At 37.5% G+C, this 144,179-nt stretch overlaps 2 protein-coding genes and 1 non-coding gene across 4 annotated transcripts; 2 read left to right on the top strand and 1 right to left on the bottom strand.

Moving 5' to 3' along the window:
- Positions 1-24,946: 24,946 nt before the first annotated feature.
- Positions 24,947-97,718, top strand: RPRD1A (regulation of nuclear pre-mRNA domain containing 1A). The gene is made up of 8 exons (XM_068563512.1): positions 24,947-25,233; positions 57,413-57,542; positions 60,499-60,605; positions 60,685-60,782; positions 63,698-63,824; positions 63,934-64,109; positions 94,203-94,400; positions 96,936-97,718. Exons 1-7 carry the CDS (start codon positions 25,083-25,085, stop codon positions 94,350-94,352), a joined length of 939 nt encoding a protein of 312 aa, XP_068419613.1. The 5' UTR covers positions 24,947-25,082; the 3' UTR covers positions 94,353-94,400; positions 96,936-97,718.
- LOC137777070 (small nucleolar RNA SNORA11) lies at positions 44,403-44,532 on the top strand. The gene has a single exon (XR_011076401.1). It is a non-coding gene; the product is annotated as a small nucleolar RNA SNORA11 (small nucleolar RNA).
- A 19,561-nt stretch (positions 97,719-117,279) lies between the features above and the next one.
- On the bottom strand, positions 117,280-124,434 carry C14H18orf21 (chromosome 14 C18orf21 homolog). 2 transcript variants are annotated; one of them, XM_068563576.1, is made up of 5 exons: positions 124,297-124,434; positions 124,190-124,212; positions 121,753-121,952; positions 119,980-120,176; positions 117,280-117,687 (listed from the first exon to the last, which is right to left on the bottom strand). In XM_068563576.1, the coding sequence occupies exons 1-5, from the start codon at positions 124,371-124,373 to the stop codon at positions 117,600-117,602; spliced, it is 585 nt and encodes a 194-aa protein (XP_068419677.1). In that variant the 5' UTR covers positions 124,374-124,434; the 3' UTR covers positions 117,280-117,599. The 2 variants fall into 2 exon arrangements, with proteins under 2 accessions (XP_068419677.1, XP_068419676.1); XM_068563575.1 differs by having other exon boundaries at positions 117,280-117,692; positions 124,297-124,427.
- Positions 124,435-144,179: the final 19,745 nt, after the last annotated feature.

Here is a 144,179-nt window from a genome sequence, read left to right as displayed (position 1 = left end):
ACCAACATTACTGATATCAAACAGACATGTCAGGGAATTCCCTAGTGGTCCAGTGGTTAGGGCGCAGTGCTTTCAGTGCTGTGGGCCCAGGTTCAATCCCTGGTTGGGGAACTACCATCCCACAAACCATACGGCGCAGCCAAAGTTTAAAAAAAAAAAAAAAAAAAAAGGTCAGTACAAGAAAAATCACATGATCATATCAATTGATGCAGAAAAAATATTTGACAAATATTAGCCATTTATGATTAAGAAAAAACAATTCAGCAGACTATGCCTTACATCATACTTACTGGTGAAAGACCAAATGCATTCCCCTAAAATCAGATATAAAACAAGGATTTCCACTCTTACTACTCATTTTCAACAGCTTACTGGAAATCCTAGCCAGTACAATAAGGGGAGAAAACTTAATTAAAATACATAAAGATTGGAAAAGAAAATATAAAATTGTTCCTAATCACATATGACATGATTGTCTACATATAAAATCCCAAGGAATCTACAAAAAAAAACCCTCCTAGCACTAATAAGTGATTTTAGCTAGGTTACAGTGTATGTCAACAACACAAGTCAATAGTGATTCTATTTTTTGGCAGTGGACAATTGGAAACTGAAATTTTAAAATAAAATTATGTTTACAATAACTCCCACCAAAATGCAACCTTTAGGTATAAATCTAACAAAACATGTACAGAATTTTTATGCTGAAAGTTACAAAATGCTGATAGAAATGAAGGAAGGAAGGGAGGAAGGGAGGGAGGGAGGGAGGGAGGAAGGAAAGCTAAATGAGAGCCATACCATGTTCATGGATTGGAAAGCTCAATATAGTAAATATGTCCATTTCAATCAAAATCCCAGCAGGATCATTTTAGATATAAAAACTGATTATAAAAGTTGTATAGAAAGGCAAAGGAACTAGAATAACCAAAACAAATTTGAAGATGAGTAAAGTTGATTGAATCATACTATCTGACTTTAAGGCTAACTATAAACCTACTATAATCCAGAATCTGTGGTATTGGCCAAGGGATTAATACATAAATTAAATGGAGCAGAACAGAGAGTCCAGAAATAGATGTACACAAATATGGCCAACTTTTGTTTTCTTTTCTTTTTTTTTGGCTGCACTGCATGTGGGATCTTAGTTCCCCAACAAGGGATCAAACCCACACCCCCTGCATCGGGAGTGTGGACTCTTAACCACTGGACCACCAGGGAAGTCCTGGCTAACTTATTTTTTTACAAATGTGAAAAGGTAATTCAATGGAGAACTCAGTAGTTTCCAACAAATGGTGTAGGGACAATTGAACATTATCTTCCTAAACCTTACAACTTGTACAAAATTTTACCCAAAATAGATAATAAATGTAAGTATAAAACCATAAAACTTTTAGGAAAAAAACACAGGAGAAAATCTTCAGGACCTGGGGTTAGGCAAAGAGTTTTTAGACATGACACCAAAAACACAGTCTATAAAAGAACAAATTGATAATATGAACTTCATCAAAATTGAAAAATTTTGTTCTTTGAGGATGCAAGAGATGCTACAGACTGGAAGAAAAATATTTGCAAATCACATGTTCAACGAAGGTCTCATATCTAGAACATATAAAGAACTCAAACACTAATAAAACAACCCAATTTTTTAAAATGGGCAAAAAACATGAATAGATATGTCACCAAATAGGGCACATGGTGGTAAATAAGCACATGAAAAGATGTTCAACGTCATTAACCATTAGGAAAATACAAATTCAAACCATGATAAGATATCACTACTCACCTACTAGAATGGCTAAAATAAAAAACACTGACAATACCAAATAATGGCAAGGATGTAGAACAACTGGGACTTTCATACACTGCTGGCAGGTGTGCAAAATGGTACAGCCACTATGAAAAACTATTTGGCAATTTCTTATAAAAGTAAACATACACCTACATTATGACCCAGCAATCCCTCTCTGTGTAGTACCCTAATTAAAACTTACATTTACACAAAAACTTGTATAACAATTCTATACGTAATTGCCAGAAACTGGAAACTACCCAAATATCCTCAACAGTTGAATGGATACATCATACTCTGGTGTATTTGCTCAATGCAATACTATTCAGTATTAAAAGGAATGGACAATTGATATATATAGCAACTTCCATCAATATCAAAGGCATTGTGCTAAGTGGAAAAAGAGATACAAAAGGTTACATATTAGATGTTTCCATTTATACGACATTCTGGAGGAGATAATATGAGAGGGAGGGACTTTCCTGGTGGCGCAATGGTTAAGAATCGGCCTGCCAATATAGGGAACATGGGTTCGAGCCCTGGTCTGGGAAGATCCCACATGCCGCGGAGCAACTAAGCCCGTGTGCCACAACTACTGAGCCCGCATGCCACAACTACTGAAGCCCGTGCACCAAGAACCCAAGCTCTGCAACAAGAGAAGCCACCTCAATGAGAAGCCCATGCACTGCAACGAGGAGTAGCCCCCGCTTGCTGCAACTAGAGAAACCCTGCACACAGCAAAGAAGACCAAATGCAGCCAAAAATAAATAAATAAAAATTAAAAAGAAAAACAGAGGGAGAACCAGTAGTTTCCCAGGGTTAGTGTTGTGAGGAAGGTGTGACCATAAAGTGTTAACACACGGAGTTTTTTTTTTTGAGGTGATGGAACCAGTCTGTATCCTGATTCTGATGACGATTACACAAATCTATACATGTAATAAAACTTATAGAACTCTACTGAAAATTTAAAAAGTAATTTTCCTGTAAAACTTTTGTTGATTTAGTTATACAGTGAATAATATCAAGTTATTTATTTATGCAAGAGTGTGGATGTGTGCTTATAGATTTTGGAAGTATATACAGTAAAGTGGGGGAATTTAGTATTCTTTTTTTTTTTTTGGCTGCGCAGGGAACTCCCATTTAGTATTCTGTATAAATTTTCTCTACTTGAATTTTATTTTCTTTACCATGCCTTTTTTTTTTTTGTGGTGAAATATACATCTCATAAATGGTACTGTTCAACCATTTTTAAGTGGACAGTTCACTGGCATTAAATACATTTATATTGTTGTGAAAGCATCATCACCACCCATCTCCAGAACCTTTTCACCATCCTATTCTGGGGAACTCTGTATCCATTATTGAATAATTCCCTATTCTCCCTACCCCCAGCCCTTGGAAACCATGGTCTTACTTTCTGTTTCCATGTATTTAACTATTCTAGGTACACCATATAAATGGAATCGTACAATATCTGTCCTTTTAAGTCTGGCTTATTTTATTTAGTATAATGTTTTAAGGTTCATCCATGTTGTAGCATGTGTCAGAATGTCCTTCCTTTTTAAGGCTGAATAATATCCACTATATCTATGTACCATACTGTATTTATCCATTCATCCAGTGATGTAGGATTGCTTCCACATTTGGGCTATTGTGAACAATGCTGCTATGAACATAGGTGCACAAACATTGATATCTGTTTGAGTCTCTGCTTCCATTCTTTTGGGTATATACCCAGAAGTGGAATTGCTGAATCATAATTATATGTTTAATATTTTGAGGACTTGCTATACCGTTTTCCACAGCAAACCGTACAATTTTAAACTTCCAATGCCATGTTTCTTTGTGTGGTTTTTATTTATTTTTTATTTTTTTAGAGGAAAGGTAAATCTAAGGGTCCTTTTTTTAAAACTTTTATATTGGAGTATAGTTGATTTACAATGTTGCATTAGTTTCAGGTGTACAGCAAAGGGATTCAGTTATACATAAACATGTATCTATTCTTTTTTCAGATTCTTTTCCCATTTAGGTTATTACAGAATATTGAGTGGAGTTCCCTGTGCTATACAATAGAACTGCCATGTTGTTTTTTTTAAGCCAAGAATAAGTATATTTGCATTGGGGCAAGAATTATATAATTAAATTATTTTTAAGTTTAAGTGTAAAATTCTGTGATTCTTTTACAACTAATTTAATGGTAAGTACGATTTGTGAACTGATTTACAAAATTAACCATCATTTGTAAAGTTGTTTCTGGGAGAAAATGCCTTCATAGACTCCTTGTGTTGGCTTAGAAAGTTTTTTTATACTTGGAGGGGATGCCAAGTATAAATATCTAGACTGTATTTAAATCAGTGCAGTAAACCTGATTTAATGGAACCAGTCTGCCGCCTTGTGGAATTTTAATGCAACTTCCAATTTTACAAATTGAGAGGATGGCTGTAATTTAGAAATGATGCCACTTGTGTTCAACCATTAGATTTTTTTCCAGCGTCAATTTAAAGAACCAGTTTTATTTAACATATCTATGCAAGATCTATATGAGGATAACTTAAAGTGTTGCTAATGGACACAAATATTTGAATAAATGTAAAGGTATTTTATGTTCCTGTCTAGGAGGAATACACAAAACACATGCATTGAGTGGTCATGGAAAAAGAGTCAAATCGCTTTTTACCATATAAAAGATTGCATATTGCAAAACTTCTCACTCAAGAAAAAATGCAATTTAAAAATAAAATTGTTTACAACTTGTATGAATCTTGAAAACATTATGCTAAAGTGAAATAAGCCAGACACAAAAGGACAAATATTGTATTTGTCCTTTTTTATTGTATGGAGTTACCATTACAAAATAAGCTCTTGGGCTTCCCTGGGGGCGCAATGGTTAAGAATCCATCTGCCGATGCAGGGGACACGGGTTCGAGCCCCGGTCTGGGAAGATCCCACATGCCGCGGAGCAACTAAGCCCGTGCGCCACAACTACTGAGCCTGCGCTCTATAGCCCGCGAGCCACAACTACTGAAGCCCACACGCCTAGAGCCCGTGCTCCGCAACAAGAGAAGCCACCGCAATGAAAAGCCTGCGCACCGCAACGAAGAGTAGCCCCCGCTCGCCGCAACTAGAGAAAGCCCGCGTGCAGCAACGAAGACGGAACGCAGCCAAAAATAAATAAATAAATAAAAATTTTAAAAATAAATAAATAAGCTCTTTACTTCCACTTTATCTTCGCTGAAAACATTTAGCAAATGGGAAGGAGTTATGAAGTAAGAATAATAGCATTTATTAAAGTCTTTTGTAGGCCTGATCATAGTTCTCTCAATCCTCATAACAACCTTGCAATATAGACCTGATTAGTTACATATTGCAGATGAGGAAAATGAAGCTCAGTAAAATTCATTGGTGTGACAAAAGTCTCAGCACCACTTCATGCCACAGAAAGGGCTTAAAGTCCTGTCAGTTTCCAAAGCTGAAACACTGGGGAGTTCCCATTGGGCACCCCACCTTAAAAGGGATTTCCCAATCTGTTGTCTGATGTCCTTTTTCTCCATTTCCTTTGAAACACATGGTTCCACATTAGAGATGTGGCTCATATCCCGAGCTCTGCGGGGCTGGCTCGTTGTGGATTATTTTCCCCAGTTCACAGGAAAGTATGTGGTGTTGAACGGGGAGGCGTGATGTAGCAGGGCTGCCTGCCAAACAGGCTGAGCTTGCTGGGCTGCACCATAAAATGCCAGGCTTTGAACAAAGGGGCACCATCCTAGTATTCCAGGACTTGGCTAGAACATACTCTAATAGTTTTAGAGAAACATTGCCAAATGGGCATGTTCATAGATGTCAGGCCAACATAGTTATGGATCGGAAAACCATACAGTCAACAAATACTTACTGAGCTCCTTCTATGACTGTTCTATGTAATATTTTGTTAAGTATCAGAACAGACAAAAATTCCTGCCCTAATAGAGCTTTCATTCTAGTAAGAATAGGCAGACAATAAGATAAATAGGTAAATTATGGCATGCATTGGAAAGTGATATTTTTTAAAAAGGATTACAGAATCACATGTTTCTCCTGAAAAGAAAAGGCCAAAGGAAAATGTTGCTAAATCATGCTAGTCAACATAACATAAAATTGCTAGTCAATTCTCATCCTCATCTTGGTCAATTAGCAGCATTTGACATAGTTGATCATTCCCTTCTTCAAATGCATTCTGGGTTCCAGGATTCCACACTGCTGCTTTCCTCCTATCTCAGTGGCTAATATCCTTTGGCTGTTTTTAGGTAATTTCTTCTCATTTCCCCAACCTCTAAACATAGTAGTGCCCTGAGACCTTCTCTGTCAGTCTGCACTCCCTTGCTTGGTGATCTCATCCAGTTCCATGATTTAAATACTGTATATTGCCAAACTCCAAAATTATAACTACAGCCCAGACCCTTTCTCTGAATTGTAAGCTATTCATTTGCTTACCCAATATCTCCACTTGTAATTGCAGATTTAATATGAATTTCTGTTCTCTCCTCCTAAGAAACCTGCCCTCCCCACTGTCCTCCCACAGTTAATGGCAACTGTCAGCCTTCCAGTTTCAGCTCGGGCTGCAAACCCTGATGTCTTCCTTGACTTTCCTCTTTCACCCTTGCCTTCTTACCAGTAAATTTGGCCTGTTGTACTTGCCAAATATATCCAGAATCTGCCAGCTTCTCACCTTCGATATTTCCAGCCTAGTTCAAATTACCATCATCTCTTACTGGGTTATCACAAGTACAGGTTTCCTCTGCTTTTCAAAAAGTTCGAGTTTTGCCACTTCACTTCTTGGAAAAACCTACATTAGTCCCTATTTTCGCTAACTGAAAAAAATCCAAAGAGGATTTTCGCTTTCACACACACACACACACACACACAAAGCGAAAATAGTGTTCAAGTTTGTTTTGCAGCTAGCTGGTTATAGAGGCTGCACCCGAAGCTCAGAGTATGACACCGCCAAGCTCCTTCCCCCGGAAATACACTCAGCATCTCAGCATCAAGCCGCCAGAGCTTTGCACTGTGTCTGTGAGCATCTGCGCTTTATCTCGATTTATTTTGTTCATCTGTTAGCAAGATGTGTCCTAAGGCAATTGCTTTTTCGCCTTCTGCCATTTCGGCTTAGAAAAAGTTTCATAGGACCGCTCTGCTTTCGGATAGCGGGGCAAACCTGTACCTGGTCTCCCTCCTAACACCTTTGTCCCCGCTCCCTCAATCTTTTCTTAACATGGCAGTTAGAGTGTTTGCTTTTTAAATTAAAATGTAAATAAGATCATGTCCTTTTTCTGTTCAACACCTCTCAACAACTTTCTATCTCAGAGTAAAAGCCAAGCCCAAGTCCTCGCAGTGGTCCGTAAGGCTCTATATGATCCTTCTTCCCTCCCCGGCCCTGTCTTACTCTCTGACTGTCTCCTATTTCTCCCCTCTCTGATCACCCCACTCCAGCCACATGAGTTCTCCTTGCTGTTTCTTGAGCCACAACAGACACACTCCTGTCTTAGGACCTTTGCATTTGCTCTTTCCTCTGCTCAGTTCACCCTGAAATAACTGCTTGACTCATGCTTCCCCTCCTTCAGATTCTAAAGTCATCTCGGTGAGGCTTTCCCTGGCTAACCAATTTAAAACTTCCAAGTCACATCACCTCCCCCCCTCCTGCCCTTTACTTTTCCCGATGGCACTTAACCTAACACCATATAACATTTACATACATGATTCATTCTTCACCTCTCTGTAAGTTCTATGAGGGGCAGGGATTTTTGTCCGCTTTATTCATCACTGTATCCCTAGGGCCTGGCTCATATTAGGTGTTCAGTATGTCAACATCCACCAGCCAGAACACCAGTCACACACCCACTGGTGAACAGTTGGGTTGTTGGCTTGTTGCAATGAGGGAGAACGCACACCAAGGGGAACCATGGAGTGACTCAGCAGATGTTAGCACTGACTTAGAGCAGTAAGGCTTGTGAATATTAGGTGATTTGGGGGGAGGTTTCAAGGAAGTGGGACTTTGCTCTGGATTGGATGCTGCCAGGAAACAGTAATAATTCCCTGGTTGGGTATCTTAATGAATTTTCTGGATAGAGGGAAGAGTGCAAGGCTAAAAACTGTCGGTAAAGCAGCAGCAGTTATATTAGCGGGGAGAAGGGGATGTTCAGTATTTTTGTGGTTTACACAGTGACCTCGTTTTTTATCTCTGCTTAGATAAGATTTATGAAGTGGTCTTCTTTTTGCTTTGTTTTATCCTACTTTATCAAGGTCATAGAGTGGTCTTGATTGATGTAGGTGTTCTGTGAAATTGTTTATGTCCACTAGGGAAAATACATGCCTATCTGTGAATGCCAGGCCAGAGGCTAATGCCACCTAGACCTGCTTGATAGGACCAGGCTAGTTCCCAAAGTCAGTGGTTGCTTTTCTCTTGTTCAAGTATATATTTTTTAATGATTTAATGAATGAATATAATGGTGGTCTTCATATACCTGAAGGGCTGTCCCATGAAATAGGCTCATTTTATAAGAATTCAGAGGGTAGAGTTGGGGCAATGGGGAAAGTCACAGAGTGAGCAAGCTTCCACTCACCGTGAAAGCTTTAACAAAATGAGTCCCTCAACAGCAAGATGAATTCCAATGATTTGACTTCTCAGTGGTGACTGGAGAGTTAATGGATTGGGATATTATAGACGTGACTAAGACACTGAATGGAAGGCTGGACTAATAGCCTCAGATTTTTGTGCAGTTCTGTGACGATCTCCCAAAACCTGCTTGGCCTTCCAGCATTCTTCTTATGGAGTTCCCAGTAAGAATCAGACACTGGCTCCACTAAGATGAAGAAAAATCTGTCTAGGGCCTTTTAGGATTTCACAGTCTAGAAGTGGAGACAGACATGGAAGCAAACATCTGCAGTGTCGTTCTTAAGGGCAGTTCTGAAGAATAGTTCTCACTGGAGGCAATTTCACCCCCCATGGGACATCTGGCAATGTCTGGAGACATTTCTGATTGTCACCAAGGTGGGGGGGTGGGGCAGTACTACTTACATCTAGTTCGTAGACGCCATGGACGTTGCTAAGCATCCTACAATGCACAGGTCAGCCCCACATCAAAGGATCTGTCATTCGTCTCAGAATGTCAACAGTGCCAGTGTTGAGAAACCCTGTTCTAGAGGGAGGGGGAAAAAAGTGAAAGATACATAGAGGAAGGAATGGGTCATGCTAGCTCTAGGGAACATAAGGAAAGGTTTTACAGAGGAGGTCATATCCGAGCTGGGTTTTGAAGATGGGATAGGAATTCCTTGGTTAAAAAAAAAAGTGCCTAATTATTTTAGAGAAACAATCTGAAATATTTATCGATAAATGATATGATGTCTGGGAATTCCTTGGCAGTGCAGTGGTTAGGACTCCACACTTTCACTGCCAAGGGCCTGGGTTCAATCCCTGGTTGGGGAACTAAGATCCTGCAAGCAGCTTGGCAAAAAAAAAAAAAAAAAATGCGGAATTCACTGCAAATAATTTAGTGTGGGTGTAGGGGTGGTGTGAGAAAGAGTAGAAGTTTGGCCAGGAGTGGATAATTGTTGAAACTGTTGATGGATACGTGGAGGTTCATAATATTCTTCATTTTTTTATGTTCTTGAAATTTTCCATAACAAAAATTCCAATCAAATTTTTTCTTTTTTTATTGTGGTAAAATATACATAGCATAAGATTTAGCTTAGCATTTGAACCATTTTTTTTAGTGTACAATTCAGTGGCATTAAATACATTCACAATGTTGAACAACCATCACCACTATCTATTTCCAGAACTTTCTCACCGTCCCAAACAGAAAGTCTGTACCCATTAAACAATAACTCCCCATTCCCTCCTCCCCTCCAACTTCGGTAACCTCTGTTCTACTTTATGTCTCTATGGATTTGCCTATTCTAGGTACTTCATATAGTTGAAATCATATATTTGTCCTTCTGTGTCAGGCTTATTTCACTAAGCGTGTTTTCAAAGCTTACCCATGTTGTAACACTATCAGAATTTTATTCCCTTTTATGGCTGAACAATATCACATTGTATGCATATACTGCATTTTGTTTGTCCATTCATCTGTTGATTCAAACCAATTTTAAAAGGAAGTTATTTATTTGGGGGAGGTGGGGGCAGGTGGTTGCAGGAATGATATTGTTTGCATGTTTAAATGGATAGAAAGCAGTGGAGGGACTTCCCTGGTGGTCCAGTGGTAAAGAATCTGCCTCCCAATGCAGGGGACGCAGGTTCGATCCCTGGTCAGGGAAATAAGATCCCACATGCCGCAGGGCAACTAAGCCCACGCCCCACAACTACTGAGCTCATGTGCCGCAAACTACAGAGCCCACGTGCCCTGGAGCCCACTCACTACAACTAGAGAAAGAAAACCCACATGCCACAGCTACAGAGAAGACTGAGTGCTGCAATGAAAGATCCCACATGCCTCAACGATGATCCCTCATGCTGCACCTAAGACCCGACACAGCCAAAAAAAAAATTAAGTAAATAAGTAAAGAAAATAAATAAATATTTTTTTAAAAAGCAGTGGAAAATGGAATTGTATAGGATTGGGGAAATAGAGAAGTTTGTCAGTGCTGGGGGCTCAAGAACACAGAGAGGGGAACTGTGGCTGATAGGGCTGCTGAGAATGCTAGAACTGAGTTAATATGAGTCTTGTATGCCATACTAAGGCTATGACTTTTTTCTTATAGGCAAGGGAGAATCAATGGAGGTCCCTCCCCTGCCCCAATCAAAATATATTTATTTATTTTTCTCATTATACAACTAATACACACTTGTGGTCAAAAATTCAAACCATACTGAAATATAAACATTGGAAAGAAGAAATCACTATTTTCTTACCCATACAGCTAACCACTATTAAAAGCTTGATGTATATTCCATACCAAAACTCACCAGCTGAAGACCACAAGAACCACCTAAAGTTAAAGTTAGGTGTTAAAGTTAAGTTTATTTAGCTTGCTGCAGCAAGGAAGAGCACACACCAGAGAAACTGTGGGGATGGATCGTTAAGAAGGAATTGGGGGGAATTCCCTGGCAGTTTCACTGCCGTGGGGCCCGGGTTCAATCCCTGGTTTGGGAAGTAAGATCCTGCAAGCCTCGTGGCATGGCCAGAAAAAAAAAAAAAAGGAATTAGGAAGGGTTTATTACAAGATTTGATCTTGTGCTGATTTTAAGGAGGTTTTAGGGAAAGCAGGATCCTGTTCTGGATTGGGTGCTGCAGGAAGCAGGGGCAGTTTGGTGACTGAGTAGATCTTTGGTAATTTTTATCTGAAATGCCAAAGGATTAAGATTGGGCTAGAGATATCACTGGTAAAGGAGCTGTAATTATTTATATATTTACAATATAAGAAAAAGATATTAGCCATTTTCATGGTTACAGGGTGGCCTTAAATCTGTGTTGTTCCATGACAGTCTAAGAATAACCTTTTCTGATTATTGTTTATATCTTGTGAGGCCTAGCTGGTGTTTTGTTAGGAACATTACAGCTTAGTATGAAAATTAATAAAGGGAAAAGTCACTAAAATGGAGTCGGGGGGTCAAAAGGGGGAGCTCTCACACACTTACCACTAGAGCTCAATACAGATCCCAAAAGGAAGAGACAAACCCTATCACTCCAGCAGAAGTGACACTACTACCACCAGCAAAAAAAAATAATTTCTCCTTGCCTGGCAACAGCCCAGCCAATGAAAAAGCCACTATACTTCAAACTCTCAGTTTCCTCCAATGGACTTCTTGTTTCTAACAGCCCCTCCCAACTTCTCCTTCTCCTCTATAAAAGAGTTTTCTCTCTTTTGTTTTACTGGGCTTGCCTGTGGTTTGCCATAGTCGCATGTCCTGAATTGCACTTCTCTGCTGTTCCCAAATAAACTCATTTTGCCACTAAGAATAACTGGATGTCTTATAGTTTTAAGTCAACACTAGCTATCAGCTTCCAGGATTATCTTTTTACTTTCTCAGTTCCCTGTTTTTTTTTGTTTGTTTTGTTTTTTTTGTTGTTTTTTATACTGCAGGTTCTTATTAGTCATCAATTTTATATACATCAGTGTATACATGTCAATCCCAATCGCCCAATTCAGCGCACCACCATCCCCACCCTGCCGCGGTTTTCCCCCCTTGGTGTCCATACATTTGTTCTCTACATCTGTGTCTCAACTTCTGCCCTGCAAACTGGTTCATCTGTGCAATTTCTCTAGGTTCCACATACATGCGTTAATATATGATATTTGTTTTTCTCTTTCTGACTTACTTCACTCTGTATGACAGTCTCTAGATCCATCCACATCTCAACAAATGACTCAATTTCATCCCTTTTTATGGCTGAGTAATATTCCATTGTATATATGTACCACTTCTTCTTTATCCATTGGTCTGTCGATGGGCATTTAGGTTGCTTCCATGACCTGGCTATTGTAAATAGTGCTGCAATGAACATTGGGGTGCATGTGTCTTTTTGAATTATGGTTTTCTCTGGGTATATGCCCAGTAGTGGGATTGCTGGGTCATATGGTAATTCAATTTTTAGTTTTTTAAGGAACCTCCATACTGTTCTCCATAGTGGCTGTATCAATTTACATTCCCACCAACAGTGCAAGAGAGTTCCCTTTTCTCCACACCCTCTCCAGCATTCATTGTTTCTAGATATTCTGATGATGCCCATTCTAACTGGTGTGAGGTGATACCTCATTGTAGTTGTGATTTGCATTTCTCTAATAATTAGTGATGTTGAGCAGCTTTTCATGTGCTTCTTGGCCATCTGTATGTCTATTTTGGAGAACTGTCTATTTAGGTCTTGTGCCCATTTTTGAGTTGTTTATATATTTTGGAGATTAATCCTTTGTCCGTTGATTCATTTGCAAATATTTTCTCCCATTCTGAGGGTTGTCTTTTCGTCTTGTTTATGGTTTCCTTTGCTGTGCAAAAGCTTTGAAGTTTCATTAGGTCCCATTTGTTTATTTTTGGTTTTATTACCATTACTCTAGGAGGTGGATCAAAAAAGATCTTGCTGTGATTTATGTCAAAGAGTTTTCTTCCTAAGTTTTCCTCTAAGAGTTTTATAGTGTCCAGTCTTATATTTAGGTCTCTAATCCATTTTGAGTTTATTTTTGTGTGTGGTGTTAGAGAGTGTTCTAATTTCATTCTTTTACATGTAGCTGTCCAGTTTTCCCAGCACCACTTATTGAAGAGACTGTCTTTTCTCCATTGTATATCTTTGCCTCCTTTGCCATAGATTAGTTGACCATAGGTGCGTGGGTTTATCTCTGGGCTTTCTATCTTGTTCCATCAATCTATGTTTCTGTTTTTGTGCCAGTACCATATTGTCTTGATTACTGTAGCTTTATAGTATAGTCTGAAGTCAGGGTGTCTGATTCCTCCCGCTCCGTTTTTTTCCCTCAAGACTGCTTTGGTTTTTCGGGGTCGTTTGTGTCTCCATACAAATTGTAAGATTTTTTGTTCTAGTTCTGTACAAAATGCCATTGGTAATTTGATCAGGATTGCATTGAATCTGTAGATTGCTTTGGGTAGTATAGACATTTTCACAATATTGATTCTTCCAATCCAAGAACATGGTATATCTCTCCATCTGTTGGTATCATCCTTAATTTCTTTCATCAGTGTCTTACAGTTTTCTGCATACAGGTCTTTTGTCTCCCTAGGTAGGTTTATTCCTAGGTATTTTATTCTTTTTGTTGCAATGGTAAATGGGAGTGTTTCCATAATTTCTCTTTCAGATTTTTCATCATTAGTGTATAGGAATGCAAGATATTTCTGTGCATTAATTTTGTATCCTGCAACTTTACCAAATTCATTGATTAGCTCTAATAGTTTTCTGGTGGCATTTTTAGGATTCTCTATGTATAGTATCATGTCATCTGCAAACAGTGACAGTTTTACTTCTTCTTTTCCAATTTGTATTCCTTTTATTTCTTTTTCTTCTCTGATTGCCATGGCTAGGACTTCCAAAACTATGTTGAACAATAGTGGTGAGAGTGGACATCCTTGTCTCGTTCCTGATCTTAGAGGAAATGCTTTCAGTTATTCACCATTGAGAATGTTTGCTGTGGGTTTGTCATATATGGCCTTTATTATGTAGAGGTAGGTTCCCCCTATGCCCACTTTCTGGAGAGTTTTTATCATAAATGCATGTTGAATTTTGTCAAATGGTTTTTCTGCATCTATTGAGATGATCATATGGTTTTTATTCTTCATTTTGTTAATATGGTGTATCACATTGATTGATTTGCATATATTGAAGAATCCTTGCATCCCTGGGATAAATCCCACTTGATCGTGGTATATGATCCTTTTAATGTGTTGTTGGATTCTGTTTGCTAGTGTTTTGTTGAGGATCTTTGCATCTATATTCATCAGTGACATTGGTCTGTAATTTTCTTTTTTTGTAGTATCTTTTTCTGGTTTTGCTATCAGGGTGATGGTGGCCTCATAGAATGAGTTTGGGAGTGTTCCTTCCTCTGCAATTTTTTGGAAGAGTTTGAGAAGGATGGGTGTCAGCTCTTCTCTAAATGTTTGATAGAATTCACCTGTGAAGCCATCTGGTCCTGGACTTCTGTTTGTTGGAAGATTTTTAATCACAGTTTCAATTTCATTACTTGTGATTGGTCTGTTCATATTTTCTGTTTCTTCCTGGTTCAGTTTTGGAAGGTTATACCTTTTTAAGAATTTGTCCATTTCTTCCAGGTTGTCCATTTTATTGGCATAGAGTTGCTTGTAGTAGTCTCTTAGGATGCTTTGTATTTCTGCGGTGTCTGTTGTAACTTCTCCTTTTTCATTTCTAATTTTATTGATTAGAGTCCTCTCCCTCTTTTTCTTGATGAGTCTGCCTAATGGTTTATCAATTTTGTTTATCTTCTCAAAGAACCAGCTTTTAATTTTATTGATGTTTGCTATTGTTTTCTTTGTTTCTATTTCATTTATTTCTGCTCTGATCTTTATGATTTCTTTCCTTCTGCTAACTTTGGGTTTTGTTTGCTCTTCTTTCTCTAGTTCCTTTAGGTGTAAGGTTAGATTGTTTACTTGAGATTTTTCTTGTTTCTTTAGGTAGGCTTGTATAGCTATAAACTTCCCTCTTATAACTGCTTTTGCTGCATCCCATACGTTTTGGATCGTCGTGTTTTCATTGTTATTTGTCTCTAGGTATTTTTTGATTTCCTCTTTGATTTCTTCAGTGATCTCTCGGTTATTTAGTAATGTATTGTTTAGCCTCCATGTGTTTGTGTTTTTTACTTTTTTTTTCCCTGTAATTCATTCCTAATCTCATAGCGTTGTGGTCAGAAAAGATGCTTGATGTAATTTCAATTTTCTTAAATTTACTGAGGCTTGATTTGTGACCAAAGAAGTGATCTATCCTGGAGAATGTTCTGTGCGCACTTGAGAAGAAAGTGTAATGTGCTGTTTTTGGATGGAATGTCCTATAAATATCAATTAAATCTATCTGGTCTATTGTGTCATTTAAAGCTTCTGTTTCCTTATTTATCTTCATTTTGGATGATCTGTCCATTGGTGTAAGTGAGGTGTTAAACTCCCCCACTATTATTGTGTTACTGTCAATTTCCTCTTTTATAGCTGTTGGCAGTTGCCTTATGTATTGAGGTGCTCCTATGTTGGGTGCATATATATTTATAATTGTTATATCTTCTTCTTGGATTGATCCCTTGATCATTATGTAGTGTCCTTCCTTGTCTCTTGTAACATTCTTTATTTTAAAGTCTATTTTATCTGATATGAGTATTGCTACTCCAGCTTTCTTTTGATTTCCATTTGCATGGAATATCTTTTTCCATCCTCTCACTTTCAGTCTGTATGTGTCCCTAGGTCTGAAGTGGGTCTCTTGTCAACAGCATATATATGGGTCTTCTTTTTTGTATCCATTCAGCAAGCCTGTGTCTTTTGGTTGGAGCATTTAATCCATTCACGTTTAAGTTAATTATTGATATGTATGTTCCTATGACCATTTTCTTAATTGTTTTGGGTTTGTTTTTGTAGGTCGTTTTCTTCTCTTGTGTTTCCCACTTAGAGAACTTCCTTTAGCATTTGTTGTAGAGCTGGTTTGGTGGTGCTGAATTCTCTTAGGTTTTGCTTGTCTGTAAAGCTTTTGATTTCTCCATCGAATCTGAACGAGATCCTTGCCGGGTAGAGTAATCTTGGTTGTAGGTTCTTCCCTGTCATCACTTTAAGTATATCATGCCACTCCCTTCTGGCTTGTAGAGTTTCTGCTGAGAAATCAGCTGTTAACCTTATGGGAGTTCCCTTGTATGTTATTTGTTGTTTTTCCCTTGCTGCTTTCAATAATTTTTCTTTGTGTTTAGTTTTTGCCAATTTGATTACTATGTGTCTCGGCGTGTTTCTCCTTGTGTTTATCCTGTATGGGACTCGCTGCGCTTCCTGGTCTTGGGTGGCTATTTCCTTTCCCATGTTAGGGAAGTTTTCGACTATAATCTCTTCAAATATTTTCTCGTGTCCTTTCTCTGTCTCTTCTCCTTCTGGGACCCCTATAATGTGAATGTTGTTGCGTTTAATGTTGTCCCAGAGGTCTCTTAGGCTGTCTTCATTTCTTTTCATTATTTTTTGTTTATTCTGTTCTGCAGCAGTGAATTCCACCATTCTGTCTTCCAGGTCACTTATCCATTCTTCTGCCTCATTTATTCTGTTATTGATTCCTTCTTGTGTAGTTTTCATCTCAGTTATTGTATTGTTCATCTCTGTTTCTTTGTTCTTTAATTCTTCTAGGTCTTTGTTAAACATTTCTTGCATCTTCTCGATCTTTGCCTCCATTCTTTTTCCCATGTCCTGGATCATCTTCACTGTCATTATTCTGAATTCTTTTTCTGGAAGGTTGCCTATCTCCACTTCGTTTAGTTGTTTTTCTTTGGTTTTATCTTGTTCCTTCATCTGCTATATAGCCCTATGCCTTTTCACCTTGTCTATCTTTCTGTGAATTTGGTTTTTGTTCCACAGACTGCAGGATTGTAGTTCTTCTTGCTTCTGCTGTCTGCCCTCTGGTGGATGAGGCTATCTAAGAGGCTTGTGTAAGTTTCCTGATGGGAGGGACTGGTGGTGGGTAGAGCTGACTGTTGCTCTGGTGGGCAGAGCTCAGTAAAACTTTAATCCGCTTGACTGCTGATGGGTGGGGCTGGGTTCCCTCCCTGTTGGTTGTTTGGCCTGAGGTGACCCAACACTGGAGCCTACCTGGGCTCTTTGGTGGGGCTAATGGCAGACTCTGGGATGGCTCACGCTAAGGAGTACTTCCCAGAACTTCTGCTGCCAGTGTCCTTGTCCCCACGGTGAAGCACAGCCACCCCTGGTTTCTGCAGGAGACCCTCCAACACTAATAGGTAGGTCTGGTTCAGTATCCCCCAGGGTCACTGCTCCTTCCCCTGGGTCCCGATGCACACACTACTTTGTGTGTGCCCTCCAAGAGTGGAGTCTCTGTTTCCCCCAGTCCTGTCAATGTCCTGCAATCAAATCCCACTAAGCTTCAAAGTCTGATTCTCTAGGAATTCCTCCTCCTTTTGCCAGACCCCCAGGTTGGGAAGCCTGACGTGGTGCTCAGAACCTTCACTCCAGTGGGTGGACTTCTGTGGTATAAGTGTTATCCAGTCTGTGAGTCACCCATCTAGCAGTTATGGGATTTGATTTTACTGTGATTGCACCCCTCCTACCATCTCATTGTGGCTTCTCCTTTGTCTTTGGATGTGGGGTATCTTTTTTGGTGAGTTCCAGTGTCTTCCTGTTGATGATTGTCCAGCAGCTAGTTGTGATTCTGGTGCTCTTGCAAGAGGGAGTGAGAGCACGTCCTTCTACTCCGCCATCTTGGTTCCTCTCTCAGTTCCCTGTTTTAATCAAGGGCGGATGAAGTCAGCCTGCAGGATATTTTATTCTGTGAAATTCAGATCCACTGTCAAGATTCCATTCATCAAAAGGTTGTTTAGGAGACACTATCTGTTGTTGAATTAAAGTCAGTACTTCATATTTTGTTAGAAGATGAACTGTTGAATCATCTGAGGTGACAATGGCTGCATGGCAGTATCTACATATATGGGAAAATCAGCCAAAGTACCTGACCTAATTTCTTGTTTCCTGAAACATTTTGATACTATTAAAGATTCCAGAGAAGTCTGTAGGAATGTAAGTACATTTTTCTTTTAAGATAACATATATGCCACCTTGAGGGGTCAATATTATATCTAGAGCAACTCTATTTTAATCACTGCCTATCCAAGCTTATGAAATTTTGAGAGAAGGGTTCTATGACTGGTGGTATTCATTTACCTTTCCTGTTGCTTCCCTACACTAACACATAGCATCCCCCGTCCTACTTTTTGGTGGAGACAGAAACATCCCTTCCTAGGTGTGAAATGATAGGGATTTTAGACTTTTGAATGTCTTGACTGTTGTGGTGTAAGCCATATAAAAAGTTGTTAGTGTGGCATTCCCTGGTGGTCCAGTGGTTAGGACTCTGCACTTCCACTGCAGGGGGCATGGGTTCAGTCCCTGGTTGGGGAACTTACATTCTGCAAGCCACAAGGTGCAGCCAAAAACAAAATTAAAAAGTTGTTAGAATTGAATCTAATTAACCAGGGAATCAACTGATTTTTTACAAGGGAAAGATACTAGAGGGAACTGGGTAGCACTCAAAGGAAACTGGCTACAAACCCAACAGTTAGTTTTTTTGTTTTTTTTTTTTTAATAGGGAGCATTTTCTTTTTTCAAATTTTATTTATTTATTTTATTTATGGCTGTGTTGAGTCTTCGTTTCTGTGCGAGGGCTTTCTCTAGTTGTGGCAAGTGGGGGCCGCTCTTCATCACGGTGCACGGGCCTCTCACTATCGCGGCCTCTCTTGTTGCGGAGCACAGGCTCCAGACGTGCAGGCTCAGTAATTGTGTCTCACGGGCCCAGTTGCTCCGTGGCGTGTGGGATCTTCCCAGACCAGGACTCGAACCCGTGTGCCCTGCATTGGCAGGCAGATTCTCAACCACTGCGCCACCAGGGAAGCCCCCAACAGTTAGTTTTATTATATGTTTTAGCTAAATCACAAGAAAATCTCATTAGGTATTAGACTCATACCAAGGACTAACTGAAGATAAAAAGAGCAATATTAAGAATGGGGCCTTACAAGTATTGTGGTCAAGAGGTACCCAGAGTCTTAAACCAGAAGAGAAGAAGAAAAATAACTAGAAAAATAAAGAACAAGAGCATACATATTAAAGCATGATAATCTGTGGTTCTTGGTGTTTGGGTCTAGTTCTGTGGGTCTTGAGTAGGAGCTGTTTACTTCATGCAGTTTTTAACTTGATCTGAAGGGCTTGGGTGGATGTTTCTCCTATCTGGAGTTTTCTACTTCTGCGGATTCCAAAGACTCCTCAGATGAAGGTCTTTGCCTGTAACAGTCTTCCAGTGTGGTGGTTCCAAAACATGTCTGTGAGTTGTTGGCACTCCTTCCATCAAGAGGTGGGGACTATGTCCCTACACCCATGAACTGGGGTGGGCTTTGACTATCTTGTCTAATAGAATAAGATAGAAGCAATGTTGTATGACTTCCAGTTGTCCCTGGGGCACTCACTCTAGGAGACTTCTGCAGTTCTCTAAGGGATCTGCTTATCCTGGGGCTGCCATGTGGAGAGATCATGTGAAGATGAGAGAGAGGGAAGGAGGGGAGGAGAGAGAGAGATGAGGAAAAGAAGAAGAAGGAGGAGGAGGAGGAGGAGGAGAAAAAGAAGAAGAAGAAAAAGAAGAAGGAGAAGAAGAATGAGAGGGGGAGGAGGGGGAGAGATGAGAGGGGAAAGAAAGAAAAGGGAGGGGAGGGGAAGACAGGGAAGGGGAGGGGAGAAGAGATGGGTCTGAAGGTCCTAGGTCTTTCAACTCCCAGTTGTTTGAGTCTTCCCAGCCCAGGCACCAAACATGAGTGAAGAAGCATTTGAGATGACACTAGCCACAATCTGGCTGTGACCTCATATGAGACTCTAAATGCTAACTGCCTAGCTGAGCTCAGTTAATTCCCCAGATTTTTTAATAGATTTATTTATTTTATTTATTTATTTTTGGATGCATTGTGTCTTCGCTGTTGCGCGCAGGCTTCCGCTAGTTGTAGCGAGCAGTGGCTACTCTTCATTGCGGTGCACAGGCTTCTCATTGCAGTGGCTTCTCTTGTTGCAGAGCATGGGCTCTAGGTGCGCAGGCTTCAGTAGTTGTGGTTTGCGGGCTCAGTAGTTGCGGCTTGCGGGCTCTAGAACACAGGCTCAGTAGTTGTGGCGCACGGGCTTCGTTGCTCCGCGGCATGTGGGATCTTCCCGGACCAGGGCTCAAACCCATGTCCCCTGCATTGGCAGGCGGATTCTTAACCACTGTGCCGCCAGGGAAGCCCAATTCCCCAGATTTTTGAGCAAAATAAAATGGTTGTTATTGTTTGAAGTCGCTCTTTTAGGGTGGTTTGTTATGCTCCAAGAGACAACCAGAACACAATGAATTGATGATGACTTGTGTCCATCTAATTGAGAGACTTGAATCCGGGGCTCAGTACCTTGGAATTTTACTGTCATGTAACTTGATAACAGCACTTGCTAAGGTCCTTTCTATTGAAATTGTTCTCTGATCTTCTTCATAATCTAAAACTCCTGGTCTAAGATTATGTAGAAGCTGATTAGGTGACTGGTGAGGACAATGGTCATGCATACCTTTTGGTAGCAAGACTAAACAGCTTTCCCTAATTTATTATATTTAGTACTGTTATCAGAATAGAGGAGAGTAGTATACTCTATTGAGGATTAATTCATAATTATCCTAAGGGCATCGAAAAAAACTCCATAGTCTTTAATTTAGTTCATAAAATGTATTACACACGCTATCAGTTGCAAGAACATTTAAACCTGGAAAGCTGTAAGTAAAATCTTTTGTAGACTGTTATAGTACAGTCTTTCTATATGAACATTAGTATGCTTTTTTTTAACTGGAGAAATACATTATTGAAACATATGTAGGGACTTCCCTGGTGGTCCAGTGGGTAAGGCTCCATTCTCCCAATGCAGGGGACCCAGGTTCGATCCCTGGTCAGGGAACTAGATCCCGTATGCAGGCCACAACCAAGCGTTCGCATGCCACAACTAAGAAGCCCACATGTCGCAACAAAGATCCTGTGAGCAGCAACAAAGACCCAGTGCAGCCAAAATAAATAAATAAATAAATATTTAAAAAAGAAACATATGTATATTAATGACTTACTTATACATAGCACAGGGAATTATAGCTATCATCTTCTAATAACTTATAATGGAGTATAATCTGCAAAAATGCTGAGTCACTATGCTGTACATCTGAGACTAATATAATATTGTAAATCACTTATACTTAAAAATTAAAAAATTTTTAAAGTTAAAAAAATAACTTACACAAAATTTAACTTAGAAAGACTGAACTTTTTTAGCTTGTAAGTTTTCTTTTATCCTAAGTTTGGTAAACATAAGGGCTCTCATAGCAGTTTTGGGTCCATTACAATGTGGAGAATGTGAAATAAACTTAATTATTTCTATTAGGTTTCCTTTTTTTCTTTTTTGTACTGAAATAAGATGCATAGAATTAACATCTTAATTACATAGAATTAACCATTTGAAAACGTACAATTTAATGGTATTTAGTACATCTGCAGTGTGTTGCAGCCACCGCTTCTGTCTAGTTCCAAAACATTTTTATCACCCCAAAAGAAAATCCACATTAAACACTCACTCCCATCCCCCACCCCCCATGCACCCTAGCAACCACTTTCTGTCTCTGGATTTACCTATTCTGGATATTTACATATAAATGGAATCATAAATATGTGATCTTTTGTGTCTGGCTTCTTTCACTTAGCATAATGTTTTTGAGGTTCATCTATCTTCTAGCATGCATTACTATTTCATTCATTTTTATGGCTTAATAACATGCTACACTGTTTTTATTATTGTAGCTTTGTAGGAAGTTTTGAAATCAGAAACTGTGAGCTCTCCAACTTTGCTTTCCTTTTTCAAGATTGTTTTGGTCATTCAGTGTCCCTTGCAATTCCATATGAATTTTAGGATCAGCTTTTCTATTTCTGCACAAAAGACCATTGGGATTTTAATGAATTGCACTGAACCTGAAAATTGCTTTGGGTAGTATTTCCATATTAACAGTATGTCTTCCTATCCATAAATAAGATTTGTCTTTCTACTTATTTAGGTCTTTAATTTCTTTCAACAGTATTTTATAATTTTCAGTGTATACCCTGAAAATCCTCTTGGTTAAATGTATTCCTAGGTATTTTATTATTTTTGATGTTACTATAAATGGAACTGTTTTCCTAAATTAATTTTCAAATTTTTCATTGCTGGTGTATAGAAATACAACTGATTTTTGTGTGTTCATCTGGTATTCTGTAATTTTGCTGAATTAATTTATTAGCTCTAATTATTTTTTATGGATTCCTTATATATACAATTTTCTATATATAAGATCATATCTTCTGCAAAAAGATATACATTTACCAGCTCTTTTCCAATTTCGATACCATGTATTTCTTTTTCCTTGCCTAATTTCTATGGCTAGAATTTCCAGTATAATGTTGAAAAGAAGGGGCAAAAGTAGGTATCCTTGTCTTTCCTGATCTTAGGGGGAAAGCTTTCAGTCTTTCACCATTAAATACAGTGTTAGCTGTAGGTTTTTCCATACATGTTCTTTATTATGTTGAGAATAAAAATATTCCTACTTTGATGAGGGTTTTTTTTTTTCTTATCATATAAGGATGCTGGATTTTGTCATATGCTTTTTTTCCCCCACTAATTGAGATGATCATGTGTTTCTTCTTCATTCTATTTATATGCTGTGTTATATTGATTGATTTTTGTATTTGAACCACCCTTGCATTCTTGGGATAAATCCCACTTGGTCTTCATGTATAATCTTTTAATATGATGCTGGATTTGGTTTGCTAGTATTTTGTTAAGGATTTTGTATTCCTTGTATGCCACATATTCATAAGTGATGTTGGTCTACAGTGTCTTCTTGTGACAGTCTTCCTTTTTTAAGTTGAAGGGGCATATCTTCTTGTTACTTGGCGGCCATTCCAAGAAAGCCAAAGATAGTTTATGGAAAAAAATGCATTGTTCTAAATTTGAGGCCTTCTTGCTGGAATCCATCTTGGCTGAGTGATGCGCGAACCATTAGGAAGCACCCTGAGTCAGAATGATTGGCCAGAGACAACCCATAAACTAACCCTGTTACCATAAAGCCTGAAACTGTGAGCCACGTGGCAGAGCAGTTCTCCTGGGTTCCCTTACCCTGCTGCTGTCCACCCGGGCACCCGTTCCCAATAAAGTGGACATATGAATTATATATATTCTCTCCCCAGCTAGATTTTGCTTAGTGACATATATGTAGATATGTATAATTATAAATAACATAGACTAGTGGTGTAAGTACTAAATAAGTCATTCAAGTCAGTTAATGACATAGAAAGGAAATTCTCACATGTATTGGACTGGTTGGGAAAGAAAAGAAGGTAGAATTTAAGGTGGTCTTTTAAAGTTAAGGTAGACTTGGGACTTCCCTGGTTGCGCAGTGGTTAAGAATCCGCTTGCCAATGCAGGGGACACGGGCTCGAGCCCTGGTCCAGGAGGATTCCACATGCCGTGGAGCGGCTGGGCCCGTGCGCCACAACTATGGAGCCTGTGTGCCACAACTGCTGAAGCCTGTGCGCCATAACTACTGAAGCCCGTGCACCACAGCTGCTGGGGCCCATGCACCTGGAGCCCATGCTCTGAAACAGAGAGAGGCCACCACAGTGAGAAGCCCGTGCACCACAATGGAGAGTAGTCTCCACTTGCTGCAACTAGAGAAAGCCCGCACACAGCAACAGAGACCCAACGCAGCCAAAAATAAAATAAATTAATTAAAAAAATAAAGTTAATGTAGACTTGACATAGAGAAGCAGGGAGTGGGAAGAGCTGGAATCTCAGGTGAAGACAATTTGGGAGAAGATATGAAGCAATTTTGGTGGCTGCAGGGCTCAGGGAATAGTGTTGAAGATACTGTTAGGTCTTGGGAGACAGGTTAAAGTTGGACTAAGTTAAGGCTTAGAACTAGACTAAGCAGATTGGATAAAGAAAAGGATGTAAAATGAGGGAAAGAGAAGAATGTAGAGATAGGAATTGATATTGTAGTGAGAGGAAGAGGAAGGATAGTTACCTCACCTCTTGAGGTATCTCTGAACCTCAAGCTGTAGTGACATTAAAAATGGGAAAGAGAAGCTATACTTATAATCAAACAAACAAATAAATAGGCATATTTGATGTCTACCTTGTGCAAAGTTCTTGAACAGTGTTTCCCAAAAGATGGCTTAGGAATTCCTGTGGTTTCTTATATACCTTTCTTGAAGTTTCTTGTATTAATATTTAGAATATGACAGTATCTGTCTTCTGTTTCTTTTGTGAATTATCATAGTTAAGACAAGTGCTATGTCCAAATGTGCTGAATTAATTATGAGATTTCTGAAATTAATTTTTAACTATGTAATATATGAATATGTTCTTGTAAAAAATGAAAACAATTCAGACACAGCTTAAGGGCACCAATTCTTATCCTCTCTTATTTACATACTTATGAATTCTTATAAAATATATATTTTATAAAACAAACGTTATACTGTACTTATTTTTTGCAACTTAAAAAAAAAAAACCAATCCACCATTGGATTTATGAATCTTTTAAACTGCTGCATGTATTCGGTAAGATGAAGTATCACAATTGATTTAGCCATTTACTTGAAGAAAGTCCCAACTCTTCACTGTTACTGAGCTGGACCACGCAACTAGCATTTGGCGCCTTGTGCAAACACGCTGGTGTTCAAAGGATTTTTAATTACCCCTTGGTAAAGATAGTTTCTCCCAGGAGGAGGGTCCTAAGCCTGGCAAACCCCGCCCCGCCTCTGGCCCAGACCCGGGGGCACGCCCCCCGACCGCCTCTCCAGCGCTCGTCTCTTCCCCGCCCCTTCCGCTCGGCCTCGGCTGAGCCTGTTCGGTGGGCGGGGCGTGGGTAGGCCGTGACGTCACTGCCGGCTGGACGCCATCTTGCTGGTTTGCGGCCGATCTTGGATGTGGCGGCAGCGGTGGTGAGGGCGTGGGGAAGGGTGGGGTGAGGGGGCGAGGCCGCGGCGAGGGCGGCGAAACTCTCCTCCCCCTCAACCCCACCGCGTGGGACGGCGTGAGCGCGGTATCGGAGGGATGTCCGCCTTCTCTGAGGCGGCGCTGGAGAAGAAGCTGTCGGAGTTGAGCAACTCGCAGCAGAGCGTGCAGACCCTGTCCCTGTGGCTCATCCACCACCGCAAACACTCGCGGCCCATCGTCACCGTGTGGGAGCGGGAGCTGCGGAAAGGTGAGTCGGCCGCGCCTCTCGGCCTCTCCCCGCCGCTCCTCGCCACCCGGCCAGTTCCCTGGCATCCCCGGGACCACCCTCCTCCTTGGGAGCCCCACTCCCCTAGGGACCCCAACTCCCGGCTGCCCCGCACCCCGCCTCCCCAGCGCCCCGGGCTCCCTGGCGTCGGTGGTCTGCGGGCCAGGAGGAGCGGCGTGTACTGCGCTTCCTGCAAAGTCTACGTTTAGTAGGTGTTGTTGAAGGTATTGTATAAAGGATTAACATTTCTATTGGTTTAACGCGGAAACGGTAGCGAGGGGCTCTGCACTCCGCACCTAATTACAGTCAGAAATTTAGGCAGTCAGGTGTTTTCGTTGGGTACGTTATAATGGAGGATAGAGGAGGGGAAAGATTGGTATGGGGAGATACTTCCATTATTTCTGTAACACATCAACTCAAACTTGTAAAATTAAGGGGAATCATAGTTTTAGAGCTGGGGAGTGTAAAATAAGATGCGTGATGCAATGGGAAGAACTCTGAATTTGTAGATTTTAGAGGAGATGGATTAGGGAGATTTCTTAATTTCTGGATTGCAAGTGCCTCACCTGAAAATGAGGGAATTAGATTAAGTTGATCCAAGGTCCTTTCTTGCTCTATGATTAGATGCCTCTAGGGCAGCGTCTTTATTTTACAAAGCATTCTATAGTGCTCCTGTAAATAAAGTTAACTTTTTTTCAGCTGTAGTCTGCTGTCACTAAAATATCTAGAAAAATCATTTCACTACTGCAGAGCAGATTTATCCGTAAGAACTGATTGTATGATGGTACGACTGAAAATTAAAATATTTCATTTGCTTAGTCTGAATTTGTACCTTAATTCTTATTTCATTGGATAAAGAGAATGGGCACTGTTAATTGTTGTTTCAGACATCCTGATGTACCTGATATGATGGTTATTCATTAATTGTTTTAACAAGCCGTTATTAATCAAGTAGATGCTTGTGTACTGATCCATATGAAAGTCACATGATAAGTATTAATATCAGAGCCAGAATGTGGCATTGGCTATATAGAATGGAGACATTCTGTATATTTTCTTGTGTATTTGCTTGTGGTTAATCCCTTAGAACAGTGGTCCCCAACCTTTTTGACACCAGAGACTGGTTTCATGGAAGACAATTTTTCCACGGACCTGGGGGTGGGGGCGGGATGGTTTGGGGATGATTCAAGAGCATTACATTTATTGTGCACTTTATTTCTATTATTATTACGTTGTAATACATAATGAAATAATTGTACAACTCACTATAATGCAGAATCAGTGGGAGCCCTGAGCTTGTTTTCCTGCAACTAGATGCTCCCATCTGGGGGTGATGGGAGACAGTGATACCCTAAGTGTGTTGCTTATGTCCAGTCTACTCCGTAAGATGCAGCTTAATTGTCACTTGCCACTCACTGATAGGGTTTTGATATGAGTCTGCAAGCAGTTGATTTATTATGGTCTCTGTGCAGTCAAACCTCTCTGCCAGTGGTAATCTGTATTTGCTCCCCAGCGCTAGCATCACCGCCTCAGCTCCACCTCAGATCATCAGGCATTAGATTCTCATAAGGAGCATGCAACCTAGATCCCTAGCATGCGCAGTTCACAGTAGGGTTCATGCTCCTATGAGAATTTAATGCTGCTGCTGATCTGACAGGAGGTGGAGCTCAGGTGGTAATGCGAGTGACGGGGAGCGGCTGTAAATACAGATGAAGCTTCCCTCACTTGCCCACTGCTCACCTCCTGCTGTGCAGCCCAGTTCCTAACATGCCATGGACCAGTACCGGTCTGTGGCCCAGCAGTTGGGGACCCCTGCCTTAGAAGAAGTTGATGTAGAGCGCTGTTTTTCACTTCATATGTAAGTGTATGTGTATTGGCTCTCATGGAGGAATTCACCTGTGAGTGGCCGAAAAGGTTTGAGAAACACAGATATAAATGTCTGGCAAATAGCTGTGAACTTTGAGAAGGCAGAAATTGTCTTTGCTTTTCTACCTTACTAGATATGAAAATCAGCAACAGGTTTATATTTGGGGGTGGGGTGGGGAGGGGAGAAAGAGCATAAGGATTGGTACCCAGATTGTTCTTAAGAACTACCACAAATCAGTAGGAAAATGGCCATACTGTTAAAGGCATTTTACATAAGCAGAAACACCTGAAAGGCCAATAAATGATACTCAATCTTACTAATCAAGAAAAAATAAATTAATGAAGTACCACTTTTTAGACCCTTTGGTTTGCAAAATTAAAATTATGATAGGAAATGCCCTGGCAGTCCAGTGGTTAGGACCCGGCGTTTTCACTGCCTGGGGCCCCAGTTCGATTTCTGGTTGGAGAAGTAAGATCCCATGGGGTACAGCCAAAAAAAAAAAAAAGAAAAAAAGGTGTGACAGTACCAAGGATTGGTGAGGATGACAGGAAACAACTCTCTTACACTGCTGATTGTAGTGTAAAAAAGGAGATGAACTTAGCAACCGCTAATGAAGTTGAAGGTATATGTCCTTTGGCCTACCAGTTCCATGAATATATCCTGGAAACTCAAGAAATTATGTTTATTGTAGCCTCTTAATAACAAAATTAGATAAACACTTTAAACATCTCATTAGTTAGAGTATGGACAAATATATTTTGTCTTTCATACAATATAATATAATACTGTCCAACAGTTTTTGTGAATGACTAGAGCTGCATGAAACAACATGACATGAATGTTGGGCTAAGAAAGCAAGGTGCAGACCAATATGCTATATAGTGAAAGTTTGAAAACATGCAAAACAATACTCTATATTGTTTACAGATATCTGTAGCTAGAACATGCATAGAAATGATTAACACGATAGTCCAAGATAGTGGCTACCATAAGGAAGAGAGGGAATGAAAATGGATCTGTGTTAACTTATAGTACATATATATGAAACATTTTTTGAAACAAATGGAAAATGATAAGATGTTCTATTAGCTGAGTTGGGGGATGCTTTCATATGTTTAAACGTTTCATAAATAGAAAGAATTAAAGGCATATAAACAGCTGCTTTAGGAGGAGAGTAGTGTTGGGTGATGATGGTGATGATAGAAATGGTGGTAATAGTGGAGGTGATGATCATGCTTCTACTGCTGCTGCTGCAGTTCTCAGTGTGGTGTGGGCTTTTCTGCCAAGGGTTTCCTTTCCTTGACACATGATTGTGCCTTTGTAGGGTGTAGCCATTATGTCTTCCCCATTCTCTGCAGTTTTGCTCATCAACTTTAGGATCCTCTGTTTCCTTTAGCATAATGATAATGACAGTAATTTACTGAGTACAAGGCATTGTTTTAGACACCTTACTGTGATATCTTGACTCCTCACATTATCTCTGCAAAGTAAGTATTTTTGAAAGGAATTGATCAAATTTGAAATGTCAAGAAATAAACTAAGGAAAATTAGTTGAACATTTTGTATTAAGCTAGGCATTCTTTAGTTTCTTGAAGTATTTAAAGAAGACAAAAATGTGACATTGGTAGGAAAAGTTACTGCTCAAAATATGAGAATGAGTAGGTAAAATGATACATCAGTTATGGTAATCATGCAGTTGTGAAGATTTCCCCTTTGTCTACTTTTCTTATTTTTGTCTCCTTTAAAGAAAGATAATTTCTTTTTGGAGGGATATACCCCATGGCCCTTATGAAGACCAAAGTAGCTATAATTTCCCTGATAAATGCAATAGAGTGTAACCAAAAACATAAGTGACCATTTTGTTGTTTTGTAACAGCTCTATTGAGTTATAATTAAGATACCATACAATTCACCCATTTGGTTTTTAGTATATCATATAGTTGTAAAACCATCACCACAATAAATTTTAGAACATTTTCATAACCCATGCCTTTTAGCCATCATTCCCGCTTCCCCACCTCTAGGCAACCACTAATTTACTTTGTTTCTATAGATTTGCCTTAAATGGAATCATATGATATATAGTCTTTTGTGACTAGGCTTCCTTTGGTTAGGATAATGTCCTCTAGGCTCATTCTTGTTGTAGCATGTATTTAGTACTTCATCCCTTTATATGGCCAAATAATAATCCATTGTATGCATTTATCCATTCATCAGTTGATAGACATTTGGGTTGATTCCACTTTTTGGCTATTATGAACAATACTGCTATGGACATTTGTGTACAAGTTTTTGTGTGGATGTGTTTTAATTTTTCTTGGATATATACCTAGGAATAGAATTGCTAGGTCATATATGAACTCTACATTGAACGTTTTGGGGAGTTGCCAGACTGTTTTCCATAGTGACTGCATCATTATACATTCCTGCCTGCAGTGTATGGGGTCCAATTTCTCCACATCTTTAACAACACTTATTATTATCATCTGTCTTTTTGATTATAGCCACCCTGTTGGGTGTAAAGTGTCTTGTGGTTTTGATTTGTGTTTCCCTGATGACTAATGATGTTGAGCATATTTTCATGTGCTTATTGGCCATTTGTATGTCGTCTTTGGAGAACTGTCTATTCAGATCCTTGCCCATTTTAAAATTGCATTGTCTTTTTTTTTAATTTTAGAATTTTTTTTTATACAACAGGTTCTTATTAGTTGTCTTTTATTATTAAGTATTCTTTATGTATTTTATTTTATTTTTTAAATGTATTTTTATTTTTATTTTTTAAAATTTATTTTTACATCTTTATTGAAGTATAATTGCTTTACAATGGTGTGTTAGTTTCTGCTTTATAACAAAGTGAATCAGCTATACATATATCTTCATGTATTTTACATACAAGTCTGTTATCAGATCCATGACTTGCAAATATTTTCTCCCATTCATTGGGTTGTCTTTTCACTTTCTTAATACTGTCTTTTGAAGGTGATTGTTTTAAACTCTGAACTTCTCAGTAGTGGGCTAAATTATAAATTCGACCACTAATTAAATTATATGTTGCATTAATTGCTGTAGAAATATCATCCATGAATGTACCAGAATTTACGAAACAACACTGACAGGCTCTTTCCTACATGCAAACACTAGGCTCTTGCCTACATGCAAGTACAAGAACAACAGATCTCTGCAAGAGTTGTAGAAAGAGAATAGGTAGGAGGAAGTTCTTTGCAGTTGATTAGAGTTGCTGCTTTCAGTAGTCTAGTTGATTGAGTCCTTTACACTTGCCTCTTGTATGTTATTCATATTTGAGTCTTAAAAAAATCATAATTGCCTCAGCCCTTTAGAGTATGTTAATTCACCCTGTATTTATTATCTTATATATGTCTAGCATTGGATATATTCCAGTAATAAAACAACGTTTTGTTTTGTTTTGTTTTGGCCATGCCGTGTGGCTTGCGGGATCTTAGTTCCCTGACCAGGGATTGAACCCGGGCCACAGCAGTGAAAGTGCCGGGTCCTAACCACTGGACCGGCAGGGATATATTTATATGTCAAATATATTTCAATTAAAAAAATAAATAAAAAGAAAGAAAGTTGGTCCCTGCCCTCATAGAATTTGTAGTCTCATGGGGAGGGCAAACAATGAACAAGAAAATTGTAAATATAAATTTTGTATTAAGTGCATTTAAGGGAGGAGAACCTTAAGTAGTTAGATGGTGAGGGAAATCATCTCTGTAAGGTGACCTTCAATTAAAGACCTCTCTGAACCAGCTATTCTGTAAGTGGAGAGGAGGTATTCAGCTACTGGGGTATTTGAAGATGCTGAGGCAAGAAATAGCTTGGAATGCAAAGAGCCAAACCTGGGAATGTTCAGCCCTTGAGTGCTTGTTACGGTTTTTCTCCAACTGGCAACAATTAAACTGCCTAAAGTTTAGATTTTCGTTCTATTTGTAATCACTCGTTAAAATCAGCACTTTGTTATCAATAAACTGTATTAGACATCTTTCAGGGAACTAATTATCACTTTATATTGTATTATGGACTGGGGGGTTATGTGTTGGTTATGAAGTAGATAGTGGGTTCCTATAGGTGGTTGTTTTCCTTTTCCAAGTTTTAGCCTGCATAATCTCAACATATTGCCTTTGATAAAGGTTCTTAAATATGTCGAATTAACATTTATATTCATGAATATGGCTTTAGGTTTGTAAGTGGTGCTAAAATAAGTACCGTATATTCTTAGATGCTCTATTTGGTTTTAGAAAAATACAAAAGGTTAAAGAACATTTTTCATCTGCTTTAAAAACATGTAGTCATATAAATCCTTAAAACGAAGAGATTCTGTTTTTGAATTGACAATTCAATGGCTTTTATATTGTCTAATACTGTTATTTTGGACAATAATATTATACTTTTTTGTAGCTAGAATTAAACAAGTAAGTTAGACAGTGTTTATATTTTGTTAGTTACACTAAGAATTTGTTTTTCTCAAATCTGTATGACTTTTATGCACCCCAGTGTAGTCATCATCCAGCTGTAACAGTTATATTCTTTGTTAACAACTTTAAAAAAGTTAATTTCTTAAAATATCATCAAATATCCAGCTAGTATTTGTTTCCTTGATTGTCTCACTTTTTTTTTTTTTAGCCAGTTATTTGAATTAGGATGCAAGTAAAGTTTCTTCATTGCATTTGATTATTATATTTAAGTTCCTTTACGTCTATGGATTCCCTCTTTTATTTTAAATTTATTCTTTGAAAAAATCACATTGGTTGTTCCATAGATATTCTCAGGGTCTAGACCAGGGATTATCGACTGTATGATTAAAGGATCCCTTTATTTTTGTAAAAATTATTAAAGGCCCCAGATCTTTCATTTATGTGGTTTATATTTATTGGGAGTTATATTAGAAAGTGAAACATTGAAAAATATTTATTTAATAACTATTATTTTAAAACTGTGGTACTAAATTGATTTTATGTTAACATAAAATGACGTTTTTAATGAAAAATAACTTAAAAATATTAGAGAAAGGAGTGATTGTTTTACATTTTTGCAAATCTTTATGCCTGTCTTAATTAAAGACAGCTGAATTCTCATGTCAGGTTTTGCATTCAGTCTTCTTGTGATGTATATCACATAACCTGAGGAATATACTAACTGTACACAGGTGAGAGGATGAGAGCGAAAAAGACAAATAATGTCTTAGTATTATTGTGAAAATAGTTCTGAGTTCATGGACTCCATGAAAGGGTTTTGAGGACCCACCAACAATTCACAAACCAGATACTAAGAGCTAGACCATTTCCTATTATTGGTAGTTAGGTCAAGAGGCTAGCAGACATTGCTTTGCCTTAAGCAGACATATTCCTTCCAAAATGTTAATTCCTACTCAGTGTGAACTTAAACCAAATTTATGAAATTTCCCTTTGGGTTATAATATAATTTTCTTTAGGTTCTCTTTCCTATAACATACAGCTTTAAAAAAAATCGATGATTTGCTGTTGTTTTTACGGCTCCAAAATTTAAGCAAATTATCCTTAAATTTCCAATAAAAATAAAGGTGTGCGCCTACATTAAACAAACATAATTATAGTTCATAATTTTACAAGTGTATTTTTTAATAAAATGAAATTTTCATTTGATATGTAAAAGTTTCTCCTGTTGGTTTCCTTTACTCAGCAAATACCTATTGAGCTCCTGCTCTGTTGCTAGACAAGGATGATTCAGTGGATAAGGGAGACAGCTTACACATCAGTCAGGGCAACAGACTCTGCTAAATTAGTAACTTCATAGTGATACAAAAGAGAAATATCAATATAATTGGGAAACTAGCTCAGTTTAGGCAATCAGGAAAGGCTTCTTTGATTTGAGATTTGAAGTAAAGAATTTACTAGGAGCTGTACAAAGTGTGTAGACATAGTTTTTACTGTTGCTTTAATCGTTTGAATGTGGTTTTATGTCAAACAAAGATTATTTGACATTTTAAATGTAACATTTCAGTTCACAACTCCTTTTTGGAACTAGACAGGATAATAAAGTAAATATTTTAGGTAGACTTTTAATGTTTTATGTCTGCAAAGAACTTTAAGTGATTTAAGATTTTTAAAATCCTTTTGTTTGTAAAAATGTATGAAGAGGATTATAATAATGAATTATTTATGTAGTCACCTTGCAGTCATCTAGGTTATTTGGTCATTTTTGGTTCTCTAGCTTAACTCTTGGCTTTTATCAGGTACCTGTTAGTCTTGTTCTTCTTTTTATAGCTTTTCCTTAGTCCCTTTTATATCTATAATAACTGAGAAACTAAGAAAAAAATTACCATTCTATATACTTTCCAGGTGTATTTTTTAAAATACAGTATATTTTAGTAGGTAATAACATGCATGTAATACGAAATTGAAAAGTCACAGAGTCCTTTCCACTCTCCCCCCCCCACCCATTTTCCTTACCCTTAAGTTTATTCTTCCAGAATTTTCTATGCATATATAGTCATCTACATATGTTACAATTTCTTTCTCTCTTTCATGTTTAGACAAATGGTTGGATATTATATAGATTTCTCTGTGCTTTTGCTTTATTTTTCTTTTTACTATATCTTTCAGATTATGATGTATTTATATATATTATGTTGCCTCAATTAAAAAAATGACTGCACTGTATTCCATTTTATGGATGCACCAAAGTTTATATAACTGTTACTCTATTGATGAACATTTAGGATGTGTCAGTTTATCTTACAGTTTATAAATATTCATTTATGTTACTAAATATTCTTGTTATTTTCTTAACGGTTTCAGCTGATAGAAGTGGTAGGCATTGGTTTATCACACCATTTTTTTTTTTTTTTTTTAAGGAATCAGTTTTCTTTCTTTCTTTCTTTCTTTCTGTCTTCCTTCCTTCCTTCCTTCCTTCCTTCCTTCCTTCCTTCCTTCCTTCCTTTCTTTCTTTCTTTCTTTCTTTCTTTATGGCTGTGTTGGGTCTTCGTTTCTGTGCGAGGGCTTTCTCTAGTTGTGGCAAGCGGGGGCCACTCTTCATCGCAGTGCGCAGGCCTCTCACTGTCGCGGCCTCTCTTGTTGCGGAGCACAGGCTCCAGACACGCAGGCTCAGTAGTTGTGGCTCACGGGCCCAGTTGCTCCGCGGCATGTGGGATCTTCCCAGACCAGGGCTCGAACCCGTGTCCCCTGCATTGGCAGTCAGATTCTCAGCCACTGCGCCACCAGGGAAGCCCTATCACACCATTTTTTTTAAGTTCTTTTTACCTCCACCCATTTGAAATGCCTCCTTTAACATACACTCAGTTTTCATATGTGTTTGGCATATTTGTAGACTGTCATTCTGCTCCATTCATCGGTCTACTCATGTATCACTGTCACGCTCTTTATTATGTTTTCACATCTAGTAGGACATCCCGCTCCAACCCCCCGCCGGCCTGCAAATTGCTCTTTTTTTTTTTTTTTTCAGAGTTTTCTTGTGTCTTCTTGTTTTGTTTTTCCATATAAACACTAGAATCAACTTGCCATTTGCAAGAAAAAAATTATTTTGGTATTTTATTAGCTCAAAGAGAATTCACATCTTTTTTTTTTTTTCCTTTCTGCATGGTATGTGGGATCTTAGTTCCCTGACCAGGGATTGAACCTGTGCCCCCTGCAGTGGAAGCTCAGAGTCTTAACCACTGGACTGCCAGGAAATTCCCGAGAATTTACATCTTTATGATGGCTAATCTTCTTAGGCTGAGAACCGTGCAGTCTTATTCTAAATGTATTTGTTGTAATTGTTTAAGTAAGTGGTTCTCAAACTTGTTCAGGTATTAGTTCATGATGCCTTGTAAAGCCCTGTGAAGACCATCACGAAATGCACATTTAAGTTTACAATAACTATAACTTTGCACTAAATGTATCTCATTTAATTCTAGTACAGGCTAATAGAAGAAAGTGTCAGAGGATTGTCATGTTATGCAAAAGCACTTAAAACTGAAAACATTTATATTAAGTTTTTGTTTGTTTTTGGTTTTTTTGTAAATTGGGAAAATGGTTTGCATTGGTTGATTTTTGTGATGACGTTTTGGTCCAGTTCAAGGAATATTCTTCTTCAAGAGCATGGTTTAAAAACCTTATCTATTTATGAATGGATGAAGAAGATGTGGTACATATATGCAATGGAATACTACTCAGCCATAAAAAAGAATGAAATAATTCCATTTGCAGCAACATGGATGGACTTAGAGATTGTCATACTAAGTGAAGTAAGTCAGAAAGAGAATGACAAATGCCATATGATATCACTTGTATGTGGAATCTAAAACATAACACAAATGAACCTATCTATGAAACAGAAACAGACTCACAGACCTAGAGAATAGACTTGTGGTTGCTAAGGGAGGCGGGGGAGGGATGGACTGGGAGTTTAGGGTTAGTAGATGCAAACTATTATATATGGAATGGATAAACAACAAGGTCCTACTGTATGGCACAGGGAACTATATTCACTATCCTGTGATAAACCATAATGGAAAAGAATATAAAAAAGAATGTATATATATGTATAACTGAATCATCTTGCTGTATAGCAAAAATTAACACAACATTGCAAATCAACTACACGACAATTAAAAAAAATCCTTGTCTATTTAATTCAACATGCTGTTTTCATCTCTTTAGTATTGGAATAAATCATAATGTGTACTGTATTCTATTTTATAGATTATTCTTTTAAACAAGGAGGTTTGGGTAGTTAAGGACCATATTTTTCCTGAACTACTAAAAAATTCAGTTTTCTTAGTAGAAAATCATGAGTTATCTTGAACAGCACTTGTGATGGTTAATTTTATGTGTCAAATTGACTGGGCCACAGGTGGCTTTAGATATTTGGTCAAACAGTATTTTAGGTATGTCTGCGAAGATGTTTCTGGCTGAGATAAAACATTTGAATCTGTAGAGTGAATAAAGCAAATTGGCCTTCTTAGTGTTGATGGGCCTCTTTCAGTCAGTTGAAGGCTGGAATGGAACAAAAAGGCTGACGCTTCTGTGAGTAAGAGGGAAACTTGTCCTGCCTGACTGCCTTCTTTCCTGCCTTTGACTTAAAGTGAAACATGGGCTCTTCCTGGATCTTGAGGCTGCTTTCTGACAAGTGCTATGCCATCAGCTCTCCTGGGTCTCCAGTTTGCTGACTGCAGATCTTGGGACTTGACAGCCTCTATAATCACATGAACCAGTTCCTTATAATATCTTTCTGTGTATGCACACACACTTTACTAGTTCTGTTTCTCTGGAAAACCCTGAGTAATGTAGTACATAATCCAGATTTACAACAGTTTAATTAGTAAATCAACTAATAATGTGGATTTAATCCAAGTTATTGTTTTAGAATTTTAAAAATGCAGTTGATGTGCTATAACTAGCACATAGAAAATGCTTAATGATTAAGAATAATTTCACTTTATATATTTATTTTATTTTATTTTAAAATTTTTTTTAAATTTATTTTTATTTTTTTTTTGGCTGCGTTGGGTCTTTGTTGCTGTGTGCGGGCTTTCTCTAGTTGTGGCGAGTGGGGGCTACTCTTCGTTGCAGTGCACAGGCTTCTTGTTTCAGTGGCTTCTCTTGTTGTGGAGCACGGGCTCTAGGCGCGTGGGCTTCAGTAGTTGTGGCTCACAGGCTCTAGAGCGCAGGCTCAGTAGTTGTGGCGCATGGGCTTGGTTGCTCCACAGCATGTGGGATCTTCCCGGATCAGAGATTGAACCCGTGTCCCCTGCATTGGCAGGTGGATTCTTAACCACTGCGCCACCAGGGAAGTCCCACTTTATATATTTGTAATTGACACTTTAGGTGTAATTTTTGCTTTCTTCCATCAATATGCTGATGATTCAATATTCTTTTTTTTTTTTTTTAGCAGTCTCAGTGTCACTGTATTTCGTGAGCACCTCAAACTCAGCACATACAACGCAACACTTAATCATCTTTCCCTACTCTTGTCCCACTTCCCTGTTACTCTTCCTGTATTTCCTATTTGAGTGAAAGGGATTACTGTCTACCAGTTGCCTAATTTCAGAAATTCAAGATTATCTTGACCCCTCTCTTCATACATGCCTCACCTGCAGCTTTTTTATTGCTATTTTAGCAGTATTCTGTTTGTCTCTGCTATCCCATCCCATTGCCCAGCTCCTCATCTTTTACTAGCACTCTTGCAGTAATCCTACTCCTAGGTATATATTCAGAAGAATTGAAAGTAGGTATTCAAACAAATACTATACAAGAATGCTCGTAGCAGTGTTATTCACAGTACTCAAAAGGTGGAAACAACCTGAACGTCCATTAGTGGATGAATAGATTTATGTGGTATATCCATGCAATGGAATATTATTCAGCCATAGAAAGGAATGAAATAGTGATTCATGGTACAATGTGGATGAACCTAAAAAACATGAAGTGAGGACTTACCTGGTGGTCCAGTGGTTAAGAATCCTCCTGCCAGTGCAGGGGACATAGGTTCGATCCCTGCTCCAGGAAGATCCCACGTGCTGCGGGGCAATTAAGCCAGTGCGCCACAACTACTGAGCCCATGCTCTAGAGCCCATGAGCTGCAACTACTGAGCCCACGCGCCACAACTACTGAAGCCTGCATGCCTAGAGCCTGTGCTCCACAACAAGAGAAGCCACTGCAATGAGGAGCCCGAGCACCACAACGAAGAGTAGCCCCCGCTCACTGCAACTAGAGAAAGCCTGCGCTCAGCAACGAAGGCCCAACAGCAGCGTAAAGAAAAAGAAAAAATGAAGAGAAAGAAGCCAGACACAAAAGGTCACATATTGTAGGATTTCATTTTATATGAAATATCTGTTGGATACCAATAGAATAGATGAATCCACGAAGAGAGAAAGTCATTGCCAGAGACTGGGTGGAGAAGAGTAATGGGAAATGAATGACTGTTTAATGGGTATGAAGTTGTCTTTGGGGGTGACAAAAGTGTTTTGGAAATAGATGTAGGTGATAGTTGCACAGCCATATGGTAAATTCTCCTGGATTATACACTTTAACATGGTTAATTTAATGTAATGTGAACTTTCTCTCAATTAAAAAAAAGATGATATAGGGAATTACCCAGCGGTCCAGTGGTTAAGACTCCAGGCTTTTATTGCCAAGGGCACAGGTTTGATCCCTCGTTGGGGAACTAAAATCCCACAAGCCTCACAGTGTGGCCAAAAAAATAAAAATAAAAAATATAAAAATTAAAAAAGATGATATAAACACATTGCACTTTTATGTGTCTTTATATTGTTGTTGTCACAAACTGCATTTTTTTGTTTTTTTGTTTTTGGCTGTGCAGTGCACCATGTGCAGTATGCAGCATGCGGGGTCTTAGTTCCCTGACCAGGGATCGAACCCGCGCCCCCTGCATTGGGAGCGCGGAGTCTTAACCACTGGACCACCAGGGAAATCCCACAAACTACATCTTATATATGTTGTGTGCCCATCATCAGACTTACTATTATTTTATACATTTCTATTTTAATTCACATAGGAAACAAAAAGAGAAGTTACCAACCAAAAAATAAAGTAATACTGGCTTTTATATTTACTTATGTAGATACTTTACTGATGTTCATTATTTCTTTATATGGCTTCTAGTTAAGATCTAGTGTCCTTTCATGTCAGTCTGAAAGGCTCTCTTTAGCAGTTCTTGTAGGAGACATCTACTACCAATAAAGTCCTTCAGGTTTTGTTTACCTTGAAATGTCTTAATTTCTTCTTCATTATTGAAAGGTAGTTTTGCCAGATTTAAAATTCTTGGTCGACATTCCCCACCTCACCCACACCCCCAGGGGTTTAAATATGGCATCTCATAGCCTTCTGGCCTCCACAGTTTGATGAGAAATTGTTAATTTTATTGAGGCTCCCTTGTGTTTACATGACAATGAGTCGCTAATTGCTGCTTTCAAAAATTCTTTGTCTTTGGACAGTTTGATTATAATGTTTCTCAGTGTGGGTCTCTGAGTTATTCCTACCTGGAGTTCATTGAGCTTCTTAGATTCGTAGATTCATGTCTTTTTTAAAATTTGGGGAGTTTTTGGCCATTATTTCTCCAAATATTCTTTATGCACCCTCTTCTCTTTCTCAGACTCCTATAATGTATGTTTGTTGGCTTGGTGGTGTCCCACAGGCCCATTTTACTCTGTTCTCTTGCCTTTATTCTTTTTCTTTCTGGTCCCCAGACTCCATTTCAATGGTCTTATCTTCATATTTGCCAGTTCTCTTTATCCTTGACATTTTCTGTGGTGTCACCTCCATGTACTTTTTATTGCTATTATTATAGCATTTAACATATAGTATTTTAGTGGTTCTGTGTTGAGTTTCTTATTAGTGGAGGACTGAGCCTATTCCTTTGTTTCCTCAACGTAGCATACAGTAGATACACAGTAAGTATGTGTTGAGGGAGTTACTGAATGAATGTTGCAAAGTATATAGAATCTGAGACTTTTAGAGCTAGAAGGAGTATTGCAGAATGTTTTGCTGTTTTTTTTAAGAGTAGTGCCTGAATTAGGAACGTCTGACATCATTTATTTATTTATTTATTTATTTATTTATTTATTTATTTATTTATTTATTTATTTATTTATTTATTTATTTATTTATTTATTTATTTATGGCTGTGTTGGGTCTTCGTTTCTGTGCGAGGGCTTTCTCTAGTTGTGGCAAGCGGGGGCCACTCTTCATCGCGGTGCACATGCCTCTCACTATCGCAGCCTCTCTTGTTGCAGAGCACAGGCTCCAGATGCGCAGGCTCAGTAATTATGGCTCACGGGCCCAGTTGCTCCGCGGCATGTGGGATCTTCCCAGACCAGGGCTCGAACCCGTGTCCCCTTCATTGGCAGGCAGACTCTCAACCACTGCGCCACCAGGGAAACCCTGACATCTTAAGGCAAATATTGAACTCCATTTATGAACATTTACCTGATTGAGAGAAAGACTTGAAAAATTTCCAGCTTTTTCAGTCTGTCATGTTGTTCTGCCCTTGCCATATTTATCCATCTTTAGAGAAGTGGTTCTTAAAGTGTGGTGACTGGATGCCCCTTGGTGGATCACTAAGACCCTTTTAAGAGGCATATGGAACAAGGTAAAAAATGTTTTCATATTATTACTAAGATGTTCTCTCTCCCCTGGCCCTTTTCACTGTGTTGGCATGTTCTGTGGTGGTGTAAAAGCAAAGGTAGGTGAAAACTGGTAGCGTCTAATTATTAGTCAAGGCAGAGACACCAGACTGTACCAGTAATCACTGTATTTTTCACACCACACGTTCACAGCTTAAAAAATATAATATCACTTACCTGACAGTGCTCATCAACGTAGCTCAGATTACTAATTTTGTTAACTCTTGACCCTTGAGTGCATGTGTCTCTGTGTGTGTGTGCACGTGCACTTTTTTCGTTGTGTAAAATATACATAACATAAAATTTAACGTTTTAACCTTTTTTTCTTTCTCTTTATTGTGGTAAAATATACATAATATAAATTTACCATTTTAACCATTTTTTAAGTGTACAGTTCAGTGCAGTTAAGTCCATTCACATTGTTTTGCAGCCGTCATCACCATCCACCACCAGAACTTTTTTCATTTTCCCAAACTGAAACTCCATTCCCATTAAACAATAATTCCCTTTTCTCTCCCAGCACCTGGCAACCACCCATCTACTTCCTGTCAGTTTGAATTCAGCTACTCTAGTTGCCTCATTTAAGTGAAATCATACAGTTTATTCTTTTGTGATTGGCTTATTTAACTTAGCATAATATCGTCAAGGTTCATCCATGCTGTAGCATGTGTCAGAACTTCTTTCCTTTTAAAAGGCTCTTGTATGTATATACCACATTTTATTTATTTGTCTGTTGATGACACTAGGGTTGCTTCCACTTTTTGGCTATTGTGAATAATGCTGGTATGAACCTGGTTGTACAAATATCTGTTTGAGTCCCTTCTTCTTTTGAGTATGTACCGAGAAGTGGAGTTGGTAAATCATATGGTAATTCGATGTTAATTTTTTTTTAAATAAATTTATTCTACTTATTTATTTTTGGCTGCATTGGATCTTTCGTTGCTGTGTGCGGGCTTTCTCTAGTTGCAGCGAGCGGGGGCTACTCTTCGTTGTGGTGCTCGGGCTCCTCATTGCGGTGGCTTCTCTTGTTGCGGAGCACGGGCTCTAGGCGCGTGGGCTTCAGTAGTTGCGACACATGGGCTCAGTAGTTGTGGCTCACAGGCTCTAGAATGCAGGCAGGCTCAGTAGTTGTGACACATGGGCTTAGTTGCTCTGCGGCATGTGGGATCTTCCTGGACCAGGGCTCGAACCCATGTCCCCTGCATAGGCGGGCAGATTCTTAACCACTGTGCCACCAGGAAAGCCCTCTATGTTTAATTTTTTGAGGAACAACTGTACTGTTTTCCATACTAGCTGTGCCATTTTACATTCCTACTTGCAGTGCACCAGGATTCCAATTTCTGCACGTTTTCATCAGTGCCTGTTATTTTCTGTTTTTTTCTTTTTTGTTTTGAAAAAAGACATTCTAATCGGAATGGAGTGGTATCTGTGGTTTTAATTTGCGGTTCCATGATGACTAGTGATGACTATATATGCAAGAGTTTTTCACTAGGCTCGCTCTTCTATTTTATTGGCCTATATGTCTGTCCTTACGCCTATACTACACTATTCTGATTACGATAGTTTTCTAGTAAGTATTGAGATCAGGAAGTATGAGTCTTTCAATTTTAATTTTCTTTTTAAATATTGTTGTGGCTATTTGGGATCATTTGGGAATCTATATGAATTTTAAGATGGGTTTTTCGATTTCTACCAAAATGCCATTGGGAGTTTGATAGGGATTGCATTTAATTTGTAGGTTGCTTTGAGCAGTGTTATCTTAGCAATATTAAGTCTTCCAATCCATGAAAATGGGATGTATTTCAATTTATTTGTATCTTCTTTTATTTCTTATTATAGGTTTCAATGTACAAATCTTACACCTCTTTGGTTAAACTTATTCCTAAGTATTTTATTCTTTTTGATATAATGGTAAGTAGAATTCTTAGTTTCTTTTTTGGATCATTCATTGTTAATCTATAGAAATGCAATTCATGTTTGAATGTTTTGTATTCTGCAACTTTGCTGAATTCATTTATTAGCTCTAACAGTTTTTTTGGACTCATTAGGGTTTTATACAAGTAACATCTGTGAACAGAGATAATTTTACCTCTTCTTTTCTAATTTGGATGTCTTATTTCTTTTTCTTACCTAACTGCTATGGCTGGAAGTTCCAATACTGTGTTGAATTAATGTGGTAAAAGTGAACATCCTTCTCTTTTTCCTGATCTTAGGGGAAAAGCTGTCAGTCTTTGACTATTGAGTATTGCATTAGAGGTGATTACATATCTTTTTAATAATCTGTGTGACAAAATGAGAAGTCTACATAAAGTACCGTATACTGAACATTCTGGAGGAAATACGCCTGTGTGATTGAGTTGTGAGCTAAACCAGATGGCTTTTTTCATGGAGCACCATTTTATTTGAAAAAATGACAAGAGAAACTGATTATTCAGACACGGATATTTGGCAGATGTTTTCTCAAAAAAATGAATATAATGAACCTGTTTCATCAAGGAAGACAACTGACAGTATTTGTTGCCCATTATAAAATTCAAGTTTTCAAGCAAAAATTAGTTTTGAAAAACTCAAATGTGCTTTCATGAGCGTGACAACTTTCCAATGCTTTTAAACACTTTTCCAGTGAAATCAATAGTGATACTTACAAATGTGATTTTTTTATATTGCCTAATAAAATGTTTCAGCAGTTGGAATGTTTGTGTAACTCAGCAAATCAGTATTTTTCAAAAGACTAATGCATGATGTTACAAAATTATACAGGAGTCAAAGATCCATTCAAAGAGCCTGGTAGCTTAAAGTATTTTAATGTAAGAGAGTTTTAGCAGTTCATTGATATGTTTTCAGATTCCATATTACAATTTAGAATCTTTTTAAAAACTACGACTTGTTGGATTTTGGTGTAGTTTCAAAGAATATCCATAATTATCTGTAAAGACTGTTAAAACACTTTTCTCTTACCAAGTTTATATTTGGGTGTGGTCTGCTCTTTTTTTACATTACTTTTACTAAAACAGTATACTGTGGTATGTTTAATAGGGAAGCAGATACGAGAATCCAGCTGTATTCTGTTGAACTGGAGATTAGCAAAAACAAAACAGTATGACTCCTCTCACTTAAAATTTTTTTGGTGGAAATATATTTTTTAAACAAATGTTATTTATGTTAACATATTTTAAAAATTGTTTTTAAATGAACTAGTGCATGTCTTAAGAATTCCTCTGTTTTAATTTTTAATAAGGTAAGTATTGGTGGATAAACAAAAGTTTTTTTGGGTTCTCAAGAATTTGTAAGAGTATGAAGGGGTCCTGAAACCAGAAAGTTTGAGAGCTGTTCTCAGATTAACAGAGACCATGGGTACTTTGCATTAATTTTCTTTTAGTCCATCTCTGTCTTGCCTAGGTTAATGTAGTAATTGTTTTCATTTTTAAAGCTTTAGCTTTCAGATTCTTTTGGAGCTAAGTCACTGAAATTGATATTAATGTTTATAAATAAATATGTAGAGTGAACACTGGATTTTGTTTCAACCACCCTCTTCTGGGAGTGCTTTTGTAGTGATTTTTTAGCTTCAAAACTAGAGGACGTAACATGAAATTTTTAAAAATACTGTTTATTTTTCTATAACTACAGATTCACATTCAGTTGTAAGAAATAATACAAAGAGGTCCTGTTTACCCATTTCCAGCTTCCCCCAATGATAGCATCATGGAAAACTAGTTTAAAATAAAATCTCTATAATTATAGATTTTGCAAAACATCATAACTGAGATATTGACGTTGATATAGACAAAATATGGAATATTTCTATCACCACAAGGAACCCTGATGTTGCCTTTTAATAGCCACATCCACCTCAATCCCGGCACACCCCTATTTAACCCCAGTTGATTGAATTTTTCTTTTATGTGTTATACTTTTAGTGTCAAGTTTAAGAACTCTGCTTAGCTCTGGATTCCAAAGATTTTTTTCCCTGTGTTTTGTTCTAAAATACTTATAGTTTTGCATTTAAGTCCATGATCCATTTTGAGTTAATTTTTAAATAAGGTGTGAAATTTAGGTCAAGGTTCAAATGCTCCAGCACCATTTGTTGAAAAGGCAGGCTGTCTTTCCTTTATTGAATTGCTTTGCTCCTTTGTCAAAATTGACTTGAGGGGGTGTGCTCAGAGCAGGGGGTCTGAAGAAATGGCTCGTCTGTTTACAACACACCGGACAGGAATCAGGGTTCATTGTGACAAGGGGCACAAAACTTGTGGCCTTCCTATGAACATATACCCAACACGTATCCCCCATTCACCTCCACGTGGCTGCTGGGCAGGACCGGTGGGACGGGGCTCAGTACTGGAAGGAAAGCTACAGTATTTAGTGGGGGTGTTTGTTTGCCACCTGGAGCCTGTCCGGTCCACGTGGGGCTGGGCCATGAGTGGTGTTACAGGCATAAAGGCTTTGAACCCCTCTCTTCAAGGAAAAAAGAAAAATAGATTCCGTCTATATGCCATTCTGGAAAAGGCAAAACAATGGAGACAATAAAAAGATCAGTGGTTGCCAGGAGTTTGGGGGGGAGGGGAGATGAATACATAGAATACAGAAGTTTTTATGAGCGGTGAAAATACTTTGTATGACATTATAATGATTTTATGTCGTCATACTTTTGTCCAAACCCATAGAACGTGCAACACTATTCACTTCATAAAGCGAACCCTAAGATGAACTAGGGATTTTGGTGATTATGATGTGTCAGTGCAGTTCAGCCTTAGTTAAAAAAAAAAAGTCTTAAAAAGAATTAACACTCAGGGTAGACGTTATTGGCAAAACCTTTGTTTCAGTTTTATATATGTATACACATTATATATGTGTGTGTTTGTTGGACTGTGATGTAAAATGTGATTTTTAGAATAAAAAAGTTTGCAGGTTACTGTAGTTATACTGGCAAATAAAAGCACAAATTAATCTAAAAAGAAAAAAAAAATTGACTTGAGCGTATTTGTGTGAGTCTGTTTCTGGGTTCTCTGTCCTATTCCATTGATCCATGTGTGTCTCCCTCCACCAATGCCACAGGTAATCTTGATAGCTATATGATAAGTCTTGAAATTGGGTAGATTGATTCCTTCCACTGTATTCCTTTGCAGAATTGTTTTAGCTACTCTGGTTCTTTTGCCTTTGTCTATAGACTTTAGAATAATCTGGTCTATATCAATAAAAATTATTTTGCTGGGATTTTGATAAGAGTTGCATTAATCCTGCATATCAGTTTAGGGAAAATTGACCTCTTTATTATGTAACATCTTCTAATCCATGAACATGGTATATTTCTCCATTTATTTAGATCTTCTTTGACTCTTTTTTACCAGTATTACGTAGCTTTCAGCATACAAGTCCTGAAAGTGTTTTGTTTTATTTACACTGAAGTATTTCAGTTATTTTGAGCAATTTAAAGGGGTATTGTATTTTTAATTTTATTTTTCTCATATTTATTCCTAATATATTGAAATACAACTGATATAATAGCCAAGACATGGAAACAACCTGAGTGTCTATCGAGAGATGAATGGATAAAGAAGTTGTGAGATATATACATATACATACACACACACACAGACACACACACACACACACACAGAGCAGAATATCATTCAGCCTTAAAGAAGTGAGGAAATGCTGCCATTTTTAACAATGTGGATGGGCCTTGAGGACGTAATGCTATGTGAAATAAATCAGAGAAGGAAATACTGTACGATCTCACTTATATGTTGAATCTTTAAAAAAAAAAAAAAAAAAAAAAGCCACAAACCCAAACTCAGAAAAAGAAAACAGATTTGTGGTTGCCAGAGGTCGAGGTGTAGGAGGGGGAATTGGAAGAAGGTGGTCAAAAGGTACAAACTAACAGTTCTAAGATAAATAAGTAGTAGGGATGTAATGTACAACATGATGACTATAATTAACACTGTTGTATGATATGTATGACAGTGTTAAGAAAATAAAGCCTAAGAGGTCTCATCACAAGGAGAAGAAAATTTTTTTATCTTTTTGTTTTTGCGTCTATACGAGATGATAGTTAACTTACTGTGGTAATCAGTTCACAGTATATGTAAACCAAACCATTATGCTGTACATCTTAAACTGATATAGTGCTGTGTGTCAATTATATCTCGAAAAACTGGGGTGGGGGAAGCAGCTTTTTCTTTATTTTTATGTGTCAATTTTATTTTATTTTATTTTTTACTTTTATTATTTCCTCATGCTTCCTTGTGTTTATTTTGTTCTTCTTATTCTAGGTTTTTGAGGTGGGAGCTTAGATTATTGATTTTAGACTTGTTCATCTTTTCTAGTGTGTGCATTTAGTGCTGCAAGTTTCTCTCAGCACTGCTTCAGCTTTATCCCACAAATTTTGTATTTTCAACATATTTGCATATGCTAGTTGAAGCATTTTTATGATGGCTGCCTTAAAATCTTTGTCAGTAATTCTCAAATCTCTGTCATCTTAGTGTTGGCATCTATTGACTGACTTTTTTCGTTCAGTTTGAGAGACTCCTGGTACTTGGTATGATGGAAATTTTGCTTGATCCATAGATTTTTTTGTATTATAAGACTCTGGACCTTACTTAATCCTGTTTTAGCTGGGTTTCTCTGACACTACCCCATCAGGGGAAGGAGATGTTCTTTGTTACTGTTGGGTGTGAGTGGGAGTTCTGGCTCCCCATGAGACTTCCACTGAGACCACAGAGTTGCTGGGCCACGGTGGAGGTGCTGACTTTCCACTAGGCCTTCTGTGACACCACCCCAGTGAGGAGTGCCTCCTTACTGCTGGGTGGGGTAGAAGCCCAGGCTCACTCCTTTGCCTTCTCTGACACTACTCTGGAGAGGTGTTGGGCTTCCACATTACAGCCTTTGCTGGTGTGGATGTGAGTGGGGTCACAGATTTTTATTTTTTCTCTTTTCCTTTCTGCGGTGTGTTTGGTTGGAGTAGATAGGGTATTTTCTAAAAGTTTTCTGTCTTGCTAGGCTGCCCTTTTCCTGCTCCTTTGACGAGAGTGAGAAGGCTTTTGTTGGAACTTTTTATATCTGCACCTGTTAGGATTTCTGGGTTGCTGGCCTCTTCAATTTTGAATCTGAGATATATGAGGCAAAATGAAAACTCTGGGAACTCACCTCGTGTTGAACTCCCAAGGTCCCTAGCCAGTCTGCTACCTTTTCTTTTCCTATGTTTGGTTTATTTATAATGTCTAGGATTTGTAGTTGTGCTTTGCAGGAGGAATAGGGAAAAGTATGTCTGCTCTATCTTCTCAGAAGCAGAAGTCCTCTACAAATTGGGCTTTATATTGGAATTGGTACACATCATTTGGAACTCTGAGACTAGTGTTTTCTACCAGTATTTTCTTGTCTTTGATATGATAGGATATTTTCAGGTTTGCCTGTTGTGTTAGTATTTTAACAAGCTTATTTTAATGTAACTGTATGCTAAACACTAAATTTTACTTTTTATCGGTTTAAAACATACATTTGTTGTATGTGTTTTAAAGTACAGTAGTATGTAAAACTGCTAAGTAAAAATTGATTGCAGAGAGGTCAGATATTCCCAGATTAATCTGTAAATTCAGGGCAGTCTGTAAGAAATTTATCTATAGATCATTGGGAAAAGTGAATGTGGAGGAAGAGCCAAGGCAATCTTTGTCTTGTGAATTTTGACAGTTTTGAAGGGAAAACAATAATGGAAGTAGTGTGCCCTTTTAGGTATCCACGCAGACTGTAAAGACATTGAAATTAGAAGAGTATGATGTTGGTAGAGGAAGAGAAATATATATATATGAAAGGAACAGAGTAGAGATTTGTGAGAAGATGTATTTTATGTGGGCATTTGGTAAATTAGACACTTGAAACTCATGTGATAAGAGATGGAATATTAATAAATGATTCTTAGATTCCTAACTAATATCATATGAAATTATTCCAGTTGAATTAAAGATATAACATTGAAAAGAATCAACTATGGAGTCATGTAAGAAAAATACATATTTATAATCATTTCTAGTTTTGGATCATGAAAGGACTTTCTAAATACAATATAGGCCATGAGTCATATAGGAAATAGATTTGGCTACATAAAGTTATAAAATCCCTGAATGCAGAAAATATCAAATTTTAATTTAAGCAACAGATTTGGAGAAAATATTTGCACTACCTAAAACAGGAAAAAGCTAATATGCATAACGTATAAAATGCTCCTGTGAGTTGATAAAAAACAAACAGCTCAGTAGTAAAATGGGGAACATGATGTGAGTGGGGAACTTGAATTGAATTCCTTCAATTTAGAAATGAAGGAATATAAATGACTGAGAAATCAGCTTTAGTAATATATAGGGAATTGCAAATAAAAACAGGATCATTTTACTCCCGAGAGATTGGCAAAGATCTTAAATATTAATAGTATTATGTTGATGTAGGGAAATGAGCATTTTCATGTGGTAGGAGTTCAAACAGTTGGCCTTTTTGGTGGGCAACTTGACAATATCTGTCAAAATTTAAACTGCATACCTTTTAACCTATCACCTCTGCCTGTCAGAATCTATCCTATAGAAATACTTGCTCAGGTTTACAAACATAAAGGTATTAAAGATTTGAAACAACATATATATATATATATATATGTATATATATATATACCATGTGACTAAGTAGTTATTAAAAGGAATGAGGCTCTTAAAGAGAGTTTGTAACAGATCTGTTTATGAACACAAAAATGCTTTGGATATATGAAGTGTGAAGAAAACTGTTTGTAAAACGTTATGTGTAACATGATCTTACTGAAGAAAAAATTCTGTGTATGTGTGTATCTGTGTATATGTGAATAAGTATATAGTATTTGCAAAGACACATTAAATGGTATGAAAAGGATACACATACTAAATAATTAACTCATTCATGGTGAGGGTGTGGAGATGAAAGGAGATTTCACTTTTTATGCTCAATTTTTATTTAATTTTTAAATTAACTGTTTATGATAGACTTAAAATTATATACAAAAGTAAGTAAAGACAATAAGATTTTGAACTTCCATGAACCCATCACCCAGCTGCAGCGTTACTAACGTTATACCTTTCTGGTTTCATCTACCTAAATCTTTCCTACCCTGATACCTACTTTTTTTCCTTTTTTTTTTTTTCTTAAAGCAAAACCCACACTTCAAACCATTTAAAACGCATATGTCAGTATATATTTATAATAGATAAATTAAGCCTTATATTAAAATTTTAATGTAATTGTAAGAGCTCTGTCACACCTAACGAAGTTAACTTTGATTTTTGATTTTTTTTGAACCTAGTCCATGTTCAGTATCCTAGTTTCCTTGAAAAATGTCTCTTTATAGTTAATGTTCAAAGTAGAATCCAAAAAGGTCTACTCATGACATTTGGTTAACAGTTCTCTTTAATTTGTGTCCCCTCTCCCCCCACATTTTTTTCATGCAGTTTACTTGTTGAGGAGATTGTGTCGCATGGACTATATAATTTCCCTCCTTAGGCATTTGGGTAATTCCGTCCTTATGGTGTCATTCCCAAAGCATAGTGCATTGCCTGTGTTATGCACTTCCTGCTGCATCACATTAAGAGATACCTAATGTCAAGTTGTTCTATATTTAGGGATGAGATTGATCAGTGGATTCAGTTGTTATCATTATGAATCCATTATAAAGTTCCTCATCACCTTTCACCCAGTGATTTTAGCAGCTTCTGATGGTGGTTGGTTAGACTCCTTATTTTACCAGGAGTTGCAAAATTATGAATTTCTAATTCTTTTATTCTTTCTGTGTTTATTATGCAGAATTCTTTTCTAACAGTGGTTCTCAAAAAGTGTAGGCCTCTGCAGCATCAATATCACCTGGGAATTTGTTGGAAATGCAAATTCTTGGGTCCTATCCCAGACCTACATCAGAAACTATTGGTAGGAACCAGTTATATGTGTATTAACAAGCCCTGTAAGTGGTTCTGAGGCATGCTGCAGTTTGAGCATTTGTTGCATAAGAGCTTTCTTCATCAGCCATTGTTGACTCTGAAATACAGTTCATCCAGGAAAAGGAGGATAAATGGCTTACTTTTTCCCCCTTGCCAGCTGAATTAGTTCTTTAGCAACCTTTTTTTTTAAAGTATTTTTTATGAACTTATGGATTTTTAGCTGTTTGTGTTTCAGACCATTGTAGTCGTTCTTTTTGATACTCTTTTGCCAGTGGCAGCATCTTGGGGCATTACTTGTGTCCTTTGGATACAACCTTGGTAGTTTTTAAAATAGCTTTCTTACTTTCTATCACGACGAGATGTTACAGGCTCATCTTACGTAGTTCCTGCTTTTATTAACAAAATGTTATTTAGGGACCGTAGTATGTGTTGATTGATTTCAGTGCATTTCTTTGAGTGCATTTAATTACTTTAATACTTCTTTCATTGGTAAATGGGGATAATAACTTATTCTGTAGGGTTGTTTTGAAGACTAAATGAGATACGTAATAAACTTTTAGAACAGTGCCTAGGTCATAAGAAACTAGTCAATATTATTTTAAAGATATTCTTAATCGGCCAAAAAAGTTTTAGTTTCAGTTCCACTCTATAAGCATAATGTGAATATACAATGTGATGTGTATTCTTTAGAACTCTTCCAGTTCACAGTGTCTTTTTTATAGTGGTGTAATGGTCCGGGATGAAGTTTGTGCTTTTCAAGATTTTAAGAATTCATTTGTTGCATATACCAAAATGAAGGTTTTTAAAATTTGAGGAAGCAGAATTGCCTTGGGCCTTTTAGAATGGGAAAGATGTCCATTTGTCTGGGCCTAGGTGGAGTTTTTTTTTAAACCAGACATTGAGACAGGAGAGATCGTGGGTAAATGGACTTGCAGGACAAAGTCAGTTGGTGGAGCGCCAAGTCAGTACTACCCAGAAGCCCTTTTCAGCATGGAGGCTCAAGTTAATCATTTAATCTATAGCTCATATGTTTCCCTGTTATGACTTCTTTGTTGGTAACTCTTGATCCCCCTTAAATTCTTTCTTGATCTTCCCCCAGAGTAAAGCTATCTACTATGTATGTGTGTGTTTGTTTGGATGTGTGTAATTCAATACTATTAGATATCTTTCTATATTTTTATATAAATCTATCTCATTTTTTAACAGCTATAGAGTTGGATTGTATGAATGTACCATGATTTAATTAGTTCTCTCTTTTGTGTTTTATCATTAATATCCTTAGTGATTTCTTTGTGCATTTATGAGAAGATACCCATAGGATAAATTCCTAGAAGTGAAATTTGCAGGATCAAGGGATTTGTGCGTTTACATTTTTCATAGATATTGCCAAATTATTTTTCTAAGAAGTCGCACTAATTTATATTTTAATCACAATGTCTGAAGGTATCTAAAGGTGATAATCTTACCCTTATTCTTGCCAACTTTAGTTAGTGTCAGACGTTCATCTTGATCAATTTAACAGGTAGAAAATGATAGTTGGTTTTAATTGCTTAACATTTGTACTTTTTGGCCTTCCCCTTCACACTACTTGCGTATTTTTCTTTGGGGTTATGATTTGTGAGAACTCTAGAATGGAGGAGGGGAAAGGAAAATATTTGAACTCAATACACTGAAAATAAGAAAGAGTGCTAGATCTGTAAGAAAGTTTGTCTTCCATAATCAGAATTTGAAGTTGAGGTTTCTGAAAGTAGTGTTAATTTTACATGTGTTCCCCTTTCAGCTGCTGGGTGAGGTTAAGACCAGAAGCTAAATTAGTAGAACAAATAATTAAAGACATAGGTTAGGCCAAAATTTATTGATTTAGTAGATGTTGAGCAAATTATGAATCAGCTACTGGCCTTGATTCCATAGATTAGTAGATGAGACTGACAGTTGTTGCTTTAGATGGAATTTAGTTGGGAAGCACCAGATTAAATAAAAACAATTATAGTTGGAGTAAATGCTCCATAGGAAAAGTATGAGGTGGTATGAGAGAGCATATCAGGGCTGCCTAACCTATGTGTAGTGGGTGGTCAGGGAAAAATTAGAGGAAACCATTTAACTGAGGTCTAAAGCATGGGTAGGAGTTGGGGAAATTGGAGGAGTAGTAGTGTTGGGCATGAAGAGAGAGTAGTGTAGAGGTGGAGACAGACCTTTTTGGGCCTTTGGTTCATGTTAAGGATTTAAAATGTTATCTGGAGAACAGTAGAAAATCTTTGAAGGATTTTAAGCAAGGGATGGGCTACCAAAAGTGTGAGGCATCCTGGCAGTGATACAGGAGTATCCCAGCTCTATCCATTTTTCACCCACCTCAGCCATTAAGAAGCAGCCATCTGTGTCTGACTGAACTGTTTGTCCTGTCCAGGATCGATAGAATCCATTCAAGAACCATCTGTTGATTATGCATTTTCTGTGGCAAAGAATATAACTAAGTTAAAGCAGTTTCTGCCTTACAGCCACCTATCCATCCATATGAACATGTTTTCTAGTCTGTGATTCAGTTTATCAGGGAAATAAATAAATAAGGCTGTCCAACAGTTGTTAATAAATCCTTAATAAATTTTTGTTTCAAGATAATGGCTTTTCTTCTGATGTCCTTCTATAAGAACTGCAGTAATGCTCATTGGTGTGTGTGTGTACGTGCATGTGTGTGTGTGTGTATATATATATATATATATATATATATTTGTTTATTAAATTTTTTTGCTGCCTCTATATAGAATGCTTCCCTTGGAAAGAAGGTTCCTGTGTTTACAGATAAAACAAATTTTTTTTAGCTATTTGTTGTATTTATCAGCATTATCATCTACTGTGGTTGTAAATTTCAATCTACATAAAAACAGTGTTTAAATTAGATTATGATATTCTGTATCATATCAAAACAAGTAGGCATATGGTCTGAACAGTGTAAGAAAATAAGTAATGATCCTATCACTTTCTGATTATGAAGAAGTAAAACTAGATTATGAACTCAGTATGAATTAGTGAGACTAGATGGCATTTCTGTAATCCTTTGAATAAGTTTGTTTCCTATTGTTTACTAGTCTGGATTCTTCTTTCTGAAGCTTTGTAATCGATCCTTATTTGAATTGTTTGTGAATTATTGTGTATCCATTTCTTACTTGTGTGATGAACTAAACTTGTATCGCCCTTTTTGGGGAGTATGCTCAACTTTTTAGGTAATACTATGTTCTCTTATATTAGCCAGCCAGATATTATTATTATTTGTTTTGATGTACCTATTCATATACAAGGCCCCTGGAAAAGGGCTATACTTAGTACCTACAGGAGCTTAAAATTTAGTTCAGTGAGGTGAGATATAAGAAAATGGTTTCTCACAATACATTGACTAGTCCTTACTTGGCTTATATTGGTACAAACATAGCAGTATACACACAGACTAACAGGGATATAATATTGAATTTATGGTTGCTTTCAGTGGTGGTGTCATATATTAGTGGAGAGAAAGAATTAAAAAAAGAGAACTAACATACTTAGTCATGTGACCTATCATGTGCCAGATTGTATGGTGCTTGCAAACTCCTGATTGAACAGGAAGGGTTATTTTTGGTCTGTGCCCAGCATGGTCCCTGGCACATAGCAAACATTAAATAAACGCTAGTTAAATTGAATGGAAGATTGGGAAAATAGGTGTCTTTATAAGGAACCTGTGAACAGTAAAAACGTAGACGTTGATTACATCAGACCCATTATTTAGCCTTATATTATGTTGCCAATAGAGTTATTTCTTTAAGAAATTATGAAATGGCTTGCTTGCCCTTTCTGTTAACTTTGCATGTCTTAGTAACAATTTATGGCTCTGTTATTTATAACTTATAAAAATTTATTTGAAAATCATTTTTGTGATTTTCTTCTGGAATTGCTTGTTGTGATTTGTTGCATTAGTTTATTATTTGTTCTACGTAAAGTTTTAAATGGAAGTAAACTTTTTTCCCTGAAAATTTGGAGAAGGGTATAATTTATGGCAATTTCTAGTTTTTCTCATATTTTAGCCTGGGTTCCACAAGGAAAGAAATGAAAATGATGTTTTGGTATTTGGATTCCATACTAAAGCCATGCTCCTGGTACAGAGTTCATTCTTTGGAATATACTGGGAAATGTATGTTGAAATCTTGAAAATTTTTACTTTAGTGTACATTGCAGAAATGATTCTGAATTATTTTCAAGAGATTAGTAGCTCACAAATTTTAAAAACAGTGTAAAATGTATACTTTTAAATGTTTGTGGTAAAATAAACATAACAAAAAATTGACCACTTTAATCATTTTTAAGTGTGAAGTTTAATGGTATTAAGTACATTTATACTGTTATGCAACTATCATTAGCATCCATCTCCAGAACTCTTTTCCTCTTATAAAACTGGAACTCTATACCCATTAAACAGTAACTCTCCATATCTCCCTCACCCTAGCCCCTGGCAATCACCATTCTACTTTTTCTTTGAATTTGACTATTCTAGGCACCTGATATAAATGGAATCATACAGTATATGTCTTTTTGTGACTGGCTTGTTTCACTTAACTTGATGTCCTCTGGGTTCATTCATATTGTAGCATGTGTCAGAATGTCCTTTCTTTTTAAGGCTGAGTAGTATTCTATTTGTATGTATATACCACCTTTTGCTTATCTGTTCATCTTTTGACAGACACTTGGATTGCTTCCACTTTTTGGCTGTTGTGAATAATAGTGCTAACATTCTAAAATATTTTGGTTGAGTTGCTACTAAATCTTCTCTAAAGGTAATATCCTCTTTCATTTATGACAGTAGGCATAGTCCATTTGTAAAGAGGGAATGCTTTGGAGTTGGACTTTTAGGATTCAAATCATGGCTGATCCCTTCCTGTCTATTTCACTGTGGGCGGATAACCTTTTTGATGTCTATTTTTATTCAACTGCCAAATGCAGATAATAATGGTACCTTACATTATATGGATTAAGTTAGGTTTTATATATATATATATCTATATATATATATATATATAAAGTGCTTAGAACAGATTTGAGTATTTAAACTCATTTTGATGCTAAGAAGGCAAATACTTGGATTAAATAATACTTTTAATACTTGGATTAAATAAGACCCTTTCTTTGTGTGGGGTTTTGTGGGCAGAGGCAGGGGTAGGTACAAAAAAAAAAAAAAAGATAGGGTTGAATACTGGGAAAGTTACCATTATTATCATTTTCATGGGAAAGGGTCCTGGTATCTTAACCAGTTATACTCTATGGCTTGACTAACCAGACAAGCCAGAAGAATCAGAAATTGGTCTCTGTTATTGCCATCTCTCCCTTATCTTTATTCTATGCCAGCAACTTTCAAAAGCACGAAAATTGGTGGGCTGCAGCTTTAGACAGGCAAACCAGGTTATGCAGTGGGCGGCACAGGTTTGTAAGGTCTGATCAGTTGTGACTCAGTATTTTACAGTTTCTTATGAGAAGGTTGGGATGCTAGTTTCCCCTAAAAGAAAAATGTGAACTCAAAAGTGGGTTAAATTTTAAATTGAGTACTCAAATCTTGAGGACCAAATCCACCTTGCCCAAATATTTGTCTTAAATCCAATAAACTGGCCCACATGAATAGTGCACTGGATTATCAGTCCTGATCATACGTCGCCTACACCATCGTAATGTGATGCCACAAAGTATGTTGTTTCTGAATATAATTGTACAACTTTGAATGATTCAATTTTAATTCTAGTAAAATTGTATTATGAAAATAGTCAATATAAAAGATTGTGTTCAACTAATAGGTTTTCCTTTTATATATGAATCGTAAGTCATATTCAATACTACCATGCCACTTAACATTGTAACCAGTAAAAAATGGATTCTGGTCAGCAATTCGTGAAATCTTATCTGCTCTTTTAGGAGGATGACTATACCCACAGAATATAGTGAGTAGGGGCATATTTTTGTCAAGATGAATCAGTTATTTAAGGCCATGTAATCCAAAGGGGGGAAAAAAATCTAAACTTTGTCCATTTGGTTTCCCTAACATTTACTTTATTAGCTTGGCAAATATTTATTTCATAAGCAAAAAATATGTAATTGATTGAAGTGATGTCTCTTTCAACCTATTTTACGTTTTGTATTCTTTTGTTCGACAGTAATATTGAGTTTTAAATCAACATGGGTATTAAAATAGTCATAAATTCAGTTAAGATTTAAGGTACCATTTTAATAACATGACCAATCACCATCTTAAGTGGCTGTATTTCATGTAGTGTTTAATAGTTTTAATAAAATTTAGTACAGGATAGTCAGATGTGAGGATTTCTGTGTATAAAACTATTAGTTTGGAAATAATTAAGACTAGCAATCAAGGATCGCTCAGCCAAGATCGATTCCAGTGAGAAGGATTCTGGGAGGTTGGCAGGACGTATGGACTGGCATCTCCTCTCTCTTTTGACCTTTCCCAAATTCTTCTGGTTTGTGGTAACTTGTTCCACGTTCCAAACCAGGACCTTCTGTTGTAAGATAACTCATGCAAGTGGTTACTATCTTGCCTGGCCAGGGCGGGCGGTTTTGGTCAGTGTTTCCCTTAACAGTCTCTTCGTCTCACACCGGCTCTGCCAGACACAGGCAAGGAGGGGCCAGGGCCTCCCTCAAGCTGCAGCCTCTGCCTCCTCCCTGCCCGCCTGCCCACCTGACAGCTGGTCCATCCCTGGCCCTGTGGTGCTCATGTGCACGACACGAGGTGGTAGTATTTTTATTTTTAAGGTTTGATTTTTTTTTTAATATAGAATTAGGCTTTTTATCTTGTGTCATGTAACAGTCTATTTCCTTACCACCAATTTCTTTTTAATTTTGGATTAAATAAATAATTTTGTTTTGGGAAAAAAAAAAGACTAACTAATCAAGGATAAGTGGTTTGGGCGACTTAGAACTGTAAGGAAACAGATATTTCATTGACTAGCTCTGCCTCTTAAGTTCTCTTTTTTCCTCACATGAGTGATCTTCAGAAACCAGAGTAGTTATCTTTTAAAGAATAATGACTTGCTAAGTTTGGTAGTAGAATGAGAAGCTAGGGTTGAACATAATACACAGAGGTTAGTAAGTTTGTCGTAGTTCTCAAACTGCTTAATTCAGGTATTGAGAAAGTTTGTCTAAATTAAGTGAGGATATTTTAATTAGGTTAAATTTTTTTTTTTTTTTTCCAGCCAAACCAAACAGGAAGCTTACTTTTCTCTACCTAGCTAATGATGTCATTCAGAACAGCAAAAGGAAGGGGCCAGAGTTTACAAAAGATTTTGCACCAGTTATAGTGGAGGCTTTTAAGCATGTTTCAAGGTATGATAATTGTTTTGGGTACTAGGTAACCTGTTGTAAATGCCTAATGTGTCCTTTTGCTAAAACTTGCCTTAAGACATTAAAATAAAAAAACAAAGTATATATTTCTTTGAAGTTTTCACTTGAAAAGACTTACCTGTAATGGCATTTGTAAATGTGTTAAATACTTGCTGTGAAGGAAAAATTTTTTGAGCTGTTACTAAGGTGGGCATTTGGAGTATTTGAATTTCACCTTTTCCTTAAGTAACCAAAAGCAACTGCCATTTTGGAATGAAATTCATTAAGAATGAATGAATGTGTTGAATTGAAAATTTGTGTGCTTATAAAACTATCAATCTTCCAACTAATATTTCTGGAAAAACTTAGTACCCCTTTCTCTCATATTGTTTCTAATGGTTTTAAGGTTTTCTAGTGTGTGGGTGTATGTCATAACATTTTTAAATGCTTTGGAAATACAGAATATTTAAAATAATCATAAGCCTGTTGAAAATTTTGCTACAGAAAAATTCTGAAGGTAGAAATCTGTACTTTTAAAATGCTTATTTCCAAACATTATATGCAAATATTTGGTAGATTACTGGGTAAACATTATTGGGGTAGGCGATTAAATCAGTCTAAATTATAGAAATCAGTGGTGAATGATGATCTGTGTTGAATGATTTAAGGATGAAAATATACTTACCACATGCCCTGCAGGTTTAGTCACAGTAGTTGCATTTTTAAAAAAAATTATAGAGTGTGGAAAAAAAAATTACAGAGTGTGAAACACTGCAGTATATTGCTTTCTTAAATTAATATTATTCATCCTTCAATTTAGATACTCTTACCATCTTTTCAGGTGCTGGTGTTTCTTAGAGTTTAGTCCTGGGCCTTCTTCTGGTGTCATATTCTTTACTAGCCCTCTGGGTGATTTCATACATTACATGTATTTAGTTATTATCCATAATCTAAAAACTGGCAATCTTATGCTTCAGTCCAGATGTTTTTCCTTTTAGTCCTGTATATCCAATTGCCTATTGATTTCTAGTAGTATGCCTCCAAACATCTCAGACTCACTGTGTCTGTTATTGAACTCACTGTGTCCTTCCTCCCTGTCAAACTTGCTTCCTCTCTGGGTTCACTCTGTTGATGAATGGCAACTCCATCTATCCAGATGCCCATGTGAGAAACTAGGTGTTATCTTGAACTCTCTGTGATATAGTGATTTATAATATATCAACTGTCCTTTCTCCTTCACGCCCCTTATCCCTTATAGTACATATAGTTCCCTCGGTTCTTTAGATTTCTTTCCATTCCAATTACCATAATGTCATTTCTGTATAATTACAGTAGCCTCCAGTATTGTTTAATCCATTTAGGAAACTGTAGCCAGAGTTGCAGAGCTGATACAACGCTCTCTTGCCTTTGAGTAGTTCTCGTTTGTCCTAGAGATCAAGTCTCAGGTCCTGAGTAAGAATTCAGGTGTTCCTTCATGGCCCAGGCTACCTCTTCAGTCTCCTGTCTCAATTCCCCATGGCCATCCCGCAACCACCACACTCTCTCACACACACTCTATACACTATACAGTTTAAGCTAACTGAATCTCTTAGTTCTTTCTGCCTTAGGCTTTTTAATATATGTCGCTCCTCCCTAGAATTCAATAAAATATTTATTGACCACCTACTATGTGCTAGTCAGTGAGGATACAGTAGTGAAAGAGACAAAGTTCTGTTCTAGTGGAGCTTACATTTCAGTGGATGACAAAGTAATAGACAAGTGAATATATATTAAAATGTCAAAAGATAAGTACTGTGAAGAAACGTAAAGCAGGGAAGGAGCTAGAGAGTGTGATGGTGCTCAGTTATTTTATGAGATAAAGATTGACTGTTTTGGGGAGGTAGCATTTGAACAGAGACTAAAGGGAGGGATGAAACAAGCCATTTGACTCTAGGAGGAAAGGATCCTAGGTAGAGAAAAAACTTGGCAGAGCAGTGAGATAGCCATGTGCTGGGCATGTTTGAGGATCAGCAAGGAGATTTGTATTTAGGAAATGTGGACTGAGAGGTAGCCAGGAAGCAGAATATGTCCACTTTGTGGCCCAGGACAAGAATTTCGCTTTTATTCTTGGTATGATTGGTGGTTCTTAGAGAACTGAGAGCAGTATGATATGATTTACTTTAGTAGAGAATAGAATGAAGGAGTAGAGCCTGGGAGACCAATGAGAAGACTGTTACCAAAATCCAGGCAAGATCAACGAAGATCCTGCATGCCGCAACTAAGACCTGACGCAGCCAAAAATAAATTAAATAAACAAATAAATAATAAATCTTTAAAAAAAAAATCCAGGCAAGAGATAATAGTGGCTCAGTCTACAGTGGTAGTGATGAAGGCGGTGGGAAGTGGTTGGAAGTAGTCTGTTTCCCACTTCCCTGTATATCCAGTCTTTAGAACTCAGATTAAATACATCATTTCCTCAAATACCCTTCCTCACATACCCTTCCTGGTCTCTCTTGAAGTGGACCGTGTCTCTCTGTTAAGCCTGTCTTTAACACCCTGTTCTCTTTTGTGGCACTTATAAAAATACAGCTGCCATAAGCTCCATTTGTATCTCCAGTGTCAGAGATAGTACCTTGATCAATAAATATTTGTTAAATAAGTTTAAAAATCACCCATTAGAAATCTTCCTTAGCTTTATGTTCATCCCCCATTAGGTTAGGGGTACCTTCTTGATAACCCCTAGTCACCAGTACTAACACTTTCATCATTTTTTGTTTAATAATATGTCTCTAAGCTCTTTAAGGGAAGCAGGGAATATGTCTATCTTGGTCACTTCACCCCTGAACTGCTGGTCACATAGTGGAACTTAGTAAACATTTGGGAGCTTTTTTCAGGGAATGAGTGTCATTGTATTTAATATCACCATTATCTTTGCAATAGCACTATGCATTTTACTGTTAATATTTTTATCTTTCTTTAGTGAAACTGATGAAAGTTGTAAGAAGCACCTTGGAAGAGTGTTATCTATTTGGGAAGAAAGGTCTGTTTATGAAAATGATGTATTAGAACAACTTAAGCAAGCTCTGTGTAAGTATATAATCTTTTATCATTATCTCTTCATTAAAATGTATTCTCTCATTAATACTTAAATGTTCTTTCAATTCAGATGGCGATAAGAAGCCTAGGAAGCGAACATATGAACAGATAAAGGTGGATGAGAATGAAAACTGTTCCTCTCTAGGATCTCCAAGTGAACCACCACAGGTAGTGGTTTTTCTCTGTTAAGGGAGTTAATTGCTAGTACTTCATGTAGCCATCAAGCTTTACTAATTTCAATGTTTTACTTCTGTAAATTGACTTTTATTATAATTCTGGGTACAGGAAAGAAGCTATGTGAATAAGTCTTATTTTCTGATTAATACATTGCTTATGTTTAATGTAGTGTGTTGTATATTGTATATTAGGCACTTACATTTTGCGTAGAAGGAGTATTTGATTGCTAAGTATGATTAGGTCTGATGAGATATCTACCATTTAAACAGTTTCCTTTTAAATAAATAAAACATTATATGATAAGACTATTCTGTTGTTTGATTTAAGTATGCTAAAAATTCCATGCCTAGAGATAAGCACCACTCTTTTAAGTATTTTTGCTTTTAAACATGTAAAAATGCATGTTAGAGTTAATGAGTATGTATTCATACAGTTCTATGTAACGATATAAAACCATGTAGTTCCATGGTAATAAAATAAGATGAATCAGAATCATTATCTTAATACTCCATGTCCTCCCAGGTTGATACAATATAGCATTTTCTAACCATCAGATGATTCCAAAAAGACATTTTTACCTTAATTATGTGGGCATTGAGTCTTAAAGCTTCCTGCTTCTATGTTTCAAACATATAGGAGGGACAGATAAAATTTTAAAGGAGAAAACGAAGACATAGCCATATTCTTAAAACAAGGTAAATATTGCCATGGGCTACAAATGGTACCGAAACATAACTCAAAATGTGAGCCAGAGTGTGGTTCCTGCTGAGTTTTTGTCTGGAAGCAGACATGGTTTGCAGAAAGTAGTATCCTGTAGAGTAACAAGAACTTAAGGAGTTGGAGACCTGGACCAGAACTCACTGCATGAAACCTGAAGCTGGATGAAGCTCTTTCCGCCATGAAAAGAGCTTGAAATAAAGATACAACCAATTACTGCCTGGAATTGTGGATTTATATCAGTGTTAGTACTTGGGAGGCAGAAAGAATTTGACTGAGGGTCTCAGCTAGTACCTGAGTCAAGCCCCTACTGGGGCTTAATGACAGGAATGCTGAAGCCCATATGGTCACCATGGATAAGAGCTTGAATAGAAATGTAATAGGAACATAACGTTTGGAACAACCAAACACTAAGGCTTATATTTCTCTCTGTTTGGTAATAATTCAAGACAAGGAATCACTTTTTGCTAAGAGCCCCGTAATGACTCCATGAACAGTATTTTACCCAAGTTGTAAATATAGGGTCTTACCCTCTCCTATTCTACCTGATGAAAGAGTAACCTAAGTTGTACTTCCTAGGAGTTTCTGAGTAACCACCTGACTCTTCCCTAGTACTTGTGTAAAATGCTATATCGTGTTTTGTTTTATAATGACCGTTTTCAGATTAGTTGTACTGCGTAATTCTCAGTGGTTCAGCTTTATAGTTACCATTTTATATATGTCATTCTTTATAAGAATGGCTAAAATTTTTCTTTATAGAATGTAGTTGAACACATTTCATTCTCCTCTATCAGGAAGTCCTAGGCTAGTATTGTTTGAGACAACTTTGCTTTCTTATCTGGATCCTTGACTGAGCTTTGGGAACTTAGAATTAGCTCATGTAGGAGTGTGAAGGTGCAATGAGAGTAGGTTGTAATTAAAGCATGCGTACATCGTCAAAACCGTAAAGCCAGAGTTTCTTCTTAGAACTCCAGAAAATTTTAGAACTTTCTAAGTGATTAAAAATTAAAAATATATAAGTTATTTGGGGCACCATGGGAAACAAGCTTCCCGGTAATTGTCATTGCTCTTAAGCTCACTTTCATTGTAGAGGGGAAATATAACAAAATTATTTTTTTAAATATTGGGATTTTAAACGTAGTGGTGAATTAAAAGCACACTTGGGATAGTATATTTCTTATTAGGTTCCATTCATTCTTATCATGTTTGATCATTTGCTATGTGCTAGACCCCATTGATAGCATTTTTTATAAGGGAATAGCTTAAAGAAAAATCAGTTACTGGCTGTTAGTGTCATCTGAATATATACATACACAGAATTTGAATATCCTATATTTTTCATGTATGTGTGTAATTTCCTAGTGTTCTAGGATCTAGGCTTAGAGATGAAAAAAAGAAAAAAAAGAAAAAGGGAGGTGGGATGGGAATGGAGACTAGTAAAAAGAAAATTTACTCCATTTTCTTTGGAATAACTTTAGATATATTATGAATTGTGAAATCATCAGCAGAGACTTGCCCTTCCTTCCTAATTATAGCTGGTATGAAAACAGTGCAACTAAAATATTCTGATGATAAAATACTGGTTAAGCATTATATAAATATTAGTCACCAGATATATGGAACTTTGTAATATTTTAATGATCTTAGTAACAAACCATAGAATATTTAAGGTGCCATATTTGAACATACATATTCCAAAACTACATTTCTCTTATGCTTTAACTACTTTATTGAGAAATGGAATTTGGGGGGCTCTTCTTCGTTGTGGTAGATGATGATTTGTATCCCCCATCCCCCAATATCCAATTTAATACAAAAAATTCTTATGTATAATGATAATACAATGACTATATCATACATAAAACTTGTATTCTCCAGGTTGAAATTATAGCCTGCCTTTTACCACTGTATGTATTTGACTTATTAATGAATCACATCATTTTAATAGTCAGATAATTATTTTTACACTATCTGTCTCCACCACTAGAAATATCTATGTTTCCAAATTATATATTTCCAATACCTAATATAGTGTAGCTTTTTTCTTAATATATGAAAGAAATGGACTGTCTCTGAAAGCAGTTTAAACTAATAGCCCATAAGGATTAAGGAATATGAAATAAATTTCAAGTCTTTTATATTTGTGTAAGCTTCACTAATTTTGCTTCTAAAGTTGTATAACTTTTTAGACTCTAGATCTCGTTAGAGCATTACAAGATCTAGAAAATGCAGCTTCTGGTGATGCAGCGGTTCATCAAAGGATAGCTTCTTTGCCTGTTGAAGTTCAAGAAGTATCCCTACTAGATAAAATAACAGGTAAGAAAAGAAAATGTGATCTGGAACTTCTTTGGGAGTTGGAGTAAGGAAACCACATATGGCATTGTTTTTGTTGTGTAATAATTTTGTTATTCTGTGCTTTTCTTAGACAAAGAATCTGGAGAAAGACTTTCTAAAATGGTAGAGGATGCTTGTATGTTGCTGGCAGATTACAATGGCAGATTGGCGGCTGAAATAGATGATAGGAAGCAACTCACTCGAATGTTAGCAGATTTTCTTCGTTGTCAAAAGGAAGCCCTTGCAGAGAAAGAACATAAATTGGAAGTGCGTAACCTTTTCCTTATTTAGTGCTTATTTATTTAATTTATTTTTTGGTAGGAATTTAAAAATAGCTTAATATTCCTGAACATTTTGCATTTTTTGGACATAGACCTTTTTAGACAATGGCCCAGGTAAGCTACTCCTTGCATTAATTGGTTTCTTTTTATTTGAACCAAATCAATCTGCCTAAGTAAATTTAGAAATTTGGAATTAGCAGAATTGGTTGCATTTTAAAATTATTCACGTGAAATTCCAGTAATAGTATTTCATCTTCTGAGCTTAAACCTTTATCTTCAAGAACAAAAATAATGGGAAAATAGTTGGTATAAAGTCTGGTGTCAACTACAGTAAATCATGGTTGGACTTATTTAATTTCTGTCTGAGTACATGCAGTCTTTTGGGTATACAGTTATGAAATAAAGACTTTTTGTTATGGGTATCCCCAGTCTCCCTGTTCCTGAACATCATTTTTGTTTGGGAAGGTAGTCTTCAAGTTACTCCTTTATTCCCATCCCTGATTCTGATGCTTCACATATTCCTACCCCACTCTTGGCTCAGACACACCCTTAGGTAGAAAGTTATTATTGCTTCTTTAAATTGAATGATGATTGATACTGTTGATGAGAAGTCTGGAGGTGCAGGGGTTAAAAAAAGAAACACTCTCAAATTTCCTTTGAGCAGAGTAGCCATTGTCAGGGGTGGATGAACCAGATTTGGTTTTATTTAAAAGAATCTTGCATTTGATTAGTTCTTGTTTAAATTGTTTGCTGCTGTAGCAATTTCTTTTTCTAATAATATGTAGGAGAATTTCTCATATGTCTGGATCCCTTTTTTAAGACAGTTCTCTTTAAATTTGTAGGTATGTTATGATGCTGCCTCTGTTAAGTTGCTTTTATTTATTAGAGTTTAGTTCTTGTTTCAGCAGTCTGTAATTGTGCCAAAGATGATTGCCATCTCTACCTGTGATAGCAGTTAATTAGTATCAGCAGCAGAGCTCTCCCACCCCAAATTGTAGCATTGTTTAGCATTGCACCTTTTCAGTCTGCCCCTCCTCTGCTCACATATACACACTCATAGTTGTTGACACTGTACTCTACTTTTAGAGAGGCTGCCCAATTTTACATAGAAAGGAAAAGATAGAATTTTTCAAAAAAATACATTTCATAGTTAACTTGCCAGTTTTTGATCTTGTGATGGAACTTCAGTCCTAAACATACTGTTACTTGTTTTATTGTTAGCAGAATTAAGGGTAAGTAATGTCATACAATTTTTGTCTTTAGTCTTTGGTATGGTTTCTTTAACTTCTATTGAGCTTCTGTTGCAGGTATTGGACATGGGCGTATCTTCTAACGATGTCATCATCATTAGCATATTCTTCCTGCTAAAAATAAATATCAAAATCCAAAGCCTGAATTGTCTCATGTTTTTGAAAATTGAAGACTGAAGCTTTGTTATTCTCCTTCATACTGCTTTCTCACTTAAACTGGTTATATATCACTCGTTACAAAAATAGCATTTATATTTGAAACGTGTAGAAAAAAGATCAGATACCATCCCACCTTAACCCCCTCTTTTCCCAGTGCCTTCCAGCCAGATTTCATGTTTGATAATTATAGGTGGTGAGGCTGATGATAATAATGGCAGTAAAATTTACCATGTGTTAGGTACCAGCTGGATTTCATGATTGATAATTATAGGCGGTGAGGCTGATGATAATAATGGCACTAAAATTTACCATGTGTCAGGTACTATTCTGAGCACTTCACATATATCAACTCATTAAACCTATGTAGCAGGAAATGTTATTATCCAAATTTTACAGATAAAGGAAACTGAGGTACTGGGAGATTAAATAACTTGCTGAAGGTCACAAAGAGGCAGTGAGTTGTTTAGAACCTAGGGAGTCTGCCTGCAAAATGACAATTTCGCTTTCAGTTTTTGCTTAAATGTAAGATTACAGCAACAGCTAAAGGCCTCTCTCCAACTCTGTTTCCTCCCTCCTCGGAGGTAATCACTTTCTCCAAGTGTTCTAGGAACTTTTTTGTTGTTTTTTAGCATGACTGGATTTTCATATTATAAATAAACCACCTAAATTATGTCAAACTTTTCTTACAAGTAAAAAATATTTAGATTTCTAATAAACTAGGAAGTTATTCCATAGAACTCTTTGTAAATTATCATTTATAACTAGGTGATTCTTGTGTCAGAAGATGTGAAAATGATTTGAGTTATTTAGACGCTTTTTTGTACCAAGTAGGTGGCATCCCTTTGAAGTTGAGACTGAGAGGTCAGGATTTATACTTACCATATCAGCTGTGATAGCATCACACAGTTTTCACTTATCAGGCATCTTTGAACATCAACTGTGATTGACCAGGTATTGACATGTCATTAATTGCTCTTTAAAAAAAAAAGACATAAATTTAAAGTATCAGTTCAGGAATTGGCTATTTCATATTTCTTAAGCAGGCCACTGTTAAAGCATTTGTAATGAATGAAAACATGAAGTGTTTTTAAAATTTTTGAAAATTATGAATCATTTTTTAAACTTGTAACTACCTTCAGCTGGTTATTAAAGCAGATAACTTAAAATAGACTAATAAACCTAATTAATAAGCCTAATTTATGTTTAAAAATCTATTTCATAGATTGCTATGGGAATCATTCGCCATGATAACATTTTGTCGCTCAATTTTTAATACTTCTTTTCATGATACAATTGGTATAAGAAAACATGCTTTTATAAAATCCCTGTTTAGACCTCCACAGAAAATTGGAAATCAAAGTTTGATGGCTCTTAAAAGGAGAAATCAAATCATAGTTCCAAGTTCTAGAAGTCAGGATGGGAAAGCTGTCAGAAAGGATAGTGTTTATCTTTTGTAGTCTTACATCAGTATATTCAGATTTACCTCATTTGAAAAAAAATGAGGGCATAATCATTGTATGAATGTTGTTTAAGTCAGTCCCTTCTCATGGTGTCAGATTGCATCCATTGAGTTGCTTTAAGTTTTGTGCATTATAGGTAGTACCAGAGAGAACATCCTGGTGATGCAGGTTTGTACAGCTGTGCTAGTATATCTGTTGGATTGATTCTCAGAAGTAGCATAGAATAGGTGGGTCAAAAAGAATGTCTGTTTAAATGTTGATAATGTACTCAAGCCCTCCAAAAGGTTTTGCCTTTTTAAACTCCTTGAAGTATAAGTGCATCTTTTCCTGCACAACCTCACCCAACACTGAATGTCAGTGATCTTTAAAATTTTTGCATATCTGATAGGTTAAAAAAAAATTTTCTATTCACTCAGATTGCTCATTTAAAAATATTTATTAGCCTTTTTATTTCTGCTGCGAATTTCCTATATCCTTTGGCTACTTTTCTGTTTGGTTCTAAGTTTATGGTTCTAAGACAAATTAATATTTGTCTTTGCCTTTATAGATTCTAGGTTTTTTGGATATAGTTAAGATCACCTTCTCAATTCATAACCACAGAAATACAAGTTTTCTATAGTTTTTTTTCCTAATAATTTTATCCATTAGGATTTTTTTGTTCATGGTATATATGATGTAGGGATATAACTAATTGTCTGAAAGTGATAGTAAATGTCCCGTCATTTATTGATTAACGATTAGTCAATTAATGACCGTCTATATTTTACTATATTGTAAAATGCCATTTCTGTCATATTTATTTCTATATATACATGTGTATACATGAATGTGGTCAGTTTTCTATTCTACTGGCTCATTTGTTTTACCCACATTTAGCTACTTGGTAGATTTTTGTTTTTATTACTTTTTGGTATTTTTCATGTCTGTAATTTTAGCTAATCATGATTATTGTGCATATGAATTATATTTCCTTCCCACTTATTATCTTATATATATTTGCCTTCATAATTAATATTTTAAATGACATTTTGCTAAGTAGACATTTCGTAATTGGTCTTTTCAAGAGTGCTTGCTTTTATAAAATTTTGTTTTCCAAGAAGTTCAATTTCCATTTTTTAAAAATGCTTAAAGATAAATTTTGCTTTGCCTGAGACATTTAGTGATTAGAAATGCTTAGTGTCATCTCCCAATATAGGATATAAGAATGTTTTAAATATATAGCACTGAAAATGCAGATTTAAAAATATGTTGCTGAAGGTGTTGTTTTCATGTAGCTTTTTTGATGGTTATTGATTTATCAAATTACAAATATCATTCAAGGGGATAGTAGGAAGAATATGGAGAACAGCTTATGGAATGTTTCATCTGTGGTTCAGTTATTTCTTTATATTTTACTTTGTTTTTCCATTGAAATCATATTGACTTCATTTAAATTTAAAATTGATAAGATGGAGCTATATGGATTTTTTAAAGAAGCAAATGATAACTAGTTTCTTAATGATTTCTTAGATAATTTTTTGAGATCAAAATATCATTAAGTCTAAAAACTTTTTATGGTTAATTTATCCATTCAAGAATCATGTAATCTTTTAATTATTTTTATTTATTATGCAAATAAGCTATTTTCATCATAGGAAAAAAGCTACATATGCAAAAGTCTTAGCGCCATGTATTGGGTCCACGTATTATTTTGCATATTGTCTTTTTCATGTAATATTTTATGTTCATCTTATGTCAGTGTTTTCCTTTTTAATGTATGGCTGTATCATAGCTATCTGTTCTTTATGACTAATTGCTTTCATTGGTTTGATACTATAAACAGTATTGCAGTGAACATCTTTTGTTTTTTTTGGCCATGCCACGCGGCTTGTGGGATCTTAGTTCCCCAACCGGGGATTGAACCCAGGCCCTCAGCAGTGAAAGCACCGAGTCCTAACCACTGGACTGCCAGGGAATTCCCAGTGAACGTCTCTCTTTTATTAACCCTTTACTCACTTATTTTTTTTTTAATATATTTATTTATTTATTTATTTATTTATGGCTGTGTTAGGTCTTCATTGCTGAGCGCGGGCTTTCTCTAGTTGTGGCGAGTGGAGGCTTCTCATTGTCGTGGCTTCTCGTTGCAGAGCATGGGCTCTAGGCGTGCAGGCTTCAGTAGTTGTGGCACGTGGGCTCAGTAGTTGTGGCTTGCGGGCTCTAGAGCTCAGGCTCAGTAGTTGTGGTGCACGGGCTTAGTTGCTCCGTGGCATGTGGGACCTTCCCGGGCCAGGGATCGAACCCGTGTCCCTTGCATTGGCAGGCAGATTCTTAACCACTGCGCCACCAGGGAAGCCCCCTTTACTCACTTATATCATCTCTTGTGATAAATTCCTAAAGATGAAATTGCTGATTCATGTTAAAGATTTTCAATAGGATTATACTAGATCATTGTCTTCGATGATTACCAGATAATCGTTCTCTGTATAGGTCTTCTCTTCTGAGCCATTCCTTTTCTCTAGAGAAAACGTTTTAAATTTGCTGGGTAGCTAACATACAGCATCTGTATTCAGAACAGTGCCTCACCTCTTATCTGTGTGATTTGTATCTCCAAATGCAGATCTTTGGCTTAGTTTCTTATCCCTCATTTTTTGGCTCTATGGGATGAGTTTTAAGAGATTGATGTAAAGATATCTATTTGCTCTTCATTGTCAACCTTAAGACTCACCATTACATTTCAAGGAGGTTGATGCCCCAAAGTCCTGAGACTATCCAAAATTACTCAGGATGAATTACATTATTTTTGGTCATTATCCCTATTTCATTTTTTTCCATCTTCCAAAAATTTCAGGACATTTGTGTACTGTGGTTCCCTCTTTGTCTTTGTGGGTTTCTGCCCTTATAAATTGTTTTATTATTTTAGTGACTTTTTGGGAGGGTGTGGAGATAAACATGAGTTCAGTTTGTTATATAAATGGAAGACCTTTTGTGTCTAATTAAATAGAACTAATAATATGTTTCATAACTCCTGCCAAATTACTCTTGTCTGTTGCCTGATTGTTAACAACTGATATTCCTATTCTCTCTCTTAACTGTCTACATCACTGCAGCCAGATTGATCTTTTAAGAAAATAGGTCTCATCATTCCCCTATGTAAAACTCTCCAATGCTTCCCATTACACTTTTGGATATTATTTTAAACTTCATATATGGCCTATGAGATCACTAGTCTTGAGTCTCCATTTAACCTCATCTTGTAACCCTCTCAAAGGCATCCATTTTGCTCTTTAAGCAGATGAAGCAAGTTCTCACACCAGAGCTTTTGCTTTACTGATTGCTAACAAGGTGGCTGGAGTGCTCTCTCCTAATCTTTACTTAGCTGGTTCCTTTTTTCATTCAGGTTTAAGTTCCTCTGTCACCTCTTTAGAGCCCTTCTCTATCCATTTCATTTGATTCCACCTACTCTTCTCCTGTATTACATTGCTGATTCATGCCAATACATTGCTCCCTACCACTGTATTACATTGTCATTTTTGTGTTTTTGTTTTTTAAATTTTTTCTTCATGGAACTTACCACTGTTTGAAGTTTAAAACTTTGTATACTTAGCTATCATCTGTACCTGCCTGGAATGTGAGCACCATGAGAAGAAGAACTTTGTTTTGTTTTTCATGTTTATTGCTATATCCTAAGTGCTTGGAGCAGTACTTTTCTCCTGGGAGGCAGTCAGGTGTTTTTGTTGAATGAGTAAATGATAGTTGGCCATCGAATGATGAATGAATGAATGAATGCTAGTACAAATGTAGTTTGCAAGGAGTACGTAATGTTTATATTTTAAATTGATTTCTTTTGTAATTAAATTACAAAAGAATGATGCTTTGATAAAATGATTAAAGATACTTGAGGTTTTTGAAGAAAGTCGTATCCAGCACAAAATAGGTTAACTAATTTTAAGTCATATTAGTATAGCCCAGTACTTAAAAAAAAAAGTGGTTGTGTGTTCAAGGACTGTGAATTCTAGAACTGCAGCTGAGCATTTTGAACAAAATGAATGACCATTTTGAAATTCTAAAATTATTTTACCAGTTTGCCCTTTTTTTTCCTTTAGTAGAATAACACATTAACAACATGTTAGAAAACATGAATGACAAATGAACAGTAGTACGCATGAGTCCATAAGTGCAGAATTTGTAAGCGTCACAGTGCTACCTGGTGGAAGAACTGGAGCTACAAATGAAATCAGTCCTTAAGCCTGTGTTTGTTCATTAGGCTCTAATTGCTCTCTGCTTGTTAACTCCTTCGTGGAATAGAACTCATAATAGTAATATCCTTCAAGAGAGGCATTGTGATTAAGGAATTTATGCATATAAAGCAGTTAGCACCCTGTGTGAGGCAAAGTAAGTGCTCAATAACTGACAGCTACTACAATTATTTGTTGTTGCTGTAGCAGCTGAGAATTACTAGGAGTGCGATGAGATTGATAAGTAGGTTGGAACCAAATTGTGAAGGGCAGTGAATGGCTGGCCGAGCAGATGGCTATAATAGTCCAAAGGACAGAGAGGACTGGTAGTAGTAAGTGTTTGGAGACCTGGTTATAGTTGCTAAGTGGATTAGAATGGCAAGAGATTTACAATAGGGAGACCAAGATATGACTTAATTGGAAAATTTTATATTGTGGGTAATGAAGGCCTGAACCTAGTTGATGATAGTGAGAAAATAAAGGAATGGGCAGGTATGGGGAACAATTGAATCACCATAATTTGTTAATTGGATCTGAGAAGTAGGAGGAATCAGATAAATGAGATATTGAAAACGATGGGGCAAATAATTCTGGCACTGACTAAGAGGATATTAAACTAGGGAACTAGTTTGTGGCGGGCGGGGGGGAAAGGATGATTTTGCTTTTAAGTAGGTCAATAAATTTTAGTTCTTTAAAAAAAAATTGTAGAAGTAGTATGTGCTCCTCATAGTTTAGAAACCATTGGTAAACACAGAGACCACCTAAAGTCTCATTACCCCTTAAATAACCCTTGACGAGATTTGGAAGATGGAATCAGTTATTACGTTAGCATCTAATGACATTTTTACACATTGTCCTTTTTACACATTTACTGTAAACGTTTTCCCATGATTACAGATATTCTCATTTTAGTAGCTAGATCATATTCTGCTTTAAAGAAGTATTTCTTTAGCCAGCTGCCTGTTTAGCATTTGTTTTTTCCAGTTTCTTGCCATTGAAAAACATTGTTTTAAATCACCTTTTAGCTAAAAATCTTTGCTTATCTGTGATAATTTTCTCAAATTCCTAGGAGTAGGGGAAAACAAGAAAAAGTAATAAACGATGTGATTTTCATGCTCAAGTCAGCTACAGTTTAAGAAAATGAACATCCTCTGCGATGGCAAGGGAAGGTGGAAGTGGGGACTCTTACATTGTTGATATAAATTCGTGTATATCACCCATTCTATGTGAAGGACAGTTGGCAATAAGTACCAGAGCCCTTATTTTACATAATGATTTTTTTCTGCTTTTGGCCTTCTACCAGATCATTTTAAATTGCATAGTACTCTAAAAGTAGTTAGTGGGACAAATTCTGGGAGCACTTAAAGTGATGGTATAGTGTTTTTTTCTTTTACATTTAAAAAAAAATTGTAGTTAAGATAGACATACAATTGATCATATTAACCATTTTTAAAAGTGTTTGTGTTAAGTATATTCATGTTCTTGTGTAACCAGTCTCCAGAACTCTTTTCATGTTGCAAAACTGAAACTATACCCATTAATCAACTCCCCATTCCCTACTGCCCCTGACTACCTGTCTCTATGAATTTGTCTATGCCAGGTATCTAATATACGTGGAATCATATAGTGTTTGTCCTTTTGTGACTGGCTTATTTCACTTAGCATTATGTTCTCTAGGTTCATCCATGTCATACCATGTGCCAGAATTTTCTTTTTTAAGGCTGAATAGTATTTCATAATATATATAATACCACATTTTGTTTTCCCAATTATCCATCAGTGGACACTTGAGTAGCTTTCACCTTTTGGCTATTGTGAATAATGCTGCTATGAACATGGGTTCATAGCAGATATCTCTTTGATTCCTTGCTTCACATCTTTTGGGTGTATACCCAGGAGTGGGATTGTTGGATCATATGGTAATTCTGTTTTCCATTTTTCTGGGAAAATGTTATTACCATACTATATCATCTATAATGACAACTATTTTAGATTCCCACCAACAGTGCACAGGGTTCCAGTTTCTCCACATCCTTGCCAACAGTTGTTTCTGTTGGTCAGTAGCCATCCTAATGGATGTGAAGTGGTATCTCATTGTGGTTTTGCTTTGCATTTTCCTAATAGTGATATTGAGCATCTTTTCATACACTTGTTGGCCATTTGTTTACCACCTTTGGAGAAATCCTTTGTCCATTTTTTAAAATGAGTGTTTTGTTTTTTCATTGAAAAGTGATGGTTATAGTCTTAGATTGATATTTGTTACTCAAAATAGTTTGAAGATCATCTAACCTACCCAGTGCTGGAAATTATTCTAGCACACTTCCTGAAAGATAGGTTAATCTTTCTTCCCAAAAGATAGATTAATCTATCTGCTTGAATGTTTCTGATGTAAAGGGAGCATACGGTTTTGAGAGTAGTCTTCTCCATTTTCTGGACAGTTGCTAGAAGTTTATTATATACTTTTATTTATGAAATTTCACAAAAGTATTTGTTCACCTATATATGTGTGTGTGTGTGTGTGTGTACATTCACATTTATTCGTTGGGGAAAACGTGGAATATACCAGAAATCCAGAATGGTAGATAAAAACCACAGCCTACTACTGATATTGAAATTGCATAATTTGAAATAGTAGCCCTCTTTTAGTCTCTCCCTCTCTTCTCTTCCTTACCGACCAGTTTTATTTATAGAATCCTAGATCCTTTTAGTGGTCTGTAGAGAATCATATTTTTAAATTTTATTATGTTATTCATATATTATTTGTCATTAAAAAATTTACTTGAAAAGCTATTCCAGTCAACTATGTCAAAATAAAGGACAGAGATGTGGAAGTCATGAAGAATAACAAAATAGTGCAAGTCCTGGCGTGTCTGAGAGTGCCTTTCCTTTCTGCTCACCTGTGAATGTCTGCTTGGCTGAATATAAAATTCTTGGGTCACTTTTTTTCTTTTGGCCTAATTACTGTATTTTTTCCTTTCTCATACACATTTAACAGTTTGACTGTCATATATCTAGGATATTGGCCTTTCATTAATTTGGCTTGATATTGATATGCCCTTTTATCAGAAAAATGCATGTTGCCTTTTATTTTTGTTAATTTTTTATAGTTTCTCTTTAAATTCCTATTACATATATATTGAATCTTTTGAATCTTTATTCCACATTGCTAATCTTTATTCCACATTGCTTATCTTTTTTCATCACTTTTTCTCCTTTCTGTTATTTTCCTTCAGTTTTTCCCATGAGTTTTGGTTGATGTTGCTGTTGTTTTTGTTGTACTTGTCCTTCCTCGCAGCATGCTTGTCTAATGGTGGGAGTGGAGAGTTTTGTCCGTTTTTTATTGGTCTCTATTGAAAAAGAGAGATTTATTACAGCTTTTACCCTGCGACTCTGAGGCAAGTGCATAGGAAATCAGAGTCAGAGGAGATGTTAGGGCCAGAGTTTTGTGAGTTTGCGCAGTCAGCCCAGACCTGACTGGAGCTTTGCCTCTGTTTTGCCAGCCCACCAGCCACACCATCCAGTACTCCTTTAGTCACTGTGGTCCTTGGACCCTCTCCGTGCTGCTGGGAGTCCCCACAGGCACAGGTTGCTTTGTTAGAGTGACACATATGAGAATCTGTAGTATAAATATCTGTAACGACTGTAAAATAGTCCTGCCTCCAGAGCTTGGTGAAGTCTACAGGAGTGTTTGGACCTATTTAATATAAATGTAAAATACTGCTTAATTTGCTACTGTCTACTTTTTATAAACCTTCATATGTGTTTCTTTGTAGGTTAGCTTCTTATATTTTTTATTGCTAGCAACGAGTGCTTAAAGCATTTTCTCTCCCTACTTTTATTTTATTTTTGTAGTAAAATTCATTATTTATTTATTTATTTAAAAATTTATTTTTGGCTGTGTTGGGTCTTCGTTGCCGCACGCAGGCTTTCTCTGGTTGCGGTGAGTGAGGACTACTCTTCGTTGCAGTGCGTGGGCTTCTCATTGCGGTGGCTTCTCTTGTTGCGGAGCATGGGCTCTAGGCGCGTGGGCTTCAGTAGTTGTGGCTCGCGGACTCTAGAGTGCAGGCTCAGTAGTGGCTCACTGAGCCACCAGTGGCTCACTGGCTTAGTTGCTCCGCGGCATGTGGGATCATCCCAGACCAGGGCTGGAACCTGTGTCCCCTGCATTGACAGGTGGATTCTTAACCACTGTGCCACCAGGGGAGTCCCTATTTATTTATTTTTTTATACAGCAGCTTCTTATTAGTTATCTATTTTATACATATTAGTGTATATATGTCAATCCCAATCTCCCAGTTCATCCCACCACCACCGGCCCCTCACTTTCCCCCCTTGGTGTCCATATGTTTGTTCTCTACATCTGTGTCTCTATTTCTGCCCTGCAAACCAGTTCATCTGTACCATTTTTCTAGATTCCACATATATGTGTTAATATCTGATATTTGTTTTTCTCCTTCTGACTTACTTTACTCATATGACAGTCTCTAGGTCCATCCACATCTCTACAGATGACACAATTTCATTCCTTTTTATGGCTGAGTAATACTCCATTGTATATATGTACCACATCTTCTTTATCCATTCGTCTGTCGATGGGCATTTAAGTTGCTTTCATGACCTGGCTGTTGTAAATAGTGCTGCAATGAACATTGGAATGCATGTGTCTTTTTGAATTACGGTTTTCTCTGGGTATATGCCCAGTAGTGGGATTGCTGGGTCACATGGTAATTCAATTTTTAGTTTTTTAAGGAACCTCCATACTGTTCTCCATAGTGGCTGTATCAATTTACGTTCCCACCAACAGTGCAGGAGGGTTCCCTTTTCTCCACACCCTCTTCAGCATTTGTTGTTTGTAGATTTCTGATGATGCCCATTCTAACCTGTGTGAGGTGATACTTGATTGTAGTTTTGATTTGCATTTCTCTAATAATTAGTGATATTGAGCAGCTTTTCACGTGCCTCTTGGCCATCTGTATGTCTTCTTTGGAGAAATGTCTATTTAGGTCTTCTGCCCATTTTTTGATTGGGTTGTTTGTTTTTTTAATATTGAGCTGCATGAGCTGTCTGTATATTTTGGAGATTAATCCTTTGTCCGTTGATTCGTTTGCAAATATTTTCTCCCATTCTGAGGGTTGTCTTTTCGTCTTGTTTATAGTTTGCTTTGCTGTGCAAAAGCTTTTAATTTTCATTGGGTCCTATTTGTTTATTTTTGTTTTTATTTCCATTATTCTGGGAGGTGGGTCAATCTCTCCCTGCTTTTAGATTACTTTTCCTAATCCATGGGTTTAGGAATTGTGCAAGTAAATAGGTATTTGAAAGTATATGTTTGGTGAAAGTAATGGGCTCTGAGAAAGGATCTTAAGGATCATTTCAGTAAGCAAAGTAAATAATTATATAATGAGTCTTTATATTTTTTATTCTTTAAGTAAAGAATATTTAAGTTATTTCCAGTAAATAAAATATTTATTACAACATAAATAATGTAGAGCTTTTTTGTAGGCTCTGAGGGTTTTTTTTTTTTTTTGGTGGCGTATATTTTTGACAGTGTAGCACTGGCATTTTTTTGCTCATGCTAATTTTGGGACTACCTCTAACTTTTTAAACGTCAGCCATTCTGTTTCATTTTTTTTTAATATAAAAAAAATTTTATTTATTTTGGGCTGCATTGGCACTTTCTTGCTGGGCGCCGGCCAGCTTTCTCTAGTTGCGGCGAGCAGGGGCTGCTCTTCGTTGTGGTGCTTGGGCTTCTCATTGTGGTAACTTTTCTTGTTGTGGAGCACAGGCTCTAGGCACGTGGGCCTCAGTAGTTGTGGCACATGGGGTCGGTAGTTGTGACTCGCAGGCTCTCGAGCACAGGCTCAGTAGTTGTGGCCCACAGGCTTAGTTGCTCTGCGGCATGTGGGATCTTCCCGGACCAGGGCTTGAACCCGTGTGCCCTGCATTGGCAGGCGATTCTTAACCAACTGCACCACCAGGGAAGTCCACGTCAGCCATTCTTAATCTTGGAGTTGTTTGTCAGATTCTTATGTAATTAGTTTTTGAAATATATATGTCTATATTAATTAATTGAGTCAATGTTTAAGCCTGTAGAGTTTTTAAAAAAAACTTGTTATTTCTTGTTTTGGTTCTCTTGGCTTTGCTTCTTCTTCAGATTTCTTAAGGATATATTCTAAATTATAGATAAAAATCTTTTTATGTGTTCGAGAGATAAGGCTAAAAACATGCCTGTGGTTAGAAATTTTTCTCTGTTAATTGTCTTAGTCTTGGATTAGTGAACACATCGAGAGGCAGTTTACCCTTGTGCTGAAGAGTAGGGACTCTGGAACTGGATTACCTGAGATTAGATTCTGACTTCACCACTTACTAGCTGAGTGACATTTGGCAAAGCGTTTGACCTCTGTGTACCTCAGTTTCCTTGTCTGTAAAATAGAGATAATAATTACACCTGCTTTATATGGTTATTATGAGATTTAAATGAGTTCGGTGCTAAACTGCCCAGCATATAGTAAGTACCTCAGAAGTTTCAGCCCAAAACAAAAAGACTTGGAGGTTTTCTAACTAGTTTATATCTGTTCTATCATTTAACCAGTGAATTTATGTTTTATTTATAGGGATACTCTAAAAAGAGTATAAGATGTCTGCAATGTTTTTATATCTATAGTCCTCTCAAAAAGCGTTTATAGTCCTCTCAAGAAGTGTTTATATTCCTAGTTATATTCTTAGCATATCAGTGATTGCAGCTGGATTCCTAAGTTCTTTTATACAATATGTTGAATCATTTTCTAAGATTCTGACTTAATCTGCACCAGGCCTACCTCTCTGTTGTTTATAGAGTCTACCTCTTTTCAGAATTAGGTACAGTATTTGCTGGTGTGTACCTTCTTGGTAGTTCTTCATGACATCTGAGATGTAATTGTCTCAGAAATCAAGTTGTTCTGAAGTGTTTTTTACCTTTTACCCCAGCATTCTGGAATGTAATTGATTCTGTTAAGAGACTTGGACTTAATTAAAGTGTGGTGTTCACATTATTTCCTTGCCTGATTTAGATTTTCACTCTATTCTGTGGAGAAAACAAAAGCAGAATAGATTTCTTTTCACGATGTTAGACTGAGTGGCAGCTTTTCCCACCTCCTAGAACTTATAGAAAAGATAATATATATTAAAGAAATTATAAAACCTAGTTAGTCTGTCTTTATCATATAATTATATAATAAAGATGTGTACATCTTATGTTACATATATATTACATAAATATAAAATATATAGATATAATGAAGAGAGGGAGATGAAACAGGAAGAGAAATGAAATGGAAGGAGAGAGATGAAATGGGAGGGTTGAGGTGAAATGTAGCGATAAGGCGCTGCACTGCTCAGTAGGTGGCCACTAGCCACAGTGATATTTAAATTAATTACAATTAAATAAAATTTAAATTACCAGCACTAGCCATATTTCAGATGCTTAGTAGCCGCATGTGGCTCTTGGCTACTCTGTTGGATAGTGCAGATGCAGAACATTCCCGTTGTCACAGAAAGTTCTATTCATAATGATTGATAAAGATTGCTTAAAAGATAGATGTAGATAAAGTGGAGAAATTATATTTATTACATATGAGGTATGTAATAACTCCACTCTAAGAAGGAATGCTGTAGGTGCCCCCCTCCCTCAAATGGCAGTCTTCTTAGAAGGTGGATTACTGACAGGAATTGAATTGAAGAAATAAACCACATCCTGGCATGTGCCCTCTTAAAGGTGGGAGCATCGCATTTACACAAATGCTCTATGCTCAGAAGTGGAACACTGGGAAGAAGGAAGTTGGAACAACACACAGTGACTAAGGGTGCTGCAGTGGAAACAATCAGGGAGGTCGACTCCTGTGCATTCCCCCCCTTCCTGGGCCAGGTAGCAGTGGTGAGGTGTCTGTGTCTTTGTAGAAGCTTGGAACAGGGGAGAAGGGTAGTGTCTCCTCCAGGCTGGTGAGGCCCAGGAGGGATGCGGATCATCTGTATCTGGAAAACCATTCCCTGGGATAATTCATGTTGGATCTTGTCCACTTTACTGACAGCCCAAGTAGGTTGTACATACAGTCTAATTACATAAAGATAGTAACATCACTGGAACCATCAAACATTTTTGGAAGGACAGTACGTAAGACAGCAGATTCAGAGGGAAGAACTTTTCTCCTAGGAAATAGTTGATAGAGAATTCAGCACAGTAATGTAAACTACTGAAAACGCCTAAACACCTCAAGATCCTGTCCCATCCCTAATTAGTATTGATCAGAAAACAGGGTGTCCTCACAGCCATGTTACGAAAAGCTCTGTACTGTTTTATTCTGATCAACAAAGGAATGTTTGGGAATTCTAGGCAAGTAAGCAAGGAAACAATGTAAGCAATGACATAAAAACCTCAATGGCTATGAAATGAGAGTAGGTGAGAGTGGAACAGTCGAACAGGTGAGATACTTTGTGAGATTTTGAAAAACTAAAATTGTGCTGATGAAGTTTAAACGTAGTGTAGTAAGTCAGTGCTCCATTGTTGGCACATGATGCATTCCTAAAAATGTGAATAAAAATAAATTATACTAAATTTTAGCAACAAAAGCATATATTAAGAGGGACAGTTTTTGCCCAGAGAGATTTTTTAAAATTACAAACTTCCTTGCTGTAGTTATTGATGTTTTTTAAGCCCCCATGTATTATTTGAGATATAAAGTTAGTAAGGACATAAATTAATTAAATATAGACAATGCAATTTAAAAATAATATAGTCAGGAAGAACTGATCTTCAAGTTGAAGGATTTAGTTTTTATTGAACTGGATATTGCAGTGCTGATTTTGACAGCAGTCTCGTCAACTTCAATCTGTCAAGCAAAAAATGTGTAACAATTTGCCATCTTCTCTTTCTTTCTCATGAAATGTAAAGAAGCATTATCGTCTTCTCTTTGGATCTGTGAAATTCCCTTTACTTTTGGATTACTGGAGTTTTTGATGTTGACAAAATCCCAATTCAGAATAGTAAAATTCTGTTTTCATTATCTTTTAGCATGGAACATACAGCAAGCCAGCCAAAGTCCAGGGAGTATCTGTGTGGCAAGTATTTGCCACTCTTAGCATGTCTGATTTCTATCCTTGTATTTTTTGTTGTTGTTTGTTTGTTTTTATCACAAGTATCAGCACCCACGTAACTCCTCAGACTGCTGTACAAAACTGAAATGTTGACAGTAGTATCATGATAGGGTAGCTTTGACCTGTTTGCTAACCAATGTGTGAAAATCTGAATTTGGTGTCACAAAAGCTGTTTAGGATTATCTGTATATAGTGTATATACATAGTATTAGGTATACTGGTATATAGTATATGTACATTTCACACAAAATGAACTTTGTGTTGTAAATGATAACAGAGCTAAGAGTTTCCTTTGACAGTAGAACTCAGCATGAGGCAAAGGAACAAAAACAGAGGAGAGAAAAAAGATGGAAAGAAGGAAAACTGGGAAAAAGAAAGAAGATAGGAACAAAGAGTACAGCTTTCTTCACACCTGCCAGAATTTAATGTTGGTTCCCATCCAGCAGCTGGTATTGCCAGATGACTCTTTTTCCTCAGCTCGCTACCTAGACCTGTCCGAGGATTTATCTGTAGGAAGGAGTGGAGCATCTGGATGACTAGTGCTAGTGAGGTAGATTGACTTTGAGGACGTCAGCTCGGGCTCTGCCTGCTAGATTTCATTCTCTCTGCAATCGCATGTTGTTACTCCTTCCTGACTCATCAGTGAGCACAGTTTTCCTTCATTTGAGTGTCTACACTCATAATGAAAACAACAACAAAAACTCCTATTCATCAAGAAACCCTGCTCTTGAAGCCTCTAAGAGATTATTAGTTTTTAGATTCCCAGAATTCTTTGGCCTCTTGAATGCAATATCCCAATCCTGCGTAAGAGAAACATTTCCATACATTATGTGGGTGAAAAATTACCAGTGCCTAACCTGATACCTGCTATTGCACTTAAAACTCCATTGTAAGGGAGATGATTTAAATTTTTGTCATAAAATAATAACTGATACTTAGCATTTACTCCGTGTGCAGGTACCATTCTAGGTACTGATCATATTTTTACTTGTGACTGTATGAGGTGGATTACTATTATTATACCTGTTTTATGAATGAGAACACTGAGGCACAGAAGTATTAATTAACATTATCTTCAAAGGAAATTTGAAAAGTACATTAATTACATTAAAATGAATACATTAAAACCACTTAGCTCCTGATAACACTTCATCGTATTTCCTTAATCTTATAAAAATCATAGATTAAAAACACCATTGTAAGCATAATTATAAAAAATGTTAGACAGTTGTAGCCATACTGTATGTACAAATTTACATCCAACTGAAGTATTTATCTTGGTTAGTCTTCAGTGAGTATGGAGTATGGATTAGAATAATGAACTGAGAGTTATGGGTTCTAGAACTTACTGTGTGAACTTGAAGAAACTGTGCAATAGCAAGCCCTTTTTTCCTCATCTTCGAAATGTAGATATCAAACCTAATGATTGGTGAGATCTATTTAAGTTCCAAAATTCAGTGTTTTTGACTTTTCCCTTATTCCCTTCTTATAGTTAGAAACTTCTGAGTACTTTAGAAATTCATCTTTTGAAAGCAATATGCAGTTTAAATTTTTTTCCTTGCCTTTTATTCCTAAAACACTTTCCCATCATAAAAACAATACATGTTTATTATAGAAAATTTGGAAAATACTGAAAAAAAAACCCAACTCAAAAGTTTACACCAACCTCTGAAAACACTTATTATTAATTTAATGTATTGCACTCCACTCTTTTTTTTGTTTGTTTTAAATAGTTGTGTATATTCAGTCTCATCCTTTAAAAAATGTTTGTGAAAGTGATTTTTTAACAACATTATAGGTGGCTAGCATTTATTGTATCTTTTGTTTCCTTTATTTCAGACGGGTGGAACTTTTAAAAAGGTCCATTTATCCACATCAGGATAAATAAGTTGTACTTATTGGATTTACTGAAAGAACTAGGTCCATGTGACAGATTGGGGTGGGGGGGAGATATTTACTATCAAGAATATTGGAAGTTATCTATTTACTACAAGTCCTCATTGTCTCTCTAAGTTAAGTCCTTCAGTACACCATTGTAATTTATTGGGGGAGTGGTATTTTTGATAGCTATACCTTCTAATTTATCCACTCCTTACTTTTGAAGTAAGATTCATATTAGAATTTATCTTGGTAATTTTGATATCATTGCACACAAGATTTGATAAAGTAAAATGTGAACCTCTTAGTTAAATTAATCAAAATTTTAAGGAGAGCCTTATGTCATTCACACTAACAATCTCACAGACAGAATTCTGTCAGGCATAACTTCCTAAAGCAAAAATTCTTTGTAAAGTATCTCCCAAATTTAGCCATGCTTAGATCAGGTTATGGAGAAAGGCACTGCTTCAAAGTAAAGCCAGTTCCATTCTTGGAATCTTTCTAATATCCAGTGATCTTATTCCAATATAAAGTAATAGTCCTGGGTTTTTTTTAGGATTAATAAACTTAGTACATTTTAAAATTGAGGTAATTTACATACAATGAAAATGCACATATATTAACTAGGCAGGTCATTATCAGAAAATTTGATAAATTTTGATAACTTATTAGATGCTAAACACAGTATGCTACAATAATGTGCTTTATATTCTAATTCCTAAAGAGATTTTAGTTACCTTTTGACTTTTGGGGCCATAGCTAAATGTGTTCAGTTTTCTTTGATTAAAAAGGTGTATTCATGAAACATCAGAAAGATTGCAGAAATATGAGAACATGGCCCTTTTTAACCTTTTTTGAGTTGCCAGCAGCTTTGAAAAATGCACACACGCACAAATTTGCTTACAACTTCAGTTGAATTAGGGCTGCCTCTAATACGCATCTTTGGCTCACAGTTTAATAACCATTGGTCCATAACTAGTGCAAATTGAATGGGAATCAATGTGAATCTTGCATTGCTTTCATTATCACTTTTCTCTGCTTAAAAATTTCTACTGTCAGTTCCTACATTTAGATTCCTTTAAGCTAACTGCATCAACATGATCAGGACCTGGCTTGGCATCACTTCATGGAAGAAAGCAGCAGTCATGTAGCTGTTAGCATGGTGACATAGCTGTGGTAACATAAACAGTGTTAAGCTGCACTAAGTGTTCAGAATATGGAAAGTACGTTCTATTTTATTGGATGCTGGTTAAACAACAGCCAGATTTATGTATTGAACATAACTTTATGTATGCTGGATTCTGCGTTAGTAAAGGGAATTAACTTACCACAGTGTTTATTCAGAGGCAGAGGCCAGGATGGCAAAGAAAATGGAAACAAAATGCGTTGGAGAACAGTTGAACAAATGGGGATATCAGAGATTAGACTTGAGGACAGGCATAATTTATGTGCTACCTGTCTTCAGATGCTTGGAAAGCTATCAGAAGGGAAGAGTTGGGTTTACATAAGAAGGCAGAACCTAGGACCAGTGGATATGTTCCAGGTGACAAGCAAGACCATTCTGGCAATTAGAAGTGGCCTAATGTGAAAGGACTACTTAATGTTTCAGCCTCAGCTATCTACATCTACAGCAAACCTTAAATACAGCCCCAATCCTGGCCAGGTTAATGTAAAACCTCACAATAAAGATTTATTTACCTCAGTTTTTATTGCCTGGTAATCACGTTCAGCTTTTGAAAAAATTACAAAGCATGCCAAAAGGCAAGAAACAGCCTGAAGAGACAATACAAGGATCAGAAACAAATTATTGTATGACACAAATTCTGGAATCACCAGCTCAGGAATTTAAAATAACTGATTAATATGTTAACAGCTCTAATGAAAAGTAGACACCATTCAAGAACAGATTTAAGTAGAGGTGAACATGCTTAAGAAAGAAAAGCAAATTTTAAATGTTAGAAATAAACACTGACAAATGAAAAGTGCCTTTGATGATCACCTCAGTAGACTGGACACTGTTGAGGAAAAAATCAATGAGCTTGATAGTAGAAACTTTCCAAACTGAAATGCAAAAAGAAAATAGAACAACAACAAGCAACAACCTCCCCTCCCAAACAAAACGAAAACCAAACACAGAACATTCAAGAATTGTGGGACAGTTTGGAAAAGTGTAACATGCATGTGCTTGGACTACCAGAAGAACAAATGAAGCAGAAGAAATATTTGAAGTAATAATGGCCAAGAAATTCCGGAGTTAATGAGAGACATCAAACCACTGACCCAGGAAACACAGAACAAACACCTGACAGGATATCAAAAAATCTAGTCTGCACTTAGGCGTGTCATATTCAAACTGCAGAAAATGAAAGGCAAAGAGAAAACCTTGAAAAAAGCCAGAGGGGAAAAACATCTTACCTGTAGGCTAAGAATTACAGTGCACTTCTCAGTAGAACCACACAAGCAAGAAGGGAGTGGGGTGAAAAGTGTTGAAGGAAAAACACCAACCTAAAATTCTATATCCAGTGAAACTGTTCTTTAAAAGTGAAGGGTAAAGTAGTGTTTGCTGTTACTGAAGGTGGTCAAGAAGAGGTTGAGTGACAAGGACAAGAGAAATGTTGGGTCTAATGTTTGCCTCACTATTCTATATGTAAACAACTGGCTATGGGAGATGGTAGTATATATTCAGCAAACATGTATTTCAGGTTTCTGAGGAATGTTAACAAACCAGATTCCCTTCTTGGAGCTTCACTCTGGACATGAGCATATTGGAGATTGGAGCAGGGATGTAGCAGAGAAACTATGTGTGCTCCCAAACAGCCCAGAACCTCTGATTTATGGCCTGCCTATTAAAGCCTTGTGTAACAATGTTCCATGGGACACCCAATTTGGGAAATACCAAATTGGCTGACCTCCATGATCCTGAAATAGTGTGATTCTTTAGTAATTGGGTAATACATACTAAGGAAGTGAGACTAAAAGGTCACACAGAAAATGAAAATAATTTAGGCTAAAAGGTCACACAAAATGAAAATTTATAGAAAGCATAATTAAGTCTACTTCCTAATTTAAATATCAGACAAGTAGAAAAATTAATTTGTTATATCTCACTTCCTTAAATTCCTTCTTCCCACTTGATTTTGAAGTTGCTTACAGAGAAATGACCTCAGTGATATGCTGCCTATCAGCTCCTGGCTCCCCCTACCCCTCCAAGGTCAAAACTGATGATTAGTGATAGGTTCAACTTTCCTGGAATATTGGTCATCGTTCCTGATTGGACTAGCCCCTTGCCTTTTTTTGTTTCTTTTCCCTTGTGTCTTCTGTATGTTGCTGCTATTATTATTAGTCCTTTTTTTTTTTTTTTTTTTTTTTAATGTCTCTAGGCCCATATGCTGTTATTCATGAGAAAATGACAGCTCCTCTCCATTACTGGGGATTCCAGAGATGTTTTAATGGCAGAATTAGACTACCTAATACAAGTCACAGTTTGTTTCCTAAACATGTTGGATTTTGAGTTTTAGGGACATAACCATTAGTCCTGTGACTGTGGTGATCCTATATTTCATGTAAGGTAGATTTCAGTTGGATAACACACTTCTAAAGAATACCCATCCCAATAACAATTCCAAGATACAAGAGGCAAGATAGCATAATGGTTAAGCATGAGGACTCTGAAGCCAGACTGTCTAGGTTTCAAGCTTTTTTGACCCTGTCTGTTGACTTAAGAGGAAGTTTCTTAATTAGTGGTTAATTGTGCTTTAGTTTTATTATCTGTAATGCATGGATAATAAGAGTCTCTACCTATGAAGATTAAATGGACCACTTAGAACAGCATTTGGCATTTAGTAAGCACATCAGAATCTTGGTTGGGGTCACACTCAAATCTAGACATGTATAAAGCTTATTTATAACAGTATCTACCCTCATTACAATTTAGCATTTTTGATTTTTTAAAAACCCAGTCGATAGCCAGGTAGGCATTGGGTTCCTTGCAGAAAACTAAGTCCCTGAGAAAATATTAAAATTTTTTTCTACTTGTTAATCCAGAAGGCTAATGAGCCTTCATGGTAATAGAATTATAACTTATTAACAGGTGGGAGTTACCTATTTCAAGAATATTTTAGAAGTAAAATCTGCTTTTATTGTAGAATACTTATTTAAGAGAATGATAGTAAGCCCTCAAAGGAACTGCAAGATATAAGACAGTCTGTTAGATGACATTCATTTACACTAAAGTATTTCCCACTAAAAGGTAACTTTTCTGCAGATGGTCAAGGAAAAATGGTTCCATCAGAGATGTGTGGGATAATGTGGAAAGAAATGAGAAAGGATTCGATATTTTACTTTTAAAATATTTTAATTATATATACAATAGTTTTTAACAATTGCAGGACTTGATCCCAAGCTAAGTTTGGGTATTTGTTTTCTAGAAGACAACTTAGGGCAAACCACTGAGATCTTTACCTGCTTTACACTCTGTTAACCTGGAGATGGCAACAGACTTAACTAATCTCCCCGACATCATGGAATTTCTTGGCCTTCTTTAAGAAAATAAGTGGTATTTTTAAAATATTGATTGATACTTCAATTAACTTTTCCTGTCTAATCTAGCAAAGAGCCCCAACCCCAGGGTAAGCAAAATGAAGTAAATTATGATGGATCCTGAAAAATGAGAATGAGAGCTTCTAAATAGTTATATTGAAGAAAGTCACTTAAGAAAGACTTGTTAACATCTAAAGAGAGGCAGAAGACATAATGAAATACATATCAAAGAACAAAACCATTTAGGGGTCTGCAGAAGAACAAATAAAAGGAACCAGGATTATGAAGATTACCATCAACCTAAGGGGTTCTATAATATGTTCTGAAGATTATGTCTTGATACTATTTTGAATGAAGATAACTAGCTCCACCTTCAAAGTTAATTTGTGCTTTTGTGACCCAAGGACCAACTTATTTTGTTCTCAAATATGTAGTTACTATGACGACTGATAAAAAATGATGTAACAGGTAAATTTTAAGTAGCCAAAACGGAATCAACCAGATTTCAGACTAAGGATACATACAGTGAGATACAAAGGGAGAAGTTAAATTGCTTAGGTGTTTGCATAGACACAGCTTGTGGAATACTATGGAAATAAGGTATCATATGGAAATACTACATCACTCTCTCCATCTTTAAGAAATGCTATTGTGGAGAAAGTCTTTAACTATAATGCTAGGATGTCCATGTTTTCTTGGCTGAAAAAAATATCCTCATATGTCTTTTAAAACTGGGGGTTGTCCAGCCCATATTGTTATACTTGAAAGGCACCCTAAACATTGATTTCACAAATGAAAAGTGAGAGAGAATGAGTTATCAAAGCCTTGTTTTCAGAGCATTCTGGAATCTGGATTACACTCAAACTTGATTCCTACAAAAGCTACACAGCTTGCTCACTAGAATCGGGATTGGGCTTCCTAACTTGATATATTCCTCTTTCTGCTGCAGCAGTTGTCTCTCAGGAAGTGGGTAGGAAGGAAGGGGCTGTGATATGGTAGGCATGATGCTTGAAATTGTTGACCACAACCCTTAATGGCCACTAAAGATGTACATGTGGGTACAGTTGAATTTCTCCAAGTTTTTTTTTTTTTTAAGTCAGAGTCATGTATGAAAGAAGAGAGCAGAATTATTAGTAGCATGTGCAAGATAAAGGCAGCCCATATATATATATATATATATATATATATATATATATATATATATATATATATATATATATATATATATATATTTATTTGAATTCAGAAATAGTTAAGCTGTTTATTTTAAGCAACTGAAATATTAGAACAACTATCTGGATCAGCCCTAAAATGAATAAGATCTCCAAACTTTAGGAAATTTATCCTCTTAGCTGTTTTTGGTGCGAGATGGTCCTGATACCATCCCAGAATGATAACTGCAGTCATATGGCACTTCATAATTTGAAAACTTCCACATTAACTTATTTAAGCCTCACAGCCCAATAAAATAGATACCCATATTTTACAAAGGAAGCAGCTGAGGCTTAGATAATTTTAGGGCGCCCTTGCCTAAGATTACAGGTAGTAAATTGAGGAGGTGGTACTTGTATCCAGATCTTTTGACCTAATGCCCAGGAGAATTGACGGGGGACCTGTTCACACCCAGTGCTCTGCTGAACACTGTAAGGAATATAGATACACACAAGGTGTGTTTCCCCCTAATTATGAAAACTAGAAAACAGTATAGTAGTATTTAAGTTGAGAAATAACTTGAATAGTAGCAGATCATAGAAAGTTAGTGTGAAACTAAAGTAGGAAAAGTTTCTATGGCAAAGTTTGGTCTTAAAATAGGTCTTGTAAAATGGAGATTTGGACACAATATATACTCAACATTAGCTGTAAAGAAAAGCATTTCTAGTGGTGGTTCAGATTTCAACCTAGCTGTAACCCACTCTAACTACACGCAAGATAGATAACACCTCCTGATTCATTAATGCCGAAATATAATCAGACGAGGGTTTGCAGTTTTAGGGTGTTGGTGGTGGTGATACCGGCAAGTAAATTAAGAACAAAAATACAGACCTTGTTGAATGAGTGGGGAATAGTGAGGGAGAAGTAAAATGACTCATGTAAACAGTCAACAGGAAATGAGGTGAAGCATTGGTTCCCAAAGTGGCAGCTGATCTTTCAGCAGAAATTCTGCAGGCCAGAAAGGAGTGGCATGATGCATTTAAAGTGACAAAAGGGAAGAACCTACAACCAAGAATACCCAGCAAGACTCATTCAGATTTGATGGAGAAATCAAAAGCTTTACAGACAAGTAACAGGTAAAAGATTTCAGCACCACCAAACCAGCTTTACAGCTGTTAATGGAACTTCTCTGGGTGAAAAAGAAAAGGCCACAACTAGAAACAAAATTACAGAATGAAAAAGCTCACAGATAAAGGCAAACATACAGTAAAGGTAGGAAATCATCCATACACAAAGCTAGTAGGGAAGTTAGACAAAAGTAGTAAAATTACACAAAAGTAGTAAAATTATCTGTCCACAATAAAGAGGTAAGGGATGCACAAAACAAGATGTAAAATATTATATCAAAAACAGTAATTGTGAGGGGAGGAGAGTACAAATGCAGGGTATTTTAAATGCATTTGAAGTTAAGAGATCAGCAACTTAGACCAATCACGTATATGTATAGACTGCTATTCCAAAACCTCAAGGTAACCGCAAACCAGAAAATCTATAATAGATATAAACACAAAAAAGAAGAAGGAATCCAAACATAATACTAAAAATAGTCATCAGAGCACAGGAGAAGAGAACAAAACAAGAAAGAGACCAAAGGGGACAGGGTGGGAGGGATAAATTTGGAATTCTAGATTAGCAGATACTACTATATATAAAATAGATAACAAGGACCTACTGTATGGCACAGGGAACTATATTCAATATCTTGTAATAACCTATAATGGAAAAGAATCTGTAAAAGAATATATATAGATATATTCTTTATCTATATATTATATATAACTGAACCACTTTTGCTGTACATCTGAAACATTGTAAATCAACTATACTTCAATTAAAAAATAAAAATTATAAAAAAGACTTTTAAATACACAGAATAGTCAGAACACTATACCTTTGCAGTAAAAGCAGTTCAGTATTTATTGCTGAGGGAAGGGGCTTAATTTTTTAATGCTTTGGGTTTTCAGCAGTTTTTTTTTTAATTTAAATTTCAGGTCCTTCCCCTTCTTTGGGGCTGGAACAGAGGTAAATTCTTTTAGGAAAAAAAAAGGTTATTTGGGTTAAAACACAAAAGTCTTTTGAAAGCTGTTTTTGCAAAATGCAGGTTTAGTTAGAAAAGAATGAGAAAACTGAAAGGGACTTAGCGGCCTTACCTATTGATGCGTTTATCGGATTAGACTACCACACCTTTGACTTTCCCTGATACGTGCATGCCACTGGATCCACGTTTGTGTTTTCTCTTTCATGCTTAGGGTAATTTTTTTGGTTTACTGAGAATAAAAAGAGATATTTCTTTTCTCCCACTCCAGCTTTATTGAAGTAAAATTGGCACATAAAATTGTATATATTTAAAGTCTACGACGGGATGATTTGACACATGTGTTCTTTGTGAAATGATTACCACAATCAGGTTAATTAATATATTCATCACTTCACATGGTTACTTTTTTTTTGGTGATGAGAACACAAGGTCTACTCTCTTAGCAGATTATCAAGTGTACAACACAGTATTATTAACTATAATCACCATCTGTACATTAGATCCCCAGAGCATATTCATTTTATAACTGAAGGCTTGTACCTTTTGACCAGTATCTCCCCATCTCCCACCCCCCCCCCCCCCCCCCCCGTCCACCCCAGTCCCTGGTCACCATCATTCTGTTCTGTTTCTGTGAGTTCATCTTTTTTTTAAGGGTCCACATATAAGTGAGATTATATAGTATTTGTCTTTCTCTGTCTGGCTAATTTCAGTTAACGTAATGTCTTCTAGGTTTGTCCAGGTTGTTGCAAATGACAGAATTTCCTTCATTCTCATGGCTGAATAGTCCATTGTATATATGTACCACGTCTTTATCCATTCACCTGTTGACAAAGAGTTGGGTTGTTTCCATATCTTGGCTATTGTGAATAATGCTGCGATGAACATGGGAGTGCAGGTATCCCTTCCAGACACTGATTTTGTTTTGAGGTCAGTGTTAGATACTTGTTATGACACCAGGAGGCTGCTTTCTCATGCAAAATCTTTGAGTCAGGTCTGTGGAACTAGGAGTGGGGACAATGGCAAGCTTTTCTTTAAGTGATGCCCCTGCTATAGGAGCTGAGCTGTTGGTGAAGGGAAGGGGTGCAGGAGCCTGTGTTCCTCTTGGCTTGCCTCTTCTCGTGAAGACCACCACCTCCTGAATCGGGGGCAAGGGTTATCCGTGCCCCAGTATTCTCAGCTTCCGCGTCTAAGGTAGAGCCTGTGTTTCACGGAGTGGGGCTGAGCAGAGGAAGGGCGCCCTCAGGCTCTTAAACTTAAAATTTTTGAACCCTTAATCCTCTCTTTTTTTGTTTACTTGTAAAGTAGCCTTGAGTTCCCCCCCACATTGCTGTATTTTATTCTCCTATTGCCCAACTTTATTTTCTTCATTGTATTTATACCTGAAATAATATTGATATTTATGGTTTTTTATGCCTCCTTCCCCCTGAAATGTTAGCTTTGTAAAGGCAAGAGACCTCATCTGTTTTGTTTAACACTGTTATCTCCAGTGCTTAATAAATATATACTAGCCATATGCTGGGGACTGCCATCACAACACTTGCAGTCTTGTAGGGCAGAGAGGAGGATTGTAAATAGACAGCAACATTTTTCTAAAGGTGCTGTGAAAGAGGAGAGTGCATTCATTCATGGTGCTGTGATGATTCTGACCTAAGAGAATTACTATCATTATTGTACATCAGAATCAAAACAATATACACATCTTATTGTAAGCATCGTTGCCATAGGAAGCCAACTTGTGGAATCTTGGAGCCTCTTTCTAGACCACCAGTGAGGCAATTGAAAAGTTTGGGGACTATGGCCTGGATCATAGAATTGGGTAGTTAGTCAGGTTTCATCTGGTTTTTTCTTCAGGCTAACATCAAATAGTTAACCAGAGCTACTTAAATCTTTTGTCTTTCAGATGAAAGTCTGCCTGTGGCTGTAGCAGAAAGCTTTTGATTACTACTTTTGTTCCTAATTTAGTAAAGCACGATTTTACTCGCTTATGAAGGATAACCGCTCTTACAGGATTATTGAGAGGATTAAATGAGTTCATATTTTAATGCCTGGCATATTATGGGCATTCGATAAATGGCAGCTTTTGATGTTTACCAATTTTTTTGTATGCAGTGTTGCCAATTGGTAGAAGGCTTTTATCAATAATTGCCACAGATCCTTTGAATCAAAGGATTAATATAAACCTTAATAATTGAAGTACAGCCTCTCTGGATGCTAGAAACTAGAAATTAGGGTGAGCAGTAATGACCACTAAAGGCACATAAGACATTTCTCAAAACATCTAGCCTCGAGAGGAGCAGAGAGTAATTACTTTTGAGCATGTTTGAACAGCATCTGGATATGTCATGCTGACCCCAGAGTACTTTAGGTGTTACGTATTAAAGAATGATTTAGTAAGAACAGTGGGACAGATGGAGATATGTGTTTGCCCCCCTATCAGCATGTTCTGAGGAAGACACGTGTGCTAAATGAGATGCGTATGGAGATCCAAGTGAAAAGTATGCATCTAGAATGAAATACTCTGGTGCCTCTCTTTTGTTTGCCACTCTGAGCTGTTATGCTGAAACCTACCTGGTGTTCCAGAGTGTCACTGGCAAAGGGGGAAAGGGAACAGGAAAATGTTACCTTGAGGTTATAGATCCCAATTAAACTCTCTTTTACTCAACCTTGATCTTCATAATGGATTAGAAATTCAGGAACGGGCAGACATGGCAAGGATTGACCCCTCTCTTATGTGCCCAAAGCTATCCTAGAACATGTCCAGCTTTCAACCTTGCCTGCTTTGTCTGCCATTGTGCCCAGTTCCCCATGCTTCAGAAATCTTCTCCTTTCCCCCATTCCCTTAGAGCAGTTGGGATATAGTAATTCTGACAAACTCCTTTCCCCAGGTGTAGTTATTCTTTAAAAGAGGAGGCTCAGTAACACAAAGAAAGTTCGCCAACTGATTTCATTTTAGGCAGAAAAACTGTAGAGAAGTAGCCACAAGTTGGCTGTGTATTAGCATCCTTTGGGGGAGCTTTTACAAAATTTGAGAGCTCTGGATCCACTGCCAGAGATTCTCATTTAATTGATAGATAGTGAGGCTGGAGTTCTCTTGAAAATTCTGAGTGCCTTCAAAAGTTTCCTAGGTGATTCCGTCAGAGTTGAGAAACAGCTAAAGAAGAAGGGCTCTCTGTGGATAGACCTTCTACCCCAGATGAAAGCTTATCACTCACCTGGTCTGTCTTGTTTGAGATCACCCTTGGTCAGAGGGAAGGAGAGGGTTGTAGGCTTTATAGAGGGAATAATACCCAGTTTCTAGGGTCCCCTCTTCACATCCCACCTCTACTAGGTGATGGAGTAAAGAAGGTTCCTCCCTCCTTGTTGAAGTCTGGAAACTTCAGTTAAAAGATATTTCCACTACAGAGAACAGGGGGCTGTTTCCCCCCTAAGCCAAACATGATCTTAATTAGTTTCCAGTCTCTGACTCCTTAGGCTGCTGTTCGCAGGGTTTCCTAACCTTTTTTTGGTGCCGTTGTAATCCTTTGGTGATCTGGCAAAGCCTTGGACCCCTTCTCAAGTTAAATATTTTAAATGTAGAAAGTAAAATGCATGGCATTACAATGGAAACAAGTTATATTGAAGTAGAATTATTGAAATAATAGAATTTGTACAGTAATATCTGCTTCTTTACTGATATATTAAATTACATGTAGCAGTTGGTCTAATAATTTCAAAGTAGTCAAAAATGTAAACCATATTTTAAGATAGATGTGAAACACTGTAAAGTACTATTGAAGCAACTGGTTTCTGTTAAACTCACAGATACTGATAATGCTCCTCCTGTGGTCTGCTGCCAACATTCACAATTGAAAACAGTGCTAAGTTTCAGTTTCAGTTTGTGAAAATAAATATATACTTTTTCTTATCCAAGCTCCTGTATACCTGAAAATCTTATATGCTGCGGTTAAGTATATTAATATTTCAGTCTTCTTCTTACAGGTGTGAAACAACAGCTTACGATTGTGGTTTTTCGTAATAATAACTCATTATTATGAGTTTACCTACTTGAGTATTTCCCAAGTCCCTCTTTTGATCTAAAGCTCACATTATAATCTCGTTATTCAGCATAAACTGAATGTTTTACCCGATTTAATGCAGAGCATTAGCTAGATAGCTCTTCTCTGAACTCCCAGAAATGCTAATGAGAGTGGTTTGATGTTACAGGAATACAAGCGCAAGTTAGCCAGAGTTTCCCTGGTGCGAAAAGAACTCAGGTCCCGGATCCAGAGCCTGCCGGACTTGTCTCGATTGCCCAATGTCACTGGCAGCCACATGCACCTGCCCTTTGCGGGGGACATCTACAGTGAAGATTGATGACCAGTCTCTTTCCAGGGCCCAGGACTTTGCAAGAGATGGAGACAGGTTAGGTGGATAGTCCTGTAGTGTTATTTTTGTATATTGTTGAGAGAGTGACATTAACAAAAAGAAATAAGTAATTTATAAAATTGTTTAAAATGTTGGTTTGTTTACTATTTTATTGGTAAGTTAACATGACTTAGTTTAAACAAAGTGAATCTCTGTGTATTAATAAGCTCACAAATAGTGATTATTTTCAAAAGATCTTTTGTAAATTTTTTTGATTCAGGGCCTTGTGAGAAATTCCATGTTTCTATTTCTTCATGTATTTTCAAATGATTTTCTTTATTTTCTTCAGTATCTAATCACTGTATAGTATGTAATTCCTAAAGAGTAAGAACTAATCAGGAGTTCGTTGAGAATTTATTATGGTATAGTTAGGACTTGATTGTAGAAGGGACTAAGTGTTCCAACTTAATTTTCACCCTTCTTCCCAACCAAAATATCAGTTCTGTGCCTCTCAATGCCTTTGATTCCTATCTCCTAGAGGTCAGTAATTTAACAGTAAACATGGATGTCATTTTGAGAGTCAGATCAGAACCTAGAGAACTTTTCCACAACAGCACTATAGGGGTTCCATTCCAACTGCCACAGTGTAGAATAAAAGGAGTGTTAAATAGGGACCCCCTTGAATAAACTTTATTATTATTTGGATAGATTAATATGAAAATGCTTTGGAAATGTTATAAATTTTGACATTGTACCAAGAGAACAACTCTGATTCTAGAACTGATTTCTAGTTGTCAAATCAGGCTCCTTTTAACATAATTGATCCCTTCGACATAAAGCCATCTGTGGGATTAAAAGAAGTGTAGAATAATGATACTTTATTATTCTCTTAGTCATTTAACTTTAAAAACAATAGTATTTTTAGCTTTAATATCTCAAGAACACAATATTCATTAATGTTCAGTAAAGTAGCCTGGAACATTTTTAACGTTTCCTTAAGGTTTTTGAATGACTGTATATTTGGAAATTAAGCAGTGCTACACTACAGGGTAGATCTGGTAAATATTATATTTGTATATTTAGAATTACCAAAACAAATGTACTTTTTTTTACCTTTTATTTCTAACCCTGTGTGTTAGAGCAGTTGCATGCTCTCCTGCTTTCTCTTTAAATCACATTGTTAAGCTGTGGAGTTTGTACTCAGTGATGACTTAGGATGAACATTTTTTTCATTCATTACTTTACATATTAGACATTTTTCTTTTCGTTGTAAGAAGATTCAACTTAGATAGTCAATAAAACATCTTTTAAATCCCACAAGCCAGTTATGTCTCACTAGTCTGAATGGCTTCACTCTTTCTCAGTATTAGAGATTATAGCTAAAATGAATTTATATGTGAAGGAGAAGACAAATATTTATTTTTAGTAGCCAGTAGTTTTGGGAACAGTGCTTTTAACAGTTTGACCTCTCCGAAACAGAAACACAGAGAAGTAGTTCCCACATATGGCTTATATTCCAAGGTTTTTTAGTCAACTTTTGGAACTCGGGGCACATTTTTTCACAGGAACGGTAGTAATTAGATTCCCTGTGAACACTACCACAGAAAGCTCACCCAGGAATCTAATCCACTTAACCATGAATGTACTTAACTTGTAATGTGGTTGACAAATTACTGGTAGTAGATCCTGACCAACATTTGTAACGTCGCTAAGAAAATGGTGGGTAGCAGCCAGACTTACACATTGGGGTGTGTGTATGTCTGTCTTGTGTACTTCTGTCCCTAGGTGTAGGATATGTAAGAAAAAGATTCAGCATGGTGGTGGAGGGTGTAACCAATGCACAATTATTAAAACCTGGTTATACCTGTTGTAAAAGTATGCCACGTAAGTTAATCTTTGTTAAAGTGAAAACAAAAACTTGTGTATTAATTTATTTTCAGCATCTTGACCTTATTTATGATCTGCTGAAGTGTTGATTTATCTATTCAAAATACATTTTTTTCCATTTAAAACTAATTTATAAACTATGTACTCCTGGGAAGATTTGAAACCAATTAGAAGTTTGTTGAAATATTTTCACCGTTTAAGACAGACTTCTGACTTAGGTACTGATTTTAATGCCAGTATCTGCTCTAAATATTTATGATAAAAATGCATTATTTTTTAAAGAGCTTGATGTGATTTGTGATAAGTGATAGCACTCAACCTGAATCCTACTCCCAGTTTCACCCTTTGACCAGTCCTCCACAAGCCTTCAGTTGTTGGTTGATTTACTGACTGTAAACGCAAATGATATGGTCTGGTTTAGAAGTTATGTTTTCAGCCTTATGATAATTAACATGGTAAGCCTTAGCAGTAAATAGCTTTCCTTTCTAAAAGGGAGACTACATTTTCTCAAGAAATGGGGCTAGCTGGGGGTACTATAATACCAGATTCTAAATCATGAGCATTTTCTTCACTGTGTACGTGAGGCAAATCATGCATTTTTGAGTGCAGCTTGGCCTGGCCCCTCAAGAGAAAAGCATGTCGCCATACTTGCAGTAGGGGTATTTTGGTTTGAATGGATACCATCACTCTTTTCTCCACAAACAGTGCAGAGAGCTGTCTGGAGTGGCAGTTTGAACAGATTCCCTGGCGTTCCCTCTGCTCCTTCCATCATTACAGTAAGTAAAAGAACCACGTGGGGGAACCCGGGAGCCTGAGAACATCAGCTGTGCTTAACAGCCAACCTCCCTTTCTAGGAAAACCAGTCCAGGTGCAGCTATTTTGGTACCTCTTCTCACATGCACTCTGAATCAGGGTTTTTCTGTAAGAACTCCTTCAGGATCAGCAACAGCTGGGATGACCTTGTCATCCTGATCTGCAAAATTAAGATAACAAACCTAGGTTGTCAATTGTCACTGTAGATGAGCAACTCATCTATTATCATTATTGAACTGGTTCTGAGAAATCTTTAGAAAGAAAACACTCAAAAGTACAAATTAATTAGGAAAGTTAGAATGTCCTTTCTGAATTTTCCATTCAAAAAATTTATATTATATGAAATAACATAAAGCTCTATACTGCTTTGTATTCTATTAAGAAGTAGCTCCTAAGATGTAGTCTTGTTTAATAGTTGTTGCGCTGTATCAAAGCTTTTTAAAGTGTAAATCCAATTCTTCTCTGTATAGAAAGGGAGCATTGTGTTACTTACTGAATTTATTTATACAGAGCATTCGTTGCCGTCTGTAATTCCAGCCATCCACACATGAGTCTGTTCTGAGGTGGCAGTAGCACACGGGAAGATGAAATTTCCCTATTTCTTTACCCCTTTTTCTTTGGTGGTATCTGATGACAATATAAGATGTTCTTAATAAAGTTTTACGTTCTTTTTGAGATGTGTAGATTATTTTTGTGAATTTGTTTAATTGGATATGGGGTGGGCCGGGATACATTGATGGACTGGGAGGGAAACAAAGTACTGGAAGTGTCCAGCAATGTTACCGTGGAGAAACTGCCAAAGGAGATTCTACTTGCTTGGTCAATGGGAACCAAACTTGAGCGAACATCCGAATCACCTGGAGGGCTTATTAAACTATAGGTTGCTGGGCCCCACCCCCAGAGGTTCTGGGATAAGGCCTGATAGTTTACATTTCTAACAATTTGATGCTAATGCCGCTGAGTTTAGGGACCACATTTTGACAACCACTGCTCTAGAATAACTTTCAAGTCCGTGACTTGCTTCATGATTTAAAATTCCAGGTAATTTCAGGCAATTCCAAGTAATAAGATAATAAAGTATGGGTTTTACAGTTCCGTATATAGCAGGTTCCTTTGGGCAGAGAACGAGACCATATCTTGTTTTGTGACCTACTGCGCAGAAGTAGTGCTTTTGAGTGAACAGATTGGCTTGGTACCTTGAAATCCCTGGAGTACAGGTCCTCTCACCACGTCTTGAATTTAAAGCAGAATTGGAAAATACTAGAAATCTGAGGGAATCTCTAGGGCAGTGTTTGCCAAACTCCTTTCATAAGACTCACTTGGGACATTTGCAAAAAGGGCACACACCTCCTGAATCAGAATTCTCTGTGATTCTTATCTAGACAGTCTGGGAGGTCTAGTCCTTAGGCTAGTGCCCCTGGTTCTCCATTCCTGGATGGCCTTTGGTCACTTTATCTGAATCCGGGTGCTTCCCATTCCCATTCCAATTTTCCCCCCTTGCAGCAGTAGGTCTTATACAGTGGGACCTGTATCCAGAGATTCTGTTTCAGAAGATTTGGGATAGATTTGGAAATCTGCATTTTAAACAAGCTACCAAGATGATTCTGATGCAGGTAATTCTTGACTGCACTTTGAGAAACAATGCCCTGCGAAGCAAATTATGGTCTATAACATACAACGATGGTAGGTCACATATTTATGGTACTTACTGTACACCAGGGCTGCTCTAGGCACTTCACATATTCTTTGCGATAGATGCTCTGATTATTCCAGTTTTACATATGGGGAAGCTAAGACACAGTGTAAATTCTGTGTGACCCTGAGCAAGTCAAACGGTGAAGCTGGGATTCAGACACAGCTCCAAGTTTGACTCTGAGCCTGTGCTTCTGAACCACTACATAATGCTGCCTGTTATATTGATATGTTGTGTAGCAGCTCCATCATCACCATATCCACATTTTGCATAACATGTGAAGTTATAGTGAAATTATAACATGCAAGTATTCAAATTAAAAAGTAACATCTTAGCTAGAAGTGTGGTGAAGGAGGGGAGCTTATGAAAAGATATTTTACGCAGTTGTCTTGTGTGTTGTTTTTATTGAGGTAAAATGTATGTAACATAAAATTCACCATTTTAAAGTGTACTCTGGCATTAAATACATTGATGATTAACATTGTGCAACCATCACCACCATCCATCTTTAGAACATTTTCATCTTCCCCATTTAAAACTCTACCCATTAAACTATAACTCCCTATCCCTCCAGCCCCTTGCAACCATTTTACTTTCTGTCTCTATGAATTTGACTTCTCCAGGTACCTCATATAAGTGGAATTATAAAATATTTGTTCTTTTGTGCTTGGCTTATTAAACTTAGCATACTCTCCTCTAGGTTCATTCATGTTGTATCATGTGTCAGGATTTCCTTTTTCTTGTTTTTAATAAAGTTTCTCACCACAAACATTTTTTTTTAATTTATTTATTTATTTATTTTTGGCTGCACTGGGTCTTTGTTGCTGTTCGGGCTTTCTTTAGTTGCACTGAGCGGGGCTACTCTTCGTGGCAGTGTGAGGGCCTCTCATTGAGGTGGCTTCTCTTGTTGTGGAGCACGGGCTCTAGGCACACAGGCTTCAGTAGTTGTGGCACGCAGGCTCAGTAGTTGTGGCATGTGGGCTGTAGAGCGCAGACTCAGTAGTTGTGGCACATGGGCTTAGTTACTCCGTGGCATGTGGGATCTTCCCGGACCAGGGCTTGAACCCGTGTCCCCTGCATTGGCAGGCGGATTCTTAACCACTGTGCCACCAGGGAAGCCCTTGAATTTCCCTTCTTTTTAAGGCTCAGTAGTATTCCATTGTATAGATATAGAATGGAATATTTTGTTTAGCCAATGGATATTTTGTTTATCCACATTTTGTTTGTCCATTCATCTGTTGATGGACCCTGGATTGCTTCCACCTTTTGACTACTGTGAATAATACGACTATAAACATGGGTGTACAAATATCTGTGCAAGTCCCTGCTTTGATTTCCAATTGCTTTTTTCAAAGCAATTATTTGTATTCGTATCAACGAAGTAGAGTTAGAATGAACTATTGATAGGGGTAGTCTAGACAACATTTTAATGAATACCTACTATGTTTAAGGCATGGTGTTAAATCTTGTGAGATATACAGAGATTATTCAACTGCATGGCTGCTTTCAAAAAATTTACAGTCTAGTGGGAATGTATACAGTAACAATTTTTAGAACTGACCAAAGCTTGCTTTTATTTTTAAACTAACATATTTCTTCCAAGCCAGTGGTTCCATAGGCCAGCATTATTAGCCTTAGCTGGGAACTTCTTTGAAGTGCTGAAGTCTCAGGCTCCAGACCTACTGAATTAGAAAATCTAAGGTTGGGGACCAGCAATGTATCTTTTAAACAAGCCCTCTAGGTAATTCTAATGCACACTCAAGTTCCAGGTTTGTTTTGTGTACCACTGTTCTAGGCATCCAACACCTTACCTCAACACTTGATTCTCAAGTATGGGAAAACTTTAGAGGGAATAAAAGGACTTGGTCCAACAAAAGCAATTGTAAAAAAGTGTGCTTTTTCTGACAAGCCAAGGAATGCTTTTTATCTGCCTTATTTCTACTCTGGAAATAAGTGGAACCCCACTCTGTCCACCCTGGCAAATTTCTCCATATTTTCTTATTTCATTTCTCTGTCTAGTGCATCTCTTGTCATTCTTCTGAGGGTAGTAGAGTGAAGGAGAAACAGTAATGCAGTCTGGGCTCTGACCATCATCTGCCTTATCTAGAAGACTGATTAGCCCTTGGTATAATTACACCGCCACAGGTTTAGCCATTTTAATTGCTGAAGTCCCTGTGATTTTATTTCCAACTTGTTGGATGCCATCAAAAATGAAAACTGTATTTTACTGCCCTTTTTATAAATGGATCACTGACTAAAATGGAATGACTAAAGTGAATTTTAGAATTACACATTTCACATTTGAATTCTATGCATCATGGAAAAGGTAAAAAATTGAAATTTTGAATTAATTTAAGTGAAATTGTTAGGCAGAGCCATTAGCTTATTCAGATGTATCTAGAAAAATTCAGTTGTATTGGTATTGTTTAGTGTGGTTGATTGTCTTAAAGTCATATTTCAAATATACAAAGGAATATTTTTTTAAAATAAAATGTGTTTATGGAAATACAAGTTAAACAAGAAATTCTAAGACGTTTAAATCATATATTAATACATGGCTTTATATTACGTTAGTATTTAGTGTCTCCTTTTTCCAGCTCTTGATATTTATGTTATAAAATCTTGTAATACTTTTATGGGATCGAGTTACTAGCAGAGAGCTCACAATGCTATTTGATTCTTAAGGGTCTTTGCATAATTTGGTGATAACTGCCATAAGGTGGTTGTGGTTTTGGTTGTGGTTTTGTGATTTGAACTGTTAGACTGCAGCTGAAGTGTGCTTAACAGAGGGAAATTCAGTTTTCATTCTTCTTTTTGAGCTGGTATTTGAGCTCTGCAGGACCTCAGGCACACTTCGTGTCCATGTCCAGTTCCTTGTACCTTTATCTAGTTGATAGCTCTTGATACCCTATCCTAGTCATTAGTGCTTAGCATTCTCCCTGTTAAGAGTTGCTAGTCTCTCCCTACCTTGGCTAGCATGAGGAAGAAAGACTAACTTCTTTCTAGTTCCTGTGTCTTTTCTTCCTTGCTTTTATGTGCATTGATGGACAGAGCAATTACAATTGTGGTAAAGTTTTACATCAACAGAATAAAGCTCTTTTTCTAGTTGGGTGCAATTTTCCCACCAGGAACCAATAAAAAGCGAACTACTAATGATGGAGCTTATTGATTGGTTAAAATATAAATTTTTCTTAACCAGCAGGTTTTGCAACATGGCTTAGAGCTTTTTTTTTTTTTAAGGCTAGTATGTTTTTCAAAATGTATGACTTAGAAATAATATTTGAACAGAAAACCTAATTATTTTAATATAGTGGAAGTGTTTTTAAGGGCGTTTTTAAAAAGCTCCATATTATTTAAGTTAGTTTAAAAATCCTTGTAGTTATACAATGTAACAATTGGTAATTCAAATAACCCAGGGCAATAGGTATGCAATTTTATTTTTAGATGTTACTTAATCATAGTCATATATGAAATGTTCACTAGATATGTATTTTGCAGCTTAATAATTACCTTTGAATACTTTGATGAGGTTAGATATAATGAAGAGATTTCCCAAGTGCTTGTTTGCTGTCATTTTAGAAATTCTAAACAGTTATTTTCATTATAAAAAGTTAGAGGCAGTGTTAAGCATCATTTGGTTAAAATATTCCTCTATTTCATATTTGTTTTTTTTTAATTATTATTTTTATTTATTTATGGCTGTGTTGGGTCTTCGTTTCTGTGCGAGGGCTTTCTCTAGTTGTGGCAAGCGGGGGCCACTCTTCATCGCAGTGCGCGGGCCTCTCACTATCGCGGCCTCTCTTGTTGCGGAGCACAGGCTCCAGACGCGCAGGCTCAGTAGTTGTGGCTCACGGGCCCAGTTGCTCCGCGGCATGTGGGATCTTCCCAGACCAGGGCTCGAAACCGTGTTCCCTGCATTGGCAGGCAGACTCTCAACCACTGCGCCACCAGGGAAGCCCCTTCATATTTGTTTTTGAACATTGATTTGGTTTCCATTTTTGTTATATTACTCAGTGCATTACGTGGATATGATAGCATTCTGTAGGCACTTTATAATTTCTTGGTACTGTAGTAGAAATCTCATTTGTTGTTAAAGTATAGTATTAAGGATATATAGACTTGTTTCATTGTATGCCCCTTAGTGAAATTGTAATTTGTATTTTATGTCCTCTAAGAATGCACAGTGTACTTTTCTAAAGGATGAAAACTGTCAGTAATTGTTTGCAGAGGTCTTCAGATTAAAAAAATTAAGCAGTCTTACTTTCTATTTCGAAAGACATACTATCAAGAGCCAACAAAATTCAGCTGGAGTTGGAACAGCAATTGAAATACATTTCTTTGCTGTCTAGGAAGAAGTTTAATGAGTTCTTTACAGTTTCAAAAATGGCGCCAACTAAACTGTAGTGACTAGTAAGAGGAAGGTGGTCTCAGAGTTTGTAGATCCCCAAGAAAACTGTAGTTTCCCAGTCCAAAATTCCCAGTCCAGCTTTTCAAGATTTCATTGACCTAAGTTGTCAGAAGCCCAACTAATAGGGATGCATAGTGTCTGAATAAACGCCTCCTTTCCATTTAATACAGCAAATGTAGTTTCTATGGTTTTTGAACGAATGTGTTGAGCCTTTAATATATGGAAGTTACCATACCAGAAGCTGAGAGAATTCAAACACGAGTAAGATGCAGCTCTGCCGTTACAGGACTCAGAATCTAATGTGGGAAACAGATACTGACTATATTATAATGTCATAAGTTCTACACAAGTGGTATGAAAAATGTTGTGGAACACTGAGAAAAGAATGGTTGATGTCTATGGGGAACCGCTGGCTAGACCTTTATAGAAAAGATGAAGGACCTTTGAATTCATCTCTGTCAACTAACCATGGGTCAAATAAGCAATGAAAAAGATTTTTTTAAATGTGTTCTGTACCTGAACACAACAACACTGATGAATTAAATGAAAATTAAATGAAATAGTATATATAAACATACCTTTTGCTCAGTGGAAATCTGAAGGCATTAGATCTTACTCATGTTGAATAACATGGCTGAGTTTAGGGTAGGTCTACTGGAAAGAAGGGTAAGATTTTAAGGAAGAACGTAATTACCTGATTTCAAGCACGTGCTGCATGGGCCAAATGACAGAAGCTGTCTTGAGGATTGTTCCTCGCCCCCCAGCCCCTACCCCAAGCCACAGCTGTATGTGTATGTACACGTATGTGTGTATATATACACACACATATTTCTCTGTGGCTAAAAAGGTGATGCAGTTTTTTTTATTCTATTCATGTTGTTGGAAATTCTGTGATAGATAGAACATGATGTTTAGTTTCAGAAAACCCAACTCTATGTCTGAACTGAATTGCAACAATTGTTAAAGTATGGACCAGTAAAATAAAGACTCTAGCATATAAAAATGAAACACGATGTGCAGTCTGATTTCTTTCACTATATTGTCATGACTGGGATTGACTATCTGACAGGGAGAGTGGGACAGATTGCAGCTATCTGTCTGAACTGTAGACCAAGGAGCATGCCACTTGTTCTTGCTGCTAACTAGCTAGATTTACTCTTGGGTAAATGCAGCAGCTAGTTTGTTTAACCACATAATTTGAGGAATGCCGTTTCTGACTGTGTAAAGGATTTGAGGCAACAGCCAGAACTACGTACTGGCTGAGGTAAAATATTTGAATTCTCCTTGGAGGAGCCTCCCTCACCCAGCTTTGGCTGTGTCTCTCAGACCTGGACCTTTAAGTTAAAGACTCAAGTGAGGGTTCTGTTCACAGATTAAACCTAAGGACTGATTTGTTGGAATCTACTATATTTTCGTGCTTTGATTGAATTAATAATTCCCCTGCATGAGCCTAAAGGCTTACATATTTAATTGAGGTTATGAAACTCCCCCAGGTTTCATAACCTCAGGTTTCATTAGGCTTACTGATCTGAGTAAGTAAGTGTTTTTTTCTTGTCAGAATTTAGGTACTACAGTTTTCGAGGAAGTGCCTAGAGAGAGTATTAGCATATTTGATGTGCATATATAAGACTGTGGTTAGAAAGTCTGTAAATTCTTTAGAATAGAATTGGTATGCCAGCAATAGTTTAGGTAGACCATTCTCTCTGAGCACTTTTATCCTAGACAAGATGCTGTACCTTAGAGAGAGATACCTTAAGCTCAGGGGAATAGTGAAATTCGTACTGAATTGATGTGAGGGGGCAACACAGCACTGATTGGAATCTTAGCGGTGGAATGTGCTCTCCCCAAAACCCAAAGGTCAACTTAGATTTTTATTTTTATTTTTTAATTTTTTGGCCACACCGTACAGTTTGCAGGGTCCCAGTTCCCCGACGAGGGATTGAACCCAGGCCACAGCAGTGAAAGCCTGGAATCCCAACCACTAGGCCACCAGGAACTCCCCCAAGTTAGATTTTTAAACAGAAGTTTGAAGTCACCTATACTGCCACCCAACTGCTCCTTTATCTTCCATTTGTCAAACAGTCATGTACTTCATCAAGACAACAGCAGAAGTTTAGGAGATATTTAAAATTCAGAAGCATTGCCTGTATTGACTTGGGAGTTCAACAAAAACTGCTTTAAACCTCCCCAGAACTGTCACTATTAAATAAATAGTCCTGCTTTTGGCCACAAAATTAAAAAGTTAAATTTTAGACCTACCTAAAAAACTTTTGTCTCTTTTCATTAATCATATAATTATCAATTATATTTAAATACCAGGTATCCTGCCTGGTGTGCCCCTGAGGGTATATGAAAAAAAGTAGCTGGTACTATAGCTAGCTAGTAATACAGGGAGAATTATTTAGATCCATACACTGTAAATGTAATTCCAAGATACTGAAACGAAAACCCCAAATACAGATATTTAACACCACTACCCAATCTTTGTGTGAAGTTTCCCTAAGTTCAGAGTGAAATTTTGGAATAACTAATCTGAAATGAATAAGATCTAATGTTATGACTAGTGATTTTACATTTTTAAAAGTTAAGGATTCAAAGACATACTTTAAATAGTGTAAATTATATGTATATTTGATGTGTGTGTGTGATTGCATATTAAAATTAGTAAGAAAATATTCTCTTAAAAGCTAATAGGTTAAAACGACTTAGGTTGAATTGAATATATCAAAAACTATATACTTTAAACACCTGTACCACTGTGTTCTCTTTTGTCTGTTAACTTTAATGACAATTGATAATTGACCTCAAGATTTATAACCAACATTTTGGGGTGCCCAATATATAAAAGAATATGTTGATTCCACAAGTGTTGCTACAGTTTCTGTCCTTGAGAAAAGTAAAAGATGATTTGGAATTATTCCAAGGAGACATGTATATAAATCTTGTATTTACAACTTTGGATAGAGCCATTACAGGAAGACCCAGTTGAGGCTGTAAGGACCTCTTGTATATAACTCTGGCGATTGAACCACTTGGATTTTCTGCATTTCATGAAATGAATTCATAAGTCAGACTTCCATTAACCTCCACTACCTACATGCCACCTCAAGAAAGCAGTCACCAAAGTAAATCTGTCACTTGTTAGAACACCAAATTGCCTTGAATTAAACCTGAACTTAGACTGAAGATATATTAGACAAGTGTTGATATTGTTAAAGAAAAAAACAATCTAACACTTATTAAAAGACTTTATTCAGGACCTTTGTGATAGGTATCAAGACTATTCCAATAGGGGAGAAAGTTGGGGCTCAACTCTGCTAAAGACGGCTGGGGATTTATGGCCAAGGAGCAGAGTAAGAGGATCGGTGGATGGAAAATTACTAAAAGGAGATGTTGAGGGTGGGGAAATTCTTGCTAAACTGACTTAGCAGGATTCTTGCTAAAACTGGGCTAGGCGGGCCAAATACAAAGCCCAAGGATGAGGCCTAGTCAAAAAGAGGGCTCAGAGAAGCTTGTCAGAAGTTTGGTCAAGAAGAGGGTCTTTGTCCATATAATTAAAACCGAAAAATGTTTACAAATACCTCAAAACAATTGCCTACATCATTAAACAATTTGCCTACATCATTTGCCTACACCATTTGTGCTTTCAAAGGACAACCACCACAAGGTAATGCTAGATCTTGTTATTCATCTAGTGGTTTTATTGTTGGTGTTCATAGTTTTTCAATTTTTTTGATCAGTTATGATAATACCACAAATTTCTTGAGCACTTTCAACATGCCATCCACTCTTTTAGGTGTTTTTCACGTACCATCTCATGGAGTCCTCACAGCACCTTTATGTGGTAAGTACTATCGTTATCCTCATTTTACATATTAGGAAACAGACTCAGAGAAATTAAGAATTTGCCAAAGATTAGACGGTTAATAAATGGCACAGCCAGGTTCTGCAAGGCAGGACCGCAAAGACTACAGTCTTAACCAGAAGGTCGTACTTATTTTTAAGAACAAACAAGTAATTCTTAGAATTAATTTTATTTAAATGAACAATATATGGCTTATCAGATTATAAAAGAAAAGATATTTGGTTGCAGGGTTAAAACATTCAAGTAGGCATTTGGTAATATTAGAATTAAATTTTAAGTATAAGAACTCAGGATTTTTAAGAATTTATCTTTTGCAGCTCTGCCTCTGCAGTGGTCTAGTTACTATTACTATTCTTCAGTAGAAGTATCACCAACATCCTATTTCTGTCATCACTACTAATTTGTGCTCAAAGTAGCAGGGTTTCTTGGAGAGGGGCTGCTTCCACATCTTATGACTGAGAGAATGAAGGTGGTCTGGAACTTTTCTTTGCAAGAAAGCAAGGCGGATGCTTTCAAAGTTCTGATGGGGTTGAAAGAAAAAAGAAATCAGCTTAAAAGGGCCTCTCGTTGGCCAAGATGTAACAATTTAAGCATCAAAATACAAAATAGAAACTATACTTAATTAAAACAAGTAGTCTATAGAAAAACTGGGATTTTCTTTTCAAATAACTAGTATTATATGCAATTGATTTTTATTCAGAAAAATTCCGATTTATATTTAATTGTACGTTTAGCCCCTGGACAGATGGAAGCACATTCTAGCTGAGTTACACCCAGGGGTTACAGCCCTCACAGCTCAGACTGGGAGGCACACAGGCACAAGTCTCACCAGGCTCCTGCGTGGGAAGAGCTGTGCAAAGGCTTGTGATCAGGGCTTTGAGCATTTCTCTGTGTGTTATACATCAATAAATGGCTTACTAAAAGAAAATTTAAAAGGCTGAGAGTAAGGATCCAGTAGAGGGAGAAGATGAAGAAGGCAGGGCTATTCCACTGGCCAACGGCCCTGGGTCAGAGAAGGGGCGAAATCCAGGATCGATGGCCAGACTGGCCTTGCTGGGGATGAGGAAGGCTGCCTCTTCTGGAACAGGAGGGAAGCAAGAGAGGCACTGGTGAGAAAGTGAGAGAACTCAGCTTAACAGTAGAGCAATGTCTCAAATGTGCAATTGTATTTTGACTCCCAGTTAATTCACTGGCACTGTCCCTCTCAGGGGTGACCCACCTAGGAACATTACTCAGGGTCCTAAAATCTGAGTAGGGATCACAGTAAAAGTCACCATTGTGCTTTTGCAGTTGCAGCCCAGGGGCTGTGCTGGGGGAGACAATAGTGGACAGCATGGAACCAGGGTATATTGAAGATGATTTTGGTCTACAGATTGTCAACTATCTGGTGCCAAAGTTCTTTGTGGACACAAATAGGGCAATATTAGATCTTTGTCTCCCCTTGCCCCTTTCCCACCCATTCCTGTTGGTTTGATTTTCTCTCTCAGGGTTCTGCCTGAGAACCCTCTGGCTGGGGAGGGCCTCCAGTTAGGCTTGCTGCAGTCCACAGGATCAGTGGTTCTCTGGTCACATGTTCCAGTCTCCACATCCCATGACTAGACAAGTAGCCCAGAGCTAAGTGAGCTGTGTTCAGGAAGTACTGCGGTAGCTGGGAGGATTCATCAGCATGTGAACAAGTGCCATGGCAATGAGATGGAGGTCCAGGAATCAGAACTGCTCATAGTCTGAGCCCTACATTGCACATGTGCTGCTTCTCTTTATAAGACTATCATTTTCACTTAACTATCTATACTGTAATATTTAAAAAATTATTTCATTGAAGTATACTTGATTTACAATATTGTTAGTTTCAGATGTACAGCATAGTGATTCAGTATTTTTGCAGATTACACTCCAATATAGGTTATTACAAGATTCACGGGTATAATTCCCTGTGCTGTACAGTATATCCTTGTTGCTTATCTATTTTATATAGAGTGATTTGTGTCTGTTAATCCCATACCCCTAATTTGTCCCTTTCCCCTTTCCTCTCCCCTTTGGTAACCACAAGTTTGTTTTCTGTATCTGTGAGTCTGTTTTGCATATACATTCATTTATATTATTTTTTAGATTCTACATATAAGTGATATCATACATTATTTGTCTTTCTGTGACTTATTTCACAAAGCATAATATTCTCTAGGTCTATCCACATTGCTGTAAATAGCAGTATTTCATTCTTTTCTATGACTAATATTCCATTGTATGTATATGTATGTGTATATATGTCTTATTAATCCAGTCATCTGTTGATGGGCACTTGGGTTACTTCCATGTCTTGGCTATTGTAAATAGTGCTGCTATGAACATTTGGATGCATGTATCTTTTCGAATTAGTGTTTTCATTTTTTCCAGAAGATACCCAGGAGTGGAATTGCTGGATCATATGGTAGTTCTGTTTTTTAAGGAACCTACATACCCTTTTCTATACTGGCTACACCAATTTACATTGCCGCCAACATACGCTGTAATATTTTTAGGTAATTTTTAATTTTCATTTTTTAAATAACAGCTTTACCACATCTTTTTTATCTTCATCTGTTGATATGGGCACTTAGGTTGTTTCCATATCTTGGCTATTGTAAATAATGCCGCGATGAACATGGCGGGTACAGGTATCTTTTCAGATTAGTGTTTTTGTATTCTTTGGATAAATTCCAAGAAGTGGGATAGGTAGACCTTGTGGTAATTCTATTCTTAATTTTTGGAGAAATCTCTATAATGTCTTCCACAGTGTCTACACCAATTTACATTCCTACTAACAGTGTACAAGTCTTTCCTTTTCTCCACATCCTTGCCAACATTTTGTTGCCTTTTTTGACACTCACAGTTCTGACAGGTGTGAAGTGATATTTCATTGTGGTTTTGATTTGCATTTCCCTAATAATTAGTGATGTTGAACATCTTTTCATCTGTCTGTTGACCATCTGTATGTCTTCTTTGGAAAAATGTCTATTCAGCTTCTCTGCCCATTTTTTAACAGGTTAGTTTTGCTGTTGTTTTTGAGTTATATGAGTCCTTTATATATTAACCCCTTATCGGATATATCATTTGCAAATATCTTCTCCCATTCAGGTTTTTTCATTTTATTGGTGGTTTCCCTTGCTGTGTAGAAGCTTCTTAGTTTGATGTAATCCCATTTATTTTTGCTTTTGTTTCCTTTGCCTGAGGAGACATATCTAGAAAGATAATGCTAAGACTGATGTCAAAGAGCATATTGCCTATGATTTCTTCTAGGAGTTTTGTGGTTTCAGGTCTTAACATTCAAGTCTTTAATCCATTTTGAGTTCATTTTTATGTATGGTGTGATAGTGGTAGTTTCATTTTTTTGCATGTGGTTGTCCAGTTTTCCTAGCACTACTTATTGAAGAAACTAACCTTTCTTCATTGTATGTTCTTAAGAAAACTTAAGTTTTAAACTTTTAAGCAGCAAAGAGGCTTGGAAACATGTTATAGTTTAAAGTATCTAAATTGCTTATTTAAAGAGCTTTTAAAAGGTTGAATACAATCCTAGCCTATCATTTAAAAAAAGTCTATCTATGTTACAGGAAAGACTTAAGATAGTTAAACTGTTACTATGTCATTTTTGTTTAAACTGGAGTATAATTGCTTTACAATGTTGTGTTAGTTTCTGCTGTACAATGAAGTGAATCAGCTATATGTATACATACCTCCCTCTTGGACCTCCCTCCCACCCCACCCCCCATCCCACCCATCTAGGTCATCACAGAGCATAGAACTGAGCTTCCTGTGCTTTATAGCAGGTTCCCACTAGCTAGCTATTTTACACATGGTAGTGTATATATGTCAATCCTAATCTCCCAGTTGGTCCCACCCTCCCCTTCCCCGACTGTGTCCACATGTTTGTTCTCTACATCTGCGTCTCTATTCCTGCCCTGGGATAGGTTCATCTGTACCATTTTTCTAGATTCCATATATATGCGTTAATATATGATATTTGTTTTTCTCTTTCTGACTTACTTCACTCTGTATGACAGACTCTAGGTCCATCCACATCTCTACACATAACCCAATTTCGTTCCTTTTTATGGCTGAGTAATGTTCCGTTGTATATATGTACCACCTCTTCTTTTTCCATTCATCTGTCATTGGACATTTAGGTTGTTTCCATATCCTGGCTCTTGTAAATAGTGCTGAAATGAACACTGGGGCACATGTCCTTTTGAATTATGGTTTTCTCAGGGTATATGCCCAGTAGTGGGATTGCTGGGTCATATGGTAGTTCTATTTTTAGTATTTTAAGGAACCTCCATACTGTTCCCCACAGTGGCTGTATCAATTTATATTGCCACCAAGAGTGCAGGAGGGTTCCCCTTCTCCACACCCTCTCCAGCATTTATTGTTTATAGATATTTTGATGATGGCCATTCTGACCAGTGTGAGGTGATACCTTGTTGTAGTTTTGATTTCATTTCTCTAATAATTAGTGATGTTGAGCATCTTTTCATGTCCCTCTTGGCCATCTGTATGTCTTCTTTAGAGAAATGTCTATTTAGGTCTTCTGCCCATTTTTTGATTGGGTTTTTTGTTTTTTTGATATTGAGCTCCATGAGCTGTTTGTATATTTTGGAGATTAATCCTTTGTCCGTTGCTTTCTTTGCAAATATTTTCTCCCATTCTGAGGGTTGTCTTTTCATCTTGTTTATGGTTTCCTTTGCTGTGCAAAAGCTTTTAAGTTTAAGTCCCATTTGTTTATTTTTGTTTTATCTTCATTACTCTAGGAGGTGGGTCAAAAAAGATCTTGCCCTGGTTTATGTCAAAGAGTGTTTTTCCTATGTTTTCCTCTAAGAGTTTTATAGTGTCTGATCTTACATTTAGGTCTTTAATCCATTTTGAGTTTATTTTTGTGTATGGTGTTAGGGAGTGTTCTAATTTCATTCTTTTACATGTAGGGTCCAGTTTTCCCAGCACCACTTACCGAAGAGGCTGTCTTTTCTCCATTGTATGTTCTTGCCTCCTTTGTCATAGATTTGGTGACCATAGGTATGTGGGTTTATCTCTGGACTTTCTATCCTGTACCATTGATCTGTATTTCTGTTTTTGGCCAATACATACTGTCTTGATTACTGTAGCTTTGTATAATAGTTTGAAGTTGGGGAGCCTGATTTCTCGAGATCCGTTTTTCTTTCTCAAGATTGCTTTGGCTATTTGGGGTCTTCTGTGTCTCCATACAAATTGTAAAACTTTTTGTTCTAATTCTGTGAAGAATGCCATGGGTAATTTGATAGGGATTGCACTGAATCTGTAGATTGCTTTGGGTAGTATAGTCATTTTCACAATATTGATTCTTCCAGTCCAAGAACATGGTGTATTTTTCCATCTGTTTGTGTCATCTTTGACTTCTTTCATTGGTATTTTATAGTTTTCTTTTTTTTTTAATTGGAGTATAGTTGCTTTACAATATTGTGTTTGTTAGTTTATAATGTACAGCAAAGTGAATCAGCTAAAGATATACATATATCCCCTCTTTTTTGGATTTCCTTCTCATTTAGGTCACCACAGAGCACTGAGTAGACTTCCCTGTGCTATACAGTATATAGTTTTCTGAGTATGGGTCTTTTGCCTCCTTAGGTAGGTTTATTTCTAGGTATTTTATTCTTTTTGTTGCAATGGTAAATGGGATTGTTTCCTTAATTTCTCTTTCTGATCTTTCATTGTTAGTGTATAGGAATGCAAAAGATTTCTGTGCAATTAATTTTGTACCCTGCAACTTTACCAAATTCATTAATTAGCTCTAGTAGTTTTCTGGTGGCACCTTTAGGATTTTCTATGTATAGTATCATGTCATCTGCAAACAGTGACAGTTGTACTTCTTTTCCAATTTGGATTCCTTTTATTTCTTTTTCTTCTCTGATTGCCATGGCTAGGACTTCCAAAACTATGTTGAGTAATAGTGGAGGGTAGACATCCTTGTCTTATTCCTGATCTTAGAGGAAATGCTTTCAGTTTTTCACCATTGAGAATGATGTTTGCTGTGGGTTTGTCATATATGGCCTTTATTATGTTGAGGTAGGTTCCCTCTATGCCCACTATCTGGAGAGTTTTTATCATAAATGGGTGTTGAATTTTGTTTCACGCTTTTTCTGCATCTATTGAGATGATCATATGGTTTTTATTCTTCAATTTGTTAATATGCTGTATCACATTAATTGATTTGCGTGTATTGAAGAATCCTCGCATCCCTGGGATAAATCCCACTTGATCATGGTGTATGATCCTTTTAATGTGTTGTTGGATTCTGTTTGCTAGTATTCTGTGGATTATTTTTGTGTCTATGTTCATCAGTGTTATTGGTCTGTAATTTTCTTTTTCTGTGGTATCTTTGTATGGTTTTGGTATCAGGGCGATGGTGGCCTCGTAAAACGAAAGTGGGAGTGTTCCTCCCTCTGCAGTTTTTTGGGAAGAGTTTCAGAAGGATAGGTGTTAGCTCTTCTCTAAATGTTTGATAGAATTCTCCTGTAAAGCCATCTGGTCCTGGACTTTTGTTTGTTGGAAGATTTTTAATCACAGTTTCAATTTCATTACTTGTGACTTGTCTGTTTATATTTTCTAATTCTTCCTGATTCAGTCTTGGAAAGTTGTACCTTTCTAAGAATTTGTCAGTTTCTTCCAGGTTGCCCATTTTATTGGCATATAGTTGCTTGTAGTAGTCTCTTATGATCCTTTGTATTTCTGCAGTGTCAGTTGTAATTTCTCCTTTCTCATTTCTAATTTTATTGATTTATGTCCTCTCCCTTTTTTTCTTGAATTGTCTGCCCAAAGGTTTACCAATTTTGTTTATCTTCTCAAAGAATCAGCTTTTAGTTTTATTGGTCTTTGCTATTTTTTTCTTTGTTCCTATTTCATTTATTTCTGCTCTGATCTTTATGATTTCTTTCCTTCTACTGACTTTGGGGTTTTTTGTTTTTGTTCTTTTTCTAGGTTCTTTAGGTGTAAGATTAGATTGTTTGAGATTTTTCTTGTTTCTTGAAGTGAGATTGAATTGCTATAAACTTCCCTCTTAGAACTGCTTTTGCTGCATCCCATAGGTTTTGGGTTGTTGTGTTTTCACTGTCATTTGTTTCTAGGTATTTTTTGATTTCCTCTTTGATTTCTTCAGTGATCTCTTGGTTATTTAGCAGCACACTGTCTAGCCTCCATGTGTCTGTGTTTTTTTCCTGTAATTGATTTCTAATCTCATAGCATTGTGGTCAGAAAAGATACTTGATACGATTTCAATTTTCTTAAATTTTCTGAGGATTGATTTGTGACCCAAGATGTGATCTATCCTGGAGAATGTGCTGTGTGCACTTGAGAAGAAAGTGTATTCTGCCACTTTCGGGTGGAATGTCTTATAAATATCAATTAAATCTATCTGGTCTATTGTGTCATTTCAAGCTTGTGTTTCCTTATTAATTTTCTGTCTGGATGATCTGTCTATTGGTGTAAGGGGGATGTTAAGGTCCCCCACTATTATTGTGTTACTGTCAATTTCCCCTTTTATAGCTGTTAGCACTTTCCTTATGTATTGAGGTGGTCCTATTTTGGGTGCATAAATATTTATAATTGTTGTATCTTCTTTTGGATTGATCCCTTGATCATTAGGTAGTGTCCTTCCTTATCGCTTGTAACAGGCTTTATTTTAAAGTCTATTTTCTCTGATATGTGTATTGCTACTCCAGCTTTCTTGTGATTCCTGTTTGCACAGAATATCTTTTTCCATCCCCTCACTTGCAGTCTGTATGTGTCCCTAGGTCTGAAGTGGGTCTCTTGTACACAGCATATAAATGGGTCTTGTTTTTATATCCATTCTGCCAGTCTTTGTCTTTTGGTTGGAGCGTTTAAGCCATTTACATTTGAGGTAATTATCGATATGTATGTTCCTATTACCATTTTCTTAATTGTCTTTGGTTTGTTTTTGTGGGTCTTTTTCTTCTCTTGTGTTTCCTGCCTAGAGAAGTTCCTTTAGCATTTGTTGTAGAGCTGGTTTGGTGGTGCTGAATTCTCTTAGCTTTTGCTTATCTGTAAAGCTTTTGATTTCTCTATCGAATCTGAATGAGATCCTTGCTGGGTAGACTAATCTTGGTTGTAGGTTTTTCCCTTTCATCAGTTTAAATATGTCCTGCCCCTCCCTCTTGGCTTGCAGAGCTTCCGCTGAAAAATCAGCTGATAACCTTATGGGGATTCCCTTGTATGTTATATTTTGCTTTTCCCTTGCTGCTTTTAATATTTTTTCTTTGAATTTAGTTTTTGTTAGTTTGATTAATATGTGTCTTGGTGTGTTTCTCCTAGGGTTTATCCTGTATGGGACTCTCTGCTCTTCCTGGACTTGGGTGGCTATTTCCTTTCCCAATTTAGGGAAGTTTTCAACTATAATCTCTTTGAATATCTTCTCAGACCCTTTCTATTTCTCTTCTTCTTCTGGGACCCCTGTAATTTGAATGTTGGTACATTTAGTATTGTCCCAGAGGTCTCTGAGACTGTTTTCAATTGTTTTCATTCTTTTTTCTTTACTCTGCTTCTTGGCAGTTATTTCCACCATTCTATCTTCCAGCTCACTTATTTGTTCTTCTGCCTGTTATCATCCTATTGATTCCTTCTAGTGTGTTTTTCATTTCAGTTATTGTGTTGTTCATCTCTATTTGTTTGTTCTTTAGTTCTTCTAGGTCTTTGTTAAACATTTCTTGTATTTTCTCAATCTATCTGTGCCTCCATTCTATTTCCGAGATTTTGGATCATCTTTCCTATCATTACTCTGAATTCTTTTTCAGGTAGTTTGCCTATTTCCTCTTCATTTATTTGGTCTTGTAGGTTTTTAACCTTGCTCCTTCATCTGTAGTATATTCTTTTGTCATCTCATTTTTTTTGATGGGTGGGACTGTGTTCCTGTCTTACTGGTTGTTTGGCCTGAGGCTTCCAGCACTGGAGTTTGCAGGCAGTTGGGTAGAGCTGGGTCTTGGTTCACAGATGAGGAACTCTGGAGACCTCACTCCAAGGAATATTCCCTGGGGTCTGAGGTTGTCTGTTAGTCCTGCAGTTCGGACTCAGTGCTCCCACCACAGGAGCTCAGGCCTGACCCCTGGCCCGTGAACCAAGATCCCGCAAGCCACGTGGCAAAAAAAACAAACAACAACATGGCGCAGAACAATAACAAAGAATAAGAAATAAAATAAAATTAGAAAACTAACAGATATATTATAAACAATAAAAGTATAAATGAAACAACAACCGGAAGATAAAACAGAACCACAATAGCAAAAAAAAAAAAAAAAAAACCAAAACAAAGGCCATTAAAGGCCATGGCTTAGGCAGCGCATGGGGCTTAGGCAAGGGTGGGGTTTAGGCAGGGGGCTGGGGCCTATGCTCAGGACCCACGGGGCCAGAAAAGGCCCAAGTGGGGGGGTGGGGCTTAGGCTCAGCACAGCTGGATGGGGCCCTGGAGTGCCTCTGGCCTCGGAGTGCAGAGTATCAGGGCCAGGACCTCAGCAGGCCCAAGTGGGTGGGGGAAACGCTAGCTACGTTCCCCCCCAATCCTCATACCCCCGAGGGTCCCTCCCCGTTCACCTCTACTCTTCCTCCCCCATCCTCCAACGCCCCCACACAGCCAGAGGGGGCCCCAGAGGGTTGAGGACCAGGCCCGTGACCCCAGCAGGCTCCCTGGGGCCCAAGTGGGCAGGGGAAATGCTAGCTGTGCTCCCCTCTGATCCTCTGAACCCCCGAGGGTCTCTCCCCATCCCTGTTGATCCCCTCGCAGTGAGTGGGCCTCTCGAGGCGTGGGAACCCCCTCCCTACCGCCACCCCTCAGGGGTGCCAGTCCCATTCCACCTCCACTTCTCCTCCCCCCTCGCTCCCCATCCCATGTTCTACCTTGTCTTTTGGGGGTTCCTCCCATACCCTTGGGTGTCGAGGTCCCCCACCAGCATCTGGTAGGTGCCCTAGTTGTGAGGAGACGCGAACTCTGCATCCTCCTACTCTGCCATCTTGACTCTGCCTCCCCATGTTATGTTCTGATGTAAATTTTAGACCTAAAAATAAGTCTTCACCAGAGCAAATGAAATGCCACTTGTGGTGAAATATTATACTTTATACTTTTTCTGAATTATCAATAAGGTTACAGACACCTAGAAAGGAGTAAGCACACCTCTCATAAACGTCTCAATTTCCTTATGAAAGAAAATGACATAAATAATGAAAACTTAAGGGAGGAGAAAATAATAATATAACCACTCAATTCCATGTATATCTTTACTACTTACAAGGACCTTTCATATATTTTTGATCCTCACAATCACCTGGTGAGGTAGGCAAGTTTCAGCTTTTCATTCTAACGAGGTATTTTCTCCATAAACACTGAAGAATGCCAAGAAAAGTTTGCTCTTGAATCCTAGTTTCCATGTATTTTAAGAATAAATAGGTTCTTGAAAAAGCAGGTTTTCTAACTTTAGTTTCAGAAATTACATTAAACATTTCTTATTTTCATAGTCCATCCTTTACAAAGAAGATAAGAAATTTCTGAAGTCCACCTTTGGATTCTTTTCAGATTCACTCTGACTAAGCAACATTTTTAGTTGAGAGAAGTGTTTCTTTGTTTTGCTCACATTCTTTGAGGAGCAAATGGGTGTTGACTGTCCAGATGTAGCTGTTCTGAAAAGAAACATAAAGCCACACTTAGGTATACTGACAAACAACAGTTCTTCCTTCTTAGCCTAGATACCTGCTACTAGAATCATTTTCTACTCTTCCATAATTATGGCAATATATGAGCAGTGGCTATACCCAGCAAAGTCATTCCCATTTTATTAAGAAATCTCACTAAACAGGCTACAGGCAACATTTAGGAGGTATAATGGGTGGTTCTGGAAGCTTCTATCACCACCTGAAAGAGAAAGCTAAAGGCAAAATATCATCAGGTCTGAGTTACTTGTAAGTCAGACACCAAGATTCATGACAGTTCTAAGCAAGGACTTTAAAAACATATTTTTTCTTCACAGCTCAAGACCACTTCTTTCTCAAAAGTGAAGAATATCAACCTACACATATAGGTACCATTCCACTGTATTTTCGCCCCTACAGTATAAGCTCCATGGGGCAGACACTTTGTACGACTAACTGTATATTCCAGGGCTTTTTAACAGTGCCAAGCACAGAGGAGGCCCTCTAAAAATATCCACTGAATAGATGATTCCCCATCTGGTATGTGTGTATTTATGCCTCGTTCTATTTCCTTCCTTCTAATTGTGTTCATCCCCCCAAACAATATTTGGGGTTTGTCAGTCTCATCCCTCTTCTGACTCCCCATCCATGATAAATGTGAAATAGCATTCTCTTTCCTGCATATATCTAAGAAGGAGTCTGGTCTAAATGCCACTGAATTATTTTAAATATGCCAAATGTTCTTTTATCTGCACATGCCCAATAAAGTAGAAACTTCCATGATGAATTCCTATTGTACCAAACATCAAAATAATTAGGAATATACAGAAAACTGGACTTGAAATTTTAAATGTCAAACCCAATATAAAAAAACCTCAACTTAGTAAAAACAAATAATCCAGTCCTTGCTGAATTTTGTTATTGATTTTCAAGAAACTACCAGACTCTTTTGTAACAAAATGTTTGTTTAAAAATTCCTTTCACAGTTTCTATGGAGTTAAATTTATTGATTAGCATAGTGAATAGTGTACTGAGGATTACTAAAAATAAAACATGAGCCCAGTCACACAGTTAACTTAGTATCATTTCACAAATCCCTATTCAGTTAGATTTCCACAGGAATTTCTGATACAGGAAACAGCAAGAACAAAGGTTTAGAGCAGGAAAGTAAACTGTGAGTGGTTCAGTTTTGTTGACACATAAGATGAATTAAGACAAGTAAGACAGGCAGACAGATTGGTGCCAGGTAGTGGGGGCTGGAAATCCATGCTGGAGTATTTGTTCCATATGCTACAGAGTGAGGTGCTAAAGCTTCTAATCAGAACTGTGCTTTTAAAAAATATCAGACTTGGACTTCTGGTGGCACGGTGGTTAAGAATCCGCCTGCCAACGCAGGGGTCACAGGTTTGTGCCCTGGTCCGGGAAGATCCCACATGCCGTGGAGCAACTAAGCCTGTGCGCCACAACTACTGAGCCCACATGCCACAACTACTGAGCCTGCACTCTACAGCCCATGAGCCACAACTACTGAGCCCGCGTGCCACAACTACTGAAGCCCTCACGCCCAGCACCCGTGCTCCGCAACAAGAGAAGCAACCCCGTAAGCCTAGAGCCCATGCTCCACAACAAGAGAAGCCACTGCAAGGAGAAGCCTGCGCACCACAACAAAGAGTAGCCCCTGCTTGCCACAACTAGAGAAAGCCTGCATGCAGCAACGAAGACCCAATGCAGTGAAAGATAAGTAAACAAATAAATAAATTTATAAAAAATAAAAATATCAGACTAGAAGGACTTGAAACTAGGAGCAGGAAGACTCAGGGAATTATTGTAGTAGTCCTGGCAAAGAGTGAATAATGACCTGAACAGATAGCAGCAGCAGGGAGAAAAAGGAAAGAATAGCTGCAGACACCTTGGAAGCAGGATGGATAGAAACTGGCAACTAACTGAACCAAGACTGAGGGAGTAGGATTGTCAACTATACTCACCATTTCAGGTCAGAATGTCTAGAAGGGCATGTTCATTTACAGAATAAGGAACTTAGGAGGATGGGCAGGTTTGAGTAGTTACCTGTGGGGACATGTAGGAGTGGGAAGTGGATATATTTAATAGGCAGCTGGGAACAGGCCCAGGGAGAGACTGGAAGTAGAGGAACACACCTGGAAGTCAGTGCAGTGATGACTTCCTCAACTGCATGGCAATTTCAGGGAGTGTATTAACAGAGAAATTAGAACTCATGGGTTAACACTGGTCATTTAAATAGCTTAATGGATTAAGATACCTGAAAATCAATGCTGGGCTCTTGGCTTTGGAACCAGACATATGATTTAGCTTTGCAGAACTTAGAGTCTTTCTCTCTGGGGTCTTTAGGCCGAGTTTACTCGCAGGAGTGGTAGGATTGCTCTTCAATGTTGATAGAAAGCTTCTACTTTTGCCATGATGTTTAACTGTTCTGTTGCATGTTTTACAAGTAATCAACTGCCATAAAAAGAAGAAATATTGGGTCTGATTTCTCTTAGAATTTAATCCAATAAACTGCATGCTCATTAAATTCATATACATAAGGGACTAAACCAGGTACTACAGGGTGAGTAACAAAGGCTGCCCTCAGCAAGCTTGTAAACTAGCAGCAGGAATCAGACAAGACACAAATTTAAAAGAAAATCTTCAATAAAAAGTTAATGGCTAAACATTTGTATATAATTTAAAACACGTTTTTAAAGATGATAAAGTCTTTACTTTCTCAATGTAAAACCATGTTCGGGGGGGAATGGAGGAGACTGGGAATGATACCCCTTAACATCTGGAAAGTTGTTCTTTATAATAGTAGACATTTAGCATTTTTTTGCAGACAAACTCCAAGCCTTTTCCAATAAAACATGGCAAAATATCACTGAAAATTTAATTGACTCCTTCAAACATTTAGTGATTCTGTAAATACAGGTCTAAAGCAATTTATAAAACCAATCAAATGAATCCTCACATTCTCATACTTCACTTCATTAGCGATAGAGGTTGACTTTCTTTTCAGGATTCATTTTTCAAGACATGGTTCATTTTATAGCTAAATGCCTTTCTTCTACATATCTGACTCACAAGGCACAGGATTCAGCCCAGGCCTCAACAAAATTAACAGAAACTAGTTTAGCTGAGAAGTACTCTGATGTTCATGAGCAGGTAAAAATGCATTTACAGAGGTCTATTTAAGTTGTTCTACGCTTTATACAAACAATCAATTTTATGACAAAGCAAAATTCATTTACCTGTCCAATTATGGTAAACTCCTAAATATGGCAGTTCCAATCTAAGTTATTACTGACTATAGTCTTGGGCCAGACATAATCTGTCATAATGTCCATAATGCCCAGCACAGTGCCTGGCAGTAAGCAGGCACTCGAATAGTTAATAACTGTTAACACAGAACATGTAGATAAAGTGTATCTGATACTGGTCTCTATACAGTAAACCAGAGTAATTTGCTTTTGGTTGTTTTATTGCACTTAACATCCCCAATACACAGCATTGTCTGGAATAAGATAGATCCTCAATAAATGTTTGATGAATGAACATAAGATGCACTTACCTTTGTTGGGCATAAACTTAAATACATACTCTGACATAGAGCGGAGGTGACTGAAGAAGTAACACTGGTACCTAATACATAAGGCAAGAGCCTTATGTATACCTAATACATACTGCTGTTCGAAGAAAAGAACCATTCGCTGAAAAAATAATTTAGCGGTGACTGCAGTTCAGGTGAAGTCACACTGGTGAGCTCAAGAAATTCTCAACTTTGTGAAAATAATTGTGCTCAGCAATAAGATCTGGGCAATTGAGAGTTCATGATGTTTGGTTTTAGGTAATTGTGAAAAACAAAAATAAGCTGTACTCTTGATGACACAGTAATCACTAGAAAGAAATCCTATGTATATATTTTGACAATCTAAATATACTACAAACCTCTGAGTTACATTCAGGCTAATTCTTAACCTCATCTTAAGTGAAAGAAAAGAAAATTCTGGTTTATTTATACATACTGGAATTGAAAGCTTACCAATACACTTTTGGAGTCTTTGTACTTTTTCAAAATTTTTGCTTCTTTAAAACTGAGTGTATAATTTCTTGCTTCTCGATTAAGAAGTTTCTGTATTTTGGGTGTCAGTCTGGGTTTGGGTTTGAGACGTACTCGAGACTTATCCTGAACCAGCAACTGGAAACAGTATGGACATGTTCCTTCAAAAGTGCTTTTGTCATCTAAAATTATACAAATGAAACTCACAAGTCAGCAAACAGAATATTTTGTTACTGCTAACTATCAATATTATAAATGCAAAAGAGTATATTATTTAATACAAGCAAATATACATTTTCCTTAAGCAAACTCAAAATATGAAAATTTACAAAAAGATAAACCAGCAATAATTTATTTTACAAAACACTATAATTCTATCCATTCACTCCTTTTAGGAACAGATAGGTAAGTCCCCACCCTTTGCTACATTGTTCATTACTTGCTACCAAGTAAAAAAGGCTGTATGTCTAACCAATTTTACAGACACATTTATCACAAAATAACAAATTATATTGTGACTTTTCCTTTTTAAACAATTAGCACAATTTTGTGGTTGTGAGCTGGGCTTTGTCTGCAGTACAAGGTGACAGGACAACAGACTTGCCCCAGGACCTTTATGCAATCAAGAAAGCATTCACTGACCGTCTACCATGCTAGGCTGTGGAGACATAAATATGGAAGTAAAGGAGTTGCTATCTTTATAGAACTCACACTCTTGGGGAGCCCTAAGCAAATAAAGATAAGACTGGTAAAAACTGCAACAGAATATGATTAAAATGCCCTGAAAATTATTAAACTCTGCATAGACTAGCCAGAAACACTTCAAACAGGCTTGACAAAAGTCATCACAGGTGACTGTAAACTCTTATCTGTATTTGGAAATGGCATCTATTATTGGTAACGGGCTTTCAGGTACAAGTACAGTGAAAAATCAAGCATGGTTATTTAGGGAAAGGTGAGGCGTGAAGGTGATGCTGCTGAAAAGGAAGGTGGGCACGCTATCTGTTATTCAATAAATATTTATTGGTTAGCCCTGTGTAAAGCTAAAGACCATGTTCGTAACTTAGCTCTGCCAAATGTAAAATTCATTCATAATTACTGAGTGACAGTTAAGTGCCAAGCACTGTTCTGGGTGTGGGCAATACCACAGTGAACAAAGGACAATTCATGCAGAGAGACAATGAATACAACAATGCCAAATGTTAAGTGCTGGGGAGAAAAAAGAAATACAGGAAAAGGGGAATGGGGCGTAGCGATGGAGCTGCTATAATCTTAAATAGGGCAGCCAGGGAAGGCTTTGTGGGGTGACATTTGCAAGAGACCAGCAGGAAGTGAGGGAAGAATCCAAGGAGATATGTGAGTTAAGATTTCCAGGTAGAAGGAAGGGCAGGTGCAAAGGCCGTGAAACAGCACGGGGGCCTGGCAGTGGTTGGAGTTCAGTGAACAAAAGGGAGAGCAGGTCAGAGAGGTAACGCAGACCTATGACATAGGGCCATGAAGTCCCTTTAAAAGATTTTCACTTTTACTCTGAGATGGGCAGTTATTTCAGAGTTGGTAGCAGAGAAGTGACATGGTCTAGCTTAGGTTTCTATTAGGCTCACGTTGGCTGCTGGATTGAGACTGCATGGGAGCTATTGCCAATAATCCAGGAGAGAAACTGATGGCTTGGACCAGGGTGGTAAGTTGGATGTGGAGAGAAGTGGCTAGATAGTGGATATATTTTAAAGCCAGTGGGGTTTGCTGGCCTACTGGCTTGGGGAGGAAGGCTGTTAGTGAGTCAAGAGTGGCTCCTAGGTTTTGGGGCTAATTCTTAAGGATGGGGTTACCATTTACTGAAATAGGAATAACTGGAGGAGGCGGGTTGTCGTGTTGGGGGATAAAGCTTGAATTTTCGCCTAACATAATATTCAAAAAAAGTTGTCAACGTATCTGGATGAGTCTAGGATTCGCGGGAGTGGTCTGGACTGGGGATATAAATTTGCAAGTCCTCAGTATGCAGAATTTAAAGGCCATGAGAGTGGATGAAAAACTGTCACCAAGGAATTGAGTGTAGCTAGAAAAGACGTCCAAGGGATGAGTCCTGGGACACTCCAACATTTTTAAGTTGGGGAAATTAGGAGAAACCAGCAAAACAGAAGTACTGGCTAAAGAGGTAGGAGGTGAACTTTGTGACGGTCCGGAAGCCAAGTGAGGAAACTATTTCGAGTAGACTGATCAATGCGTCAAATGCCGCTAATAGGTCAGACAAGATAAGGCACGTTAAGGAATTTGGATTTTTTACGAAACTGAGAAGCCTCTAGAGGGGGTTTATTATGGCAGTGGGTCGATCCGATTTTTTGGATCATCCTGAGCGTTGTGGGGAATGAAGGCGAGCGGGGCGACGACAGCCTGACCCACAACCAACGGGCGTCCTCCCTACCGTGTGACGAACTGTAGGCCCAGCTGCAAAAGAGAAAGAGACTCATAAGGGATGAGGAAACACCCCCTAGCGGCTAGCCTCCCGCTCCCCCTCTCTCCCTCTCTTACAGGAGATAGCGGGCCTGGCCCGGGCAGCTATCTTGTAGTTTCCGCGCCGCAGCCTCAAGGTAGTGCTTCTGCCTCATAGCCACCGCCACCTCCACACCGCTGAGACCCGGGGACAAAAAAAAGACTCCGGAAACCGGCTTCCCAACGTGGCGGACTTTGACGTCGGGATAAGAGCTCCCTTCGGAAACAGGTGCCCTCAGCTGAAGGGTTCCGGTGCCTTCGCGTCCGGTCCGGCGCGCAGGCGGCCCTCCCCGCGCCGTTGGCCCCGCCCCCGGGTCCCGCCCCGTCCCCGCGGGCAAGGTGGCGATCACCTCAGACGATAGTCTGGGCGGAGCAGCTTGACTGGGCAGGGGTGGCAACGTCAGGAGCCGAGGGTGCCGCCCGCCTCTCCGTCTTTGTCTGGTAGCCTCCTTTACCATACCCCTGTTGTCATTTCATCAGCCCCAGTCGCCCTCTAAATTTGCGGGCTGGGGTACTGACTTGGGCCGCGGCGAGCGGAAGCGCGGTCCGCAGCGGGGCAGCTTGAAGAAGCGAGGCCTCGAGCTTCCTTCCTTCCTTCCCTTCCTTCAACTGAAATTCACATGACATAACGTTAACCAATTTTAGGTGAACGACTCAGCGATGTTTAGTACAATTGCAGTGTTGTGCAAACACCACTGTTACTAGTTTGGAAACATTTCTATCAGCCTACCGGTACCCCATTAGCAGTTACTCCCCATTCTTCCCTCCCTCTCAGCCCCTGGCAACCACTAGTCTGCTTTTTGTCTCTATGGATTTACCTATTCTGGACATATCATATAAATGGAATCATACATGAAATCTCTTGTGTGAGGCTTCTTCCATTTAGTATAATGTTTTTGAGGTTCATCCACTTTGCAGCATATATCAGAACTTCATTCCTTTTTATGGCTGAGTAATATTATGTTGTATGTATGTACCATGTATTGTTTATCCATTCATCCGTTGATAGACCTGTGAGTTGTTTCTACCTTTTGGCTATTGTGAATAATGCTGCTATGAACTTGAACATGTATTTCTACTGTATCTGTTTTCTATTCTTTTGGATTTATACCTAGCAGTGAAATTCTGGGTCATACTGTAATTCCATTTTTAGCAAGGATTCCAGTTTCTCCATATCCTCACCAACACTCATTTTCTGGGTTTTTAAAAAAAATTCTAGCCATCCTAGTAAGTGTGAAGTAGCATCTCTTTGTGGTTTTGATTTGCATTTGTCTAATGGCTAATGATGTTAAGCATCTTTTCATGTGTTGTTGGCAATTTGTATATCTTTGAAAAAATGTCTGTTCCACTTCTTTGCCCATGTTTAAATTGGATTATTTGCCTTTTGTTGTTGAGTTGTTAGAGTTTTTAAAAAATATATTCTGGATACTAGACCCTTATTTATCCTTCATTTTTAAGTTCAGGAAGGAGTCAAATGATGCAAAAGTTTGTAAAGAGAAACTATATATTTACCCCTATATAGACATATTTTAATTTTTCAGAAGAAAAGTTATTACGTCTGCTCTTCCCACCTTTCCATCCTGCTTCTGTGAGGTGATCAACATTAGCAGTTGGGTCTCTTCTCCTTCTATGACCTTACACATGTAAGCACTTGTATGAATGTATAAATATCCCCAATCGCCATCACCACACAAACAACAACAACAAAAAACCAAGACATACACAAAAAACAAAAAACAAAAATAGAATGTTAGTCCTTTACTACATAACTTGCCTTTTTCCTTAACCACAGGCCACAAACATCTCTCCAGTATATACAGTTCTCACATGTACTTTTTTTTTTTAAACTTACAGTTTTTGTTGTTGTTGTTTTGTTTTGTTTTTTTTAATAAATTTATTTATTTTATTTTGAGCTGTGTTGGGTCTTCGTTTCTGTGTGAGGGCTTTCTCTAGTTGTGGCGAGCAGGGGCCACTCTTCATCACGGTGCGCGGGCCTCTCACTATCACGGCCTCTCTTGTTGCGGAGCACAGGCTCCAGACGCACAGGCTCAGTAGTTGTGGCGCACGGGCCTAGTTGCTCCGTGGCATGTGGGATCTTCCCAGACCAGGGCTCGAACCTGTGTCCCCTGCATTGGCAGGCAGATTCTCAACCACTGCGCCACCAGGGAAGCCCACATGTACTTTTTAATAGCTGACAATATTACAAAATGTAATGAACATTAATTTATTTAACCATTTTCCTATTGATGAACATTCAATTTTTTTTCAGTGCTTTGCTAGTTCAACTAGTACACCAGCAAATATCTTGTATATGCTAATGCTTTTTATTTCTTTTGTCTGAATTCCTAAAAGAGAAATTACTGAGTGGAATGACATCTGTATTTTAATTTGCTAGATCATCCAAAAAAGGTTGTAGCAATTCACACTCCCAGCATCAATATCTGAGAGAGCTGGGTCAAATTGGATGAGTGAAAAGGCGAAGGTCATCCGTTCACTTAAATACCAGTGAGATAAAGCCTCTTTTCATTTATTTCTTGATGGTTTGCATTTTCTTTTGTGAAAAGAAATCTTTACTGGGTTGTTTATCAATTTCTAGGAATCTTTGTATTTTGGTGAAATTCATCCTCTGCTTGTCATTTATGATGCAATGTTTCCTTACTTAACTCTTATCCTTGGCAAGGTTTATAGCATTTTTGCCACACAAGATTTTGTATGTGGTCAAAATCTCCATGATTGGGTCTGGGTTTTCTGTATAGCGTTAAAGGGCCTCGTTTATGCTGAAGCTAGCTAGACAACTGACTATTCATCCAAATGTTTTTCTCATACTTTTCTAGTTCGGTTTCTTCCATATACATCTTTTTTTAAAAAATAAACTTTATTTATTTATTTTTGGCTGCGTTGGGTCTTCGTTACCGCGTGTGGGCTTTCTCTAGTTGCGGCGAGCAGGGGCTACTGTTTGTTGCAGTGCACGGTCTTCTCAGTGTGGTGGCTTCTCTTGTTGCCGAGCATGGGTTCTAGGCGCACGGGCCTCAGTAGTTGTGGCACGTGGGCTCAGTAGTTGTGGCTCATGGCCTCTAGAGCACAGGCTCAGTAGTCGTGGGGCTTAGTTGCTCCGCGACATGTGGGATCCTCCTGGACCAGGGCTTGAACCCGTGTACCCTGCATTGGCAGGTGGATTCTCAGCCACTGCGCCACCAGGGAAGTCCCTCTTCCATAGACATCTTTAAACCATATGAAATGTATTTACACTTAAGTATGAGGTAGAACATATAACTGGAATTTTTTGCAGATGGACAGCAAGTTATGCAAAGATCCCTTACTAGCTAACCTAGTCTTTTTCTACTGGAATTGAAGTTTAAAAAAATATGCACTGAACACTGCATATGTGCCAGGCACTTTTTAAAGCGTCTTACTTATATTAATTCACGTCATCCTCACAACCCCATGGCATAGGTGAAATGTCAGTTTATCTATATAAGTTTTTTTAAAATAAAGTTGCATCTGCTTCTAGATTTTTTATCTGTTTCACTAGCCGGTAAAGCAGATGAGAAGAAACGCACTGTATGCACATGTGTACATACTCCCCTGGCCCCCAGCACACTTTCCTTCAGCTGTTTCCTTCTATCTGCTCTGAACACTGCACTCCTATATCCAGATGCCTCGTCAGCACCACTGCTTGCATCACAACTTGTCTTCTCAGACACCGTGGGGCCCAGATAGCACCCTTGGCTTCCCCCACCAAAGAGCCATTGCTGCTTCTTCTTCCCACCCCTTGTAGCCACTCCACCCACAGGCTCTGCGGGCTCCCAATCAGAGGCAAATCACGACTCTGCCCACTTCTTCTCACACCTTGGCCATCCTCTCTTCTTTTGCCTGCATCCCTACCTTGGCCCCTACATTCTTTTCCTGCTTCCTTTCTCCCAGTCCATTCTTCACAGGGCAGACAAAGTGGCATTCTTAAAATGTAAATCATTTGAGGGGACATGGAGTGTCCTCTGCAAGCTCCTCATTGCACTTGGAACACAAGCTCCTCGCCCTGCTCTCTAGGGCCCCATGTGGCTGGTCACTGCCCCACCGCAGACCTCACCTTGTCTCACCTACCTATACTCATACTGCTCCTGCCTTGCCAGCCTTCTCTCTGTCACTCAACATATCCAGCTCAGACCCACCCCAGGGCCTTGGCTTTGAATGAGGATCCTTTCCGTGGCTACTTTTCCTCCTCATTCAATCTTGGCTCAAATATCACTCTCTCAGAGAGGCATTCCTTGACCACCCAATAAAGAACTGCTCCTGGCCCACCCACCAAGTCACTCTCTGCCATAACTAGTTTTTATTGTTGTCATAGTAACCTCACTATCTGAAATTGCCTTATTCATTCATGGTTTACCTGTTCTCCTCCTGAATGCCTTGGCAGCAGGACTTGGTCTGTCCTTTTTGTTGCTCTTTACGTGGACCCCAGCCCAGGGCCTGGCAACAGAGCAGGGGCTCAATAAGGAGCTGCAAAATCATACTGGAAGGAAAGGAAGTTGAAGGGGTTGAAAATAAAACTAGATTGGCCATGAGTTGACAGTTGTTGGCAGTGAATTTGTTATGTTTATTTATTTATTTTAAACTTTTTATTATGAAAAATCTCAAACATATACAAAATAATCACCATAATATAATGAACCTTCACATATACATCACACAGCAACTCTCAGCATCCTGGCATTCTTGTTTCATCTCTAACTCTCCCTACTCCCCTTCAATTATAATAACAATTGTAAATATTTTTAAGGAAAAATGTACCTATGTTGAAATGTACAAATCTTTTTTAAAAATTCTTTATTTTATTTATTTATTTTTGGCTGTGTTGGGTCTTCGTTTCTGTGCGAGGGCTTTCTCCAGCTGCGGCAAGAGGGGGCCACTCTTCATCGCGGTGCGCAGGCCTCTCACTATCGCGGCATCTCTTGTTGAGGAGCACAGGCTCCAGACGCGCAGGCTCAGTAGTTGTGGCGCATGGACTTAGTTGCTCCACGGCATGTGGGATCTTCCCAGACCAGGGCTCGAACCCGTGTTCCCTGCATTGGCAGGCAGATTCTCAACCACTGCGCCACCAGGGAAGCCCCAAAATGTACAAATCTTAAATGTACAATTTAAAAAGTGAGTATACTCCTATCAAGATACAGCACATTTCCAACCCCCTGGAAGAAGAACCACACTCTATCAAGATTTTCCTCATCCCGTAAGTCCCCGTAGTGATCTTTCCCAGTCACCTGCCCCTCAAAGAGGCACCACTTTTCTTCTCCTTCCTCCTTCTCCTTCTCCTCCCCCTCCTCCTCTTCCCCCTCCTTCTTCTTCTTCTTCTTTTTCTTCTATCATATATTAGTTTCACCTGTCCAGAATTTCATACAAATGGAATCATATGATATACACTTTTCACATAAATTAGTTATGACTTTCTAGAACTTCACATTAATGGATTGAAATCGTATGTACTTCTTTTACAGTTTTTATTGCTGGGTGGCATTCCATTTTATGGTTATACTACATTTTGTTTATTCATTCACCTGTTGATGAACATTTGGACTGTTTCCAGTTTTTGTCTATTTTAAATAGAGCTGTGATTAACATTCTTACACAAGTCTTTTTGTAACCTATATTTTCACTTTTCTTGGGTGAATAAGAGTAGAATTTCTTGGTCAAATGAGCATGTTTAACTTTATAAGAAATGGGCAAATATTTTTCCAAGGTATTTGGACCACTTTGGATTCTCATCAAGAGTGTATGAGAGTTCCAGTTGCTCCACATTTTTGCTAATATTTGGTGTTGTCAGTCTTTTAACTTTTGAACCATTGTAATAGTATGGAGTGATATCTCTTTGTGGTTTCAATATTCACTTGACTGGTGAATAATGATATTGAGCACTTTTTCATGTGCTTATTGGCCATTTGTGTGACTTCCACTGTGAAGTGTCTATTCAAGTCTTTTGCCCATTTAAAAAATTGTGTTTGTTTTTATTATCAAATTGTAGGCGATTATTTTATTTTATTTCATTTCATTTCATTTTGCCGCACCACGCAGCTTATGGAATCTTAGTTCCCTGACCAGATATTAAACCTGGGCCCTTGGCAGTGAGTGTGTGGAGTCCTAACCACTGGACCACCAGGGAATTTCCCATTATATATTCTTAATAAAAGTCTTGACTAGCCATTTTCTTAATGGTGTCTTTTGATGAGCAGAAGTTTTAATTTTGATGAAATCTAATTTGTTGATTTTTGTTATTTTTCTTGTATGGTTATTGCTCATTTAGCCCCAGATTGTAAGATATTCTCCTATGTTGTCTTCTAAAAGCTTGGTAATTTTGTTTTTATGTTTAGGTCAATGAGACATCTCAAATTAATTTTTGTGTGGTGTGAGGGCAGGGTGTTAGTAGTTCCAGCAACATTTGTTGTAAAGACTAGCCTTTCGCCATGGAATTTATTTAGCACCTTTGTCAAAACCAATTGATCACTTAACTGTGGGTCTATTTATGGACTTTCTAGTCTGTTGTATGGATCTATTTGTCTACCTTTATGTAGATACCATACTGTCTTAATTACTATAATTTTGTAATAAACCTTGAAGTCAGGTAGTATAAGTGCTCCAGCTTTGTTCTACTTTCCCAAGATTACTTTGGCTATTCCAGATCCTTTGCCTTTCTGTATGCATTTTAGAATTTTCCTGCCAATTTCTAAAAGGAGCCTATTGACATTGAATTGTAGGGAGGCCATTGTGGGGAGAATTGACATCTAAAAAATGTTGAATTTAAATCCATAAATGTAGTATATATCTCCATTTATTTAGGTCTTCATTAATTTATCTTTGCAATGTTTTGTTGTTTTCAGTGTACAGGGCTTACATGTCTTATATGAAATTCATTCCAAATATTTTATGCTTTTGACGGTATCGTAAATGAGATTATTTTTTATTATTTATTTATTTATTTATTTATTTACTCATTTATTTGGCTGCACAGGGTCTTAGTTGTGGCACGCTGGATCTTCACTGCAGCATGCTGGATCTTCATTGCAGCATGTGGGATCTTCATTGTGACATGTGGGATCTTTAGTTGCAGCATGTGGGATCTAGTTCCCTGACCAGGGATTCAACCCGGGCCCCCTGCATTGGGAGCACAGAGTCTTAGCCACTGGACCACCAGGGAAGTCCCCAAGATTATTTTTTAATTCCACTTTCCCAATATAGGCATACTATTGATTTTAATATATTGACTTAGTTAAGCTCACGCATTAGTTTACGAGTAACCTAGTTAAACTCATGTAGTAGATCTAGGAGGTTTGTTCCTATAGTTGATTCCTTAGGATTTTCTATACAAATGATCATGCCACCTGCAAACAGGGTTATATATAGTTCTTCTTTTTCAATCTACGTGCCTTCTGTTTCTTTTTCTTCCCTTATTGAACTGGCAAAGACCTCCAATACAATAGAATTGGCAAGAGCAGAAAACCTTACTTTCTTTCTATTATTAGGGAAAATGTGTTTAGTGTTTCACCATTAAGAATTAATTAGTTGTAGGTTTTTCACAGATACCTGCAATTGAATTAAACAAACTCTCTTTTGTTCCCAGTTTACTGAGAGTTAAAAACATTTTTTTTCATAATGAATAGGTATTGAATTTTGTCAGATGCTTTCTTTGCATCAGTTGAGATAGTCATATGTTTTTCTTTATTACCTAAATATAGTGGGTTACACTGATTGGTCTCTGAATGCTAAACAAACTTTGTATTCCTAGGATTAAACCGTACTTTTTCATGATGGATTTATGTATTGTTATGTTTGATTTACTGATATTTTGTGAATAATTTTTGTATTCATATCTTATAAGGTCTTTGGTATCAGGGTTATGCTGATCTCATAAAACAAGTTGGAAAGTGTGCCTTTATCCTTTGTGTTCTGAAAGAGTTTAAGATTGATATTATTTCTTCCTTAAATGTTTGATAGAATTTACTAGTGAAACCATCTTAGGCTTAGGTTTTCTCTGAGAGTTTTTGGTAATAAATTCAATTTCATTAATAAATATAAAGTTACTCAGATATTCTACTTTTTGTGTTAGCTTTGGTAAGTTGTATTTTTAAGCTATTTGTTAAAGGGTCTTCTTTAAGTAAAAAAGAAAAGGCCATAAGTAGAAATAAGAAAATATATGAATTATATTACAATAAAGATGTTAAAAAAAAAAGAAAATATATGAAAGAAATAATCTCACTGGTAAAGGCAAGTATACAGTAAAGGAAATGGACCAGCCACTTTAAAAGCTAGTTTGAAGGTGAAATGACAAAAGTACTAAAATCAACTATAACTACAGTAAGTAGTTAAGGGGTACTCAAAATTAAAAGATATAAAATAAGATATCAAGAACACAAAACATTGTGGCGGTGATGGAGTAAAACTTTAGGTGCTTTTAGAATGCATTCAAAGTCAAGGACTATCAGCTTAAAATAAACAACTATACGTATAAGCCAATATTTAGGAACTTCATGGTAACCACAAACCAAAAACCTACAATAGATACACAAAAATGAAGAGACAGGAACCCAAAAATAACAATAAAGAAAACCATCAAATAGAAAGGGAAGAGACCAAGAGAAGAAAATAACAGGGAAGAACTACAAAAACTACCAGAAAACAGTTAACAAGATGGCAAAAAGTACACGCCTATCAATAATCACTTTAAATGTAAATGGACTGAATGTTCCAATCAAAAGACATAGGGTGGCTGAATGAATAAAAAAAGAAGACCCATCTATATGCTCCCTACAAGAGACTCTCTTCACATTTAAAGACACACAGAGACTGAAAGTGAGGAGTTGGAAAAAGATATTCCATGCAAATGGAAATGAACAGAAAGTTGGGGTAGCAATACTCATTTCAGACAAGGTAGACTTTAAAACAAAGCCTACAATAAAAGACAAAGAAGGACATTATATAATAATACAGGATCAATACAAGAAGGGGATATAATATTTGTAAACATATATGCACCTAAGACAGGAGCACCTAAATATATACAGCAGATATTAACAAACATAAAGAGAGAAATTGACAATAATACAATAATAGTAAGGGAGTTTTAACACCTCACTTACATCAATGGAGAGATCATCTACTCATCCAATAAGGAAAATTGTCCTTAAATGACACATTATACTAGATGGAATATACAGAACATTCCATTCCAAAACTGCTGAATACACATTCTTTTCAAGTGCACATGAAATGTTCTCCAGGATAGAACACATGTTAGGCCACAAAACAAATCTCAAAAAATTTAAGAAGATTGAAATCATATCAAGCATCTTTTCTGACCACAATGATATCAAACTGGAAATCAATTACAAGAAGAAAACTGTAAAACCCACAAATATGTGGAGACTAAATAACATGCTGCTAAGCAACCAATGAATCAATGAAGAAATCAAAGGGGAAATAAAAAATACCTTGTGATAAATAAAAATGGAAACACACTTTTCCAAAGTCTATGGGACAGCAAAAGCAGTTCTCAGATGGAAGTTCCTAGTGATACAGACCTACCTCAAGAAACAAGAAAAATATCGAATAAACAACTGGACTTTACACCTAAAGGAATAGAAAAAGAAGAAACAAAGCTGCAAAATTAGTAGAATGAAAGCAATAATGAAGATCAGAAATAGAGACTAAAAAATAATAGAAAAGATATATGAAACTAAGAGCTGGTTCTTTGAAAAGATTAAAAAATAAAGATAAACTTTTAGCCACACTTATCAAAAGAGAGAGAGAGAGAGAGAGGACTTAAATAGATTCAGAACTGAAAGGACAAATTACAACTGATACTACAGAAATACAAAGAATCATGGGACTACTATAAGCAATTACATGCCAACAAATTGGACAATCAAGAAGAAAGCTAAATTCCTAGAAACATACAATCTTCCAAGACTGAATCAGGAAGAAATTGAAAATCTGAACAGACCAATTACAAGTAATGAAATCGGGACTTCCCTGGTGGCGCAGTGGTTAAGAGTCTACCTGCCAATGAAGGGGACACGGGTTCAAACCTGGTCGGGGAAGATCCCACATGCCGTGGAGCAACTAAGCCCATGTGCCACAACTACTGAGCCTGCACTCTAGATCCCACGAGCCACAACTACTGAGCCTGTGAGCCACAACTACTGAAGCCTGCGCCTAGAGCCTGTGCTCTGCAACAAGAGAAGCCACCACAAGAAGAAGCCCGCACACCACAACGAACAGTAGCCCCCGCTCTCTGCAACTAGAGAAAGCCTGCGCCCAGCAACAAAGACCCAATGCAGCCAAAAATAAATAAATTAAATAAACAAAAAACAAACAAACAAAAAAACAAGTAATGAAATTGAATCAGTAATCCAAAAACTCCCAACAAAAAAAAGCCCAGGATCAGATGGCTTCACAGGTGAATTCCACTAAACATTTAAAGAAGAGTCAACACCTATCTTTCTCAAACTACTACAAAAAATTGAAGAAGAAGGAATGCTTCTGAACTCATTCTACAAGGCCAGCATTGCCAAAGCCAGACAAAGACACTACAAGAAAAGAAAATTACAGGACAATATCCCTAATGAACATAGATGCAAAAGTCCTTAACAAAATATTAGCAAACTGAATTCAATAATACATTAAAAGGATCATACTCCATGACCAAGTGGAATTTATTCCGGGGCTGAAAGGATGGTTCCGTATCTGCAAATCAATCAGTGTGATACACCACATTAATGAGATGATAAAAATCATATGATTATTTCAATAGATGCAGAAAAATCATTTGACAAAATTCAACATCCACTTATGGTAAAAACTCTCAACAAAGTGGGAATAGAGGGAACATATCTCAAAATAATAGAGGCCATTTATGACAAAACCACAGCACACATCATACTCAATGGTCAAAAATGGAAATCGTTTCCTCTAAGATGAGCAACAAGGCCAGGAAGCCCACTCTTAACACTTTTATTCAACATAGGATTGGAAGTCCTGGACACAGCAATCAGAGAAGAAAAAGAAATAAAAACCATCCAAATAAGAAAGGAAGAAGTAAAATTGTCACTGTTTGCAGATGATGATCCTATATATAGAAACCCTAAAGACTCCACCAAAAAGCTATTAGAAATAATAAATTAATTCAGTAAAGTTGCAGCATACAAAATTAACATACAGAAATCTGTTGCATTTCTATACACTAATGACAAAATACCAGAAGGAGAAATTAGAAAATAGTCCCATTTACAATTGCAGTAAAAAGAACAGAATACCTACCCAAGGAGGTAAAGATGTGTACTCAGAAAACTATAAGACACTGATGAAAGAATTTGAAGATGATGCAAACAGATGGAAAGATATACAAGGCTCATGCATTGGAAGCATTAATATTGTTAAAATGACCATATTACCCAAGGCATCTACAGATTCAGTGCAATCCCTATCAAAATACCAAAGGCATTTTTCAACACATCTAGACCGAATAATCCTAAAATTTATATGAAACCAAAACAGACGCCAAATAGCCTAAGCAATTTTGAGAAAGAAGAACAAAGCTGGAGGTGTTATGCTCCTTGATTTCAAACTATACTGCCAAGCTTTAATAATCAAAACATTATGGTACAGCACAAAAACAGACACAGATAAATGAAACAGAATAGAGAGCCCAAAGTGAACCCATGCTCATTTTAATCTATGACAACCTACTGAATGGGAGAAGATATTTGCAAATGATATGTCTAATAAGGGGTTAATATCCAAAATATATAAAGAACTCATACAACTCAACAACAACAACCTAAAAAAACCCAAGCAAGTTAAAAAATGGGCAGAGGATCTGAATAGACATATTTCCAAATGAGACATACAGATGGCTAACAGGTATATGAAAAGAGGCTCAACATTACTAGTCATCAGGCAAATGCAAATAAAAACCACAGTGAGGTATCATCTCACACCTGTCAGAATGGCTACTATCCAAAAGATAAGTAACAAATGTTGGTGAGGATGTGGATAAAAGGGAACCCTTGTGCACTGTTGGTAGAAATGTAATTTGGTACATCCTCTGTGGAAAAAAAATATGGAGTTTCCTCAAAAAATTAAAAATAGAACTACTATATGATCCAGCAATTCCACTTAAGGGTATTTATCCAAAGAAAACAAAAACACTGATTGGAAAAAAATAAATGCACCCCAATGTTCATTGTAGCATTATTTACAATAGCCAAGATATGTAAGCAGACTAAGTGTCTATCGACAGATTAATGGATAAAGAAGATGTGGTACACACACACACACACACACACACATTACTGGAACATTACTGAGCCATAAAAAGAATGAAATCTTGCCATTTGTGACAACATGAATGGACCTAGAGGGTATTATGCTAAATGAAATAAGTCAGACAGAGAAAGACAAATACCTTATGATTTCACTTATATGGAATCTAAAAAACAACAATTGAACAAAGATAAAACAGAAACAGACTCATAGATACAGAGAACAAACTGATGGTTGCCAGAGGGGAAGGAATGGGGAGATGGGTGAAATAGGGCAAGGGTTCTAAGAGAGTAACAAACTTCTAGTTATAAAATAAATCATGGGCATATTATGTACAGCATAAGGAATATACTTGATAATATTGTGACACCTTTGGTAACAGATGGTAATTAGACTTATAGTGGTGCTCATTTAGTAAGCATAAAAATATCGAATCACTATGTTGTACACCTGAAACTAATATTGGAAGTTAATTATACTTTAATTAAAAAAAAAATATAAGGCTATTCAGATATTCCATTTCTTTTTGTGTTAGTTTTGGTAAGCTTTATTTTAAGCAATTTGTCTATTTCATCTAAACTGTCAACTTTATTGGCATAAAATTATTTATAATACTAACTTATTATCTTTTTCATGTCTGTAAAATCTGTAGTGATAGCCTCGCTTTAATCTTTGATATTGTGGTTCTGGGTAAGGATTGAGTGAGCACACTCCATTCTGTCCCTCCACTGAATGTAACTGTAAAACCTGGACAGAATGCATAGGGCACCTACAGGAAGACTGAAAAGTGAATAGTAGCAGGCTAAATGGGAAGACAACTTCAAGTACCAGTGAGCTAGATGTGAGTTTATCACTTTTGTTCCTTTGGTATTTACTAGCCTGAATGCAATGTAGCCTGGGATGCATGTAGAGGGAGCTCCAGGGGAGGCCCTTTAGTTCTGGCTGATTATCAGGAAACTCCTAACACTCAGAGAGAGTGTGTGTGGAATTCTCCATTTTTTTTCTTCTCCCAATTTTCTGGGGCCCCAGCCCCCAAGCCTTCCTGTGGTGACAGCAGCAAAGGCCACAACAAGAACCAGCAGGAGCCAAAACTCTGAGGAAGGGGAACATTCCTCCCCAATTTGACCAATCCCTATTGCTTCTTTACCCTCTCTTTCTGTCTTCTGCCACTTGGCCAAAGATGGGAGCAGTCACAGGAGTACGTAGAGTGAAGTAAATTTCTGGCCATAGAATCAAAAGGGGGAATTGTAGAAAACTGCACAGTACTGGGGAGATTGTGTAGAAAGAGGTGCTCCTTCTTAATTTTATAGGAAAATCTCATAAAGTTGTACATGAATTTCTGGGTTCACCACTAGGCTCTGCACACATGGGTCTGATCAGCATAGCTGTGACTTTGAAAACTGAACTAACAATCGACCAGGTTCCAGATGACTGAGTGTCACATGTTCAGGATCTATCCAAATGGTACTGCAAGGGCTTTGAAAACTGAATTTACATTTGAACCCACAAGCCACGGAAGGCAGAGTGACCTTGTAGCCCAAACCTAAGCAAGTCTATTGCCTAAGACAAAAATATGTCCATTCTCCATAGAATTTAAACAAGACCTAGAGTCTCATTACACAGTATTAAAATTTTCCAGGAGACAATAAAAAATTTCTTGGTATATTAAAAAAAAAGAGGAAAATCTCAACTCACATGGTCAAGAAATCAACAGACATCAAAGCTGAGATTGACACAGATGTTGGAATTATCTGACACAGACTTTAAAGTACCTATAGTACAAATGCTCCAACAAGCAATCATGAACACTCTTGAAAAGTAGAAAGACAGCAAAATTTCCCATGAAGGACTAGGTAGTAAATATTTTTAGGCTTTGCAAACCATTTGGATCTGTTTCATCTGCTCAGCTCTATGAAAACAGCCATAGATAGCCATAAACAGTACATAAACAAATGGATGTAGCTATTTTCCAATAAAACTTTATTCGTGGGATTTGGTCAGAGACCATAGTTCACCAATCCCTGGACTATAGTGTTTTGAAGATATTCTATATATTTACTGAGTTTTTGTGTCTAATTCAATCAATTATCAAAAGCAGGGTCTTAAAATCTTGCACTGTGATTGTGGGTTTGCTTATTTCTCCCTTCAGTTCTGTTAGTTTTGCTTAAGGTTATTTCGAAGCTCTGACATTAGGTGCATAAAAACTTATAATTGTTAAGTTTTCCTGATGGATTAACCCCTTTTTAAAATGGAAGTTTAGTTGATGTACAATATTATATAAGTTACAAGTGTACAATATAGTGATTCACAATTTTTAAAGGTTATACTCCATTTATAGTTATTATAAAATATTGACTATATTCCCTGTGTTGTACAATATATCCTTGTAGCTTATTTTATACATAATTGTTTGTTATCTCTTAATTTCTTGTATTGCCCCTCCCCCTTCCCTCTGCCTACTAGTTTGTTCTCTGTATCTGTGAATCTGTTTATTTTTTGTTATATTCAGTATGTATTTTTTAGATTCCACATATAAGTGATATCATACAGTATTTGTCTTTCTCTGTCTGGATTGACCCTTTTACAATTATGAAATTTCCCTTTTTATCTCTAATAATATTCTGTCTTAAAGTCTATTTTGTCCAATATTAATATAGCCACTTCTGATTTCTTTTTTTTTGCGGGGGGGATGTAAAAACACATAACATTACATTTATCATCTTAACAACTTTTAAGTTCAGTAGTGTTAAGTATATTTATATTGTGCTACAGATCTCTAGAACTGTTTAAATAATCTTGCAAAACTGAAACCTTATACCCATTAAACAGTAATTTCCCCTCCCCCTCTCCTTAGCCCTTGGAAACCACCTATCTACTTTCTGTTTCTATGAGCTTTGACTGCTTTAGATATTTTGTATGAGTGCAGTTATACAGTATTTTGCCCTTTTGTGACTGGCTTATTTCAGTTAGCATAATGTCCTTGAGTTTCATCCATGTGACAGCATGTTACAGGATTTCCTTATTTTTAAAGGCTGCATAATATTCCACCATATGTATATACCAGGTTTTCTTTAACCATTTGTCTGTCGATGGACACTTGGGTTGCTTCTACCACTTGGCTACTTTAAATAATCCTGCAATGAACATGGGTGTGCAAATATCTCTTTGAGATCTTGCTTTGAATTCTTTTGGATATATACCAAGAAGTGAGATTGCTGGATCCTATGGTAATTCTACTTTTAGTTTTTTGAGGTACCTCCACACTGTTTTCCATACAGTCGCACCATTTTATAGTCCTACAAACAGTACGCAAGGGTTCCAATTTCTCCACATCTTTACCAACACTTGTCATTGTCTTTTTTTTGTTTGTTTGTTTTTTAATAGTGACCATCTTAATGGATGTGAGATGATATCTCACTGCAGTTTTGACTTTCATTTCTCTTATTATTAGTGATATTGAGCATCATTTCATGTATGTGCTCACTGGCCATTTCAGATTTCTTATTCTTTCTGTTTGCATGGCATATCTCTTTCCATCCTTTTACTTTCCACTTCAGATTTCTTATTCTTTCTGTTTACATGGTGTATCTTTTTCCATCCTTTTTCTTTCAACCTATGTGTGTCTTTGTAGTTAAAGTCCTTTTTTTTGGGTAGATAGTATACAATTGGGTCTTGTCTTCTTTAGTTTTTAATCCAGTCTTACAATCTCTGTCATTTAATTGGCATGCCTAGTGTATTTATATTTAATGTAATTATTGATATTAAGATGTGACATCTTTGAGAGATCAGAGGGCAGACTGTCATAGGCAGCATAATGGCCCCTTGAAGATGTCCATGCCCTAATCCCCAGAACATGTCCATATGTTACTTTACATGGTAAGAGGGATTTCACGGACGGGATTAAGTTTACTGACCTTGAAATGGGAAGATTATCCTGCATAATCTGGGTGTGCCCAATCTAATTACATGATTCTTTAGAAGCAGAGAAATTTTTGGGCTGGGTCAGAGAGATGAGACAGTGAAGAGTGTGAAAGGGATTGAACCTGAAGTTGTAGGCTTTGAAGATGGAGGAAGGAGGCTCAAGTCAAGGAATGTGGCAGAGGCCTGTAGGAACTGGGACTGACCCTCAGCTGACAGCCAGCAACAAGGCAGGAAACTCAGTCCTACAACTGCGAGGAGCTGAATTCTGTCAAAAACCTGAATGATTCAGAAACGAATTCTCCCCTACATCCTCTAGAAAGGAGTGTAGCCTGTCAACACATTGATTTTGGTCCAGCGAGACCTGCACAGGACTTCTGACCTCCAGGACTGTAAGATAATAAATCTGTGTTGTTTTTAATTCACTACTTGCGGTAATTTGTTGTGGCAGCGATAGAAAACTAATACAACACATATTTTGGAGTTCATCCTTTCCATAGATTCCTCCGTGCATTTTCCCACTAACTTTCCCATTCTTCTACTGGCCTTGTGTCTCCTTCAAGCCAGTCAGGCTGTGGTTCTCTTCAGCTGGAGCTGCTCATGGATTGGGGGTTGCCCTCAGATAAAAATCCACAACCTCACAAATCTCAACAATTTCCATTCATCTTTCAAGGATGGTTTCCCCTCCAGCTTCTACCTTCTTTTGGTCAATCTCCAAGGCCTTCAAATAATTTTTTTTAATGTTTTGCTCAGATTTTAGAAATTTTATCTGCATGAAGATTAGTCCACCATTACCAAAAGCTAGAATCTATTATACTCTTCTGCATACTTTTTTTTTTTTTTTTTTAAATTTATGGCTATGTTGGGTCTTCATTTCTGTGCGAGGGCTTTTTCCAGTTGCGGCAAGTGGGGGCCACTCTTCATCGCGGTGCGCGGGCCTCTCACTATCGCGGCCCCTCCCATTGCAGAGCACAGGCTCCAGACGCGCAGGCTCAGCAATTGTGGCTCGCGGGCTTAGTCGCTCCGCGGCATGTGGGATCTTCCCAGACCAGGGCTCGAACCCGTGTCCCCTGCATTGGCAGGCAGATTCTCAACCACTGCGCCACCAGGGAAGCCCTTCTGCATACTTTTATGTTTGCAATTTTCTTTTTTTAAAAAATAAATTTATTTATTTTATTTATTTATTTTTGGCTGCGTTGGGTCTTCATTGCTGCGTGCGGGCTTTCTCTAGTTGCAGCGAGTGGGGGCTACTCTCCGTTGAGGTGTGCGGGCTTCTCATTGCGGTAGCTTCTCTTGTTGCAGAGCACAGGCTCTAGGTGCGCAGGCTTCAGTAGTTGTGGCGCAGGGCCTTAGTTGGGCATGTGGGGTCTTCCCTCACCAGGGCTCGAACCTGTGTCCCCTAAATTGGCGGGCGGATTCTTAACCACTGCGCCATCAGGGAAGCCCAGCAATTTTCTATAACTACAGAAAAAGGAAATAAAAATGGATTGCACAGGATGTCTTAATTTTCCTAATTCTCACTAATTTGAAGGCTAAAAATGAGTTGCCTTCCCTTAATATGGCACTTAAAATACAGTAAAATGAATAAAAAGGAAAGTTTTCAAAAGTTTTGATATGGCAGGCGTTGGGGGTGGGCAAGAATCCTAATCTTAACTGCTAGGAGGTTAGGAAACCTTGTTTGCGGGTTTGATCCACCACATGCAGTTCCTTACAGTCACCAGCAGGGGGAAAAAGTAGTTTTCTGTTTCCGATGGATCCCGGCGCCTTGCCCCTAATTCCCTAACCAAAGGGAAAGAAGGGAAGAGCTCCGGGGAGATCTCGGTCAGTGTACGGAGGGAACTGGCCTAGAGCGGTCACTCGGAACGCAAGGACCCGCGAAACAGAATATACATAGTCCCAGCAGCCCTGTCTTTCCAGGCACACGGGATAAGTTGGCTGGAACTCCCTGCTGACCGCTCATCCCTGCGTGCAGGGCTGCAGCAGCGCAAAGCCTGCTCCAGAGCGGCCGCAGAGGTGCGGGCAGGAGGGGGACCCAGGTGGCGCCGCGCGCCTCTCCGTGGGTGACCAGGTGAGCCCGCGCCCGAGTCCGAGTGGGAGCCAGGTGAGCGTACGCCCGTGTCCGCCGGTGACCAGGTGAGCCCGCGTGCAGTGACTCTAGGGTCCCGATCAGAGTCGGGTCATAGGACTCAAGCAGTCAGAGGGCAAAATGGGTTGAAGCGGACAGCGAAGCCGGCTGGTGATTCAAGATACCGGCCTGCACAGTTGTGTCTTCCAGGGCGGGGATCAGGAGATTGGAAAGGACATTCTCCTGCCAAGTGTGTTCACAGTATTAGCCTTAAAAATAAACCATGCTCCTGAGATGCTGTGTGTGGAAGGGGCGGGAGAGTGGTTATATTATTAGCGCTGAATGTTAACTATTCCCTCCAGGATCTGGGCTAAACTCTGTATCTGGTGACCAGTCGTAGAGCCTGGGTCTGTGCCCCAGAGTAAATGCGTGGGCAAATGATGAGCTGCGGCTGGAAAGAAACAGCCACCTCTTTCGAGATCTTTAAGATGGAAAGTCAGTGGGTGCTGAAGCAGCGAGAGAGATTGGAGACGGAAAGCAAAGAACAGAAAGATCAGAAGCAAAGATATGGCAAGTCAAGAAAAGGAACCGCGTGGAAACAGCCGGGTGGACCCCGCAGCTCGGTGAGGCGCCCAGGTTAGCAGCAGGAGTGCGTCCGGGTTGACGTCTGTCTGTCGAGAGCCAGACCCTAAACAGATTGTTGGAGTCAGAGGAAGGAGGTCATTGTTTCAGAACCCACTGGTTATCGCTGGTATTTTAAGGTTATCATGGTAGGGATAGAAACGTGTGCACCATGTCAGCAAGTTTTCTTCTGACAAATGGTCAAATGATAAGGTGTAAACATTTAATTGGATTAGGAGATAAATTGCCAGATGCTTTGTTTTTCTACACCCTGCTGAACATTCAAAGAGGAATCTCTGTAAAAGCCTTTCGTGTAAATAATTAGACTGTAGGATTAAAGTGTTGCAAAACAGCACAACAAATTTTTTTTTATTACTCTAGGTCTTAATAATACTGCATGTAGCAGCAGTAGTACTCTAATTATGTTTAAAAAAATATTTCAAGAATGTGTCCTTTTTTAAGATAGCTAATTACTAGTTTTAAATAGACAGGAATCTAAAATATTCCAATCATTTGAAATATATGCAAACATCAAATAAAACATTTGCCAAACCCTACACGAAAATGAGTGAAATAATAACATAGCCAAGTTCAGCTACTTATCAGAAGAGATGTATTATGCTACAATGCAGCCATTTCCCCTGTCTTTGTATTTGAGGGTTGGGGGCTATTTGTTACTGCAGATTCGGTCTGTGTGCCCCAGTTAGGCCTGCAATACTTGACTGTCCTTCCCACTTCTCAATTTACCGGTCCTAGGGTCCTCCTATACACATCTGTTAAAAAAAAAAATCCCATTCTTGTGTTTTAAAACTTGCCTGTTTGCTTGACATTTAAGAAAATTTGGAGTGGGGAGGAAAGGCTCATAAATCAGCCTCAATTATTGGAGAAGGGATCATTTGACTGAATGGGAAATGAGAAATTAGGGGTTTGGGGTAGGATATGATGACCCCATTTGAACTTTACATACTATTTCTTCCTAAATGGGGAGGAGTTTAGAATAGGCACTCAAGCT

The sequence above is a fragment of the Eschrichtius robustus genome, chromosome 14 (genome assembly GCF_028021215.1).
Source record: "Eschrichtius robustus isolate mEscRob2 chromosome 14, mEscRob2.pri, whole genome shotgun sequence".
NCBI lineage: Eukaryota > Metazoa > Chordata > Mammalia > Artiodactyla > Eschrichtiidae > Eschrichtius > Eschrichtius robustus.
The sequence above is the reverse complement of the archived record's forward strand: the minus strand, read 5'-3'. Positions and strand labels throughout refer to the sequence as shown.

What these genes read in the sequence shown, in the direction of transcription:
- RPRD1A (XM_068563512.1), top strand. Translation starts at nt 25,083, where the DNA reads ATGTCCGCCTTCTCTGAGGCGGCGCTGGAGAAGAAGCTGTCGGAGTTG. An exon ending in GCTTTTAAGCATGTTTCAAG is followed by an intron (nt 57,543 to 60,498) that starts GTATGATAATTG and finishes ATCTTTCTTTAG; the next exon opens with TGAAACTGATGAAAGTTGTA. An exon ending in ACAACTTAAGCAAGCTCTGT is followed by an intron (nt 60,606 to 60,684) that starts GTAAGTATATAA and finishes CTTTCAATTCAG; the next exon opens with ATGGCGATAAGAAGCCTAGG.
- C14H18orf21 (XM_068563575.1), bottom strand. Translation starts at nt 124,373, where the DNA reads ATGAGGCAGAAGCACTACCTTGAGGCTGCGGCGCGGAAACTACAAGAT. An exon ending in AAGACTCCAAAAGTGTATTG is followed by an intron (nt 120,177 to 121,752) that starts GTAAGCTTTCAA and finishes TTTTTATGGCAG; the next exon opens with TTGATTACTTGTAAAACATG. An exon ending in AGCCCAGCATTGATTTTCAG is followed by an intron (nt 117,693 to 119,979) that starts GTATCTTAATCC and finishes GTTTCTTTTCAG; the next exon opens with AACAGCTACATCTGGACAGT.